The following is a 144,179-nucleotide window of genomic DNA, read 5'->3' on the forward strand; positions in this document are numbered from 1 at the left end:
CAAGGTGACTTCAAAATTTTTATGGCACAGGGAATTAAAAGGTAAATTTATTTCAGTGCAAAGTAATTTTAAAATCCTGCCTATGAGGAGTCATCAAAAAGTTCATTGCTGTGTGTACTATGAAAAGCTCTGTGTGAAGTGTGAAGGAATTGCTTACCAGGAATAAACTTCAGTTCTCAATGAACTTTTTAAGATAACCTGATTATTGGGTATAACTTTGAGATCTCCTTACTGTACTGATGAATATATATAAAGAATGCATGGATAAAAACCTGGCACAGATACACAATATTAACTGGCCATGAAAGAGGAAATCCTGTCACTTGTGAAACATGGGCAAACTGGGGAGAGGATACTGGTTGAAATAAGGCAGATACAGAAAAACCAACACCGTCTGCTTACATGTGGAATCTCAAGTTGATCTCACAAGTAGAGAGTAGAATCGGGACTAGTTATGAGGGCCAGGTGAATATGAAATGGCAGTCAGTGTGATAGGAATAAGGCTGAGAGCACTTGGGCACATGACTGAAGCTAACAATGCTCTATTGTATACTTAAGGAATGCTGGGAACTGAGTGTCAAAAATGAGGGCTGATAATTTGCATGCATGGTTAAATTCACAAAATGCAAACTTTAAAAACTTCACATTGTATACAGCAAATACATTTTTACCTGTCAATTAAGGAATGAAAAAATTTTTACGCCTTCTAAAAATTTTACTAAAGCATTTATTTTTTAAACAAAAATATACATTCAGATTTACAGAATATAGAAATAATTTATCCAAAGCAATTTTCATTTTAAAATTAATATTGCACCCAGCAGTATACGTGTTTGACACATTTGCATTGTCAGCCTATCCCACAATTTACACAACAGGAGAGAAATCTGAAACTGAGTTACACAAGCTAAGTTTTTTAAAGAAATGTACAATTCTATTTATTTACAACATAAAATTGTAAACTTTCAGAAATTTACTTACATAAAAAGCATACATTCTTTTATCATATATAGAAAGTGCATTATAAAATTTCAATTAAATTTCCCTGTCCTGTGGATATAGAAAATGAACTATGTACATGTTGTGATTTCCTGATAGGAGCTCAATGAGTGGTACTATGAACATTCACAGCCTGGTAGTAAAGGCAGAATTATTAAACACTGGAGTTCTCTTTTCCAGGGCTTTCCCCATATTCATCACCTGGGAGAATATTTTCCACATTTGCCTACACTGGTCCTCAGTCTTAGGAACGTGGCTCCCCACATCATCTCAAGACACAAATATCAGCCTCAGGGTTCTGTTCCCAACTCCTCGTTCGCCTGAATGCAGCACTCGGAGGCCCTGGGCTGTTCGCTGCTTTCTCAGGCACATAAGCATGGAGCTGGATTGTAAGTGCTGCAGGTGGCCACTTAACTAGCTATACCATAATGCTGGCCCCCAAGTGGTCTTTTCATGCTTTTATTTTCCCATGGACATTTTGTTGGACCCTCTTGTCCCTCTCACCTGTTGCAAGTGGCAACAAACTTTCACTTCACCCAGACCCCTTGTCCCCCAGCAGCTTTCTCCGCTCCCTAGAATCCTGGAGTCAGGATCTAAAATAGTGCCGTCTTCCTTAAGAGTTTGAATTATGTTAATTTTTTATCAAACAATTGTATATATTCATAGAGTACCATGTGATGAGTTAATGTATACATTGGATAATATTCAAACTCTAGGCAGAAATGCCTGTCTCTTCAAACATTGATCATTGCTTTGTGAGGGAAACATTTTAATATTATTAGTACAACATATTAACAATTCTTCTAATTGTAAATTAGTATTCATTGATTTATTTTAAAACGCTTTTTTAAAGCGTGGGAAAGGATACCTTTAAAAAATCATACTAAGGAATCAGAACACTTGGTACATAGGAAGGTGCTTAAAACAACTCACCACTGAATGATGTAATGTATATTTCACTGGTTGTAAACCAGGAACACAAGGGAACTTTACTCTTAGAAAGCTGGAGATTATAACACGATGCAACCACAGTGGCCATTACCGGTTTTGGAAAAGTCGCTGGAACACTCAGCTTGCACGTCACAGGCAGGATGCCCTGTGTCTTCTGTCCTTGGTTTTTATAAATAAGGTGGCTTACAGGCAGGGAAGGCAAAGCTCGTGGAGGACGTGTGCTAAAGATGACAGGCAGGAAAATCTAACTAATTTTACAATGCAGTTGTGACTGGATTAAAATGTTCCCTTTGAATCATAATGAACACAATGAGTTAAATAATTTAGGGCTTTCAAAAATGTAGTCTTGGCTTTGCTACTGATTAGTAACGGCCCAACCCAAACAGCTGGTGTCTTTTTTTGTTGTTTTAAAAGGTTGAGAGGTCCCAACTCCTGGGCTCACCCTCCAAAGACCCAGGGCGGGGCAGGAACTCCAAGTCTTCCACACAGGTGGCAGGGACCTTAGTTTGGGCTGCCACTGGCTCTCTGCAACCCAAGAACTCAAATAGTGCCAGGCATCTTCCCACCGTGGCTATCTGTGATACTCTTATAAAACATCCTGACAGTCTTTCATAAAAACTTTTTCCTGCGGTACCTCAACTCTCCACGGTGCGCCGGTACTCAGCAGTGCCGTCGGCGATGATGGCGTCCAGCGGCGCGCGCTTCTTGCGGATGCTGCGGCCGGAGGAGATGAGGTCGGCGTAGCCGCGCTGGTGCGAGAAGGCGTAGGCCGAGCGCCGGGATGACGCGCCCCTGCGGAACACATTTTGGCGCCGCTGCCACTGTTCCTCAGCTTTCAAGCGCTTGCGGTGCTTCTGGATCTGTAAGAACAGGGCAGAAGGATAGAAAGAAAGGTCCTGGCTAGGGGGACGCCTGAATGGGGCCCTGGCCCAGGCCACAGCACAGCTGGAGCTTACCCTCGTTAAAGCTACAGAGCCAGAAAAGGGCAAGCCGGCCTGGTGTCTCTTGCCTGGGACTTAGGGAAAACTCGCGCCTCTCTCCCTTGCTGGTCCTCTATTCGCTTGTCATTGCACAAGAAAGGCTGGGGATGCACAGCAGCTGCTGGCTGCACCTGTCTTAGGCAGATCAGTTTTACCCAAGTATGCCAGACACGAGGCAAGGCATGGGGCCCTTGTGTGAGGCCTTCACCAGTCAGACCTGTGTCAAAGATGTCACACCCACACATCTTGAAGCCTTGTCCAGCTTCCAGGTAAACTAGTAATGGCAAGAGCAGGACAATGAAAAAAAAAAAAAATGAAGCTCTCAGAAGCTTCATATATTTAATACCAAAATCACCCAGGTGGCATGGCAAAATTTTAACATTGTAATTGTTGCATTGAGAAGGAACCATACAGTGGGTAGGGTTTCACCCTAATTCCAAGGGGAATTTATTTGCAGGGTACAGCTAAAGAAAGAGAAGTAGACATAAGAATGTTTGTTAACCAAACTGGCCCTGTGCTTGCTTTTGCCAGGAGAGGTGCTGCTGGGAAATGCTGCTGCTTCCTATTGGGGTTACCGGGTGACTGCCTGGCCACCTACCTTGTCACTCTCTGAAGGCCAAATGGTCATTGACAAGAAACGTATGGCAACAACAGGCAGCAGGCACACGGCCACCGTCAGTATGATGGTCAGCCAGATGTATGGTTGTCTCAGAGCGTTGGAAGCAGTGCCTGGAAAGAGTGGGGCATGAATCCTGTTCTCCTGGAGGCACAGTTAATATTCCATAACCCACCCCAGGGTGAGCCATGGGGATCTACAGCCAGCCTGGCCTCCCCCACCTAGCCCATCGGTACTGCAGAAATGGACACTTCCAAGTCAGAATAAGCAAGGCACAGTTAGGAATGTCAGTTCTTTAAAACATGGCAAATATACATAACAGGTTTGTTGCTTAAAAATGTGAAGTTAGGTAAAACAAGGCTGTGGAGTGTGTTGGGGAGCTTGTAAGGAGGCCCGTTCTCGTGTGTACTTTTGATTTAAACTGCAAATATTGACGATATACGGGCATTGCCAAAAGTGCATAAACCTTGGGTATTCTTCCTTGTGCCACACTAAACAGTGGACAGCTGAGAAGTGTTCTCACGGTAACAGAGCTAAGATCCCCCTTGTCTGGCAGGTACCATGCTTTCTCTGCCGCAATTTGGCTTGTAGGTTTTATGTCACAGGAAGTAAGGATTCACTTATACAGTATAATCCTAGATATACACAAATGTACCAGTTTTAACAACTATAGCAAATCTATAGAGCCAGATTTATCACAGCATTTTCTTGTACTTATATTCCAAGTCTAACAAAGACCATTAGTTTTACATAGTTTGACACTGCTAAATGTGTACTGAATTTAAAAATACCCCCCATGGGAATATTTCTAAGTAACTGAGTCAGAATTTACAAAATGCAGAATCAAGAAAAAACCAGGCACACACAAAATAACTTAACCCCAAAACGAAAAGTGTGCCCATATCAACCATGTTTTACAGCCCAGCCACTAGTCATGAAAACAGGAAAACCAGGTTATAGGAATTTGCTTTTCATTGTGAATTCAAAGTTAGAACCTAACAAATTCTACATCATGCTATTCTGTATATCATAGAATTGTGAATTTTTGGATTTTTTCCAGTTCACATTCATTCTAGTATTTGTCAAATCTTTTACTAATTGTAATCATGGAGCCCATAACCCGTTGCACTCATACACACTTCCAGTAATGCAAACTACTTTTGAGTTCTAGAATTTCCTTCTCATGGCAAATTAGCTAGTTGAATCCTTTCAGGTCATTTAGTATTTCCCGTTTTCTTTTATGGCCTTACTATTTTCTTCAAATACCTGGCTAAGATTTAAGAAGTGTTAAAGACAACACGCATGGTCAGATAGTGTCTTCCAAAGAGTATTTCAGTGTTACCAGCACTGTGATGGCAACTTCCAGAAGTTCATGAAAAATGGAACTATAAGATGTTTCCTACGAACTTATACAGGTTCATGAAATCTTTCAGTAATCTACCAGTCAGCTTTTATGGGGGGTGAAGAGGGAGGGGAACACTCATTTAGCTTTTGAGAAGCATTAAGGTACCTAACTTTATAGCTGTACAATTGTCCTGATTATTTACTCCAGAGTTATATCAGACTGTAATCTAGAGGCAATTGTAGACTTACTTTTGGAGTTTAGAAAATACTAACCTGTAAATTGAAATGCAGATGGAAAGAGAACATGTATTCCCGCACTATGAAAGTCAAACATGATGCCAAAATAAAGAGCAATGCTTCCAAAAATGGAAAAGGCATTCACAAAGGTCCAGTAAGAGGTGTCCAAACCAATCTGTTGGAAAACCAGAGGAAAGCAGAGCACTCAGTTCGGAGCATTAGCAAGACCTAAAGGACCTAAGAATTGTGAAAACAGAACTCAACCACTTCAAAATGATTTGGTCTGAATTTGGAGCAACTGGAAACTATACCACTCTTGACTTAAGGTCACACATAGGAAAGTGTCAGAGGCTCAGCTGGAGGGGAGAGTGAGAGGACACACCGGCCTAGGTATAAAAAGGAAATATAGGGAAGGGATCAGCAGATACCCACTGTGGTGGAGGAGAGCTAGGCACCTGGAAATTGACTGTTATGATGAGCGCGGTGGCAACTGTGACAGCAAAAGACTGGTAGTCGGAGGGCGCCTCTCCATCCTGTCCCACAGTCTGCAGGTAGGCCCCCAGGGGGATGAAGAAGAGCACCAAGGATGTGAGGACCCCGTGCAGCAAGCTCACGAAGAACCGCTTATAGTTGAAGAGCAAGTCTCTCTGTCCCACGACGTACAGCCCAGGAAACCGGAGGCTCAGCTTGTCACTCACGTCCTGGTGGGGGACACGACAGTGATGGGCTATCCATCAGGAGGCCAAAGATGTCACAGACATGTTGCCACTTGTCAAGATTTTTTGGAAGGCAAACACTGGACAAAATGATAGATCCCACAATATTTTACAGGATACAAAGCTCCAGTTTGCTATTATTTGACATTTTATTTGAGGAGGAGCTAGGTAGCAGAACAATACTCTCCCCTTCCAAAAAAAGGTAAGAAAACTTTTGGGAAGATGCGTCTCAGTTGATGAATTAATTCTAAATTATTTCTTTTCATTAAGTACTTTGTCTAGTTGCTAAAATGTAGACTTGGTAGCACAAGTTTTGGACAGTGTTAAAATATAAGTCATTTCTACAGACATAATGTTAGATTCATGGGTGTCTTAAACATTAGCCTCCTTTTGGACAGTGAAGGCCAAACACTTGTCATTGAACTTGGCTTAGTTAGAGAAGTTTTCAAGGAACATGGCACTTACAGTTTTGTCAGGCAACAAGGTAATGTTTTATACTCAAAATGAAGTAAAAACCAGAACAAATGGAAATGGCTGCTTGGCACCTGCTCACAGATCACTGTTCTGTGCCCACACGTGGCTCCTACCTGGTCGAGCAGCCCCATGAGGAGCACGGGCAGGCTGGAGTAGAGCACGTTGTAGAGGGTGATGAACCAGTCCTCGTATGCGGTCTGCAAGATGACAGGGTTTGTGTCACAGATTGCCAGCCCAAGCCAGTGCACATTCACCTGCTTTCTCAGAGAAGACTGGGTTCCACAAAATGCGGATCTGTCCTTTTCTGTGAAATGGCCTGCCTCATGAACGAGCCCTCCACCCCAAGGGCATGGGAAGGATGCTCACTTCCTGTCTATTAACACATCCAATGCAGGAAGCCACACTAGCTCAGTAACACAGCTATGAGAATATTGTGGCTTAGTGCCACACCATGAAAATGTTTTATAAGAACAATTTGAATAGAAAAACACATTTCTGAAAGGGATAAGCACCATTACATACGCTATTCTTCAGGACAGAGGATCAGGGCTGGACAGGGAGCCAGTCATGCACAGCCCAGACCTGAGGAGGCGACCCTAACCCAGTGCAGTCTCTCCTGGCTTCAGAATCCAAGGTGGTTTGACAGCCACACGTGGTGATGATGCAGCTTCAGTTTTCTTTAAGGATGTGTTTCCGCTGCACCACCATCTGAATAGGTATGTTCCTCTACTCCCATTGCAATTAGAACTCCGCAACAAATGAAGGCCGGGTGTTAGAACCATGCCATTTTTAGTTTATATAATTCAGTTAGCCGTGATCATAATATACTTTTGTACTTTCAAGGAGTTTGCTGTGACTATTAACAGCATGGTGACATGGGAAAGTGAGAGCAAAATATAAGTAAAATGTCTTAAGGCAAAATGAGATATTTTTGAAGTGGCAGGAAGATTGAGAGCAGCCAAACACCAAAGTTGCAAAGCTAGAGAGAATTAAACTTGGTCTTTTAGAACTATTTTTAAAAAATGCTAAACTCTAAAACAAAAACAAAGGAAGTTAAATTACCTGTGCAGAGTAGCCATTGAAGAAGGAGTACCAGAAGTGAACCAAAGTAAAGGCAAAGTTTTTGTAAAAGAAGTATCGCAGGAACTTGCACATCCTGATGTAGGACCAGCGCCCATGGACCAGCAGCAGTCTCTGCAGATATCTGAACTGAGCAAAGGAATAGTCACTCGACATGACTGCTTGCATTCCTTCTTGTCCACTTATTCCGACACCAATGTGGGCAGCTAGGGGGGCAGAGGGAAAAGAGTGTGGATTGTAGGCTGGCTTTAAGGCAAAACCTGATCATGCATTCACAGCCAAACACAGACACTCATGGGGAACAATAAAGCTCTTGCTCCTTATCCTTCACCCCCCAGCTCAAGGTATCAAAAGAAGCAGGGCCTCCACAGAGAATGAGAAAAGGATCTCATGTGGATGGTGAATTCCATTAAGATTCTCAGTCCACGCCCCAGGGTGAGCCTTAGGCATCATGTGTACCCTATATGTCCATGCCTCCTTGGCCACAGCTGAGTCAGCCTCGCAAACGCGTACTCTGGGAGATGCTATGATTTGACTGTCTCAAACTTCATTCCATGCTTGGTCTACTTGGAGAGGTGGGAAAGCAAAGAAAGCTCCACACTTTCCAGATTCCTTTGCAGCCAGGACTCTGAATTGGGTTCCACTGTTCAGTCTCATTTGTGACTTAGAGGCAGTGATGACTTGGGGCCCCCGCCCGCCTGGCTTTGTGGCATTTCCTTCAGGATTTGATCCATCCTCCAACTGCCCAGATGTGGACAGGCAATTGCAAAGGCCTCTCGGCTAAGAAGTTTGGCAGCGGGACCTGCTTTAGTTTATCTAGTACTTTCAAAGTATCTTGGTTTCTTAACCAATTCCTGTATATATATATATATATGTATATATGTATATATATATATATATATATACACCCCACTGCTTCCTGTTGCAAGCTGTAATTGAGGAAAAATCTAAGCCAAAGTAATCTGCAGTTAAGATCTAGGTGTATTCATGTCTAGAATTTTAATTTTTAAAATCTGGAGGAGTAGAAAATAATTCCTTCAGGAACAGAGAAATAAAGGACAGAAAGCAAGGGCAGAGAGACACAAAGGTTCCCGATTTCATGCCAGGTCCTGGTTCCGGCACCTTCCCCAGACTTCTGGGACTGTATGAGACATCGTTGTGTCCTTTCCCTCTGAGTCTTTAACACAAATAGTATTTAAGTAATGTGCTGTTTCAGAATCCTGCATCTGCTAGACTATAGAGTGAAGCAAGAGATGTGCTAGCCAACAGCTTCTGATGCTGGAAATTCACCATCATACATTTCTTTATGTTCTGGAGGCTGTTAAGAGATAGCAGTTCTTACAAAGTACAAAAAGGACCTAACAATACTAGGAAAACTTCCAAGGAGATCTCAGCTTCCAGTTTCATCTGAATACAAAAGCACTCGGCATATAACAGCTCGTTTTTAACTTTAGAAAAATAAGCCTGTAACACAGGTGGGAAATGACTGATTCATGGGCCTGCATGAAATCATGGGGTTGGGGTTTGCCAGGGCAACCAGCTGCAGGTGGGATTCTAAATTCAAGAAATCTATAGCAGGCTCATTTTTAAGGTGACAATTCTATATGGTCTGCAAATGCTGTTATAAATGTCCAAATGGCCCTTGACATTAAAAAAGATTCCCCACCCCTGCTAAGGTTACTTAAGCTCACTCTCAGATGAATAAAAACTCTAAAGTCTAACAGCCATGATCAGACCATAAATCTAGTGGGAGATCATCCCTACTTTTCCCTCCCCCATTAGCTAGACACCTACATTATAACCGCTTTGACATGTTTGAGTTCTTTGTGTTTTTGGCACAGCCTGTTTATTGTCCTATCCACACGATGGGCAATAAGCTAGAGCTGGCTATAGTGAAACAGGCTTAATTCAGAGCAGGAAATGCCATTTTAAGGGCAGAATGGGAATGTGCAAAAACCAGTTGAGAGGAATTAAATAGGGAGCAGTGACATACACATTGATTAAAAAAAAGCAAGAAGACATACGTCACAGCTGACTCCTGCGGAGGAAGACAAAGTTGGAATATTTCTTAGCATATACCAAGGAGGAAGAGGAGGAGACTCTAAGAAAAGAAAGAGATGGACTCATGAGTCACAAAATAGGCTAAAATAAGTCGAGTTATTCAGACTGCATTGAAGCTAACCAGCAGAACAGGACATGCATATGACAGGTAATGTTTCTTCTTAACTGTGACTAATATGCTAGAGCTGGAGGTGACACTGCTTGACAATGATTTTGCTGTTAGGTGAACCGAGTAGTGCATCCCAGTCCAGGGTGACGTAGGATGAGTACAAGTATTTAGGCCTCAGTCGTTTGAGTGTTTTCATTGCATGATACGTAGTGGTGAAGACCCCAAATCAAAAATTGTCCAAAATCTAATGCTCAAAGGGTTAGATTTTGGAGTTTTTGATTTAGAATTTTCAGGTTAGGGGAGCTGCAACGATAAAGTCTACGCTGGCATTCCAGGATCTGAAAGAACTCCCAAACTGGAAACACTTGTGGTCCTATACATTTCGCATAAGGGATACTCAATCTGTATTTCCTCATAACCATGTTGGAAGGAGGACCAGGACTCCGATGCATAGGGGAGGCCCTCAGGTTGGGTTCTGCATGTTCTAACAGCCCAACTGTGCTTCTGGGGGATAGGAATTGGACTTTAACTGTAGGCACCTCAATCAGCAAAATGATCCTCAGTCTCCCAGGGAGGCCAGGACAATGAGGCCACCTTGACATTTTCCTACAATGCTAGACTCATACCAGGAGGCCCCATCAAACTGATCAAGGGTCTGAAGCAAGCTCCAGAAAGAGATGCTGACCTGGGGGAGAATGACATTCTTAAAGCCAGTATCAGAGAACATTTATGCCAATTTCAGCTGCATGCTGTGCAAAACTGTGGTTAAATGTCAGATAATTTAAGAGTTCCTGAAGAAATAAGTTAGGAGAATCAGGAGAAGGGGAAAACAGTGAACAGAGGTAAAAGAGACAAGATCCTCCCTTTGGGAAGGCATCTTCAATTTGGCATTCTGTGGGTACTACTGATGGGCCTGTTCTTGCCTACAGCGTAGACTGTTGACTTGCTGGGAGGGGGTGGGTCTTGGGCATGGTCATAGACAGCTCTTTATTAGAGGTTGGATTTAGAAAACCTAAGTAAGGAATGAGCCCCACATATCCCTGCCATTTGTCCTCTCCAACATGCTGGGTTGCATCGGACTTACTCTTAATCATGTTCACGTCGTTGGCTCCATCTCCAATGGCCAGCGTGATGGCCTTCTTGTACCTCTTCACCAAGTCCACTACCATGGCCTTCTGCTTGGGGGTGACGCGGCAGCAGATGACAGCGCTACACTCACAGGCCAGGTCCACAAAATTCTTCTGCCGCTGTTCTTTCTTCGCCTCGAGCCTTCTCTTACTCTGGGTCCGCATCCGTCTCTCTTCTTCTGTCTTTGGGAACTTGAGCTTCAGAATGTTAGTTTTCTTGGTCTTTTTTTCCAGGAGAATTTCATTCTGTGAAATTCAAAAGAATTTACTTTCTTTTGTATGCCAAGAGAAAAAATTGCATGAAGGAGAATTCTTGCGCTATATCAATTACAATGTTCCGATTATATATTTATAAAAAAAATTTAAAAATGCAAAACTCTACAGAGAAGAAAATGAAACCTGTCAATAAACTAGGGTAACCACTTTTCCAAATTTGGTACAATTCCTTTCAAATCTTATTCTATTAAATCACAAAATTGAAAAACAAAATCCAAAACTGACAAAGGAATTTCTTCATTTGCTCCTAAGGCTCAGATAAATGATACATACCAACCAAGAGCCAGTGATGATCAGGGCCCGGTTTCCACCAGGAGGGAAGAAAGGCTCCGGCTCAGGAGGGGCAAATTTTGCATAGACTCCACCCCTGTTCCTCTGGTTTTCCATCCTTGTGTGTAGGAGAGAGCTGGGGGGAAAGAAATTTGAGTATTTAAAATACAAGACCATGAATAGATCCCAGACTCAGAATTTTGACATATATGTTCTAAAAATTGTGCTTCAATGCACAGAACATAGAATACACTATCTTAATTATCTTACTGTTCTTGAGACAGATAGTTAGCTCTCATCCATTGGTTCACTTCCCATGTCTGCAATGGTGGGGGCCAGGGAGGTATTCAATCTAAATTTCCCTTGCAAATGACAGGATCCCAATGACTTGAACCACCACCCACGGCCTCCCAGGGTCCATATTAGCCAGAAACTGGAGTCAGGAGCTGGAAGCAGTTACTGAACTCAAGTCCTCCGATGAGTGACATGGACATCACAGTGTGTTAACAGTAGGCTAAATGTCTGCTCCATTAACCATCTTTAACTGAGCAGCCCAGTAATGTATGGATTCACACTGTATGCAACCAATCTCCAGAATTTCATCTCACAAAACAAATTCTGTACCCATTTCAACAGGAACGCTCCATTTTCAGCCTCTCCGTGTTACCAAGGAGGAAACTAAGCCCAGAGAAGGGGTGTGATTTGCCTGCAGTGAGCTGGTAGGGAAGTCGTGGATGAGGATCTCGCATTCTAGCAATGGGCTCTTTCATTCCACACACAATCTTACTCTTCAACCTTGACTCTACTGATGTCTTGGGACAGACATCTCTGCACTGTATGAGGCTGTCCATTGTCACATGTACAACACTGTCTATTGTGACATACACAGCACTGTAGGAGGCGTAACTGCCCATTGTCACATGTACCTGATTCCTTGGCTTCTAGGAACCAGCAGTACTTTCTCCCCTGACAACAAAAGCTGTTTCTAGAATCACCAAAAACACACTGAAAGGGAAGATGCCCCACCCACCCCTTGAGAAGCACTGCACTAATGAACTGGGCATGAAGTATTCCTTTCTATATTCATTCATGCTAAATTTCCCAGTGAAAACTGAGTCGAATGGTATCCCCCCCTACTGAAATAACTGGTTTTATCTGAGACAGGTTTACATCCCTAATCTAAAAATCCAAGTAAAAAATGAGGGATGAAGGAAACTCATTAAAAGGCTGCAAGAGGCAAAATATGAAGTTCCCTTCTCACATGGTTTCATAGAAATTGTCCTGTCAGGAACCATGCACAGTGATGGTCCATCTTGTGCACAGGTAACCTTGGCTAACACAGGATCGTATCTTCTTTAATGTGGGGTAGGGCCACATTTTAACACTTTCTTTTTTTTATTATTAATATGAAGAGACCAGATTTCATAGATTAAGATAACCATATTCTCTCCCTCCCTCAATCCTTCCTTTCTTTTCCTGTAACATTTCAATAACAATTTCAATTTGCTTAATAATCATAAGCTTAATGCGTCAATAATCATAATAGTTAAACAAGTAAAGAATAGAAACCCACTGATCCACAGAAATACAGACAGGGGCTATAAACAATAATTAAACCAAAAGATTCAGTTTCATTTTTTAAAAGATTTATTATTTATTTAATTTTTCCATATAGACTGTGATTCCAACCCCTCCCCCCAAGTTTCATTCTTTTATTTGGGGGTTTTGTATACTCTATCAATTACCACATATCTGAGAAAGCATATTTGTCTTTCTTTGGGATTGGCTTATTTCACTAAGCATAACAGTCTCTAGTTGCATGCATTTTGTTGCAAAAATAGGATCAAGATAAAGTATTGAGGCCTCTATCTATAAAATCTTAAACTATATAATAATTACCCAAACTACTGGAGCTCCCAAACAACTTACACATGTTTAGCATTTGTCTTTTAGTACTGTTTAAAACCAAAAGGCAGAATACGCCTGTTTTATGTGCCTCTATTGAAACAACTGATCTAGGCCAGTAAACCTAGGGTTTGCTTATGGGATATAGCAGAGTGCCAAATAGGCTTGGAGGATTCATGAAGGCTTCGCAATCACTGTAAGAAACAGAAGATCATCAAATGCCTTATCACCTTTAGGAGGCTTGACAAATGAGTTTATCAAAGATCTGGGGACGACCTGAAAGGGTTGAGGAATGAATAAACTGTCAAGCCATCTGCATGCCATCCCGGTTACTGCATGTAGCGGGCTCAGACCATCCTCGCTCATGGTACATTCAGGACTGAGACATGCTTCTAAGCCCAGGTGTCACTGCAAGAGGCCACCTGTGACCTATGGCGTGCACCCCACCCAGACAGCTCCTAACCAGCCATGCTGGCTGTTGCTTTTTTCCTTCTCCTATGTCTCTTTTGAACAGTGTAGCTTCCAGAAAAGGCAATAGTAATTAATAGTTAATCATGGTAATATCACAGGCTCACTTCCTTTTGAGAGAACTGAGGGCTTGAAAGGAATGGAGAAAAAAAAAATCAGCCTTGCAAGGCCCCACATTTCCCTAAAATGAAAATCTACTCAAAAGAGGCGACCACACCATACCACTCTGTGTTAACTTGGAACTGCCTGTTCTCATGCTCCACTGAAACAAGGCTACTGTCTGGAGTAATGCCTTTTAGGTCTTGTTCCTCTGTGCTGCTCCCCTGCCCATGCAGCTGCCATGTGGAAGGGAGTTGCTGCATGATCGCATTCTGCAGGCTCATACTTACTTGATGTCTTCCCCATAGCAGATGGTAGTCTCCTCAGTCAACAGCTCACAAGCAAATCCTATATTTTCAGCAGTTTCTACGACAGAATAAAATGGGGCACATGTCATTCCTACTACTAAATTCAGTAACTTGTTTATATTTAATACAGAATGAGCCTCCATAATCCAAAAACACAGAATTTGAAGCTCTGGGTGCTGACATGATGACACAAGCATACAGTTCCATTCCTGATGTTTGGGTTGTGGGCAAAATGCAGGTGCACTAAAAACAGTGTTTAAAATCGCCTTTGTACTTGTGTACAGGGTGTAAATGAAATGCACATCAACTTCACACTTAGATGTGGATGCCACCTGGATCCAGGATATCTTATTTTACATATGCAGATATTCTAATGCCTATCACTCTCCCATATCCAAAATTTGAGCCACTTTGGTCCCAACCATTTCAGGAAAGGGATATTCAAAATGTAATGATAATTTTTTTGTCAGCTTATGAGCATAACTAGACTCAACCAAATTTTGCTGTTTTTTCTGTACCAATGTAATCCCATAAAGAAAACAAATTCCCTTCTCCAGACTAAGGGAAAACCAAAGACTTATTTAAGATGTTTTTCCCAATCAAATGTGCTATATTGTGAAATACATTGACTATTTTAATAAATCCACACATTCAGTTCTTACGCATAATCATTAAGAGAAGTGGGAGGATCTGGCATGTTAGTGTAAAGGCTAAAGTTATCACCTTGCATGAGCCAGGATTCCTTATGGGCACCAGTTCAAGTCCTGGCTGCTCCACTTCCCCTCCAGCTCCCTGTCTGTGGCCTGGGAAAGCAGTCGAGGATGACCCAAAGCCTTGGGATCCTGCACCCGAGTGGGAGACCTGGACCAGGAGGCTCCTGGCTTTGGATAGGCTCAGTCCCAGCCATTGTGGCCATTTGGGGAGTAAACTAGCAGACAGAAGATCTTTCTCTCTGTCTCTCCTTTCTGTATATCTGACTTTCCAATAAAAATTAGTAGATCTTGAGGGAGAGGAGGAGAGGCAGGACAGCCACTCCCTTCAGCACTCACAAGGGTATTTTTCCCCCTTTTCCATTACCGCTCATTTGGTATTTATTAAAGGTCAGAACTGTGCTTCCTTTAACAGTGTGCAATCCCTGATGACAATATCAAGACAAGAGACATTATCTAATTTCCTTTGGGAGGCTTGTGCAATAGATTATGTGTTGAACTCCCAGCCTAAAAATTAAACTCTTCCCTTGGGGATAAAATTGTAATTACAATCTGTGAGCAATAAAATAGCAAGAAAACAAGAGTGGTCATTCTCAACTGTTTTTGCACTGTTCTACTCTAAGTCCAGCCAAGGGCAAAACTCTGGAAGGATGGAGGAACAGGGGGCGTGGTCTTTGCAGGCAGGAGCCAAGTTTGCCCATGCACAATCAGCAAGATTTGAGCCATTTTCCAAAGAATAAACTATGCTCCTGCAGGGACCATAGGTAAGGATGCGGTTGGAGTGAGCTCGAAACCAGAGGAGGGGTTTTGCAAAGAAAACATCTCCCTCCCAAAGAAATGAGTGGGGTTTTACAGGATAGAAATTTGGAGCTGTGTTATTTGTGAGTGAACAGATACACCTCTCAGGACAACGAATTACCCTTCTTGTCTCCAGTCAGCACCCAGATCTTAATGTCAGCTTTCGCCAGTTTTGAGATGGTCTCAGGGACTCCATCCTGCAGCTTATCTTCAATCGCTGTGGCTCCCAAAAGCTGCGATGCACATTTAAAGACATGGAGTTAGAAAATCAACCATACACTTATTTGAATTTAATTTTTCTATGAGCAGAAGGGTGAACTATTTGATTCATCAAGACAGGTGAAAATCAAGGGTGCTATTTGGTGTTTTTCACAGACACAAGCCAATCCTCTTGAGAAAATGGGGCAATATTTTGTTGTTGTGAAATGTGTCCCAATAGTCTAAACTCCATGGCAATAACTAGTACATTTTGAAAATTTTCATTTAGAAATTGTACATTTTTCTTAAGATTTCTTGGAGCAGGTATTATGGTACATTGAATTAAGCAACTGCCTGCCACGCTGGCATTCCACAGAAACACTATTCAAGTTCCAGTTGCTTCACTTCTGATCCAGCTCCCTTATAATGTACCTGGGAAAGCAACAGAAGATGGACCAAGTGCTTGGGCCCCTGCCACCCACATGCACATCCCCAAAGGAGCTCCTGACTGCAGGGTTTGGCCTGGCCCATCCCTGTGGTCAGGATGCTTGTGCCCATTTGGGAAACAAGGGGGTACAGATCTTCCTGTCTCTAATTCTTCCTTTCAAATAAATAAAATACATCTCAGAGATTTTTAAAATACAAATGCTTTAAGTAATTCCATAGTAACAGAAATCAACTCTGGTTTTGTACAAAAATCACAAAGAAATTTTGAAGTGTTGTAAAAATATTGGAATTAGGTGAATACTTTTGCAAATTTTTTTCTCATAACAGGTTTAATTTTCCTTGCTGAACAAAGGAAATTAAAATGATCTAGTCCCCTTGTACTAATTTCACACACAAAGAACAGAATTATCTTTTAAGCATAAAACAAATAACATATAAGACTTTTTCAATCTTCTGTTTAGATGATCAAGATTGAAACTCACAATTAAGTCCTTTTCAATCTCCTCGTAGACTTTATCCAGAGCTTCATCCCTGTTGGCTGAGGCCACACTGGCAGCCATAAACTTTTTATTCCATTCTGCAAATTCTTTTTCCTCAATTTCCTTGTAGCAAAGGCATAGTGTTCTAAGAGTTTCACTTGCAAAGATCTGTTTTATTCAAAAGGCAATATAAACCAAAAAATAGTGAATTTAATGTGGTACAAGATTGAGTTTGCAATCTTTAAAGTCACAGTAAAAGGAGATCATAAATGATTATAGACTAGGTAGAATTACATGCCACTGAGGGGGTTAAACTTCACTTTAGAATGTTCTCGGTTTTTCTAAGCATCCTCTGGATCTTGGTATTCTATTTCTGGTCCCCAAATTAAAGGAAAAGTCTACCCTTGTTAAATAATTTTGCTGAAGAATGCCTTTTGTTCTTAACGGTCAAGAAAACAATAGATGGAAGGAGCTTTCTTGTAAATGATGTCACACTGACATGCCCAAGTGTGCCCAAGTACTATCACCTGTGGACTTGCAGCCAAGCATTATTCTCCCAACCCAGTTCTGAAATACATGAGCCACTGCAGAAGCTGAACCTGAGAGCAAACACTCATGACAAATAGTATCTAGGCACTTTGATATGGTGTCTTAATCACCAGGTCAAATGCACAGCCCCCCTCCCTCTTTCATATGTACAGCTAATGATTCATATTCTTCATAAACCATTTTTCCCCACACTTCTCCTCCAGCTTCCTGCTAATGCACCTGAGACAGAAGCAGAAGATGGCCCAAACAGTTGAGCATCTGTTAACCACATCAGACACCAGGCTTGAGTCCCTGGCTCCTGACTTTGGCTATTCTCAGACCTGGTTGTTGTAGCCACTAGGAAAATCAACAGAGGATGGAAGCTATTTCTCCCTCTGTTGTCCAGAAACAAAATTTTCACAGAATCAGATATTTTGAAAAAGCAGAATAGGGACACCAGTTCTGACCAATCTCCTCTGCACCCCTCTACTGTTATCAGACAAGATCAAAACAGTATGAGGACTGGTAGGTCAACCCCAAAGTCAAGTTCCAAAAGTTTAGATTTTTAAGACAAGGATTTTGAAGTAATAAAAAATGAAGCTGTTTTTGTAGCAAGGACCCCATGATCCAACACAATGCTTGGGCATCCCCTGTCGTACAGGAATATTCACTTTCTTTGTTCTGCAGGTTGATGGAGTTCTTGGGAGCCACAAGGATATTAAGACCACGGCTTGGTGTAGGCCTGTACCTGACTCAAGGCACTTGGAGCCAGACAAGCTGTCTCCCAATATTAACCCCACAGATCCTAAACACCTGGTGCTGGAGAAAGGCACCGAGACCACCTGCCAGGATGACAAGGGCAGGGCTGCAGCCCCGTGGGCCCTATTTCGACTGAGTTGCTTTTCTCAACTACCCAAGAACAAGAGAAGGGCCAATGGGTAAAACATAGCTTTCACCTGAGATTGAGAGGGAAGCAGCAAGAGGAAAAAGTGAGGCTTACATCCAGGGAGTCCTGCGTCTCCTGCTTGGTGGGGTTCACACGGTGTAACCGTTCATAAATTACAGTGTCTGCTCCTTTGCAGTAAAGCCTGATGCTGCCTTCTGGGGTTCTTACTGGGAGCAAGGGAAAGAACACATACAAAGGTAAGTTTGCTTTCCTAATAGAAAACTACCTTCAGAAACTTAATTGAAAGTGTTAATTGTACTCACAATTTAGTGTTAGCTTAAAATCATCAGTGCAAGTACACAGAACTGAAAGCAAAACATTGCTCTCAAAGTTGGTAAACATTCATCTACAGTAAACATAATAAAGAATATGAATGGATTCTTCCTCAGTCAGCTCACTGTTCCATATCTTTTCAAATAGATGTTTACTGTCAACTATGAGCTACAGGCTGCACTAGCTAGTTCATTCCACAGCCATTTTTTTTTGTCCATGACAGTCATCAGGAATGTTTCTTATATAGGAACTCATAGCACTTGCTATCTTTAATACTCACACTATTCTCCTTGGGACCATTTGATTTTCTGAGCTGTGCGTTGCAATAATTTCGTCACAGTGTATGCCTCATTGGCTACTATATTTAAGTTGTCCTGGTTTTTGGTAAATACCAGTGAAATAATAAATCTACATCAGTGATAGGCACAAAGAGAAGGCTTGCAGACTCCTTAATGGAGTAACCAAAGTTGACATCACCACAGTGAGACAAGCCAGCATCCTGGGCCTTCTGACGTGGCAGCTGGAGAAGGGCACATCACTTAGATGCTCTTTTTCTGCCAGCAGTGTGTCATGAACCTGAATCCCAAGAGATCAGACAGACTCACGCTGAGGACTATTCTACAAGAGAAGTGGTCTCTGTTATTTAAAAATGTCAATTCATGAAAGATTTTTTTTTTTTAAATTCAAAGGGTGGGCCTTTGGCCTAGGGGTTAAGATGTCTAAATCCCCCATAAGAGTTCAACGTGCAGCTCCAGACTGCAGCTTCCTGTTAAAGAGAATTCTGAGAGGCAATACTGATGACCTAGTGTGTGAGTTCTTGCTACTCATGTGGGAGCCCTGGATTGAGTCCCACTTTCGCCTTCTGCCTTTGGTCTCAGTCCAGTGCCACATGTGAGAGCATCTGGTTGCATACACTGATGGAAGGGAATTTTTTCTCCCCCACCCCCATCTCTCTCTCCCTCTAATAGGTGTTTAGAAGACAGGTGAAGAACTCTTAATTGAGAGTAATGATCACCTAATGCAATACACAATCTTAAATTGAATCCTAGTATAGAAAAAAACATAAAGGGAAGAAATATCTAGGGCAAATTTGAAAAATTACAAAGAATAGGTAATATCTTAACTTTCCTGATGCAGATCATTATGTATTAAAAGTGTTCTTGTTCTTAGGAATACCTACTTAAGTAATGCGAGGGAAAAGCATTATTTCCGTATGTGATTTACTCTCAAGTGGTTCAGAAAATTGTGGTCTATGTAATATAGAAGGACTTCAAAAGGCTTATAGAAAACAGATTATGAAAAACCTGCATAGATTTCAAAAAGATAACAAAATAAATAGAAGAAAAATAATACTATCTGCTGTTTCACTCCCCTGATGCCTGCAACAACCTGGGCTGGGCAGGGTGGGCGTGGGGCTGGACTGGGCAGGGCTGGGCTGGGCTGAGCTGGGACAGGACTGGGCTGGGCTGAGCTGGGCTGAGCTGGGCTGAGCTGGGCTGAGCAGGGGCAGGGCGTGGGCTGGGACAGGGCTGGGCTGAGCAGCAGGGCCTGGGCCAGGCTGGGGCAGGGCTGGGCTGAGCTGGGGCTGAGTCCGGCCTGAAGCTGGAAGGTGAGCATGCCCTCCACATGGGTGGAAGGAACTCAGTTCCTTGGGCCATCACTGTTGCCTCCTAGGGTCCGTATGGACAGGAAGTGCAGTCAGCAGGCAGAGCTGGGAATCAAGTATAGGCCCTCTGATGTGGGAGGCAAGTGTTTTAAATACTAGTTTAAATAAACACTTCTTAAGCTTATCTTTTTAATTTTCCATTAACGTTTTCAAGTAACCTTGTATAATGAAATTGGCAAATCAAATGGGGCAAATGCTAATTATTGGAGCATGTAAAAAAATGCTTTCAAATTATGAGTTGAGACAAATTCAGCGTCAGGAAGTGGTCATGTTTCCATTAGGTGGTCATCTGTCTGGACTGCAGGTGTGATTTAGATTTCTAAGCACAACCTCACTGTTTTCAGAATTCAGAGGGACTTTGCAAGGCTGCACTCTTAGGCTGTCCTCAGAGGGCGCTGGTTCAGTTGCAGGTGCTCCTCCAAGCTCAGTGGCTGCTGGTCCCTAAGGTTAAAGTACCTCAGCACCACTGGCGCTTGGCTGCACTGCTGCTGGCCCTTTGAGCTGCGGGCAGGGTGAACAATCACATCAGAGGTCAGTGTTTCTGTGGAATCTTCCAGGGGACCAACTGATCCATTCGTTGCCTCCTTTAGCTTGGCATTGGTAAATAAAACAGGCCAAATGCCACATCAAGGTGAGTGGATTCCTAGGCAGACCCTGAGGGAGACCTACTAATTATAGACATCCGCTTCCGGTCACTGTTGAAGTCCAGAATGGCAAGGACATTGTAGGTCCTTTCGGTGCCCAGCTCGCTGATGGTGATCGTGTTCTGTGTCCTGGCGAGGAAGGTGAAGCCAAAGTTCCTGGCAGCGTTGACTAGAGCACCTTCATCAGGAGAGGCTGCCTGGTAGTTGAGCTGACCTAGCAAGGGAAGCAGAAGAGCTGTAAAACCAAACCCATTACTCCTCCCATGCTCTCCACTGAGGTCTCCAGGAGGGCGAAGCCAAAAGCATCCCTGGGGAGACAGGTCGCTGGCTCTTGAGGGGCATGTGACAGTGTACACACCTCAGGCTTTCAATTGCATGTCAAAGTACACACACTGACACAAACTAGGAACCAGCTGGCCAAGAACAACATTTTCCCATAGTCGCCATCCCGAGGAAAAACAGCAACATTGTCTGGTGTTTTATAAAATGCCTGGTTCTGGAGCAAGCATTGTGGCTCAACAGGTTAAGCCACTGCCTACAATGCATCCATATAGTTCAAACCAACATCCTGTTTGAGGCCCGCTGCTGCGCTTCTGCTCCAGCTCCCTGCTAATGCACCTGGGAATGCAGCGGAAGATGGCCTCAAGTGTTTTGGCTTCTACCAACTCTGTGAGAGACCTGAATGATCCAGGTTCCTGGGCATTATGGCCAATATGGGAGTGAACCAGTAGATGGAAGCTCTCTGTTTCAAACTTTCTCTCTGTAACTCTACCTTTGAAATAAAAGAAATATTTAAAATGCCCAATTCTGAAATTATATGTCAGGTTGAATATATATTTATATACTAATTATTGTAAAGAATTATTATTAGAGTGCAGACACAGAAATTGACAGAGAGCACTCCCATCCACTGGTTCACTCCCTAAATACTGACAATAATAGGGGAAAGGCCGAGCTCAAGCCAGGAGCTGGGGATTCAACCCAGATTTCCTGTGACAGTAATGGGGACACAGCTGTATGAGCCATCATGCATTGTCCCCCAAGGTTTGTATTAGCAAGAAGCTAGAACATGACTTTAATGAATGCAAAGGTACCACCGTTTTCTCATTATAGGCACTAGGTTTATTTCTGAAATGTCTGGCTCTCAACCTAACACTGTAGGGGCAGGCATCTGGTTCTGTAGCTAAGACACTGTGTGGGATGCCTGCATTGCATGTCAGAGTTCCTGGTTTGAGTCCTGGGTCTGCTTAAGACTCCACTTCCTGCTAGTGTGCACCCTGGGAAGAACAAGGATGATGTTCTAGCACTTAGATCTGTCACCCACGTGGAGTCCTGCAGTGAATTCTAGGTGCAGGCTTGCCTGGCTCAGCCCTGGTCTGTTATGGGCAGTTGGGAAGTGTACTGGGAAATGGGAACTTTCTTTCAGATAAAATGAAAATAAAATTTCAAAATAATATCAGTCATTTTCATATAGAAAATCTTTTCTGTTTCAAGTTTCTCCTTTTTAAAGAATTCCCTTTTTCAACATTGACTTATTTTTAAATTTATTTGAAAGGCAGAGTAACAGAGAATGAAAAAATCTTACATCTGTTGCTTCACTCTTCAAATGATTGCAATTGATTGAGCTGGGCCATGTTGAAACTAGGAGCTTCTTCTGAGTCTCCCACCTGGGTACCAGGGCCCAAGCACTTGAGCCATCTTCCATTACATTCCCAGGGACATTAGTAGGAAGCTGATTTGGAAGTGGAGCAGGAGCAGCCAGGACTCAAACCAGTGCCCATAGGAGATGCTGGCACCACTGGCAGCAGCTTTACCCCATATGCATAGCACTGGTCCTCTTCTGCCTCTGGTTTCTAGGGGCACTCAAAAGGTTATACTACGGGGGCTTCAAAAAAGTTCTTGGAAAATGCCTATTATGCAAAAAGCGACACATGGAATCCTAGCCTTCTTTGCATCAAGATGGACTTTTAATTCCATTTCCCTTGTACTTTTTGAGGTGCCCTTGTACTTAGTTCACCACAGTACATTCTTACCCTTAGCATGCAAGTGAAATTTGTTTGGCTACTCAGATTTTGACCCCTGCTTGGGTGCCTCAGGATTTGGTATTGCCCTTTCCTATCCTCCTCGTGGATGCTAACGACCCCTTCCCTGGATCTGCCCTAATCAGAACCCTGCAATCTGACTTTATTGCTATGAGATTTATCTTTCGACAGTAAGTTTCTTTGAAACTTGTTGATGCTATCATGGGCAGCCTTCTCCCTCTCTAGACATTTTATATTTGCTCCACGTGAAACATCAAGGGTGGAAGAAAAGAGGCCTTCTTTTTTATGCTGCTCTGAGATAAAAAGCAGAGAACTGCATGCAGTGAATGAAGTGAAAGCAGTTTGTGGTTCATTAAAGACACACCGGAAGAACTCCTTTTGTTCTTTCCGTAGGCTACTCTTTATATGAATTGTCATGTGCCCACATGTGATGTAAGGGCTAGCTTTCAGAGACACTAGACAAACATGCTGGAACAAATTCTGACAAAGGCACCTAAATGTCCACTTTGCTTGTGCCAATGCAAATGCATGGAACCACTGTTCATCCAATGACTAAGGCAATTGTTGGCTGGCGCTGTGTGAAAACCAACACACATGTCAATCAGGCAAATAAAAGCCCATGTCTGAACTTATTTTGTAGATAACCTTGATGTCCTCTTATCATGACACAGATAAGCTTTGAGTTTTCACTCTCAATATTAAAGTGATAGAAGGATGTTTGAATCTTTTGTCATAATTCAAGAGGCAGCCATTTTTTTTTTGAAGGTAGAATTTCACTTACAAAGGGATCACTGCATCTGGAGCTATCATTAAATGGAACACGAGCATTCAGAGTAAGGAGCTCGCATTCCACACTTTGCTCATCGGTCTGGTGGCAGGTACTGACCCACAGTCATGGCTGGAGTGAATGAGAGAAAGGCTTATCAAGTTCCTGACTGGACATGCACAGGAGTCACAGCCTGCATCATCTGAGTACCACGGGGACACTTACCATCGGTTCTCTCCACCATGACCGTGTGGCACACTGCAAGCAAGAAGAAGAACTGTCGCACTTCTGGCTCTTTGCCCGAGTGGATTTGCTCAATAAGATAATGGTCATAAAATACAAACTTGTCATCAGCATATGTATTCCAGCTAAAATCAACTTGCTGCAAGAAACAGGAAGGAATAGAAAACAAACAATTCCAGCATAGCGATGGATAACAATTTTCTTTGAAGCCAATTACAAACAGAATCTCTTTAAGACTTTAGTACATTCTTGTCTTACCAGAAGGGGTACCCCAAGGTGGGCTGAACCGTGTGTCTGCAGAAGATATGGTGAAGTTCTAACCTCTATTACCTATGAATAAGACCTGACTTGGAAACAGGATCCTGGGAGATAAAATCAGGGTAAACTGAGGACATCCTGGGCTAGCACTGATCATAATCCAGTGACAGGTGTCTTTATGAGGGCAGTGAAATGTGGACACAGGGACACACAGGGAGCACACCATGGGAGACAGACATAGATTGTGTCTGCCCGTCTACAAGTCACAGTGATCATTCTGCAACAGGAAAGCTCAGGAGGAACAGGTGCCTGCCAAGCCCTTGACATGCCTTGCAACCCCAAGGATTCCTTCACTCAAAGGACTTACCTCAATCTTGCTGTGACTGTGCTGAGAAGCATCTCGATGGTCTCCTGGGAAACAAACAGGGGAATGCAACTTGAGTTTGTGCTGGATCCGGAGGGTCCCCTCCTCTACCTGCTCTACTGTGACTGGCTCATGGCCTGTTTTTGGAAGTTCCATAGAGTTAAGAGCCATTTTGACATTTTTCAAGAGTTGTGAAAGAAAGCATGAATGTTTGACACAGACTGCATATCTCCTGTGCTACAAAGGCTAATAAAATACTGACTCTCTGGGTTTGTTGCAGAAAGCTCGCTGACCCCTGGGCTAGATGTTCAAACACTGGGGCCTGCCTTTTCTGGTGCGTGTCCTCTGGCAACTGGATCATACCCGGGGGCAAGGCTACCTTGAATGCCCTAAAATGGAAGGGACCGTCTGCACCAATGGGATCCATGTCCTTCTCGATCAGTGTCCTCATCAATGCACACACACACTCACAGCCTCCAATTTTCTATATGTGGCAACAACACCTGTGTGCCTACCTTTTATTTAAAAGTCGCACTGTCTTGATGTAAAAGTCAGAGCACACTGCTTTAACACAGTATTAGCTGTAATCATGTTTACAAATGCACAGTATCTTTTACAAAATTAAGATGGAATCAACTTTTCATTAAATATGATGAAACTCACATATAACTTAGCATCCCAAGAGTGGTATTTGGTGAGTACATTCACACTGTTGTGCCCCCTCACCACCATCTATCTGTGAAACTGTCTTTAAGATTGTATTACTAAGAATTTGTACCAAGTAGTAACTTACTCTTGCCTTAACCTCAGTCCTAGCTACCACTATTCTACTGTGCCTGAATGTGCTCCTCTCAGTACTTTATGTAAGTGGATATACACAATATTTGTTTTCATGACCGACTTACTACTCTATCCCAGTATCTTAAGGTTCACCTTATGTCAACTTGCTGCCTTTAAAGGCAGTGCATTCATGTTCCATGGCCCGTAGACTCACCCACGTCTATCCATTTATCCACTGAGGGACACTTGGGTTGTGGCACCTTTTTGGCTCTTGTGGATTAATGCTGGCATAAATAAACAGGGATGCACAAGTACCTGAGCCCCTGTTTGTAATTTTATTTTTTTTACATTTAAAAATATTTTGTTTTATGATGTAGTTCCACAGGATTTGGAATCACCTGTGCCCTTCCCCAAGGTCCCTACCCATCCTCACCCCCCAAGTTGATTTCCCCTGTAGTTTTACAACAGATGTGCTTTGTGAACAGTCACGAAGTGCTGTATATCTCTATGCATACAGACCAAAGATAGAATTCCAGTGAAAGAATTGAATCCATCCTAACAGTAAGATGATGGACTCTCTGACAATGTCCATGCCTACATTGTTGGGAAACACTTTAATAACAGCATGTAATTTTATTTTTACAGAAGCAGATTTACATCAGGCCGTAATTTGTTCTTTAAGTTTTTTGAGAGACGTGTGCCTTGTTCTGATGCTGCCCTCTCATGCATCTGTGCTCAAGGCTGTCCACATTGTTCCTTTGGTGTCCTTTGAGGCTGATATGCAGCAGGACACTGCCCATGATGTTGGCAGTGGACCAGAAGGTGGGCCATGCCCTAGGTCCCTCCAAGGCAGGAAGAGTGGCATCCACTCACCATAAATTTGCCCATTGATGCAGCACTTCTTAAAGGTCATGATGTTCTGCGTGAGCGTCCCTGTCTTGTCAGAGAAGATGTAGTGGATCTGCCCCAGCTGCTCATTGAGTGTGGTGGTTCTGGCCTTGGCAGGGGTGTCCTTCTCAGAGTAGTACATCTGCAAGTCCCAGTTGATGAAGTGACTCTGGCCAAGACGAATTATTTCCACACTAGGAGGACAAAGGGGGGTTACAGTCCACGCAGTGCTCAGGTGAGTGGCAGGGAAGGCATCTGATCCTTCCCCTGCCACGAGAACAAGCTGCTCTCCTCTGCCATGGTCGAAAGCCAATATGATTCCCAAATTCAAGCTGAAATGTAATTGCTCAGACATCATGATTGAGGTGGGGTCCCTTCAGAGGTGACTAGGTCCTGTAGGCAGAAGGTGAGTGGGATGTGTGCCTCCCCCTTTTTAAAAATAGATTTGTTCTGTTTTTAGTTGAAAGGCAGAGTTACAGAGAGAAGGAGAGATTCCCCAAATGGTTATAACAGCTAGAGCTGGTCTGATCCAATGCCAAGAGCAGGAACTTCCAGGTCTCCAAAGTGGGCACAGTGGCCCAAGGACTTGAACTATACTTTACTTTTCCAGGCCATAAGGAAGTGGAGTAGCCAGGTCATTAACAAGGCCCATCTAGGATACCAGCACTTAAAGTGGAGCCTTAACCTGCTACACCATGACACCTGCTGTGGAATGTGTGCCCTTTTAATAGAGGACCCCAAGAGCTCACCTGCCCCTGAGATTATGGGCAGATGCAGGGAGCCAGCTCTCACCAGGAGCCCACTTTGATCAAAACAACAGTATGTGCCACTTCTTAGTTTCTCTTCCACTCTCCATCATATTCAGACACCCCCCAGCCTGACCATGTCCGTTTCTTCCCCACAGCTGCAGAGGCAAGGGGATGAGGGTCCGTTTGGTAACAGATGCCCGTGAGCTATAAGACAGGGCAAAGGGGCTTTTGTTAAATAGATCCTACATTGTGGTCTCTCACATTGTGAGAAAGCACTTCTGCTGGTAAAGGTACAGACTGTTGAAAAGGAGCTGGACTAAAGGATCACCTCAGTTCTAAAAGGGATTTAACTACATCGCAGTCATCAGGAGGCTGTTTACACATCCAGCAGTTGTCAGATGGACCAGGAAATCTTTATGACAAGTTGATGGGACAATAACTCTCATCATCTCTATCTTCCAAAGAAGATTCCCCACATGCCTACGAAGCAGTGCACATCATTCCAGTGGCAGGACAGACGTCACTAAACCAGACAATCTCTGAACTTAAGGGTATTACCTGCTAAAATCCAATAAATATGTATCATATCAGACATAAAAATTCTTGCAGGAAGTCAGAGCAGGGTGAGTGGGGATGAGAGAAGAGAAGGGACAGTTCAGAGATACCAGGTAGAGCAGGTCAGTAGTGGCCAGAGGACTAGGTGACCTCTAAGCAAGGCCTGCAGGAAGTGAGAGAGCGGCAAACGGGTACTAGGCAAAGACCATGCCGGCAGTCACACGGCAGGTTTGAACGTCCTGTGGCAGGAGGCAGCTGGAGGGGAATGGGGTGACAGGAGACCAGGAAGGAGATGGACAGGTGGGAGGTATGCTCCAGGTGGAAAGCTGCACACTAGGGTCCTGGGCCATGTGGTCTGTGGGAGTTTGGATGAGACAGAAAGTGCACCGTAGGTTTAGAGACAAAGCATCTGGCCCAGGATTTAAAAGAATCCAAAGATCTAATGGGTGAGCCCTTGGCCCAGTGATTAAGTCACAGGTTGGTAGGCCCAGACATTCTATGTTGGAGTGCCTGGTTCTAGTCCTGGCCACTCCACATTCCGTTCAGCTCCCTGCTAATGCACACTTAAGGAGGCAGCAGGGGATGGCTCAAGTACAGAGGCCCCTGCCACTCACATGGGAGGCCTGGATGGAGCTCCTGGATCCTGGCTGCAGCCTGACCCAGCCCTGGCTGCTGGGGGCATTCAGGGAGTGAACCAGTAGACAGAAGATCTCTCTGTCTGCCTTTCTAATCAAATGAAAATGAATAATTAAAAAAAAATCTAGGAAGAAAAGTACGTCAATTTATAGTATTTTTAAAGACAATAGAAGGGTATTTCCAAGAGAAATAAGGAATTGCATTGGTCCTAGGTGTTTTAAAAACTCCAAACTTCATACACAGTTTGTTTTTGTAACACACATGGTTAGTTTTCAACCAAGTAAGCAGTGTAATAAATGACTCCTTTAACAAAGGTAATGCTTGTCTCAGCTTTGGAAGGGGAGCTGTGTGACAGATCCCCAGATCCCCAGGCTTTCCTTTCGGTCTAAACAACAGCAGTAACCACCCATAATAAAATTAAGACAAATGCACATATAATAAAATTACAATTAAATAAATGCTCCTAATTTAATTACAGGTATGTGTTTGTGTGTGCACGTGCTTGCGCGCCCACATCTCTGGCGTTCTCTTACAGGACTATGAACTGATCCTGGCTGCCAAGTGCAACCCAAGGCACTGGCCCTCCCTCCCCGGCCCAGGAGTATGCAGTACAACTGATCAGTGACAGCAAACGAGGATTCGGAAGAGACAAAATAAATAATGAAGAATTGTCACCAACCAAGGGGACATGACCCTTCCTTTCTTACTGCGATTGAGATCGAGATGAGAAACATGGCGTACTGAGAGGGGGAAGGCAGGCAGGGACTTCCCTTCAGGAAGCCCAAGAGGGATTTTACAAGCAAGGTTGGGTGTGACAGTGGGTAGCGAGGCAACTTCATATAAAAGGGAAGGCGGGCTCTGGAACAGGAAAATTCAGTTCTTCCTTGGCAGTCTACATCTTCAGCTCAGGAGTAGCCTTCGACCTCTGAGCTTCGGTAGCCTTATCAGTAAGCAGGTCAGGATGCATGGTGCCTGGCACAGGATACACAGTCAATGTCCACTTTCTTTCCTTCTATTACCCTCAATTCTAAAAGGGAAGTTAACTGTGCCTGGTAACCCTGGAAACATCACTGCTAGGAATGAAGGTGCTGGTAACAAGGACTGCATTCTGGAAGCAAAGGCCAGAAGGACAGGGCAGCCTTACCTGACATACAGGGAGATGGGTACCATGGTGTTCAGCACAATGATGTAGCCCCAGAAATTCAGGAAGCCGCGGTAGGAGGGGGTAGCGTTTTCGCCATCGTACAGGTACCAGGAATAATTGCCGATTTGCGCTTCCCAGTAAGCATGGCCAATAGCCAGACCAGCAGAAAGCAGGATAAGAACAACAAAGATCTAGAAGACATGAGACACTCATAGGTATTGCAGAGGCGGATATCTGACCCCATGCATTTCATAGATACTAATATCCTTAATATTTTATAACTTAGTAGTCTGAAAATGATAAAAAACAGCACCTTCCAAAATGCTTTTGAAAAGTCTATATGAGTGACTGATTAATCCTACATCACATACACAATGTGAAGATTAGCCTCAAAATTATCTTTTGAAAGAGAAGAATCTTAAGTAACAAATATCTTATAATCAAACTCTTAGGGGATAGGGTATTTTTCCCATCTAGTTTTACTCTGTATATTAACATGCTATTTGGGAAGATAGCCCATCCTCATATGAAACAACGTTTAAGGATGCTAAGTTGGGATGCTTACAAAAATGTAAGCAAGGAAATAACTTCAGAAAGAAGGAAGTTTCCCCTGCATTTGGGTGATTATTCATGAAGCTACAATGTCAACAAGCACTGCATGCCACTGTAAACAGGATGATTTAAGCAGCAGAATAAGTACTATGTCGTGAAAATTATGAGCAAATAAAGAAGGAATAAAAAGAAGTCAGCTCTCCTAGAGGTATTTGTTATTTGGAAATAAAATTCCAGGGACAAATTTAAATGTGTACACACAATTTAGGAATTATAAATATTAGAATTCCCTAAGGCTCTATGACTTCAAACTGAACTAAATATTTGACAAAACAGTTTTTGTTAGTGAGTGAGAAGACTGCTGAAAATTCGGGCTGCCTTGTGTGTGGGCGCAAACACAGGAGGCTGGCGCCCCTCTCCTTGTGGGACCTGTTTGCAGGGTCTGTCCTTGGCTAGTCTCTGGGAACTGACATTTCAGCAGAGATTCCTAGCTCCTTACTTCTTATTTTCGTTGTGCCTCACTTTGTGCAAAGAACACGTGGCTCATAGAGACCACCTACGTCCTCCTTGGGGTCTGCGATTTTGGCACTTGCCAGGCAGATGGTGCCTGTGTGATGAGCTCTCGGCGTAACCTCCCAGGAGTTGGGTCTCCAGTGAGCTTTCCCAGCAGACATGTCTGTATTTCACAGGCTGCCACAGAGGGTCACTGGGAAAACTGCTGCTTCTCGGTGCAACTCCCCTGGATGAGAACTGCAAGCTGGTCTGGTTTCCTCTTGCCTTTGCTCTGTGCGGCTTTGCCGATTCTGTTTTGTACCCTGTGGCTGGAATAACTTGTCACTGCGAGGATGATCACATGCTGAGCCTAATGGGCCTTTCTATTCAATCACTGAACCCCAGGGATGGTCTTGGGGACCCCCAGTATATTTTATATTTAGCCTTGCTGTATTTCAGATTTCTGTAGCACATGTTGGGGCAAAAAAAAAAATCACATAAGGGAATTATCCTTAGGGAAAACTAACAACAACGTAATCAGGAGTCCAGTTCCACTGCCCTGGTGGGGGCTCCCTGGTTTTCCAGCAGGTCCAGGGCCACCTGCAAATGCCGCTTCCCCTTTCAGGGTGATTCTCCTGTATGAATTTTCATTGCTGCAGAATATTTTTCTATTCCACGAAAGAGGAAGCTTTTTTTTTCACATTAAAAAGCATACATTAAAATTAGAACAACAGACAGCAGTCTAGCCTCTCCTCTTCCAAAAGGGAAAATAAAATAAATACCGTGTAAACCATGTAGTTCATCAGGTAATCAATTTTAGTTCTTTTAAATCTGGTTTTTCCACTATTCTTCATTATTTTGGTGTCAGCACCTAAAATTAGAAAAAATTTAGCGTGATAACAATTGAGATGACCAATTTGGCAGCAGGTCAATAAAAATCACTGCTTCTGTGGTTTCAGTGGCAAAAAAAAAAAAAAAAGGCATAAAAGCAGCCTGTTTCCTTAAGTCTTAAAGCTTGGGCACCTCAGCTTCCCCAGAGCTCTAAAAGTACCTGCAAAGATGACTAATCCGTGGCAGACATCCGTGTTCCTGATGACGCAGCCACGCAACAGGATTTTATCAGCATCCAAAGGAAAGCTGGAGTTCCTCCAGAAGAGCGTTCCCGTGAACTTATCCAATCGGTTATTGGGCTCTTCACATTCAATAAAACCTTGGAAAACAAGACGATGCCCTTAAGGAAGCCCCTGGGAGCCTTCTGGCTTTCATCAAATGGGGACCAGATCACCACTTCAACTGAAAACTAAGTTAGAGGTGTTTGGTACCAACCGTCAAACCTTGCCAGTGTATCTTCTCTTTGGAGATGCTGGTCTGTGATTTCGAGGGCCATTTTGAACTTTAAATTGGTTTCCCTAAAGAGACATGAAATAAAAGTTTAAAAGGACAAATTTTGGAGTTCAAGATGGCACGTAGAAGCAGGCATTGCAGCACCATGGGCTGTGCTGCCAATTGGGATACCCCATATTGGGTGCCTGGGACGGAATCCTGCCTTCTGGTCTGATCTGGCCTGGCCTGCTAACGTGCCTGGAAGGCAGCGGTGACGGCCCAAGTTCTTGGGTTCCTGCCTCCCACAGAGGAGACCTGAGTGGACTTTTAGGTTCTTGGCTTCAGCCCTGGCATCGAGGGCACAGAGAGAATGAACCAGCAGATGGAAGATCTCTATCTAACTGTCCAATCAATAAAATTCTTTTTAAAATGGAATATATAGACAATCACACAAAGTAACACTAGACATGTCTGAAAGTAAAATATAAATAATTTGTGTTTTCTATTTTCAGACTCTATTCACCTGGGAATTACAGGTTTAGGTGAGGTTATCCCCTGAACCGGAGAAGAATCCACTGTCATTAAGGCCAGGGGCCCCTGGGGTCTCCTCAGTCATCTGTGCTTTGCTCCCACTTGAGCTACCAAGCTGCTTACATGGAAACACACCTTCGACTATTTACTCACTCTTCGCTGATGCTCTAAGACATCCCTGTTACAGAAATTCTACCTTGCCTCTCATAAGCTTACCATTTTCCAGTGCAAGTGACTGGCTCACACATCGTGAAAGGCCATTTCATTTAGGAGGGAAGTGGCAGCCTCAGCCCTGAGGTTTGGCACAGCCCAGCCACTTGGGCTAAACATGCAGTGGACATACAGCGACACCTGATCCCAAGAAGGGTGGCCTTTGCCAGACTTCACAGCTACTCAAGTGGTTCCATCCACTGGGGAGTTACTGGTGGTCTTAACTTCACTCTTCTGTCCCAACAGGTATATTAGGATTTCCTGTCTCTACAAGGTGAGGCTGCCTGAATGATGTAAGGACAGCTATGTTATCGTGCAGATGAAGTTGTCAGCTGACTGCCCTGGAGACCAATGAAAGGCTCTGGTTTCACTCATGTGGTTTCAGCTGCCTGCCAAGCAGCGTGTGAGCAGCAAGCACAGGGAGCAAGGTCTTGATCACCTCGTACTGTGGGCCCTCGGGCAGCTGCATCTCTCTATGCCCAGCTTCCTGTAGGTAATGTCAAGGTGCAAACAACACTCACTCATTAGTAGTGTTAAGATGACCTAAGTTAACATGTAAAAGGATCTAGGGTAGCACAGTAACTAAAGCCAACAGAGAGACAGTTCAAAATTGCCCACTGGCAAAAACCTGAAAAATCTGTTCTTTTCCATGAAACAGACAGTGGTTTGGAGTGGGCTCCAGCATGCTCCAGCCTGCTCCTTCCTGTTTGATCTTTCACCTTCTCAGAGCACTGGAGAAAAGCAGGCTGGAAAGCTCCCCATGGCAGAAATGGGGAAAGAAGAGGTCAATGAAACCAGGGGTGCTGCCAGGCAGCCTCCATGTGGCAGAAGTAAGCCCAAACCTCCAAGTTTCTGGTCCAGAGTGAGCAGATTCTGTCATCAAGAATGTGCCTACAAAGACCATCTTGAACCAGGGCCAGCTGAGATGTACTCACCCATCCAGTACCGCCGTTTCCACGTAGCAGAGGCTATTGGGCTCAGAGCTGGACAGCAGCAGGACATCAGCCTATGTGACAAAGAACCAGAACACACCACTGATACGGATACCCTGGGCTGGTTGGGCACAGGGTGAGCTGGGCACAGGGCCAGCAGGGAGAACAGGCAGAGGCAGTGGCAGGAGGTAGGCAGTGCTGCTTCACTTACGGGAACAAAATCATTCTTTCTCAGACGGATGACGTCTCCAACTTGAATATCTTTCCACTTGGTAGCTTTGAACCTGCATATTAAGATTGTCATAATTGATTGGCTTCCCACAAGTCCCAGGGATTTGGTTTATTCTTCAACAAATGAAATTCTAGTTATTTTGCATTTCAGTATCTCTCAAATGGTAAATTAGGATTTTGTGTGTCTTACTTTACAAATGGACAAGTCAACACCTGCTTCTAGCTACTTGGGGTCCTGGGGACAATTCTGTTGGACTCTTCCATCTGTTCTCTGAAAAGGTTCTCTGGGCCCTGTCCCACTGATGGCCAACCTCTGAAAGGTCTGACCCACCATATGAGTCTGGGGCAACTGTCCTATGGGATATGGGCCCCAACTCCCAAATTCAAGCCCACTCAAATCACTCTTTCCCAGTGTAGTCAAACACCTGGGAGGCTAAACCAAACGGACTATGAGTTCCATCACCGTTCACAATATGCATTCTAAATGACATAAAGAGTAGCTTCTGGGACAGAAGTCATTCATTTTCAAGGGGGAAAAAAAGCCATGTAAATTGATATTTATAGCTTGGTGCCATCTACTTTTGAATTAGATGCAGTGGAAGTGGGACTGTAAATCAGGTTATTTTCCTCTGTGTTGACAGTGAAAAAGGATTTGAATTGAGTGTTAGTCATTTTTAGCACTTGGATATGCAGTCCTGCTTGAAGCTTTTGCTCACAGTTTAACACACATTTATGAAGCATTTCCTGCATGTAGAAAGCATGTGAAGAAGTTTATAGACCAGGGCAGAAGAAGAGACACACACACAAATAATTTTAACAAGTATGTATCATAATTAAAAAAAAGTTAACAAATTCTTCTCCAAAAAAAGTAGGGAATATGGTTCCAGTGGAAGTCGGGAGTGAAAACAGAACCAACCCAGCAATTACAACCACCAGCTGATTGGAGTGATAGACTGTGCCGGGCCCTGTACTTGCTAGCACATACAAGAATCTGGTTTGAGAACACCTCAAAGTTTCTTTGGAGATCTTCCTAATCTAAATGCTGGACTCAGAACCCTAACCAAGAAAAGAGAGAAGATAGAACAGGTCAACCAACCATCTCAGCTATGATGGACTATGTCAATCAGTGGATTGTTCAAAGACCTCATAGTGCTTGGAGTGGCAAGATTGGCAGTGATTCATAATTGTTGAAATATCAAAACCACATGAGCAAGATCCTCAGAGCATGCCCTACATCCGGGACCTGGGGAGGGTGGGAAATTGGGTGGCCCTTCTCCCTTAATACCCCCTTTAAGCATGAAGGAAACAATATGGAAAAAATACTAGTCTTATCCACTTTCCTGTAGCCCTTGAGCCTTTTTACCCTAATTACCTATGTAAAGATTGTCAAAATAATAAAAAAAGAAAAAGAAAAAGAAAAAAAAAAGTAGGGAATATGAAAGCCACTTTAGCAGGAACATTGGGGGAAGTGTTAAGACTTAGAGTAGTCCTCCCAAGACTCCCAGTGAGTATCTGGAAGCATGGATAGTACCAAGCCTTGTATTTACTGGATCTTTCCCATACATGTATACCTATGAAAAAGCCAAATTGGGCATAGCAGGAGACTATTAATAGCCAATAATAATAAAAGAACTGTTATAACAATACATTGTCAAAAAAGTTATAACATGATGTAGTTCTTGAAATACATTTTTGTCCTACCTTAGCTGTTGTGTTTATGGGAAATAATACTTAATGGAAGTCCTTTACAGCTTCTCTTTCTCATCTAGGAGTTGCCTGTTTCATTACCTGTGTGCATTGGGGCAACTCTTGAGTAAAACTGTGACTTGAGCATAAGAACTTTGATTCCAGGGCAGCTGATCTGATAACCCAGAAAGTAACTAAATGACTAATGGGTGGGTAGTGTCTAAATGTGGATAAAAAGGGGTGACTCATATGACTCATGAGGTGGGGACACACAGAGTGAAAGTTCATCTTGCCACTCAGAATGGCACCCAACTTAAAATGTGTGAACTAATTCTGGAAATTTTCATTTAATATTTTTGGGCCACAGTTGACCATAAGTCACTGAAACCTTGGAAAACTGCAGTTAAGGGGGACTTCAGACCAAAGCAAAGCTCTGCAGAGGGTATGTTTGAGAACAGTAGAATAGAAGCAACACATTAGTGGCTGATGGGGGTTGTATCAATGCCAGATGTGCTGATCACACAGAGTCCAAGCTGGCAACCACCTAGCATCCAATTGGGTTATAGCATCAAAAACATCAAGAGGCGGCATTGACTTTGGAAGAAGACCCTTTGTAATGAAAAGCTTATGTAATGGTAGACTTCTAACAGTTGTCTCACAATGTATTTTTTACCATTTCTACAATATGCCTGTCTCCTTGTCTCTCAGTTACAAATTAAAGAAGGCATCGTACCTGTTATCCTTAATGACTTCACATGTCCGATTGTTGATTTCCTTATCCATTTTGTGGCGAGCCTTTAGAAAGGAGAGGAGGAATGCTGTTTAATCATCTTGATGTGTAAATGTTGATGCCAAACTAAATCAAGCTCCAAGCCTGAGTTGGAAGTTGGCATAAGAAGTCCTTACCACATCATCTACCAGGTCTTTGATTGCAGTGATGCCCAGTACCAGAAGCAGAGGTACGAGTGTAGTGTACCATGCCAGAGTAGAGATTTGAGGAATTGCCTATGAGAGACAAAAATGCATCTGTTCATAACTGTTTACTTAAACACATCAATGCTAATGTGTCTAATCCACCAGCAAGTCTACAGCCCGAAGATGCTGAAGGAAAGGCCTGTAAGTACGCCAGGCAACCTCCTCTTACTGTCTTTCTAGTTTCTGGCCACCTGGCTGAGAGGCCAGCAGAGGAAAATGGCTCCCAAGACTGCCATATTACAACCTCCACACCTGGAGGGCTTTAGAACATGATAACCAAAGAGAAATTGCTAAGCTGTTTGTGAAAATCATAATTAGTTGGGGATGAGGGCAGTCCTTTCATTTCTCTGGAGTGCAACTACAGTGGCTGTACACTGTGGTTGCCCAGCCAGTGATTGTTGGGGATCCCTAGATGGAGGCAAACATAGCAGTTGGCCAAAGTGATTAGGTGGGGCACCAGAAGAAAGTGCTTGTTTCACAGGCATTGCTAATGGCACAGCCAAGAAAGGAGCATGAGGTTCCAGCTCTGTAAGTGAGCTTCCCAATTTGAATGGGAACTTGGAAAACAAGTTTCATAAACATCTCTTGTAATCATCCTTACTGGTGACCTGGCCATATAACATAGTGGTTACATGATGGGGTTTGGAGTCAAACTCCTGGAGGTAAGTCTTGCCCAGCTCTATCACCTATAGGTGTTATAAATTTACATAAGGTATGGCACACTGCTAGACGTAAGTTCTTCCCTGCAGAATCTAGGTTATGTACCCTTGTGAGGTACAAGAATTAAGTGAGATGAGAATTTGGTAAAGAGTTGCCTAAAGCTCTTACTGTATGTAACCCTAATTTGAATTGCTGACCTTATAAGAAGAAAATTTAAATGCAGTTGGAAGACAGATAGCTCATTTCCCACAATACTTATGGATATGTGGGAATAAAGGAAAAGGAGTCCACATACCACTTAATCTCTACCTGTCTAATGTCCCCCTAACACACCACTTTTTGATGGCAAGACCATCCTTTACTGTAAAGTCAACAGGGATTCTTTTTTTCTAAAAAATTTGAAAAGTATAAGAGAGGAGGGAGAGCAAGAAAGCCTCTGCATCTACTGGCTCACTTCCTTAATGCCCACAATGGTTGGTTGGAGTTGGGCTAGATATCCTACCTGGCTGGGAGGAATCCAACATGGGGACATTCCTGCTGTCTCCCAGAATCTACATTAGCAGGGAGCTGGAGTCAGGAGGCAGAGACCAGAATTGAACCCTGATGCTCTGATGTGGGGTACATACCTCAGAATTACTGGTCCTAATTTCTGCTGGGTTGCTAAGTGTTTACTCTCCAGTGTCTTCTCGATACAAACACCATCCTTCCCCGCCCAGACACACAGTATCATTTTCACAGACTTTAAGGAGTGAATCCCCAAAGGTGGGACTATCCTCCAAACTCTATGCTTGATGTAAAGAATCTGGCAGTGGGTTGGGTTTTCTTTTCTGAACTGCCTAATAGGTACAAAATATGGACCCTGAACGCTGATTGTGACCAACAGTTCCTACGCAGATAAAAGTCATGCTTTCCAAATAAGGAAAACATTTAGAAAAAAATAGGTCTTTTCTAAGGTCAAACCAGCTTCTCAGAACATTAACAAAAACCAACAATGTTCCTATAAAATTAGGCATCTAATTAGGCATCCAGTTAGGAATCAAAATTTGATTTAAAGTATGGTCCAAAGATTTTACAAAGTGAAGATTTCAATCACACTCAGTTTAGAAATACCAGTTTCAATGCTCCCACCAGTATAATTATGAAATGGGGTGAAAAACATAAAGATGTGGAATTTGTTTCCATTTTCTTCCTTTCTCTGTTCGTGTATCACCGATGGAGCTGCCCATGTGCATGTACAGGCCCCTGCTCTTTATGTATAAACACCTCCCAGGTTACTGTTATCACTTAGGTCCACAGCCTCAGTGTTGCAGAGCCATCATAACACACAACAGATTTAAGGTATCAAAGGGCATTACCTGTAAGATAAGAAGGATGAGGAAATAGAAATTGGCTGCTCTCTTAAACTGCTCAAACAAATTCATTGGTAGGAAGGTCAACACATTGTACTTATATGTTTTGATTGCATTATTCTGTTGGGAAGAAAACGACAAGAAAGTCATTCAGTAAGGTCAGTCACATCTGCCAACGGACACACATCTTCAAAAGTCACTTCCCCATGGCCTACACAGGGACCTTATCTGTTTAGTAGAAAGATGCTAAGCTTTCTTTTCAAACTTTTAATTCCAGCTGGACTTCAGAATAACTACTGGAGCATTTCATCTCTGATACAGTAACAGGTGGGACACTGGAACTATATGGCTGCTGCTGTCACATGACTCAATCCATTAGCACCTCTTATGAAATGGGGCAGAGTTAGCTGACATGGTGGGCAAAATAGGGAAAGAAACACTTTTACTTAATGAAGGATAAGAGTTTCTAAGCAAAGAACAATGAAAGACACTGTTGGGAGTCAAACTATGTCCTCCCAAAGATAGGTTCAACCCCTTACCTGTAAATGAGATCTTGTTGGGAAATAGTGCCTTTGGAGGTAGAATACAGTCATCCTGGATTACAGGGAACCCTAATCCAGTGGTCAGTGTCCTTGGGGAAGGGCAAGGTGGACACAGACACATGCAGGAGGGAGGTCATGTCAAGAGGCGGGCAGTAGGGGGAGTGACGTGTGTACAAGCCAAGGACCGCAGGCCATCAGGAGACGCTGGGGGAGAGGCATGGGACAGGCTTCCACAGAGCCCCCAAGAGGTGCCAGTCCTACTTGCTACAACCTTGGTTTCAGATTTCTGTCCCTCGGAACTGTGACAGAGTAAACTGCTGTTTTAAGTTATGTCTGGTTTGGCAGCTCAAGGGGACTAAACAGACACTTACAATACAGAAACCCATCCCTACTAGCAGTTCTTTATCATAATTCAAAGGTAAAAAGCCTTTTTCTTTGGTTGAAAATTTCTTAAAGAGTCCTAAATCCAGTCAAGGCAGGGCGGGGGTTTTAGGGCCATTGTCAGGATTGTTTTCACATTTATTACTTTCAAACCCAAAGCTGCTTAAGAAAAAACAGATCTGCATAACAGTTTTATTTTGAAAATTTAACATAAATGTCCTTATAGCATACATTTGAAAATTTAAGTGAAATTTATAAAATAAAGTTAATTGTCTAAACGGGAAATGAATAATCTCAATTTTTGAGTATCTGCTAATTTAATTCACAACAGAAAACTTTTTCAAAACTTCCTTGTTACAAGAAAAACAAGTTTTACTGTAAATTGTATTAAACACTCAAGGGAGCAACAACGCTCATGTATTAAAATTCCTTCATAGACTAGGAAGAGTGAGAAAAAACTACTCATTTTTTGAAAATAGCTAAATGTTTGTACCCAGGTTTGTTTGTACTTGTATTTAACCAGGACAATATGATAAATTTACAGGTAACTTTCTTGCAGTAGATTCCTCCGTCCTATTCCAAATCCAGCTCTATATCACTGGAAAGATACATTCTGAGCAAACGTGGCTTAAGTTTTGTAATTCACAACACTCATTCATACTGGTCCCTGGATATTTAATAGGAATTGTTGCTCAGATAAAAATGAATTGCTTTCTTGCCACATTCTCAGACTGTGCTGTGAGAAGGTTATTATTTTATTTGTAAAACTTGTCCTAACTTGTTGGTTCCTATATTAATGTGAATTGAGTCTCCTGAAGTATATATTACTATGATATAGTAATAGTAGCTTCATATCTTCTCTGCCATTTAAAAACTAATTTTTGTTTCTGTTTATATAGCTAAGAAGATATTTGTGCATCTGGCCATGGACTTCCTATTGTCAGTTGTATTTCAGTGGGATAAGGCTTCTGTGCCATGACTGTTCATTCTTCCATAACACATCTGTGAAGCTTTGCAAGCACACAGGGAAAATTCTAATGTACAAGAGGCTGCCTAAAGTCATCCCTACCCACTGTGAGGATAGTTAATCTTCAATAAAGAAACATCGCTCTATAGAACTAGCAGTGACCCCAAGAGCTCCTGGCTAGTGAACACCTGGAAAGGAGGCACAGCATGAAGCTGGCAAGCGACGTGGCAGCTGGGAAAGGCTCCTGTTTGAATAAAAATAATGTAAGTCAACTTACCGCATATTTGCTCTCCTTGATACAAAAGAACTTAGTGTTCATAAACTGAGGTTGTTCGTGGAACTGTCGATCGTTTGCTTTGACCTGCCATGTGCAATCTTTTAAAAAAGGAAGAAAAAAAAATGAAGCCCTCAAGTTGAAAATAAGCAAATTATTAGGAGATGAATTCTGTGCTTCCCAGACTGATCCTCTTACCCCAGAGTGTGCCCTTGTCTGGAAACACTGCAGATGACTAAAATTAAAGGGGCAGGTGTGTGTGTGTGGGGGGTCATCTCAGGGTTTCCTAGTCTATCATGACTGATGATCGATAGAAAGGGGAGGTTTGGACATATAGATAGAAGGATGGGAATGTAAAGGCATCGGGGGCAGGTGGCCATCTGCAAGCCAAGAAGAGCAGCTGGGAAAGCTCCCTTCCTCTCAGCCCTTAGGAGGTATCTCCCTACCCTGTGGACATTTGACCCCGGACTTGTACCAGCGTATTATTTTTGTTTCAGTGGTGCTAAAAACTAGTAACCACACTGAAACTTGACCAACTGTGTATACAACACCGGAATTCTAGTAGGGTATCCTCATCTAAACATGTCCTCCCTCCTCCAATCAAAATTCCAGACTTCCAGAAACTCATAGCTGAATTAAGCCAAATATCCTTTCAGTCTTACTGACATGGTTAGTAAAATTTGAATTGTATGAAACAGCCAGTGAATGAATAAATCAAAGTACAAGAATACCAGTGAACTGATTTGACACTTAGAGGCCCTGATGAATTATTTACAGGTTCTGCTTTACCCTGATGACCAAATTTCTCACTGTTTTAAATCCATTCCATGTACTTGGCCCCACATCCACACTCCTGGTGTGGACTCAGCCTGGTCAGCTACCAACAAGAGCTCCAGAGAACTTTGGAGAGTTACAGGGTTTCCACTGATGCGGAACCTTTTCCCACCCAGCAGGTGTCTCACAGATCACTCCTCCCCACTCCTCCTCAGCCACAACTCTTCTCATCAGATTTTTCTTGGGGTATGTTTCTCCAGTCATTAGAAGATGTCACCTCTTGGTTCAATAAAACAAGTTCTGGGTCTGGCATGGTGGCCTAGCAGCTAAAGTCCTTGCCTTGAATGCACCAGGATCCCATATGGGCAACGGTTCTAATCCCTGCGGCTCTGCTTCCCATCCAACTTCCTGCTTGTGGCCTGGGAGAGCAGTCAAGGACAGCCTAAAGCCTTGGGACCCTGCACCCATGTGGGAGACCCAGAAGAAGCTCCTGGCTCCTGACTTTGGATTGGTTCAGCTCCAGCCATTGCGGCCGCTTGGGGAGTGAATCATCGGATGGAAGATCTTCCTCTCTGTCTCTCCTCTTCTCTATATATCTGCCTTTTCAATAAAAATAAATAAATCTTAAAAAAAAAAAAACAATCCCAAACTCTGTAGTTGTCCCCTGCACACCTCTGCTTAATGACATCTCACCACAACCGACCACACTCCTGACCTTTGTGCTTCTCAGTCATGTCAAGTCCCTGGGTGCTGACTTGACATCATCTTCCTGCAGCCCAGTGCTGCACTCTCCCTATCTGTACAAAGACTAGAATGTCCACTGGAACCTCCCAGGCTGAGATAGCCCGGAATGAAGCCTTTTGAGATAAACACATTCACCCCATAGTAAAAGCCATCTTCCCGTGTGACTAGAGGGAGACGGAGCTATGGGCAGAAAATAAAGCGAATGGCAAGCTTCAAGCATAGCTGCTGTTTTTCATGGTCATGGATTTTTGCAAGCTTCAGGAGAGAGAACCTGGTTAGCTCTGAGGCTGCCGTAGACCTGTGACTGCTGTGCTGGTAGCCCAGGCATGCTCAGCATGCTCTTCACAGCTTGCAGCTAATCAGGAAAGCAGCTGATGACTGGTGGCCTCTCTCCTTCCGGACTCAGCTGTGAAAGGTGACTGCATCTGCTCTTGTGCAGGTCTGGATGGGGTTACAGACATTGGTGCCTATAGGGCTGTGGCTTGCTCTCCTTGGAAGTGGGCACCTAAGGCACCACAGACTGTGGTTGGAATATTGGCTTTAGTGTTCCCCAAGGTCTGTGATCAGAGGCTGAGTCTCCAATAGTGTCTCATTCATGGGAGATGGTGAAACTGTTAGGAGGTGTGTGGGGGTGCTTAAGTTATTGGAGGCATTGCCCTTGGGGAGCATTGTGGAATACCAACCTGGCACTCTAACTTCTATTTGATGATGTAACCTCTTCTAAATACTGTGTGCCACCATCTGCCATCTCACTGGAGGCCCAGTAACTCCTCTATCACCTTCCCCACTGGATCTTGGACTTGGAGCCTTTTCCTCTTTAAAGTGAGCTGCCTCTGTATTGCATCACGGTGACTGATACTGACAGGGCACTGCACTGAGCACCTACAGACACCCCTTCTGGAGGCAGCCCTGCCACTTGCTCTGCATCTAGGCCAGAGCCAGCAAGAGCGAGCAGCCACAGCTTTCATCTCCTTCCACAACAGTGGTCTTGGCCAAACCCCATCCAGGGAAGTGCTGATTCTCTATAGTCAATCGTGGTCTTTCACCCCATCACCCATCTTTGTTTTCTCTCACATAGCTATCCAACTCCATAGCCTCCCACCCCCTTGGATGATGATGACCATGGGCTCAAGTACACTTGTACTTGGAGGTTTATCTAAATGAATAGATCCTTCAAGGCAGGTGGAAATCAGCTGTCTATTGCCTGCCACCAACTTTGTGTCTCCACCATGTCAGTCAGTGCTATTCCTGTATGCAGTGGCCATGAATACCCAGATCCAGAACGGTTTCTGGAGAGGTAGGGGCAAGCAAGGGTTGTCCTTACCTCCCTTCCTAGTTCTGCCAGTTTTTTGCACACAGTGCCCCCTCCCAATGTCTTCGGTGTGAACAGGAAAAGTGAAACTCATGAACAGTGAGATGTGGTTTATTGCTGGGGCTATTTCTTCCCCCCTTAAAAGATGATGCATAGTTGGAAGCAAGTGTCTCCTGGAAATGCAGACCACTGAACTTTCCGACGCAGCAATAACTAAGCCAGCAGCATGCTGCAGTCACAGGGGAGGTGATGTGCCTACCCACTCCTGGCTTGTGCAGCTCTATACTTAATGTATGTGTGGCACTATTTCCAAGTGCCATGCCAACTAGTGAGGCTCCCTGTTGCACAGCCAAGGAAAGTACGGCATGAGGAAGATTAGCAACTTGACCAGTAATAGGAGAATCAGAACCAAGACTCTGACAAGCTGAGCTTCGAGCCCAGCAGCCTCTGCCCACTTCTTTGTTCAGATGAGGCTGTCTTGGGAGCTTGATGCTCTAAACCATTCTGAAAACGCCTCTGGTAGCAAAACTGACCCAGGAGCTGCTCTCGAGAATAGCATCCATTTTGCCACCTCTGGCTCAGCCCTGAGCTCTGCTGCTCAGTCTCCTAACAGGGAGGCATATGTGAGCACTCAGGAAAGGGTTGCTGTAAACTTGCAAGATAACTAAGGAAGCGTCTTTGGTTGGTTCTCAGCACACTGGTTGTTGGATGAACACCCCTTTATCCAGTGACACACAGGCTCTGCTGAATCCTTCCTCCCAAAGTGGAAAAGATGGGAAACAAACAGCACAAAGCCACCATGCTGGTTTTGTAACACATTGAAAACGCATTAAAAACATTTACAATTATGCAGCTGTAAAATGATCCATCCTGGATCATTATAAAGATTTCATACTGTTGGAAACATTCTGACTCATTTTCTAGACTTCTACTTCATAGGAAACATCACCAGCAGGGCAAGTGTAGACTACTGAAGGATACAAATGAAAAGCATGGTTACTCTTTAAAGTAATCATTCAAGTACTCATTCATTCAAAAGTAGAAAGACAGAGGATGAATGAATGAATATAAATGTCCCATACACTGATTCACTTCACAAATACAACAGCCTGGGCTGGGCCAGGCCAAAGTGAGGAACCAGAACTCAGACCAAGTGTCGCACCTGTGTGACAGGAGCTCATGTACTTAAGCCATCATCTGCTGCCTTCAGGGATGCCTTAGTAAGAAGCTGGAATTAGGAGTGTGCTGGGACTATAGTCAGGCATGCTGATATGGAATGCAGGTGTCCCATGTCACCTCTTGGCCACTGGACTGACTGCCCATCCCAAGATGCTTCCTTTTTAAGAACCGTAATAGCGTCACTGAACACTTTGTCTTGTGTCATTTGGCAGTTATTCATCAGGCAATCATAACTATTCAGTTATTCCAAGTGGAAATATTCCTAGCATCCTTCCAGCTCAAGCATCAATTTTATCTAAAGGAAGAATTAAAATAGATCCATAAACTCACTCATCAGCACTGTAATAATCACACAATCAGGGCATTCCTGCCCACTCAAAAAGAAAGCGGGTACAAATGACATGTTACAGGGTCATCTTCAATCCGTTCTATTTTATGGCCATTTGTGAATGCATGTGCATTTGTTGGTTTGCTGGAGCTTGCAGATGACTTGCAGCCTCCAGTGTCAGAACCCCAACCATGATGTTTCAAGCGAGGCTGATGCAAACACAGAGAAGGCTCTAGGAAGAGAAAAAGGCCAGTGCTCAGGGATAAAAATCCACCTGAGAGATACCCAGGAGGAAGGAACCCTGTTTGGAGTTGAGCACAGTGTATTTTTCCCACCTTTTTTGGATCCCTACCCTGTGGATTTTGAAATTTGCCTGTTTGTTCAGTCCCAGCCAGTGGTGGTCACACTATCTGATACTATACCATGCACCCACCACAAGCTTTTTCTTTTTAATTTGCTTATTTGAAAGAGTTACAGAGGCAGAAGGAGGAGTTTGTCCATCCACTTGTTCACTCCTCAGATAGCCACAATGGCCAGGGCTGGGCCAGGCTGAAGCCAGGAGCTTCATCCAGGTCTCCCACTTGGGTAGCAAGGGCCAGAGCACTTGAGCCATCTTCCGCTGCTTTTCACAATCCATTAACAGGGAAATGGTTTAGAAGTGGAGCAGCTGGGTCTCAAACTGGTGCCCACATAGGGTGCTGGTGTCACAGATTGTGGCTCTACCTGCTGTGCCACAATGCCAGTCCCTCCAACTCACACTGATCTGGATGTCTCAAGCAGCAGATGTGACCTCAGAGGGGATTCCCAGAAATGACCCCTGTCTCTTGATGTTACACCTTGGGATGATACCTTCAGGAGCCTGGAGAAATCAACCAGGTGTCCTCATCCGCAGCTTGCCCACGAGGGTGCTGTTACTTGACCACAAAAACCTGATTGCAACCAAGCAATACAAGACCCTCTAGCCTGCCTAGCCCCCACTGTGGTCTAATTCAGACAGACCAGTGCTGCCACAGGATGAGAGAGGCAGAAAAGAGTCCTCATGATTACTCTGAAACCTTTTATAATCAGATTCAGTTGTATGCGCCACCTCTTCAAAATATATCATTCCATTCCTTCCTTCTATCTGTTTACCCATAAAGGAAAATATGTAAGTTGCTTGCTTTTCTTATGGCCACTACACTTTTTATCTTTACTATATTTATATACTTAAAACATAAACAATTCTAAAGGCAGTGGGATGGTGGGAATAAATTACGAACAGCAATTACCAGAAAAGATGAGAATCTGTGTAGTCATGGACATGAACCATATCTACACTCAGTCATAAGAACTATGGTCTTAGAAACAAGGATAGAAGGAAAGATTCAAGAGTAGTAACAGGCTGGCTGGCTGGCTGGCTCGCTGGCTGGCTGGCTATGGGACAAGAAAGAAAAACCAATGAGAAACAAGCAACCCCAGGCATCTACCCTGGGTGACAGCTGGAGGATCACGGATGAATGAGAGAATGTGGGATAGGTGCAGGATCCTTCAGTTTGATGTGAAAGACTTGAGGGAGGACTGGCAAGTGTGAAGCAAAAACAGCTGTGACACATTGAGGATGCACTGAGGCCCCAAACAGCCACAGTTTTCACATCTGTTTTCTGATTGAACCCTCACAACTGCCCATGAAGTTGGTGTCAATGTTATGCCCATTTTGCTGAAGAGGATGCAGAGGCTTAGAGGGAGGAAGTCTCTTTCTCAAAGTCAGGCAGCTGAAAAATGATGAAGTGAGGACTCAAACCCCGAGAGTGAAAGCCCGAGATCCTTCCTTTTCATCATCATGCAAGTGCAGTCTGGACACAGGTGGAAGGAGTGGGGCTTATGTCACAGCGGTGTCTGCAGACAGAAATCAGAGCAGGAATGGTAATGGGATCATGCTGGGTGGGGGAGGAAAGAGAGCAGCCATGAAGGGGAGAGTGGCTGGGAGAGGGGCCAACAGGGTGGCTCAATGAGTTTTCTGAAGGAAGGTCTATTTAAAAGCTCAGGTACTCAGAGCAAACAAAGGAAGATGCTGTGTGATCAAAGGCTCCTTGGACTTGGCACTTGGGTTCTTTTGTTTTAAATTTATATTTATTGTTATGATTGGCAGTAGCTAGTTTATTCTTTTTTAAGATTTACAAAGAGGGAGAGACAGAGAAGAGAGTGACCTTTATCTGCTGGTTCACTCCCCAAATGGCCACAGAGACTAGTGGGACTTGGGCTAAAGCCAGGAGCTTCATCCAGGTCTCCCGTGTGGTGGCAGGGACCCAAGTATTTGGGCCATCATCCATTGCTTTCCCAGGTATGATTAGCAGGGGGCTAGATTGCAAATAGAGCAGCTGGGACTGGAGCTGGCATTCACATAGGATGGTGGCCATTTACAATACTGATAACACTAGAATTCTTGCTAACCTTTAAGAAAGCCTCATCTGCAGGACCAGGGGGCACCCAGTGGAGGGAGAGACTGTGATGGTCCAGAATGGGATTTCAGAAGCGTGGCTGTGACAGCAGACTAGGAGAGGTGGAACATGGCATAGCACAGGAAGCTGTGAGCGATGTGAGAGTCAGAGCTGGAGGATGGGAACACCTACAGAGAAGGAAGGAAGCTGGTCTCATTCTACCTTCAGACTTAGGAGCATGTGCCAATGCACACCAGTCCAGAAACACTCCCAAGATCCTGTCTGTCCTCCCTAGAACCTTCTCTCTCAGCTGGCCCTAACTGAACCAGAACTGCCCAAAGCGTTCAGCTGGGGACACCAGCAACATCACAGGCCTTTCAGAGGACTGAGATTCTGGCAGCCTCCAGCTGAACCAAGTACAACCACATCTTTACAGCACAAGCCCCCTTGGAAATTGACATGCTAAAGCATAAGTTTAAGCTCTGGAATGGGTAAGAGTGGGGCATAAAGATCCTGAAGCCTCTGGCCAGGCTCGTGTCTCCCAGCATGCACTCTTGGAAATAAATGCTGCTCTCATGAGTTCATCCGGAAGCTGGCGTGTTCACCCCTGGTGTCCATGGAGCTGTATTCAAGGTCAACAAAGGAGGAAAGGGACTCGAGCGAGAGCCGGGCGCTTATCTCAGCCTCCACGCTGCATGCTAACAGCGTGTTGGTACTTGTCCTTCCTCCTCACAGCCCACGACACAGGCCCTTCAGCTGAGAAGCACTTTCAATGGGTCTCAGCAAATACTTGTTCCACAAGAAAGCTCAGCTGGCCACGGCAGTTTCCTTTTCTTGTAAAAGGAAGGCAATGTTTTAACACTCTGCTGCTGGCTGCTCCTGCACGACCTGCAGTCTGCACACTCTTGGGAGTGGCTGCCGAGACAGTGCTGGCCCTGGCGTTGCCTGGCCTGATGGTACTTCCCTGGTGACTCCTGCTCCACTGTCTTCAACATCTGAATTCTTTGGGGGAAATTATCATGAAGCCCACTGTTAAGAAAGACAGATGATGGCATTAAATAAGAACAGTTAGGGTGACACTGACCTTCACTAGGAAAATTCCCAAGTTGGAATAGGAAAAGCAAATTAGATAAGATGAATGGAGAAGGGCCTGGTGCAGTAACTCAACCGCAAGCACTGGGCTCCCATATGAGCGCTTGTTCATGTCCTGGCTATTCCACTTCCTCTCCAGCTCCTTGTCTGTGGCTTGCAAAAGCAGTAGATGATGGCTTTGCAACCCTGCACCCATGTGGCAGACCTGAAAGAATCTCCTGGTTTTGGATGGGCACAGCTCCAGCTGTTGTGGCTACTAGGGGCATGAAGCACTGGTTGGAAGATCTTTGCTCTCTATGAATCTGCCATTAAATAAGTAAGTAAATCTTTACCAAAAAGGAGAGAGAGAGTGTGAGAGAGAGATGGAGAAGAGAAATGGAAGGAGGGAGGAGGGGAAGAAGAGAAGTGAATTTGTTATGGGGCACACAGAGAAGAAGTGAAATGGGAGGAGAGGTCCTGGGATTACTGTGTGTCCTCCTGTGCTGGGCATGCGCAGTGGGGCTAGAATAGCAACTTCCGTAGCAAGTCACAGACAAAGTTATTTGATATGAGTTTAAAGAAAGCAGAATCATCCAATTCCCCTAGGCATAGAAACTACCCTTGGCAATAAGACCGGAAAGAGCTAAGATCGAGATCACAGCTGAACTTCCTTGATGCACATAACAGGGTAGAAATGCACAAGCAAGGATTGCACATGGAAGGCCCAGGAAAAGGCTCTGCAGGCCAGCAGGTGCTAGCAGAGCTGGAAAAACACAGAGGTGAGAGGTAGAGGTGAGAGTTTCCGCCACTACGTGCTTGGCTGGCTTTTCTGAGGGCACCCTGCCCCAGGCCCTTCACAATGACCTGTGCTGCACCTGATCGCATGGCACCGAGCACCAACAGCAAAGTTTACCCTTCACCTCATGGAGCCAGTCTTCCTGCCAGCTCATTGAATATCTGCACACAGGAGAGATTCCAAGAGTGTGATAGGAGCCCAGCCATGCCACTGGGGAGGAATGAGGAAGAAATCCGCTGGGTTCACTTTCTGGGCAGTTGACTCCTACTCCTTCACCAACTTGTCGGGCGACTGCAGTTTCATTCCCCATCCAGCAAGGACCAGTCTGGACTTGTTATGACAGAGGCCACCATTCCATTCCAACTGGTGGTGTTTCCATTTTTTACATTATTTGAGAGCCAGAGAGAGAAGGGGGATGATTGTGCTTCTATCTGCTAGTTCACATCCCAAATGCACACAAGGACTGGGGCCACAGCTGGGACTCAAGAACATTTTCAGTCTCCCACGTAGGTAGCGGGAACCTCAAAGGTTGAGGTGCCACCACCACCTCCGAGGTTACACAGTGGCTGGAGTCGGGAGCCAGAGCCAGGGACTGAATGTGGGCACTCCAATGTAGGATGCAAGTGTCTCCACGATTTCTTTTAATTTTGCTCAGTGATTCTGATTTTAGTAACTTCTGCTTCAGGGCAGAAAAGTCTTCCTAGTTTACAATGGCATGTACGAACCCATTCTAAGGGTTCTAAGAATGGGGTCTAAGGCAGCTGTGCGTTGGCGGTGGGCAGCTGGAGAACACACGGAGTCCCTGCCTGCATTCTGCAGCCTGCAGGGGCCTAGGGGCCCACGGGCCCTGGTCTCTTACATCCACGGTCTCCCACATGGGAACTTCAGAATACTCACTTAAGACAGGGCTTTGTGGCTTCATGCCTCTTCTACAGGTGAAAAATAATAATAATAATAACCAATCAGCTCTACCAGGAGGCAGAACCCACAAGGAAAACCTAGAAGCAGGAAGGAGCCTGTGGGCTGGCAGGGGCTTCTAGAAAATCGGCAAGGACTGAACATTCCTGACAGATTTGGGGAAACCAGAAGGAACCTGGGGTTCTCCTGCTGGAGGGCTGAGCTGTCATAACAGAGCCCTCAGGCCCACAGCCCAGTGTGCTGGCTGCCTGTCCCGCAGAGGAAAGGTGTGCACACACCTGCTGCATGTGCTTCCCTCCAAAGTGCTGTAGGGCTGGGGGAGGGGAGGGGACAGGTGGCTGCAGAGCAGGTCTCTCTGTCGCCCCCCCTGGCAAGCAGATGCCATCAACTACTCGTGCTGGACAGCCAACACCAGACTGCACTCACTGGTGCAAATACATGGCAGCCTCAAGCCCCCTTCAAAGTATACCAAGTGCCAGAAGCTTATGTCCTAGTGGCCAAGAATGTAGTCCTGGCCAGGCCAGGTGTGTCTCTACTCATCAAAGGACCAGACCCCTGGCATAACAATGAGAAGCTGCTCAGTCTGAGCGTACCCATGCCCTGGCAGTGAATGGAAAAGAGCCAAATCTGGAAAAGTAGCAGCTCTGTGTTGACAAGGTCAAGTCCATTCCTCTGAGCCCAACATAGCAGTGATCCCAGGAAGTCACCATGAGCATGCCAGTGTGCACAGCTGCTACACACACAGGGATACTTTCTCAATGCATTAATGAGTTAATGCATCTATTTACTGGTCCTTGCTTTTACCACTTACAGCAACAGTTTAACAACACATGTAATTTATGTACAAAGATTGATATGCATGCATATTAAATTCTGGGTGGAGTAAATAGCAAATTCTTTCAGATACAACTCCATCTCAAAGCTATGCACACTAACCATGACCTTCCATTCTCTGCACAGAACTCGTCAGTCCTCCCTCTGTTCTCAGCCTCGGGCTAAGAAGGAAGGATGACACACTCCTAGACAGCACAAATGTCCCACCCTTAGCACCTGCCACCGCCACCCATTCAGGGACTGTCAAACACGCCCTGGGAATCAGGCCCCCAGCTCCATCACCTTTTTTGATCGTGTCCCGTGTTTCCTCAGCTTCTTTGTTGACTCGGTTCTGTTCTGGCTCAAGGGCAGGCCCCTGGTCTTCAAGTTCATCCTCTGTTTCATCGTCGCTGTAGGGAACCACTTCATCGTTGGGCTGTGAATCCTCCTCGAATGTTGTTTCCGAATCCCTTTCTGTACTCATTCTGCTGGCAAAACGGAAGCACCTGGTGGCAAAGGAAAGACCATCAGAGGGAATTATGGGTCTGGCTCTTGCTTCAGTCCTACTGCATCACAGCACCTTACTAACATACACACAGTTCTGCATAATGACCCTCAAGTTCAACTTAGCATGCGAACAAGAACAAGAGAGTTCCTGATTGATTGAATGCTTTGGTGAGGAAAAAAATATGCAGCTTCCAATCTTTGTGGGTATGCAAACTACTCTAATACTTCAAATCGTCAGTCTCCTTCCCAGGGAGATAAATTTAGAGGATCATAAGTAGCACCCATCCAAATAGGATGAAATGGGACTAAAAAGTTTCCAATTATGGCACACAAAGCAAGGCTAAGTCGTCTTTGATAAAACACACATGCATTTGCCTTTTACATTTAATAGAACTGACCTTCTTAGTACGGATTACTGAAGTTGGAAACACCCTTGTAAGAGATCTGATTTCTGGGACCAGTGTATGGCATAGTGAGTTAAGACGCCACTTGCAATATTGGCATTCCCATTTTGGAGCTCCGGTTCAAGTCCCAGATGTTTTACTTCTGATCTAGCGTCCCACTGTGTGGGAAGGCAGTGGAAGGTAGACCAAGAGCTTGGGCCCCTGTGATCCACGTGGGAGACCACACACAGTTCCTGGCTCCTGGCCCTTGTGCCCATTTGAGGGGGGAACCAGCAGCTGGAAAATGTCTCTTTCGCTATCATGGTTCCTTTTTAAACGAACAAAAAGCTGCGTATGCTCATGTAAATGTTTTGGACCTTTATTCTGTGACATCTTAAAATCTTCAATCTTATTAATGACTTCCTGGCAATTTCTCCTGGTTTCTCTGTCACCCTACCATGGCCAGCTGTCTTTCTCCAGGCTCCGTGTGTTTACTGCTGTACAAAGTGACTCCACACAAGGGACAAGAATGGCCTTTAGTTATATTTGTATCAGGAAAATATTTACCTAAATCCCTCAGCTTATGAGAGGAGAGACACGCAGGCTAGTGTTATTTACGCAAGCTTTAGACGGCTATGCACTTGGCACTGTCAATAACAGTTGTTCACATTAATTTTGTGTGAGCTGCACGCCAGGCCCCACTATATCCTTCATTGGCATCGGCTCCTCGATGACTCCCTCACCACTAGATCAAGGGTCATAAAGGACATTCAATAACCCGCACAGTAATAATTCAAATCGTTCAGCAAAAACAATTGTTTTCCAAGGAGAAATCTTCTATGTTCTACTTTGGTGTTATTTTTTCTGCACAGAAGTTTTCTTTGACTGGAACTAATTAGCGCTTGCATGTTCTGGATCAAATGTAGCAGCTCCTTGGACTTCTGCAGTTATCTTTATATCTGGAAGTGGACACTTGGGAAACTTTCAAAGAGTTATATGAGGATTTTAGTCCAGTTTTACTGAAAGCAGTAAGAGTCACACACACAGTTTCATCATACGTATTTCCCATGAACCTTTTGAAGACCCTCTGGATGCATGAATTTTAAAACCTTATGCAACAGAACAAATTGATCACTGACACCACTTTGGCCTTTGTTTGCTCTCCTACATTCCCTTTTAAAAAAGCTTCTAAATCCTTAAGGATTTACATCACTCTATTGTGATAAAATGCAGATGACATCCACTTTACCCTATAAATTATTGTTACCTGTTGAGGTCACTGGCATTAAGTGCGTTCTACAGAACCATGTCATCACTGCTTCCAAAATGCCAAGCACCTGGATGCTGGCTTCCCAGGCCAAGACCGCATCCAGCCTTTCACAATTGAGGGGAGAGGTAAACATACACAAGGGAACACAGCTGACAGCCTAAGGGATTGTGACCCAAAGTCAACAAGGCACTATGCACCCCCCACCAGCAGCCCTGCCATGCTGGCTCAGGGAACCAAGGTGAGAAGCCCCAAGTTGAGCAGGAAGGGAGTATCTTCAGATTTTTGGGAATGTGTGTGTGTGTATAATACAAACATACGCAGAAATAAATTCACTCTATCATTCTAGACTAGCAAAAGACAAAACAGGAAGCAATGACTTATTTGAAGTTCCAAGAAAAGGAACTTTCCAGGTATACACTGTGACCCCCAATGGCAGGCAGGTATGGCCGACACCTGGAAAAGTGTGCGCCCAGGCTTTGCAGACACATGTGCATCTACCCGGCACCCAGGAAGCACCTGTGTGGCACTAAGTCCTGCACTAGGCCCTGAGAGCAGAGCCACTTAGGGTCGGAGCTCCAGGTCACTGAGGGATGTAGATCAGCAAGCCTTCAAAGACTGGCTACAGGAGCAGGTGCTTCACCTGCTGCTGGCTAAGGCACTGATAGTCCACGTTGGAGTACCCGACTGCTGACCTCTGGATCCTGATCCTAAGTCCCTGCTGATCCATCCCTGGGACAGTGCAGTGAAGACTCAAGAAAATGGGCCCCTCTCATATGGGAGAGCTAGACTGAGTTCCTGACTTCCCACTGTGACCTGGACCCAGCCCTCTGGCTGCTCTGGGCCTTTGGGGGTGAGGGGAGAGAGGGGGGAGGGGAAGGAGGTAGAGAAGGAGGGAGATAAAGAAGGAAGGGAGGAGGGAGGGAGGGAAGGAAAAAGAGGGAGAGGGAGAGACAGGGAGGGAGAGAAGAAAGTTAGGGAGGGAGAGAGGGAGAAAAGAGAGAGGGAGGGGGAGGACAGTTTGGGGACACAACAAGGCCAGTCATATCTGCCCCCCAGCAAGCTTCCAAGCCTTTGCCAGCCAGTTCTCTCCCAGTGGGTTCACCCCACTGCTTCCTGCAAGAGGCCTGGACCTGGATTTCCTATCCTATCACACCCCTCCCTAGGACAACCAGGGTGCAGCTAGCATTCCCCCCACCCCCCCAGACTGCTGCACAGCTTCCCTGGCCCTGCTGTCAGTGTCTCAAGTGAAGGAAGCCTTCCTTGCCTCAGGGTCTTTGCACGTGTTCTCCTCCTGGTCCCTCACATGACTGCTGTTTTCATTCTCTGCATCTCAGCCTTACTGATACCTTCCCCTGACGCTGGAGCAGCATTTGATCCTCCTCTTTCTCCACCACTGGCCTGCCAATCTTTCATTTCTGCTTACTCCCTAGCACTTAGCATAACTTCTAAATACTCACTTACTTGATTCACTTTTCATCGGCCACTCTCACAAGATTCATAGGTCTGTGATTACTTCATGCCTACTGCATGGTCGACGCTTGAAGAGCTGGAGAACAAGCAAGCAGATGCTCCGCAGAGACTGGAGGGTTCGTGCGCTGCCTTATAGCAGAGTTCTATGTACCCTCTCCACACTCATGCTTGCCACACAGGAGCCGAATCAGAAAGCTACTGGAGAGAGGACGGAAGTGTCTGGGCCACAAGGAGGGAAAACGGGAACTGCTGAGTTCCTAAGTCATCCGAGGTGGAGCTTTAGCAGCCTGACTCCTTCAAGATCATCCAAATTCCATCACCTAAGGCTTCCCCTGTACGCAAACTCCCCCAGGCTCTGCAGCAGGTGCTAAAAGAGAGGACCTGCCTTTTCTATAACCGCAACAGCACTTATATCTGCCACAGTGGAGGCAATTTTGTCCTTGTCCTAGAAGGGCTGATTGTTTAGCAAATTATAAGCCATGACCCAAATTTGGCCCATGGCCTGTTTTGTTTTGTTTTGTTTTGTTTTTGGAAAACATTTTTAACCATTCCTTGATGTTTGGTCTCTGGTTGCTATTGAGTTACACTGTCAGAGCTGGACATATTAGTTGCTGTGGAAACCGAATGGCCTCAAAATGTAAGGTATTTACTGTTTGATCTTAGACAGAAAAAAGGAAACCTGGTGAACCCTGGACTACAGTGAAAGCTAGTAAGACACAGCAATGTAAAGTGGTCAATATAAAATGCCCACAGCCAGAATCAGAATGGACCTGGATAAGTCATGAATGGTCTGCGAATGGGAAATAAGCTCCCATGTGTAGTGGGGAAGTAGTCCTCAATAATTCACCCGTTATACTCATTTTGGAATGGTGTCCTTTCCTTTGTCCTCTAGCTACTTTATGAGGGAAGACACACAGCTCCAAATGCTATCACCTCCCCTTCAAACAAGGATGCTGTGGTCATGCTGCTTATAACATTAACACACCTGTGTCTGGTTCCATATAAATTCATATCCACAATCCACCTGCTTGTCTTCAAGGCACAGAAAATGAAAGTGAATCAACACTACAGCAACAGACAACAGATGTATCAATATGTTGTAAAAATATCACTTGTGTTTCAGCTTCGAAGGATTTTTCTGGTCACATAATCTTTACGAATTGTTCTTAATTAGCTTGGCTATCCAGAACAACTAAGTGGTGGCTTTGTTTTATTGTGTGTGTAGGATCCAAATTGTCTTGCAAACATGTCATTGCTTAACATTACACTGTGGTTTTTTGAAATGCAAATCCTTGTTTTCAGGGTTGTAATAAATAGTATTTTGAGTTTATGGAATAAATACATAGTTCTACATTAAAAGACGTAAATATTCTCCCCACCTAGTGATACAAACAGATGTGCTAAATTCCAATCAAATCCACTGCCACCATCATCTCATGTCGCCACAGCAGAAATGGCAAGAATTCCTTGTCACACAGGGCTGGAACTCAGAATAGCTCAGACACAAGCTCACCACCCAGCAGATGAAACCACAGTCGGGGCATGTAGCTCTTACACAATAAAAACAGGACAATGCAACAGAAAGCAAGGACAAGGGGCAGCTCAAGGTGACCTGACGCACAAAAGGCCTCTAGGAAATGGAGGGTAGCACGCTCCAGTGTTCAGCACGAAAGATGCCCCGTGCCAGTGGTACTGGTCCTGAAGCCAAGACCCTTGCCAGCCAGCACCCATGGAGGGCGGCCTCCTGCCCCAGCCAAGAGGCAGCACGACTTCCTCGAGAGGGCTTAGTCCAGATACATGCCCCACCCTGTTTGGAACCTGCCCAATATCCTTGAAAGTCAAATGTGACAAGCCTGATGACAGTTGTAATTAGATGGAGCATCTCACTAAGCAATGGTCATGCCGCGTATCTCAGATCTGGATGACTTGTAAACTTTACACCACTGTGGGAGCACAATTACACTCCCAACCACATTCATGATCACATTAAAAAAATTCCTTAGTCAAAGCCCCCAAAACCAAAGCCTGGAATGACCAACATAAAACAGAGGGCTTGCTGATGTCCCTGCTGCACGGACAATGCAGCCAGGACCTCCATGGGTGACATTGTCTCGGCTACTGTCATGTCACTCCCCTGAGGGTTGTCAGCCACCACCACTGCCACTTGGTTGATGGGAACATCTAGGAGGTTTGGAGCTCACCCCTTGCTGCACAGCCAAGAGGTGGGACCCCAGCATCTCCGTCTGGTTTCTGTTGTCAGAGCTGAACAGTACACACTGGGTCAGATATAAAAACAGGAATTGTATTCTATAAACATTTATTAATTTTATTTGAAAGGCAAAGTAACACAGTTAGGTGGGGTGGGGTGGGGCAGAGGGAAAAAGAGTGAGATCTTCCATTCACTGGTTCACTCCGCAAATGGCCAAAACACTCAAGATGGATCAGGCTTGAGCCAAAATCTAGATCTTCTTCTGGCTCCCATGGGGTTGCTTTACCAGGTTTATTAGCACGGAGCTGGATCAGAAGTGGAGCAACCAGGACAGGAACCAGTGCCCATGTCGGATGCTGGTGGCTTAACACACTTCATCACAGTCCCAACCCCAGGAAATGTATTTCTTACATTTTGGGAGGTTAGGAAGTCCCAGACTCAGTGGCTTCTTTTGGGTGGACTCTGCAGAGTCAAGTGGTATAAGGGGGCAGAACACGCTTGTTACTTGGGCCATTTTTTCCCCTTACAAACCAGTTAATGCGGGCCCGGCACTGTGGCCTAGTGGCTAAAGTCCTCGCCTTGAACGTGCCAGGATCCCATATGGGCGCCGGTTCTAATCCCGGCAGCTCCACTTCCCATCCAGCTCCCTGCTTGTGGCCCGGGAAAGCAGTTGAGGATGGCCCAAAGCTTTGGGACCCTGCACCCATGTGGGAGACCTGGAAGAAGTTCCTGGCTCCTGGCTTTGGATTGGCATAGCATCAGCCGTTGCGCTCACTTGGGGAGTGAATCATCGGATGGAAGATCTTCCTCTCTGTCTCTCCTCCTCTCTGTATATCTGACTTTCCAATATATAAATAAATCTTAAAAAAAAAAAACAGTTAATGCAATCACTGAGCACTACTCTCATAACCTCATCTAACCCAAAGCCCCTGCCTCAAAACACCATATGACTGTGGGATTTTTTTTTCAGTGGTGGGGCAAGGATTGGGACAGGTGGGGTGAGGCAGAGAGGAGAGGGACAAGTAGCTAGGCCAGGCCAATCAGATTAGACTTAGGCCTTCTGTGCACATGTGGGGTTCAGGGAACATTCCTGGAGTCAGACTAGAACCGAAGCGCTGGCCAGGAAGCACAGGAGCCAGATCTTGGCTCAGCCGGCACCTGCTTTCCATCTCACACATAGGCAGTCCCAAGAAGAACCTGTGTGAGGCAGTGCACTGACCAAAGCTTGGTGTCCACAGGCAGCCCCATCTAGCCTGCACCAATTAGCCACACAATGTAAAATGCTTTTTAATCCAGACTAACTCCACCCAAGCATTATCTCCAAGGTGATTTAGAGTTGGGCAGTGGGAGAGTCACAGGGATGAGAAAGACTTGGGATGAGCAGGGAGAATTTCAGGAATGAGCAGCAGCTGGAAGACCTGCTTGGAGGCAGGATGGTGCCATCCGAGGAGAGGTCAGGCACACACCCACACAAGATGCAAAGGTTGGTTAGAGTCACCCCTTCCCAAGCTCCAAGCTTCCTCTAAGCTTCATTCCATAAACCTATCTGCCAAGGAATGAAATGTCCTGGCAGGGGGGCTCCCACGGTGGCCCGGGATGCAGGCAGGCAGGAACAGGGGACACTCAGCATCTCCAGGTCATGGTTTTCCTCCTTAATATCAAGCGTTCAGTTCCCCAGTAAGAGCCTCTGCAGTCTCGCTTGGCAACAAGGCTGTGGGTGGGGGTGCCACTTGCGCAGGACAGAAAGCTGGCTGGAGAGGGGAGGGTGTGGGCTGCTTGGAAAAAATGTGTTTAAAATTAAGACAGGGTGGAACCACATTTCCTTTGTCTGGAAAACTACCAGAAAAAGGAAACTGGAACTCCTTCCTACGGGATGACAAGATGGGAGCTCCCCTCAGGTCTATGATAGAAGTTTAGCTTAGTCCATTAGGATTGCTGCTATAATTAGGTTTTACATGATATTATATTTTTAGTTGTGATGAAATCACTGGGGCTTTGAAATTGACAGTGACCTAGGAATAAAGCATCCAGGGTAGAGTAAGCTTGTGGAGTTGACTTCATTTTCCAGCGACAGGAGTTAGCAAGCACCAGAAATGAAGATTACACAAAGAGACCAAAACTAATGCTGCTTTCCACAATTTAACATAAACCTCAAATCTTGAAATGTACAGTTTGTTTATACTCCCCATTTGGACTCCACAGGAACAACTTCTAGGAACAAAACAGTAGAAAAAAAGGGCATACTTTTCTAAGTAAAAAAGAATGATAAACACAGAGAAAGCTTACTTTACTAATCAGAGAAGTACAAACTGATAAAAACAGGATACTGTTTTATGCCCAAAGTAACAATACTCAGTGAATGTATCTACCCTCTCCCCCTCCCTTCTTGTCCCATCTGTGCTGGCAGTGAAACCAGTTTTCTTTATGAAAAACAATATAGAAACATTGAATGTATCAAGAGCATGAAACATATTGATTGTATCTAAACCAATAATGCTGTTTATAGAGACTTTTCCAAAAGAAATAATTCAACAAAAGGAATGTTACACAATTGCTATTATTTACTGTTAGCATTAAAAAGCAGAAAGAGAACCCACCCAGAAATCAGCAGGATTGCATTGTATCACTTATGGTCTTTGATTTGCCATTATAAACGACAGCTGTGGGATTGTAGGAACTGCTGCCTCGTTTTGAGAGTGCGTGGGTGGAGGGAGGGCAGGGGGAGGCAGAAGCCAGAAGTTTGTCCCATCCCTGCAGCTCTGTAAATGACACAGCTCTGTGTAAATGACACAGATGTGTATTTTGGAAAAGAATGTGCACTGAGACTGTTTTTCTTTCCAAAATACTCAGCAACTGATAATCCCTACTTCTGTCTCCCAGCCAGACTGTGGAGCAGTCCCTTCTGGGCTGGACACAGCTCACAGCATCCTCAGAACACAGGGCAAAGGGAGGGGTTAGCCTCATCCCAGCCTCAGGATGGAGGGTCAGTTCCACTTAAGTCTGTACCCCCAGATCTCTTAGGATTTGTCACCCTACTATTGTGAGGGGGATACATTTGTAGTAGGGGACTTAAAAAACTTCATGGGTGGGTAGAGCAAGCTAAGCCGCCACCAGTGGCACCAGTATCCCAAAGAAGCATTAGTTCGCATCCCGGAGGCCACACTTCCGATCCAGCTCCCTGCTAATGGCCAGGGACAGGAGGCTCCCCTGCACCTACATGGGAGTCCCAGAAGAAGCTCCTGGCTCCAATGTGGCTTCAGACTGGCCTGGCCATTGTGGCCATTTAGGGGAATAAACCAGTGGATGGAAGACCTCTCTCTCTTTCTCTGTACCTCTGCCTTTCAAACAAAACAAAAAATTTCATAGAAACAGGATGTTGAAAGACACATGTATTTGACTAGACATTCAATTTTATTTATTTTTAAATATATATATGTGTGTGTATATATATATATATATTTTTTTTTTTTTTAAAGAAAGAGATTTATAGAGAGAAGGTGAGACCAAGAGAAAGATCTTCCATCTGCTGGTTCACTCACCAAATGGCCACAATGGTCGGAGCTGAGCTGATCTGAAGCCAGAAGCTTCTTCTTGTTCTCCCTCACAGGTGCAGGGTCCCAGGACTTTGGACTATCCTTCACTGCTTTCCCAGGCCACCAGCAGGGAGCTGGATGGGAAGTGGGACAGCTGGGACACAAGCCAGCACCTATATAGGATCCTAGCACTTGTAAGGAAGAGGATTAGCTAACCGAGCCATTGTGCCAGGCCCATTCAATTTTAATCAGAAGATTTCAAATCAATCATGCCAATTGAATTGACAAAAGATATTAAGATTCATGTATGGATTTTTCTTCACACACAATTTCCATGAAGAGACTCGTTTACTGAGATGAGAGGATCTCATCTACTGCATGGTCTTCAGTTTCATTCTTTCTGTAAATGACTACAAGAACAAAACGAACCAGCATGAAGAGGGTACGTCTCACCCAGAGGCAGTCTGGGAAAGCAGCCACGCCATGGCCTTTGCGTTGTGCCTTCCCAGGGCAGGAGGAGACTTGGACGCGCTCTCTCTGCAGAGATCCCAAACAGCACAGAATCCCGTGTGTGCATTCTCCTTCAAGAGCCCCCTCTGAAATTCACCATGCTCCAGTGAAAACCCCAAATCATAGTCCCACACTAAATCGCAGTGCTCAGTGCCTTAAGGATGGTGGATCCCAAGACAAGGAGCTTCAAGGACAGGAACTGCTGGGGTCCGTGTGATGGGTGTGGAAGACAGGAAGGTGTGAAGAGTATCATTCCATTGCAGGCAAGGTCACAAGGAACTTCCCGCTGTGTGGCAAGGCCCGGCGAATGTCTCTACAACACCTGAATGCAGCTCTGCCTCCCTTTGCATGGACACCGGACAACCCCACTGAGAATTCTGTAATCTATTTAGGCATTGCCTGCCTCTGCGGAGTTACTGTTAAATATCAATAGGAACTTAGAAGCTAATGTTGCTGGTGCCGATTTTAGCCAAAGAGCTATTATTGCTGTTAGGGCTGCATCCTGTGGCAATATGTTAATCAAGGGTGCTAACCCCCCTTTTTGATCCTATGCTAATCAAGGGTGTTCTGTCCTCAGGTATAGTGGAATCTATTCTTTCCCTCTTTCTTTGATCTTTTAGGTCCCTTCCTTCCTTGACTGTCTCAAGACCTAGCTGTAAAGTAATTGTGGTAGGAATGTGCTACTGACTGATATGCATCATCTATTGAAAACCTTTTCCTAGCCAGGCACCAGGTGGTTAGCAACCTAGCCTTAGGTGAAACAAATGGCAGAGTTATCTTTGGAAACACCCACTTGACCATGACGTAAAAAGTCTGAGCCAGAGTTTGACTGATTTTGTATAAATAAAGTGGACAGCTTTTGTGCGTGGTCCATTATGATGATGAAGAGTTACTAGTGGTCCGTCTCTTTCTTTCTCTCTCTTTCTTTGCGCCTCATCCACGCACCCTTCGCGAGTTCCAAACTCAGCTGGAGCTGGACTCCGGCAAGGAACTTTAAAAAGTTGGCAGTTTTCCTTAGTGATCCACATCCAAAGCTGTGGCTCCCATTGCAAATACAATCACTCTTGACATCTCCATGACTGCTTTTAACCTGCAAATATGCTCTCGTTATGCAAACAGGGGTATGTCAACACAAACTTTAAGCATATGCTAGGTCTGATTAGCACATCAGGTTGATTAAACGGCTCACTTGCCATCCTTTTTCCAACTGCCCTGGGCACTATCCGGGTGGCTGACAGTCTTCGTTTTCTCTCCACTGAAGAATTAACATCTGTCCAGATTCCACATCCCAGAAGTCTGCAGGACGAGGGCCCCATACAGATTTTTAATCCCTGTCCCTCTGCTCTGTTTAAAGTTGGCTTAGAGGACTCAGATCACAAACTCTTCCAAGGCCAAGCCAGTGCACTCCCTCAGTTTTGGACCCGGATGACACTGCAAACATTTGGCTAATATTTGATGTGTCTCCGGGAAATACAGTCAGCTTGAAAAGTCTACAGCTTTCCCATGGATGGTCAGCAGTCTTGCCAATGGCTTGTTTTTGAGCTTTCAACAACGAATGGGATGGTATCTGAGCTTTTCCAACACATTTGGAGGTATAAAGCCTGAGGGTAATGAGTGGAATCTTAAAAGTTTGTGGCAAAAAGAGCACATAGATGCTAAAAAAAATTGTGTTCAAATACACACCTTTCAATTTCATTTCTCAGGAGCTCTATGAAGTAAGGGCACACTTTGAAGAGGTGGCTCTGACTGCCTGTGTGACCCTGGCAGGTGGTGGTGGTGGGGAGCTCAATGAATATCCCACGTAACAGATTCTGCACTCAGCTCTGAAGCCACATTCCAGTTGTTCAGGGTCAAACAATTATCCCCACCTCACAGAGGTGAAGACTGACTTGAGGCCAAGGCCAAATTCTTTGCCCTGGGACACGTATGTAGATGGTGCCTGGAAGAAAATTCCCACTTGAAAGTTCATGCTCTTAATCACTCTACTCACTGCCTTAATTGTACCTAATTAACTGATGGCAGAGTAAGCTGGAGAAAATACATTTACCCAATGTGCAGCTGAGGACACACTATTCAGTTCTGCCTGGGGCCATAGCTGCACCCTCCACGCTGCCTTCCTCTGTCTCCTCGTAGCTTGACCTCCGTGGAGACTGGGGGATGGAGAGCAAGCAGTCAGAGATCACTGCCAGCATGCACGTTTCCCCGGTCGGGGAGGGGGCAGCCTTCTTCCACCTGACCATGGGATCCAGTCTGACCCCACGTGCAACACCTCCTGCCCTCTGCGTGCCTCAGGGGCGGCAGTCCTTGCAGTGGCCAGGCCTTCTACTCCCATTTCTGGTGGTCTAAACTCCTGCCATTGCCCCAGTGCTCCATACTGACTGTACAGTTTTCCACGGTGCCCCTCGGCATTGCCATCTCTCTAAAATCTGACAACAGGGACCCTACAACAACTCTTGTCCTGTGCAGATAGATGATATATGCTAACCACAGCTCGGTGCCCCCTTCCAGGGGACCAAGAATGACAGGTTGTGGGACACCTTCCAACTCCCACACCGGTTAGGAACCAGGCTGCCACTGGCAGAGATGGGGGCAGGTCCCACAAAGGGCAGGGGGTGGGGGTGGCCCAGCAGCTTGCAGGCGATCTCTGTCTGCGGAACAAGAAAGAACAATAACAAAGCCATAAAAGCCATCTGCTCTCCATTAGCCATCCTCACACGGCCAGATCATGATTAAATCGTCCTTTAAGATGTCTTTCAGCTGTAGTTGCTGTCCAGTCCTAGTAACTCATACTGCAACTTATGCCCTCTTAAAATTATTCATCTTTCACACACTGTGCAGTCTAGGAGGCTGAATCTGAGAGCTGGAATCATGCTTGGGTTTCTGTTGCCCTTTTTTTTTTTTTTTTTTTTTTTTTACAATTTATTTATTTTTATTGGAAAGTCAGATCTACACACGGGAGAGAGAGAATGGTCTTCCACCCACTGGTTCACTCTCCAAGTGCCCACAATGGCTAGAGCTGAGCTGGTTTGAAGCCAGGAGCCAGGAGTTTCTTGTTGGTCTCTCACACAGCTGCAGGTTTTGAAAGCTTTGGGCCATCCTCCACTGCTTTCTTAGGCCACCAGCAGGGGTTGGATGAGAAGCAGAGCAACCGGGACATGAACTGATGCCCATATGGGATCCTGGTGCATGCAAGGTGAGGAATTGAGCCACTAGGCTACTGTGCCAGGCCTCTGCTTGTGTTTCTTTTCTGGTCGTTATCATTTATCCCTCTTGTTACTGGTAACTGAAAATAATGGTCCTATAGAGGGAGGATATTCCCTCTCCTCTCCCTATCCCCAAAAGAGCCATTTACTGAATGCCAGAATGTCAGATACTCAGGATCTACCATATGGGCTGTCACCAATTCCCAGACTTCCACCCGGTCCCCCATGTCACAGGTGAGTTATGGCTTGATGTGTGTCCCTCCAATGGTGAAGTGCCAGGCCTCAGATCCTCAGTGTCACCTTATTTGGAAATAGGGTCGTGCAGACATAATTAGTTAAGATGAGATCATTGACATGGGGCCTAATCCAAAACAATTGATGACCTTATAAAGAATGGAAATTTGGTCACAGACACATAGGGAGGTGGTCATGTTCAGAGTGGAGGGAAACTGCACAGCCAAGGATCACCTGAAGCTAGGAGGCAGGCCTGAGGCTGAGCCTTTCCTGGCAACCTTCAGGAGGAGTCTGGCCCCGTCAACACCTTGGTCTTGAACTCCCAGCCTCCAAATCTCTGAGACAATATCTGTGTATTGCTTGAGACATTCTGCTTGTGATACTTGGCCATGACAGCCGTAATGAGCAAACATACTGTTTTTTTGCACATTTTGAATGTGGAGGGGGTCTTTTAAGCACTTGACTTCCTACAAACAGAGCATGCTCCACTCCAATCCTGCAAACTGGTTTCTCTGTCTTGAACCCCATCATCACTTTTGTGTATACAAAGGAGAAGCTGTGGCTGGTGTAACAAATCTGACCCAGCATGTTTTCCCTCTTTCAGTTGTTCCAAAATGAAACATGCTTCTATTTTGCAGCTTACACAGTTCTGAGTTATTTGTAGGGAATGGTCTAAAGAAACTATTTGGTATTTAATGCCAATAAGGGCAGACTGCTCAAATAGGGATGTGAGCAATGCAGGCCTTGTACAAATATTTTCTCTCATTTGTATTTTAAGAGAAAACATACACCCAAATAGGTATCCAGCATTTATTAAAAGATCTCCAAAGTGTTTTGAGCTTTTGAAGAAGTTCCAATTGAATAAACTTTCTAGTCCACCTTTTAAAAAACATAGCCCTAAGAAAAATGCCAGTTTATTCCATAACTTTCTGCTGTCAATCAATATTTGCTTCCCTTTAAAATCTCTGTACCTTTTTGGGAGAAGCAGCACATGGTGATGAGGGCTTGTGTTTGATTTAGCAATCCTTACCCCATCCCTACCTCACACCCAGCAAAGATACAGAGTATAAACAGAATAGATTTTTTAGAAACTCTAAAGTGAAATCAGACACAAAATAACTTTTTAAAAATAGTTGTGAAAACGTTTTCCTCCTCTATATTCCCAGACATTAGTCCACATTTACTGCACAAGGAAAACAGCTTTCTTAGAGGCAACTGGGCCCAAATACAAAGAAATGACACTTCTTTAACCCTTGTTTTTTATGATTTGCCATTTTATCTATTAGTAATAACATTGTAAACTCTTAGAATATTTAACATGTGACTAACAGAAGGCTTCCCCCAAATCAATGTTTTATGGGGTGAAGTCATGTCATAGAACTGAGGTGAGTAAGGAAGATAAGTCCATTGCTTAGAAAACAATGCTCACTGGCTTGTCCCCTACAGGTCAGAAGGAAGAAGCAGGCCTGGTGCTGGCCACTCCACCCTCACGATGTTGACTAAATCCTCAACTGTCCATCAACAAAATCAACAGCAGGAATACGTTCCCAACAAGGAACATATATGACTGACTTTGAACTTGATGATAATTCAACACCACCATCCTTCTGATTTCCTGGGGGATCTTCTTAAAAGTAAAGAAAACAGAATTGATTTAGGAATAAAGAAAGTGTTAAGAATCAATGAAATGTTCAAACAATTCACAAATCAACACAACCCAACTCAGGGATAAATGTAGAATGTCTGTATAGGGCTCAAGTAAAAAACAAAACATACCCAAACAAAAACCCAACTGAGGAGCCTTCTAAGGGTACATGGATTTGCACATTTCTTTACATGTTTGGAATCAATTAAAATCTCTTCAGGCACACTTTAGAAGCCTTCCAGAAAGACTCTGCTCTGGCTTTATACAGCACCAACTCTGCAAATGTTGCAGTCAGGACATCTGTGCTCACCTGGCCTCCCAGCATCCAATAGCTGAGCCACACTCAAGTCCCAAGTTGGTGTTTCAGCCACAGATAGGCCACCTCCAAGTACTCCCCAGTGCTGGCTGACATCCCAATTGCAGTGTCCAAATCAATTCTTTTCTTTATTTGAAAAGAAGAGAAACAGAAAGGGACTGATACAGACTTTCCATTCATGGGTTCACACTCCAAATGCCTGCCTCACTGTGTGGGCTGGGCTGGGAATTAAACCCAGCAAATTAATCAGGTTTCCTCTAGGTGAGTGGCAGAGACCCAATTACTTACACCCTCACTGCTGTCTCCAGGATCTACTTTGGCACGGACTGAGCTTTGGATGGGATCCAGGTATGGAATCCCAGAACTTTGTCTTAACTTCTAGGCTGAACACCTGCCCCAAGGAACTACTCTTTTCTTCCTCTGTCTCAGAGATCTGTCCGTGGTGAAGTTGTACCTTCATTTTCCAAGGTCTAACCTTGCTCACAAACCAGTGTGGGTCTCACATTGCATTGGCTTTGTGTCTATCATCAGGATGTCAATGTTGAGAATATCTACTACGTCATAGCATTAGTCACAGGTTAGCTGTAAGAATAACTTGAATCACATATAGAGTACAATGATACTCAATGTATTCTAAAGTCAGAGTCAGTGGCTCTGAAAACAAACGGCTGTCCTGGGCTGGTTGTGGCCCTGCTGTGTCTCAGGCTGGGGGAGGCATCTGGCCTAGCAGTGAAGACCCCAGGCCACACAAGCTTTACTAAAGAATTCCAAAGACTCAAACGCAGGATTCCACATGCTATCCATCTTCTCAGAGCTTCTAAGAAGTAAAGGAACCTAAGGCAGACCCTAACCTTTGAAACCATCTGCTGCATTCTCCTCCCTCAGTAACACTGTCCCCTGACTGCCTCCTGGGTATCCTTTCTGAGAACTCGGACAGTTTAAGGCACGTTGTATTTCCTGGATGAAAATAACCACAGTCACAAGAGAGTGGAGCCAAGGGAAGACCCCAACTATGAATCAGCAGACGGCACAGCAGTCAAGACCTTAGCAGGTGCCTGCATACCATACTGACACTGGAGTGCCTGGGTTTCAGTCCTGACTGCTTCCAGTTCCAACTTCCCGTTGATACACTCTGGAAGGCAGCAATGATGGCTTTCATGGCTGGGTCCCTGCCATCCGTGTAGGAGACCCAGATGGACTGCCGGTTCCTGAGTTGTGCAAGTATCTGGAGGCAGAGGCGGTAGTGGTGGTGGCAAACCAGTACACAAAACATCTCTCTCTACATATCCATCTCTCTGTTTCTGTGCCCAGGCCTTCCAAATGAATATTTAAAAATAAGTAACTAGTGGCTGGTGCAGTGATGTGGCAAGCTAATCCTCCACCTGTTAGCATCAGAATCCCATATGGTGCTGGTTTGTGTCCTGGCTGCTCCACTTCTGATCCAGCTCCCTGCTTACAGCCTGACAAAGCAGCAGGCTGTGTCAGGCCATTAGCCCAAGGGCTCACATCTTTGGGCTTCATCACCTATGTGGAGACTGAGAAGAAGCTTCAAGCTCCCAACTGTTGCAGCCATTTTGAAAGTGAATGAGCCAAATGAAGGATTTCTGTGTGTCTCTCTTTCTCTATCTACAAAATATTCCTTTCAAATAAAAATAAATCTTAAAAAAAACAAACAAGATGACCTCATTAAATCATACAATTAAATCACTGTGGTGTCATGAAGCGACTTTTGGGTTATAGCCAATAACCTATACACTTAAAGGCAAACTTTCGCTTCCTTGTTGTCTGTTTACCAAATAATGTTTGTGCCAACGTGAGTTTGTTCCGAAATAAAGGGGAGGGGTAAACAGAAAGCAGACAGATGGCAGTAATATTGGTTGTGGCCATTAACAAAGGGGATCATTATCTGCTGCTTCTATTTTTATATACATTTGTAATTTCCTTTCATTAAAACAATGCAGGGAGGCGGGCAGCACAATGGCTCAATTAGCTAATCTTCCTCCTTGCAAGTGCTGGGGTTCCCTGTGGGCTCTGGTTTGTGGCCCCAGCTACTCCTTTTCACTTCCATCTCCCTGCTGGTGGTCTGGGGAAACAGCAGAGGATGGCTCAGGTCCTTAGAACCCTGCACCCACATGGGAGACACGCAAGAAGCTTCTGGCTTTGGATTGGTACAGCTCTGGCCATTGCAGCCACCTGGGGAATGAACCAGTGAATGGAAGATCTTCCTCTCTCTCTCCTTCTCTCTGTAAATCTGCCTTCCCAATAAAAATAAACATATCTTAACAAAATAAAAACAATGGGGGCAGGCCTTGAGAAGAGGTAGGCTAAGTATCTGCTGGAGATGCTAGCTCTCCATGAGGGAGAGCTGGTTTGAGTCCCAGCTATGCTACTTCCAATTCAGCTTACCGTTAACAAGCCTGGGAGGCAGTAGAGAATGCCCCACACGCTTCGGTCTGTGCCACCCATGTGGGAGACTCAGATGGAATCCCAGGTTCCTAGCTTGACCCAGGCCTGTCTGGTGCAGGCATTAGGGGAGTGAACCATTGAACGGAAACATTCTTTCTCTCACTTTCATGACAAATCGATGAAAAATAAACATGCTTTATTAAAAATGAAAGAAACAAGAAAGTATCCTTGAAATAACCCAATGTGGTCACAGTGGGTCTCGAACCCACCCAGCGTGAAGCATAGCACAGGCTCTGAGCTCCAGGGGCCACGATGAAAACATGGATATTAACTAAGTCAGGTATCAGATAGATCTCATAAACAATCAAGAGGAGATTCTTTTAAAACATGAAATATGTCCAACTAGTTTACAACGTGACAATGGTACAGACAGTACTGTAAGTAAGGACAGATCTATCTGGATGGTATGGTAGGAGGCAAGTGGATCTAGACTTTGTTTTGCTTTTGTGTGTGTGTGTGTATGTGTATGCATTCAGTGTTTTTAAAAGTGTATTTATTTTTATTCATTTGAAAGAGAAACAGAAAGAGATCTTCCATACACTGGTTCATTCCCCAAATGCCTGCAGCAGTCAAACTTAGAACACTATCTGAGCCTCCCCTGGGGTGACAGGGACCCAAGGACTTCAGCCATCACCTACTGCGTCCCAGGGTGTGTGCTGGCAGGAACCTGGGTGGGAAGCAGAGGCAGGACTGGACCCCAATCTCCGACAGGGGTGTGGGCAGCCCAGGCAGCACTGCTAACCTCTCGCACCACAACGTCTGCCTGTACTTATGCTCTTTTAAGAAGTATTTGCAAGCCCTTGTCTGTATTCCCTTTGAGCTCAGGTTTTTTGCTTGTTGTATTCCTTATTTACTGGAACAGTAAGCTTTTAAAAATAATGTAAGTTTAAAACGTTATCTCAAAAAATGAATAAGGGAGGAAAGGAGAGAGGGAGGAGGGCGGAAGAAAGGAAAAGAGAGAAGCATTAGTTATTCTTAGAATTTTCCAGATGAACTACAAAAAAACTGTTGTTTGTACTAATATCACACTAACATGAGAATTCTGTTGCAATAACTATCATGTATTGGCTGATACCCTGAGAACCTAGTGCATTAATTCTTTAAAATATTTTTAAAAACAATCAGTTTCAGCATAGATAGCATTCTCGTTCTTTATGCCATTTAGTTCTCTTCCATAGGTGACACATGGCCATAACTCCCATTTCAGAGATAAGCAAACTGAGGCCTCTAAGGGTCCACGGATTGCTCTAGGCCACACTACTCTTTGTTGGAAGGCTGAAATGAGAACCAAGTCCAAATTCTCCAACTGCCAAGGTCATTTGACTGCCTGTGACACAGCATCCACTGCATGCATTCTAGGACCCTGGTGAGATGCGCAGGCTCCAGAAAGCGAGGTGACCTCAGAGGTTATTATTTAATGTCCCTAGTCCTCAGTTCACCATCTGTAAAATGGGTAAAATAGCAGTGTCTCTGCCTTTTACAGCAGGCAGGGACAATGAAGATACTTGATACACAGAAAGCTCCTGGACAGGACATGACCCCAGAGCAGGCACACTAAATATTAGCTGTTGATATTCTTACCTAAGAAGACTACAGACTAGAAGTGGCTCATCACCCAGTCGACACTTCAGGAACAGCTGAGAAGTTGCCTACGGGTCAAATTCACCTTCCTTTGTTGAATCATTGATAGCCAGGGGAATACCTTGCTAGGAACTACTGCATTAGGCTGCAGGAAAATGTCACCCTAGTAGTGAGAGGGACATTCAATATTTTACTCTTACAGGTGCTCACAACAAAGCAGCCTGGAGCCGTATCCGTTACCATCTTTTCCAGATCTGCAGAAACCTGCCCCCAGACCCTGGCCTGCAAGCTGTGGCATACACACAGCATCTCCGGGACAGTTGTCTTTGTAGAACAAGGAACGTGGGATTTTTTTCAGAAACACAAACTGTCTTTCCATCTGACACCTCTGCCACAATATACGACATCGATCTCACCTACGAGAGACACACTATCCCGCCTGGCCGGCCAAAAATAGTCCCCGGCTGTTTATCAACAATGTGTGATTGTGAGGTGGAGGTCCAGAGCGAGCATTTGTAAGTCCACATGCTACACTCCCACTGGAATTGTTTTAGGAAGCTGTGCTTAGGCCAGCCTACTACTTCAAGACTGAAATTCTCTCATCACACAACCCAGGTTGACATTTGTGGAGGAAAAAATATAGCAGAGACTGAATCTTTTAATTTTGTTCTTCACAAAATAAAAAATGTCCTTTGATAAAATGTTCTCTGGCTTTGACAAACTTCACCTCGACTGCTTAATCAAGCTACTTCTTGATTATCTTTGTGTTTAATGATTGATTTATGCATTATCTGTAGCTCTCAGGCCAGTCTCTCTCCATGGTCAGCTGTTCAGCTCACCGTTTACATAGGCCAGCTCCCAAAGGGAGGTTATAACTCTTGGTTGCTTAAGCAGTGGGTAGACACCTGTATGGGTGTCCAGGAGGGCGTTCCCAGCTCCTGGCCTCCGCCAGGCCCTGACCTGGCTGTTACTTCTGTGGAGCTAGCCAGCAATGGAAGATCCATTCTCATTCTCTCAATCTCTCTCTCCCTCCCTCTCAGCTTCCTCCCTTCTTCTCCTTGTCTTCCATATTCTCTCCATGACTTCATGTTCTTTCTGTTCTTCTTGTATGTGTTTCTCCCTGTCACTTTGCCTTCCAAATTAATTGTTTTTTCAAGGATTACAGATGATCAGAGGTGATCAATATTGAGGCATTTCCAGACCTTAAAGATGGACTCCTACGGTCTCTCATGTTTCTATGGAGTCATAGCCTTAATCCTCACACTTGACCCCATCTCCACCAGCCCAGACCTGCAGCTCTGTCCTCACCTGCAGTGTTGCATAAGGGTGATCTTCCCAACACCTGTGGGGTTGGAGCAGAAGTTGCCACCTGCAGCTGGTGCCACCTGCAGCTATGCATTCAACATGCAAATCATCAAGAAGTAACTTGATGAAGCAGTTGATGAAAACTGTCAGGAGCACTCTATTGAGGACTTTTTATCTTGATAACAAAGCTGATGAAGGAGTCTGTTGTCTTAGTTTGAATAGCTGCATTAAAAAAACCTGCACTGGGGACTGGCATTGTGGCATAGCTAGTTAAGTTGCTGCTTGAGATGCCAGCATCTCAGTGTGAGTCCTGGCCACGCCACTTCCAATCCAGCTCCGTTAATGCTCCGTGGAAGGAAGCAGAAGATGGTTCAAGAACCTGGGCCCCTAAAACCCAGATGGAATTCCAGGCCTCAGATTGTGGCCCGGCCCAACATTGGCCATTGAAAGTATTTTGGGGGAGTGAACCAGCAGATAGAAGATCTCCTTCATGCTCTGTCTCTCCCTCTCTGTCACTCTTTCAAATAAGTAAATCTTTTTAAAAATCCATTTGACAAGTTAAAAAGAACCAGATGGCCAAATTTTCTTCACTTGAGAGATCTGGCATCTATCAGGGGCACTGCATAGGGACCACCCCTGCTGAGTGGCCAAAATCTCCCCTCAGCCAGCTGGTGCTTGCAGGAGTCTGAATTTGAGACCTTTCATGCAAACACCATCACTGTTACCATTTTAGAAGTAAGGAAACAGAAGCCTAGAGTCACTTCAGCAGCTTTCTCTGTGTTACTGCTTATAAGCAGCAAGCTGGAACTGCAATCAAGCTCCAACACTGGTGGTTTTCACCATATCATGCTCACGCTCCCTCTGCCCCCTGGTAGCAATGGGACAAGGGCAGGGCGCTTCCAAAACCCTCTCCCTGAAAAAAAAAGCACTTTGTAAAGTTCATCACCATAGAATGCCTTGAATTATAAATAGTTATAACTATAATTTTGTTGTAACTCCTCAGAAAGATAAAAGGGAAAGAAATACTATCTGTGGGGACTATTTACCTAGATGCACCTGATGCTAATATTCTGCTTGAGCCTCAGCATATTTTTTTCATACATGGATAGGAGGGTCTCCAAACAGACCATGGAAAATGCCTACTGCAAAAACAAACAAACAAACAAACAAAAACTGTGCAGAGCTCTCAAAATTTTTACATCAAGATAAACTTCTCTTTTAATTGTCTCAGGGACTTCTGAAGTCCCTCATAACTGCACAAACGGGCCCCTGGGAGTACTGTGCACATGCACAACTTAGAAATGAACTCTGAGGAGACCAGCATTGGCAGATAAAGCAGCTGCTTACAATACCAGCATCCCATATGGACACCAGTTCAAGTCCTGGCTGCTCCTCTTCCAACTCAGCTCCCTGTCAATGACCTGGGCAGAGCAGTAGATGACCCAAGTGCTTGGCCTGGCCATGCATTCTGCATTTGGGAGACCCAGTTGCAGCTCTTGGCTCCTGGCTTCAGGCTAGCCCAGCCTTGGCCAATACAGCCATCTGGGCAATGAACCTGTAAATGGAAAACCTAACTCTCCCTCCCTTTCTCGAGTACCTCTGACTTTCAAATAAATAAATGTTAAAAGGCAAAAACAAGCTCAATCTCTACCCCCCATTCTGTTCGAATCCCATGAGTTTTGCTTCCGCTCTCCGATTTCATGTCTGTTCCTCCATGTCATTGAGAACCCTGGCTCCCCTAACAATCTCCATTTGCTCAATGCTAAAATACTTGTAAGTCTGTTGCAGAATCGTTTGCTAATGTCCCTGCGTAAAACACACTGAAGAGCTTAGAACTTCTCTTCACACTTCTCCACCATCCCCTGGCCTCACTGAAGACTGGGCAAACACAAACACCATGTCCATAGTTCCTGGAGCTCTCTCAGCTTCACTGTTTTCATTGTGGTTATGACATTCACTGTGGTTATGACGTTCATTTGAAACACAAAAGGTGCACTCATTCCACTTCCCATTTTGTGTTTTTCCACCCTTTCAGTTACCACTCCTTGCTCTTAAAGTTCCCTTTTAAGCATTCAACCAGGGTTACCGTTTTATGACCAGGAATTCCTTGACATTCAGGACTCATCAGGGGGCTTCCCTAGGGGACATTTCAGTCTCACCTGGTGGTCTCCATGGCAGCACAACAGGTAAATATTCATGCGCAGGAGATAAGACAGAAAGATCACTCTGTGAACTCTTGGTCCCCAACCCCAACAGGTGACTGGTAGCTCAGGTCACATGGTGAGAAAAAGGAATCAGGGAAAAAGAAGGTATATGGATGCCTCAGAACCACCTGTCAGCACTGACAGGATTTTTTAAGCTGTGAATATGCTTGTCTCCTAACCCTTCCCAGCACATGTGCGCATGGCTGGCTGGGAGGTCCTCTCACTTCATCATCAACAGCACCCAAGTTCAAAGGCAGCAGAGAGCGGCTACCTGCTAACACCAACAAGGAGGGGGTTGGTGTTATTCTGCCCAACTTACAAATTGACTAAAATGACTAACATGATCCACCTCAGTTGTGATTTTAATAAGCAACAGAAATAGGAATGGAATAAAGCCATGGATGAGTTCAGCATCGTAAAAGCATAATTAATAATGTCTTAGAAGACTAAAGTTTCCTAAACACAATCGCTCCGTGGATAATGCCTGGGGGATGACATCATCGTAGTTGTTCAGGACAGGTAGAGAGACAATCCTAGCCACAAGAGCCTGCCAGTCAGTCAGGTCAGCTCCAGAAGGGCCTGAAAACTCTTTCCCAGGGCTGGCCCACACTGCCTCCAACCACCACCTTCACCAGTTCTTGGCTGCGCTGCCTAAACACTACACTGCTTTTCCCCAGGGAGTGAGAAGCCTGTGGCTCCCACAGACCAAGAGTGAGGCCCAGCCCCAGTCTGAACTCCTGCAACATCTCCTGAACCTGAGGTTTATAAAGGAGATGCACCTGTCCTGTCTCCTCCTCTTTGCTCAGGGAGATGGTCCAAGCGCAAAACTCATCCTATGACCAGTAACAAACCCATCCACATATGCAGCACCTGAACCTATTGGACTCTGCTTTGCTCCAGACACAGCCCTGCAAGGGAGCGGTGTGTCTGCTTGGACATCACAAGAGGAAGCAGAGGATGAGTCTAGCCAAGGGGCAGGCTGAGGTGGCTGTGGAGCTGTGCCACCAGAGCCTTCAGGGATTTACAAGTTCAAGCGCAATGGCCACTCTGGAGAGGCAAGAGATTCCCTTCAACCTGATGTGGCCACCCAAGCTGTGTGGCCTCAGCTACGTCACATCCCCACCTGATTCAAGCTGTCATTGGTCAGTGATGGTTCATGACCAGATCAGTGGTGCTAAAGGGTGACCACATCAAAGGGTGGTATTTTTTTTTTTAACAAAAATTCACTTTATGTTTATTTGAAACACAGAATTACAGAGAAGAGACAGAATAATGTTCCATCTGCTGGTTCACTTCCCAAAGAGCTGCAGTGGCCAAAGCTCAGCTGATCCAAAATCAGGAGCCTTCTCCTGGTCTCCCAAATGGGTTCAGGAACCCAAGGCCTTGGGTCAGCCTTCAGTGCCTTTCCAGGCCAGAAGCAGGAAACTGGTAAAGCAGAGCAGCTAATTCACAAACCAGCTTCCATATGGGATACTGGTGCAGCAGATGAAGGCGTAGATTACTCTGCCACAGTGTCAGGCGCTGAGTTCTGTTTCTGCTTTTAACAGTGGATCATTAAACCCAGCCCCAGTCCCACTGATCCTACAAACTACTTCTCCAAGATGTCTGGGGACCCCTTTGGCACTGACTTTCTTAATTCTAGGAAACTTTTACTTGTTTTCACTTCCTGTTTTTCAAATCAAGATTATTTTTGAGTTGTTTTGATTGGCAAAAAATGTAGGGAAAGAATTCCTATCCACACCCTTACCTCTGCCCTTAGTATCTCCTGTTATCAACCTATTGCAGTAGGGTGGGGTATTGGTGACAGTGAATGACCCAAGATTAATTCATGTTGTGTAAAGCTGGTGGCTTACACTGGGCTCATGCATGGTGTGATACACTTTATGGTATCTCAGGAGTGGGATAGAGAGTAAGAGGGTACTTACATCCACCACCACCAAAGTCAGGATAGACCAAAGGCACAAACAGGACAATGGCACCGATGGGCAAATGTCTGAGACACATGCATCTGTCTTTGCTATTACCATTTTTGCTTGTTTAAGACTTGAGTGGTTTTTTTCCTACAGAGTATATCTCTTTTACTTAAAGCACAAGACTCAGACATATTCCCTGATAATGTAATGTGCTTTCCAAAAAGCGTAAGTCACAGGTTCTGTAAGTTTGGAGCCTTAAGCAGTTTTTTAAAAATCTAGAAGGCTGCAACTGGAAGTTCACAAGCACTTGAAGTCCCATGCAAATCAGGGATTTAAATATTTAGAAACTTAGGATAAACAAAATGCTTTGATCATTCATTCTCATAGTCTTCCTGTTGTTCCTCATGATAGATTCCATGAACTGAGTAGTTGTTTCTTCAAAATCCATTCTATTCTCTTTTTTAAAGGCAAAGTTTTTGAAGATATTTTTTATTGGAAAGTCAGATATATAGAGAGGAGGAAAGAGAGAGGAAGATCTTCAGTCAGCTGATTCACTCTCCAAGTGGCTGAAATGGCTGGAGCTGTGCCAATCTGGAGCCAGGAGCTTCCTCCTGGTCTCTCACATGGGTGCAGGGTCCCAAGGCTTTGGGCGTCATCCTCTGCTTTTCCCAGGCCACAAGCAGGGAGCTGGATAGGAAGCAGGGCTGCCAGGATATGAACTGGCACCCATATGGGATCCTATTGCATTCAAGATGAGGACTTTAGCCACTAGGCTACCATGCCAGGCTCAAGACTCTGTTTCCATTCTGTTAGAACAAACAGCAGCATCCGAACATGTCTGTTTTCATATATTTTGTTTCAAATTAAAGACCATATATATAAATTCTATTGTTTTGATACAAATTATCACACAATAAGTGGATCATGTTTAGGCTCTAAGAGACCCAAGAAATACATTGGAGAAAGTCTGAAGATTTTTCTCTAACATCATCCTTGAATCAACTTTTGCCTTTCAAGTAGTCAAAAGAGGAAAAAGATGTGGCTGGAGGTGAAAAACACGTAGAATGCTTGGGCATTGCTGCTAGGAAAATAAAATGGTATAGCACCCTGGAAAACATGGCAGTCCCTCCAAGCATGACTTATGTCCTGTGATCCAGCAATTCAACTTCTGTGCGCATGCCCCAGTGCACTGACAGCACAGGTGTGAGCGGATTCTGTGTACCTAGGGGCGTGGCATCACCACTCACAACAAAGTCAGAAATGGCCCCAGATGCTTATCTGATGTCCGGATGAGTAAAACGTAGTATACACATTTAATAGTATACTGCTTGGCATGAAGAAGATTCTGACAGATGCTACAACCTAGATGAATGTCGGGAATATTTGTGAAGTGAAATAGGCCAGGCATAAGCAGACAAATACGAAGGACCTAGAATAGGCAAACATACAAACAGAAATTAAAACGCTGGTTGCTAGGGGTTGTGGTGGGGAAGGGAACAGGGTGCTTACTGCCTAGTATCTCCAAACGTAAAAGAACAAAGCTGTTCAGAGACGAGCAGGAATGCTGGTTGTACCCCAAAGTGAATGAACTGAATGACACCCAACTGCATGCTTAACAGTTGTGTGGCAGATTTTATTTCATGTATCATTTACTACAGTAATGAAAGGGCTACTTGGTTGTTTATTTCATCCAGAAGAAGTGCAAGAGATTTAAATTGATTTCAGCTAAAAAATGTTCTGGCTGGATAGGTTGCCCAATGATTGGATTTCCTCCCCTGGGTCAGGTGATATGCTCAGAGCTAGGGATACTTTGGCAAACAGGAAGTCACAGTCCTAGCCTTATGAGGCTCAGGGTAACAGCCCAGTGGTTCTACCCTCCTGAGGGTGCAGGTGTTTGCTGCAACTGTTGAAGTCGGTGCTTGGGATGCCCACATCCTATAGCACCACGCCCAGCTTCAGCCCTGGCTGCTCCACTTCCAATCCAATGTCCTGACACTGCTCCTGGGAGACACCACACGATGGCTCAAGTGTTGATGTCCTTGCCATGCACATGGGAGACCAAGACTGAATTCTATTTCCTGGCTTCATCCTGGCCTGCCCCACTGCTACAGACATCTAAGGATTAAACTGAGTTTCTGGAAGATCTCTATATCTCTGTCTCATTGCCTTTTTAATAAAGAGGGAATTAAATAACCAACTTTAAAAAATTCCCTGGAGTTCTTTTTAAACACAAATTACTTGAACCCATCTTTGGGATTTCTGGTTCCAGAAGTCTGGGCTGGGGTTGAGAAGCTGCCTTTCTGGCAATCTCTTGGGTGATACTGATTTTGCTGTTCTAGGACCAGCCTTACAGAAACTTGAGTGCAGGGAAGGGACATGTGAGAAAATGAGTGAGTTCAACCAAGTACGGCAGGTGCTATGATGAGCATCCACCAGGACACACACCCTTAATGGCTTTCATCTGGCCTAGGAGAGGTGAACCAAGCCTTTACCAGCAGGTACTGAAATCTAAACAGACCCGCAGAACACATGGGCACGAGCCATGTAAAGATCATGCCAGGTAGACTGTGCAAGTGTTGCAGAAGTCCCAAAGTCACCATGCACGTAGCCTGTTCTTCCCCTGCGTTTGGAATTATAAGTCTTCCTGCATCGTTGGAGGTCAAAGGGTGATGGGGAGAATGATGAGGGCTCAAGGGAGAGGTGCAGTGTGTCATGAAGAGCACGAAGAAGTCTTGAGCTTTTCCTCGTGCAACAGGGAGCCAATTTCAGCCATGTTCTCAGTGTTGAGGAATTGAAGCCCTAAGAACTGAAGTTAGCCCACCACCTTCTGTCACCGCAGCCTAAGAGGCTGGGAAAAGTGGTACTGGCTGAGGTTCCTCTGATACCAGATTCATCCCATCAGGTCCAAGCTCAAGTTGCTTGGAAAGCTTCCCACTATCCAAGGTGTCAGTTGTTTTAGGGAAGGGTAGCCCAGGTCCACGTGCTGTTGACATCTATGAGATTAATTAAAAGTACTGGTTGGAAATGTGGCGAACATGTGCCTGTGATGCCAGCACCCTGTATGAGTCCCAGCTGCTTCGTTTCAGATTCATCTCCCTGCTAATGCACCTGGAATGCAGTGGAAGAGAGCCCGAGTGCTTGGGCCCCTGCATCCACATGGGTGAATGCTCTCATTATCACATCAAGTTCTACTGGACAGTGCTGGGTCAGAAGAGAGTGGATACAGGCAGGCGGGATCTAAGACTCGTTGGGTATCTGGGCTTTTACTGTCAAGTCAGCAAGCAGGAGTGGGTGTGGCAGTGCAGCAGTTATGGAGGTGTTTAAGATCAAGTGTCACCTCCACTTCCGATCCAGCTTCGTGCCAATATGCACGCTGGAACACAGCAGGTGAAGGCTCAGTTATCTGTGGGCCTGCCACTCACTTGGGAGACCTGGATGGAGTCCCTGGCTCCACAGGGCCTAGTCCTGGCTATCACAGGCCTTTGGGGAGTGACTGCTACTGGGAGATGTCTCTATCACAAACCAGCAACTGGCATAAGGCCTTCATTTGTGAAGACACTTACATGTACACATCCACACACTTCTAAACTGATTTTTGTAATAATTTTTGTAAAGTCAAAAATTTTTAAAGGCAGATATACAGAGAGGAGGAGAGACAGAGAAAGATCCTCTATCCAGTGGTTCACTCCCCAACTGGCCACAACAGCCGGAGCTGAGCCAAGCTGAAGCCAGGAGCCAGGAGCTCCTACAGCATCTCCCACATGGGTGCAGGGTCCCAAGGCTCTGGGTCATTTCCCATTGCTTTCCCTGGGAACAAGCAGGGAGTTATAAGGGAAGTGGGGCCGCCAGGACATAAAACGGTGCCCATATGGGATCCTGGTACATGCAAGGCAAGGAATTCATACACTAGGCTACTGTGCCAGGCCCCTCAGGCATAAATTCTCAACAGCATATATTTGAGCTATACTTGTCCTAGATAATATTTTCATAAGGTAGATATAAGGAATATTTTTTTCAAGCCACTTGGAAGAATCCGAGAATTACATTTATTCCTCCAAAGTCATCCCCAATCCTCAAAATCCCTGGCCAAGGAATTAAAGTAGGAAAACATACACCCCCAGAATAAAATGCCACAAGGCCATTTTTACTGCTTATGTGCCAACAAAGTCAAGCTGTTAAAGCTTTCTCTATTGTGTATTTCACCTCTAAGTCTGCAGGATTCAAAATATTATATTGCTAATCCTTACTCTGAGTTCTAAGCACAAAAAGGCAGGAGGCAGTGGCTTGCCAAACCTCATGCCAAGGATAGGAATGGAAATGGATGCGAGCAGGGAATGAACTATGCTGTAAACTGATACACACCCAGGGGAAAGGTTTAACCCTCCACTGCCTCCACTCCTTGCTGCTCCTCCCAGCTCTTCCTGGGAGATAGAAATCCAGTTGGCTCTGGCCTGGCATGATGGCTCAACTAGCTAATCCTCAGCCTGTAGGTGTCAGTATCCCATATGGGTGCCAGTTCATGTCCCGGCTGCTCCACTTCCCATCCAACTCCCTGCTTGTAACCTGGGAAAGCAGTAGAGGATGGCTCAATCCCTTAGAAACCTGTGTGAAAGATCTGGAAGAAGCTCCTGGTTCCTGGCTTCAGTTTGGCTCAGCGCTAACTATTGGAGTCATTTGGGGAGTGAATGAGCAAATGGAAGATCTTTTTGTCTCTGAGTCCATCTTTCCAATAAAAACAAACAAACAAACAAGCAAGAAGAGAAATACAGTTGGCTCTGAGATTTCTTTTGCAGACTATAACAAATTCCATGAAAGCCTTTCCAGGGCCACCAGGTGCCACCACGAGCCATCAAGGAATGGAAAACCAGGTATTCACCAGTTCCTGGTTTAATTCACATCAGGACCAACTTGGCAAGAGTCACAGTGGAAGGCTCCTTGGATGTACCTTCACTTGGGTAAAGCAGGGAACAGCCAGTGTTGCATCAGCCCAGGAAGCAATTGGCTTGGGACTTCACTGCCCAACACACACGCATCTCTCTAAACTGATTTTTAAAATCCTCTCAAATGCCATTGAGGTGTATCTCAAAACACAGGGGATAGCAGACAACCCTGGGGTAGACATGGGAGAAGAAAACCTCAGCGGGAACACAGCAAGCTGCATCTGTGTACCCAGAATTTATTTGTAATTCTGATCTAATAGTGAATGAATGATAGTACCAGCCGGGCTTTACTGAGCATGTACTACTTGCCAAGGACTATTCCAAACACTTGACAAATGCAAACATTTTTAAAATGCACAAGGTACAGGGGTGTGCTCGGCCAACAGTTCACATACCGGTCCCATGTCAGGGTCTGGGTTTGATGCCCAGCTCTGGCTCCTGCCTCTAGCTTCCTGCTACTGCGCACCCAGGCAAATTGAAGTAGCTGCTTGGGATGCCCGTATCCCACAGCACAGTGTGTGGTTGGAGCCTTTGCTGCCAGGAGGCAGCAGTGATGGCTCAGGTCATTGGGTTCCCGCCATCCTTATGGAACTTCTGACTCCCAGCTTCGGCCCAACCCAGCGCTGGCTGTTGCAGGCATTTGGGGAGTGTATGGGTGATCTCCGTTTCCTTGTCTTATCTCTCTACCCAGACCCCTGTCCCCTTTTTTATGGTACCAGAAATGTAGTCATTATGTGTGACTCTGCTTCATCTTACTTGGAATAACAGAAACCTCCAGCTTTGTCACTCCATGAGACACTGGTTTCCTTCAACCCCCTCCAGCCAGGCCACTGAGAGAAGAGGGGGTTCCCATTTCTCTAGCTGAAAATGCCACACATGCTTCCAGGTTTAGGAGGCCAACAGGCGAGGACAGTCAGGGGCAGTCAGGCCCCGGTTCCTAAAGTGTTGTTCCTCCTAGGCTGATGGCCTTAGACGCCTACAAAGAGGATGCCTGGATTACACGCGGGTTCCTTGGCTGGGAGGGCTGAGATGGAAATTCTTTTCACAATTTCTTCAGAAAATCAAAACAGCACTACTTCCTGTGACAAGCTCCCTGCCCCACCAGATGTATGAGGCTCCCACGTCTGGTTGGTTTCGTAAAGCATGACGCAGTTTCCTTTCAATGCACTGGCCTGTGACACATTCCTTATTAGGAGACAATTGCTTTTCTCCTTAGTCCCACAATTCGCTCTCTTGATCATTCCCATGTGACCTGCCTTTGCCAACTTTCCCTCACTCAAGCTTTCAAAAAAAAAATAAATAAATCAGGCTGAGGAGTTATTTTTAGGCATCTCCACTTCCAAAGCGCAGTTTCCTTCTGATAAGCCTTATGTGGGCAATGCCTGTTGACTCACTCTGGCCACACGAGGTGGCAGGGGCTCCGTGGCTACATCTGACACTCAAGTTCCCCAGGCTCCCTGACCTTGGAAACCAGTGAGCTGATCGGAAAACAGTCAATCTCTGAAGATATGAATCGTATCAAACCGGATAAATTAGTTTTCCAGTAACATCAGGGGGCATGCTTAGCTGTGCGGTTGGCAAAACCAGAAAAGCCACATTCAGAAGGCAGTGTAGCCCAAGGCAGGCACCTTACGACAAACACCTGGGAGCGAGTTAGCAGGCTCTGCCTTTAGCTTTGTGACAAGCCAGAGCTCAGCACTCCAGTTTCCGTCATAGCTGCCCTGCAAGAAAACAAGAGCCAACGTGTGGCTCATTCTGCAAGTGGGTCAATATCATCCAGACAGCTTGAGCATCCTTTTAAAAGGATGCTTGTTTGAAAGGCAGAGTTTGAGAGAGAGAGAGAGAGAAATGTTTTCCATCTGCTGGTTCACTCCCCAGAGTGCCACAATGGCCAAGGCTGAACAAGTCAGGTCTCCCATGCGGGTGGAAGGTGTCCAAGCACTTAGGCCATTTGCTGCTGTTTTCCCACGTGCCTTAACAAGAAGCTGGATCGAAAATGGAGGTACAAGCACTCGAACCAATGCTCACCCAGGATGCCGGTATCAAAGGCAGCAACTCAACTGCTGTGCCACACTTGTCCTCATCCAAAGCTTTAACTGGTAAGAACTTGACAGCTATTCTAAAACACAAAACAATCCCAAATCTGAAGCTTTTCTGATCTCAAGCATTTCACATATGGGATAGTCAACCTGTATTTTAAAAATATGGTTATACTGGTTTTTTATAACCTGCACAATGCTTTAAAACTTCCCTATTTAAGACAGAACAGCTAAAAATATAAACCATCTCAAGTTTCTGAGGTCATATCTAATTTTATGACATTTATCAAAGAGCTAAGATTGATCATAAGAAACAAGCCTCCTAAAATATGAAATTCCACTGTTCCTTCTCTGCTAGGGTCCATGCAGTAGGTGTGGATGGCACGAAGGTGTGAAGAGAACAACAGCTCCCTGCTTGGCAAAGTCCGGGGAGCTTCCAGCTGTTTGGCAGGGCCTGGCGGATTTCTCTCTGACCATCTTGACGCAGTCTCACCCCCTTTTTGCATGGACACTCAAGCACCCACTAAGAATACTGTAATCTATTGAGGCATTGTTTGCCCCTGTGAGATGGCTTTTGCAACCAACGTGAGCTTGGGAATTAATGTTATTGATAATGTCTTGGTGTGTGGGCCTTTAACTGCACATAGGAGTACAATTAAACCCATGCCGTTTCTGGACACCTTATTGTGTTCCTACCCATTGCCATGAAATCTGGCCCAGACATATAGCTTGCCTTCTGGGAAATGGCTTGATAAGAATTTTACAAACTAATAGAAGTGATGGGAAGATGGGGTCAAACTGCTATGACAAAAAATATAGCTACTGGGACCCTAAAGGCCATCCTGTCACTATGACCCTAAAGGCTGAGCTTGTAGGCCTAATGGCCAACTAATGACAGTGACCCCAATCCCCATAAACTAAGGCCTCAGACTTTTTAACCCATACCTAATTCAAGATAGGGGCCTGGTTGTCACAGGTGGCACCAAGGTTAGAGCCCAGACTTGAGGAGAATAGGTGGGGACTGGCAAGCCAAAATAAGCAAGGAATGTGGAATCCTTCCTCATTCATCTCTCAAGCTGTTGTAAATTGTGCCCCCCTTCAGCTATGTCAAACTGTCCCTAAAGAAACTTTGTAATTGTACTGCTTGGGGCCGCACTCTGCGGTCCAGTGGATGCAACACCATGACGTAAAAGGTCTGTGCCAGAGCCTGTGACTGCTTCTGTATAAATAAAGTGGACAGCTTTCTTGCATGGTCCATGATGATCCTGAAATTGTAGTGGTCCGTTTCTTCTCTCTATGCCTGTTTCACGCACCCTTCTCGAGCTCTGAGCTCAGCTGGAGCTGGACTCCGGCACTTCTCCTACCCCCCAAAAATGGACACAAGAAACAAATGATGAGGTATACAAAGTACATAGTATATAAGGCATTTACAGTATGACTAGAAAAAGATAAAGGACGTATACATTTGCAGTCTGGGTAGAGCTGCGACACAGACATGTCCAAATACACCTACTGTTAGCAGGAGACCCCAACCGACTGAAGTCACCTGTATCTGATGGCCAGGGAAGCACAGAGAGGGGTGGCAGGGTGTAAACTGGGCCTTGTCAGTCTAGTGGAGCTACTATCAGGCTGGGAGATGGGAAGCGAGAGAAGAAAGGCATTTCAGGAGAGGCAGCACCACAGGTAAAATTTCTATAACTCTAAAGTCCATAGTACTCGTTCCGAGTTCCCCAAGTATGGCAGATGAGGGATGGGGAAGACGATGGTGGAAGAACAAGCTGCAAAGCAGACTTGGGCAAGACTGGGAAGGCTGCGTGTGCATGTTAGGGGCACGTGGAATGTGTGCTTGGAGCAGCTTACGTTTGGGGAGAGGCAGACAGGAGTATTCATACTGAAATGCAGAAGTAAGAGACAGAACCTGGTGCATGGAAGATAGACTGCAAAATGCCGCAGAACAAATGAGCCTTGCACTCAGTTTGGGAGCATCTGCAGAGGCGACAGCCATGGGGAGCCACAGTCTAGAGACTGTCCAAACCCAGAGCCTCTTAGGCAGGAACTGTCCTGATCACATTTGCACTCCACAAATGACAACCCTGGCCAGAGACTCCAAGAAGAGGGTGTGGGTCCACAGCCAGGATGAGATCAGAGTAGGTCCCTCCTGTCCTCCGGCCAAGAGGAATCAGGGCAAAGCCTGTGGGCAGGAAGCCATGGGCAATGGCAGATATCATGGGGTTAAAAGGCAAGGACCCTGGCAAAGATGGACAAGACACCTGGTGTCCAGCTTGAGTGACTGCTGTTCTTGCCCGAGGCAGTGTAAGTGGCTGAATACAATGTCTCCAGCTTTGCTGGCTCACTAAGACAAGTTCCGGCACCAGCATTCTTTGTGCTTAGCATTTTCTCAAAGAAGAGGGTGGCTCCCCCGAAGGGTAAATTCAAAACTGAAAGCATTACTCCAATTCAAGCCAAATGGAACGCCTACCTTGCCCCTGGACTTCCTCACCTGGTGTCCCTCCACTGCCCTCATTCCTCCAATCCCATACCCCAGCCATCTGTGGACCCTGCTGGCTAAGCCTTCCCTCATCTCCAGCCTCCGCTAGCCTCCCATCAGTTGGCACCTGCATTAGAGATGGCTCCAGACTGCTCTTACCAGTCTGCCCTCAGCCCAGATGGGAGGCAGCTGGCTCTTCTAAGCAGTGGATGCAGCTCACAGGACTCTTCAGCTGCATGATTCACAAGGCGTTCTCTCTGCTCCCTGTGTGAGTGCCAGCCTGCCTTTCTTTCCCTTGCTGTTCTACCATCACCACCTCAGCCCCTCTCTTGGGCCCACACAGCATCTGGGCCCGGGACACTCTTCCAGGAGCCATGGCTTCAGCCCTTGCCTTCTTCACTTGGACCCAGTGACACTAGCACCTTGCCACGCAGCATTCCCAGCCTCTCTGACCCTCTACCCCCACGCCACCCATGGATTCCTGAGTGTCCCCTGAGATGTGCTTTCTTCTTCAAAGGAAAGGAGCAGGGCTTCTACAGCAGTTGGAATGGCACCAAAGGTCCAGTGTCCTACAGGTGTCTGCTGACTGAATGGTCACCTTATTCAGGCGGTTTTCTTTGTGCCCCATGCAAAGAGTGATACATGACAAGCTGAGGGTGTTTATTCTGCCAACATGCAAGTTCAGAACATCTAGGATGGTGGCTGGTACCCAGTTAGTGTTTAAGTATGGTCGGGGGGAGGGGGAAATAGATGGGGAGGAGAAACGGAGGGAGGTGAATGTGAGAGTGAGGTAGGGAAAGTGGAGGGGAAGAACAGATCAAAAGAGGGCCAGAAGGATGGATGGCAAGAGAGACTTTTCACTCCCTGCTTCAGGGTCACAGGTGAGCGGCCTAAAATCAGGAGGCCTTAATGGGTTTCCTACCTAGAACAAGAGATCCTGCCAGGGGAACAGTAACATGACAGAGCACTCACTCGAGATCTGCCTTTTTGCAGTCCAAAGGGAAAGATGTACCTCAGAGTGGACAGTGTGCCCTGGCCGCCAACCAAGGGAAGCATGCAACGTAACTGAGCAATCACCAGCATGAACAATCGATAAGAGGGATTGGCCAAGCTGGTTACCAGGGATGACAAGCCAGTGAGCCAACTTCAGATGATTCAGTTCCATTCACAGCCCACACAGCACGCTAAGGAAACAAAACCACCGTCTGTGCTCACCGGAGTTCCAGCTACTCTTTCACCTCCACTGTGACTTGCTTGGCGCACTGCCTGCAATTTTAGAGGTAATGATTGTAATAACACCACCTCAAATTCCGAACTCTCTGGCCCAGCACAACAGCTCAGTTGGCTAATTCTCCCCCTGAAAAGCACCATGATTTGGGGTGCTGGTTCATCTCCTGGCTGCTCCCCTTCCCATTCAACTTTCTCTTTGTGGGCTGGAAAAGCAGTGGAGTATGGGCCAAAGCTTTGGACCATGCATTCATGTGGGAGACCAAGAAGAAGCTCCTCGCTGCTGATCGGCTCAGCTCCAGCCATTATGCCCATTTGGGAAGTAAACCAGTGGATGCAAGATCTCTCTGTTTTTCTTTCTCTCTGTAGATCTGCCTTTCCAATGAAAATAAATAAATAAATCTAAAAAGAACTCTGAAGTCCCTTTTCTTCTAGGCATTTATTCCTTCTAATGTTTCCTATGTATTAAATGCACCAGTTATGAAAGTGATTTTAGTTACTGGATATAATCACGTTCAACCTGCAGAGAGAAAACTGAGAAAAGTTTAAGATGTGTGGCACAAACTTCAGGGCCTGCCACCAAGGAGACTGGCTCTTGTTACAGCAGCTGTCGTGCCACCCATTTGCTAAGCAAATTGTTTTGGTCTGCCCCACTGGGGTAAGTAGGAGAGAGGAAAAAAGCAAGTCCTTCGCTTCCCTCTATACTGCTCTGAAAGGAGTGTTCTGCTGAGCCCAGAGCACCGTGGGTTTGCAATGGGGACCCAAAGAAGCTAGTCCCAAAAAACAACACAATTCTTTGGGCTCAAGGAGAGACTGGCTGGAAATGAATGGAAGAAAGGGCTACCACAGCCACCCGGGGTCTCATAGGGCGGTTCCTTCACCTTCCTGTCTCCAAAGATTGAGAGCATCATCACGGGAGGTTGCCAAGTGCCATTGAGGAGGATGCTCTCAATACTGTCACTACAAGACAGGGCATGACCCACAGCTCACTGAGCCCCATGCCAGTCCTCTCACCAGGCCAGGTCTCTTGCCTCTCAAGGACTTTTAAAAAGTGTTTTCTCCAGTTCATTAATTTTTAAGATGTTAATTTTATTGAATTGCCATAATGGTTGTGCATATTACTGGGGTACAAGGTGGTTATTCAATACAATGATCAAATTGGAGCCATAAGCATTTCTTTGTCTTGGGAACCTTCCACCTCCTTGTGGTTATTTTGAGGTGAATACTAAATTGCTGTGTGCATTAGCCACTCTCCTGAGCTATGGAAAGGTGAAACTTACTCCTCCTAAGTGTGGTTGTAGGTTTATTTCTTAGCTATTACATTGGGAGCAGAATCCAAAGGAAAAAAAACCTTGTAAGAGTCCAGCCTGTTGTGTGTCCACCACACTGCTGACACTGTTCAAAGCCAAATCCCACCGTCTCAGTGTCTGGGAGCGGGGTGGGTGGGGGGCAGAATATATACGTCAACGCTTGCAAAGACTTTCTCTAGAAGGCTAACCCAAGAACAAACAGTGGCTGGTGCCGCTGGAGAGGGGATCAAGGGTAAAACAAAATGGCAATTGTTGTCATATGTTTTAGTCTCTCTGGTGCCTTTTGAAGACTGCACTGTCTGCATGGGCTATTACTCAAAACTTACATTCAAAAGCAGAATAATACAAGGGAGCAAAGACTCAAACTTGGAAAGAAATTTGGTTGGGGCATTTCCTTAGGAAACGTTGATGCTGAGGTTCTCCGCCTGCCTGCCAGCAATGCCGGCCACTTGCATGCTCACTCAGTACAGGAGCCCCTTGAAGGCAGGGGACACTTCACTGTCCCTTAAGTCTTTGTTCTCATATCAGTAATCTATTTGTGCCTGACCAAACACTGCAAACTACCACTGTTCACAAGTGTAAGCATTTATTACCTTGGTTTAGGCAGCCCAGGAAGATAGACAAGGCTCAGGAACACTCCTCACAAGGTGATGAAGGTACCAGCCAGGCTGCAACCATCTGAAAGTTGGTCTGGGGAGGACCTGCTGCCGAGCCCACACAATGGAGCTGTCAGCAGGACCTGGGGCTTCACGGGCTCCCTTCTCTGCCCTCTGTGCCTTCCCGCTGGATGACAGCTCAAAGCCTCACAGCTGGCTTGTCTCTGAGTACAAGAGCTAAGCAAATGCCAAGCAAAATAGGGGCAGGGTCCTTCTTCCATCCAGGACATCTGGAAGAGACCGCCTGTCACTGTGGCCACAGGCTGGTCATGATGGGGACCTCTGCACTCTCACTCAAGGGGAGAATGTCACCTCAAGATACAAACAGCCACCTAGTGTACTGAAAATCCTGAGACATTTGATCCGAAGTAGTTTGAGCAAGCTTCGAAGGAACAAACGTAGAAGTGCAGTGGGGCACTGGAGTAGCCAGGAATCCTGAGCGTACCCGGATAGCTCAAAGAGGCTGCTGGGAGAGGCACACATCCAAAGCAAAGTTCATGTTTACAATACCAAGTTAGCACCTGCTGTGTGGTCTGATGTTCACTCTTTTGGATTAGAAACACTCATATGGTCTTATCTTATTCTTTGTGTGATTAATTTGTCTAATGAAAAAACAATGTTACAATTGTTTGTGAGGTATTGGTGAAAAGAGAAATCTTTAAAATCTGAAGTTGGAAAAGGGAATGTAATGTCATTCTCCAGAGCAAAGCCTCCAACCATGGCTTTAAAAATGAAAAAATTGAACTCTCATTCCTTCAGGACTCAGGAGAGGAGGCTTGTCTGGTCCTTACTTAGTTCCAACTTTAGCTCCCCATCTTCTCTTCCACTGATGATCAGGGTTGCTGAGGGGCCCCCAAATTAGCTCAGATAGAGAGGCTAATATAGAAAGTTTTGAACAGACAGGAAAAAGTCAGCTGGCCTGTAATTGCTCAACCTGTACCCTGCTGGTCAGGCTCCCGACTTGGCTTTTCCCAGACCTCACCAGGCAGGATGCAGAGTTCAGTGATTCCTCACTTGCTGAGTTATTAGGGATTTCTTTGCTCACCTGCCTAAGACTGTTCTACTCTTCAATTGTTAATATGATTGCCCTGGAATGCACAAAAGTTCTGTAAAATCTTGCTTGAATACTATAAACTGCTAAGTTTAAATTAAGAAAAAGAAAATTGAAAAAAAGAAAAGAAAAGCTAGACATTCTCAGTTATTCTATACATAGCTGAAAGCCTCATAGTATTTGTTCATTTCCAAAAAAGAGACCTCAGGCTTGGCTCCCATGTCCCTTGCCACAGCTGTGAGTCACATCCTGCTGTGTGTTCCACACATGAACAGCCTCGAAAATTTCACAATAGAAACTACAGGGCTGGCTTCCAACTCCATCAGCACAGGCCACGCAGGCCCTGGGAGGAGAGGGAAGCTGGGGGGAGATGGGAGGGAAGGAGAGTCGCAACTCTTTGGCCATAAAAATTTAAGAGTCTGCCGGTTTTACTGCAGGCACAGAGGTTTCCTGTAAACTCCAACAAAAACGCTCCTCACTTACTTGGCTTGAGTCAAAGAGGTCGCCCAACGGAAATAATGTTGTATGTGTGATGGGAAGAACTTGGCTTTCTCCTGCCAGCTGTTTCACCCGAATAGAAGGAAGATAAGGTTTCGTGCCTTGTTTTTCTCCTTGGTTTTCTGGCATGCCCAGCCCTCCTCCTCACCTACACTGATCAGGTAAGAGCTTGTGAGCAGTCGGGAGTCTTGTTGCCACAGCCCCATGTCCATCACGACACCTTCAGAAGACACGGTTCTTGTCTCAGCCATGAGTGCCTGGCTGCACAGGCAGGCCTGTCAGCTATTTACAGCTCATCCAGACACGAGATCCATCCCCTGCACGTGTTCGCACGCACACACCCACACACCCACACACACCCACACACACACAGCCACTGCCAGTCAGAGAGGCAGAATCTCCAAGAATACCAGCTGGTAGGTGTGGCCTGCTGACAGGTCTACTTCAAATTAACTCAGAACTTTGAATAGCAAAGGTTAGTCCATGTAGAGTTTCAACTTTGCACAGATTCTCATGATTCTCACTGGTAACAGTGGTTCTGGGTTCCTAGTCTAGGCTGGTGCACCATGGGAATTCTCACTCTGGCCAACGGGTGGTTGCTCTGGTCCTATCTTTATTCTTGAAACTGCTTCACTCCTTATTGTGGAGCCAGGCTGAGTTTTGGCAACATTACAAAGTGGTTACAAACACAAAACAGATCCACCTATTGTAGAGCTCTCAAAATTCCTAGAGAAAAATCCCTAAATCTTTCTTACAAGAGGGATCCAGAGCTCAAATGTTTAGAACAGGCTGCTGCTGCTATACTTCCACATCGTTGGGAGGTAGAAATGAATGAGTGAGTGAATTCTTCAGTTACTGAAAGCCTACTAGATTATGGCCCCTAAGGATAGAGCAGAAACAGTAGCCCTCCTGCTAGCTTTTAAGTGGAGAGAAACCTTAACAGGTGGGTAAAGTCAGCGTGATGGAGCAGGCACCTGACACAGCAGTGAAGCTATCACCTGGGATGCCCACATCTGTATTAAGTGTTCAATTTCCAGCTCCTTCACTTCCTGCAAATGTGAGCCCTTCAAATCAGGAGTGTCCCTGTCATTCTCGTGGGAGACCAGGATGGAGCTCCTGGCTCCTGGCTCTGGCTTTATCCTATGCCAGTCCTGTGACAGGCATCTAGGGAATGAACCTGCAGATAGTAATTCACACTGTGTGGCCAGAGGATGCTGCTGCAGAATCTTAACGAAAAACAGAACAAAAGGGTAGAAGGGGCAAACCTACGTGTAGCTCTTTAGCATTCTTGGGAAAATAAGGTAGTGCTTTGCCACCAGCCGCCACTGCACAGATAAGAATTATCAAATGACTTCACCTGGATCACCACAGCTCATTTATTATAGAATCCCACTCAATATCTTTAAGTTGCATCACTCCTTCATTTTTCCCATAGACTGATTTATAGATATTTGCATAGACTTAAGACATGCTTGATAAGCTGAAAGAGATTCTACACCACCTGCCTTCCAAGGACTTCCCTGCCTTCTCTATGCCCCAGCATCACCCCAGGAGCACCCAGGCTACTCAGTAAGGATAAGGGAATACTCAGGCATCAGTGTTTAATGTTCATCTTGTAAGTCTAATGAACCTCATTTTTGAAAGGCCAAGAACAAATGGCCCACTCCCCTGAAATCCCTCAGTCATCTCCAAGTTTATGTATTTAAAGGAAGGCTCCAGAAAATATGAAACCCATTTATTTGTGGTTCTCTTAGGAAACTGGCTTCCTGTTTTTCTCTAAAAATTCAGTGGCTGCTGGAATGGAGAGAGATTCTTGCAACTATGACAGAGTGAGAACATCATCCAGGCTATTAACTCTACAAAACAGCAGGTGTCATGATGCGGTGGTTAAAATGCTGCTTGGAATGTCCACAGGCCATAGCAGAGTGCCTGCTTGAGTCCTGTTTCTCTACTTCTGATCCAGCTTCCTGTTCAGGTGCACCTTGCTGGGAGTAGCCGCGTAAGGACTTGGCTCCCTGCCTCCCACATGGCAGACTGGGCGAGTTCCAGGCCTCTAACTTCAGCCTGGTCCAGCCCTGGCTGCGCAGACATTTGGGGTATGAACCAGCAATGGAAATACTCTCTGCCTTTGAAACAAATGAAAATAAGTATATACAATCAGAAATGCTTTGCTGGAAACGATAGCCTACGTGGTGTGCAGAGCTGAGTGAACAGCAATTCTGGGCAAGACACTCTCTGTGGCGTTGATGACCAACAGAAGCACGCATGCATTCACAGGGGTCCTTCAAAAGTGACAGCAGGCACACATAGGGCTGACACCAATGGCAAAGCAAATGAGTTCTTTCATAATTTATTCAACAGTTCAAGGCCAATGGAAAATGACAACTTCAAAGGTATCAAAAAGGCAGGGTACCTTAGTCTAAAGGAAGAATGAGGATGATGGAAACAGCAAGGCTGGCTCCTCCTCTGACAATGGCGTTTGCCTTCTCTTGATCTCCACCTCTTTTTTACCACTCTAGAAATCCCTGGGGTCTGTGTGTTAGAAGTGAAGAATTTCATCTCCAGCCAACTTCAGCATCCACATCTTAGCAAGATCCCCATGAGATTTCCAGGCCTGCTGTTGTTTAATAACTGCTGGTCTACACTGTGGAAGCCAATGCTTTCTGGGGAGTCTCCTCCCAGGCCTATACAGGTGGGCCTGGCCGGAGAATAGATTTGTGTGTGTGTGTGTATGTGTGTGTGGATGTGGATTTATTTCATTTAGGTTCTTACTACACCCATCCCAATTGAAACTTTTTATTTTATTACAAGCCTGGGGAAGCTCAAATCATTCTGCAACATGGCCCTCTACTGCAAGACCTTCTTGGGACTTCTGGAAATACACTAACCTGAATGAATGGCTTACTTCTCCATGCCCTCCAGCCTGGCATGGTACACTGCCCTCCCTCTCCAGGCCAGGTCAGCTCAGATCCAAACACTCACCCAGCCTCTAAGCCAGCAACTCCTCCTGGTAAATTGCACTGTCTTTAATCCAACAGCCAGCTTAGTCAGGCTCAGCCAAGAGGCTATAGTGGGCAGGACAGACCTGGTCTGAACTGCTGGGAGGAGCTGAGTGATTGATTTGTTAAGGTGCTTGGAGATCCTCTACATGGAATGAGAATGATTCCAAGATGGAGTCCTACAGAATCCCAGATTCTATTATTGTGGAAGGCAGAATTTGTTCAATGGTATTGATGTTTTGTGTTGGGGACTTCTTTGTGTTGGGGACTTCTTTGCGGTGGGGACTGTGCAGGATGTTAGTAGCACCATTGCCCCCTGCCACTGGTGACACACCTTGAATTGTGATAACTCAAAATCTTCCCTGAATGCCAAGTCACCTTTGAATGATCAGTCATTATCGAAGCCTGGGGAGACCAGGGTCAAAGTTCTACAAATCCTTTCAACTTTCTCAGGCTCTGGTAATACTGGTAAGAACTGAAAATTGATGGAATAAAACCTGATCTAGCAGTAAGCTTCACTTGGCTCCATCTGGTAGGATTCAACCGGTGTTACACAACTCCTAAACATTCTTAAGATCTCGAAAACTTTGTGTCCTTTGCCTTGGGAAAATAGAATAAACCCCAACTAGAATAGTGAGAACATATGGTGGTTAGTTGTTTTTAAATTTCATACAAGCATTTCACAGCTCAGAGTTCTAGAAGGGTCTAAGAGTTTCCAAGTACCATTTCTTAGAAGATCTCTAACCCAGACCAAGATGTTACAAGGTTCCTTTTTTTTGCCTCCAGCATAGATACTAATGTAAAAACAAAAACAAATCCTTGGTGTTTTGTGGCAACGGGTACCGAAAATTGGTGCATGGTCTTTTTGTTTACAGCTATCTTAGCAAGTCTAAGAAATCGGTTTCTCTCCTCTGACAGCTGACTGAAGAAAGAAAAACATAAAATTCACTTAATTAGATCACCATGAATTTGGCTACTGCAGGGTCACTACAAAAGCAGGCAATAACCATCCAATGGCTCCGTGCCTTCTGTCTCAGACAGCACGCTTTTAAGTGGCGTCCAGTGCCTGGGATGGCCAGTGTGAAGAAGATGTGTTTCTGACTTCACTTCTTTGTATGCAAATGTATTGCAGCCACTACAGGTGAGCATTGTGCCAGGATCTGGGCTGTGACACAAGAGTCCCTTGCTGGGGTACTTCTGCCATAGTGGGGGCAGTCCAGAGCAAACAGAAGCCAGCAGGTCTACAATAACTGTATAGCTTAGGGTGCCCACATCTGCCCTGCTTTTCACCTGTGCTAGGTAACAGCACTGAAGAATTCTAACTTGTCCTTTCCTGCCATGGCTAGATATGATCTCAGAGTCCTACTCATCAAACAGCTCTAACAAGCAGGCATTTGACTGTAGTGGTTAAGCCACCACGTGGATGGCCACATCCTAGAGCAGAGCCTGGCTCTGCCACTGCCTCTAGCTCACTATTCATGCAGACCATGGAAAGGAGGAGGTGATGGTTCGATGGTGCTTGGGTACTTCCTAGCCACGTGGGAGGCCGAGATGGAATCCCAGGCACCTGGATTCAGCCTGGCCCAGCCTCCACTGGCTCAGGTATTTGGGGAGTAAATCAATGGGTGGAAGATCTTTTTTCTGTTTTCTCTTTGCCTTTCAAATAAATTTTTAAAAATTTAAATAAACTTTTTTTTTTAAGCTGTAAGAATGCAGTTTGAGTCAGAATGAAGAAAGAAAAACAATGCTATAGGCCAAGTAGTTTGCAGCCTCAGGCAGGCCTCAGAAGCAGCTGCAGTTTTATTAAAGGCAGCCTGCCGGCTCCTAGCTATGAGCTATGAAGTTGGTAATTCTGGGGTGGGCCTCAACTATACTTATGCAGCCAGTCCAGACAATTATCAGCTCCTAACTGGTCACTTCCCTGCTCCTGGTCTCAGCCCTAACCCAACCTGTAGCTTGTAGTCTACATTAGCAGCCAGGACAGAAATCCAAGCATGTTGCCCCACCACTGACAAATATGCTCCTGGTTTCCATCATGTTCTTGACAGCTGGGCCCGACTGCTCAGCCCATGCTGTCCCTCTCCCCCCAGCTTTCCAGTCTTCCACTAGTGCTGGGAACAGTCCTAAGCCCTCCTCCCCCTCCGAGTCTTCACTCGCTACTCTCCTGGAATGGATCTCTCTTCTGACACATTCCATACCTAAGGGCTCAGCTGAAGTGCAACTTCCTCCTACAGACCCCATTGACCATTCTGCTTGTAAGTGCAAAGTTAGATGACAGTACGTCCATTTGCATTGTTGCATCACCAACACCACCACCACTCATCTCCCAGCCTGGAGCTGTGTATCCATTAACAGCACCTTCCAGGCCTCCTGGTCAACCTTTCCTTTTCTGTGAATTAAACTGTTCTGAGAACCTCCTATAAATGAAATCAGAGTTTTGTACCTGGTATGTTTTAATTAGCTTAAAGTCTTCATCTATATGGTGAATATTAATATTTCATTTTCCCTTTTCAGGACTGAGTAATATTCTACTGAAAGGCTATACATATTTTGTTTATCCATTCATCTGTCAATGTACATTTGAGTTTATCTCAAACTGTCTTACAGTAAGCTTTTGTTATCTTCGTAGTAATATCTTTTTTTCCCTTTAAGGTATATATTATAGGTTGTGATTCTAACATCAATTTGATTCATATCCATCTTTTTCCACATTTTGTTTAATAGCTGCTCCTCTTACTCCACACCAACAACCCCACACACTCCATGGTGTGACAAGGCCCATCTGTGTTGCTTTGCACTCAGTTCACCACCAACATCTGGCACACTGCCTGTAAGCAGCACGGAAGTAATTGTAGCACCATCAAATGAAAAAAGAACCCTCAGGCCACCAGAAAGTCACCAGTCTTTAGACCAACTCACAAACTTTGTGGACTTTGTATTCAAGTGTGAAGGCAACAGATTAATGCTCACACATATATGCACATTTTGGCTCCCTGGAAAACAGCAACAATGCCCTTTGTAACAGGTAGGTCTATCAGCTTGTGACAAGAACACATTTCCATAGCCTGTGTGCTTTCAAGAATGTATCATGGTGCAAAAGCAACAAGTGTATTCCTCAACATCAAAACATTAGCCACCAGGGAATGTGAGGGCATGGGAGAATCTTGGAAACATTGTGGTCAAAGGCAGAAAGTCAGTCCCAAGAGACCAGCCAGTGTGTGAGTCCATGGACATGGAATATCCAGAAGAGATGAACACACCAGGATAGAAAGTAGGGCAAGGGCTGCCTGGGCTGTGGGGAGTGGCAAATAGACGAGGGCCCATGAGAGGGTGCAGGGTATCTTACTGGTATAACAGAAAGGATCTAAGATAGATTATAGTAATGACTGCACAACTCTGTAAAAATACTGAAACCCATTAGACTTACCCTTTACAAATTATATGGTGCATGAATTATATCTTGATGAAGTTGTTTTGGATAAAAATAAGTAGGAGGCAGGGGCAGGAGCCACAGGGGCTGCCTGTGTCTGGGGGTTGGGAGGAGCTCACCCTCCCAGTAAAGTACAGCAAGGGGTTGGGGAGTGGGATGGAGGAGGGGCCTGTGGGCAGCCCCGTGTCGGGGTACCCTCCCTACCTGGGAAACCTATGGGTCACAGACCACCTTCATGTGCTTGGTACGGACCATCTCCTTCCTCTAACGGTTGCCTCCTTCCACCCCCAGAGCAGGAAGGCACACGGAGGACACACATGCAGTTCTTTGAGCCAAGGCTTGTGCATGCTGTCCAAAAGTATCTCTTCCCTCTCTCTTACAAGGGATTGCAACACAGCTTATTTAATTCACAGCACTCACAACCTCCAATCTCCCTCTGCATCCCAGGCTATGCTAAGACAGTCATCCTTGGCTTCTCTTTTGTTCTTCCCCTCTTGCTCTCTCACATCCCACAACTAACTGTGGAAATGCTGTGGCCTTCAAAATCAGTCAAAAGAAAAGTTACATCTGTGTCTTCTCTACCAAATTCTATCTTCTCTCTGAAGAACCCAACATCTCACCCCACACAGCTTCCACTCTAGAGAAAGCTGTCCCCTACCCCGAACCTGGCTCAACCCTAAACCTGGCCTCCCCATGAAGAAGCCTTCCTCAGGCCCACCCCTCACACAGCATCCACCAGTGACACAAGTCAAAGCACATCACTGTTCTTCAGAACAGCACCCTGCACTGACCTCACCTTGCACAAAGTCAGAGCCAGGGGCCTGCATACATTGGCATCCTATATGTGCGCCAATTCATGTTTCACCTGTTCCACTTCCCATCCAGCTCCCTGCCTGTGGCCTGGGAAAGCAGAGGAGGATGGCCCAAAGCCCGGGATTTTGCACTCACATAGGAAACCTAAAAGAAGCTCCTGATTTTGGATTAGTTCAGCTCCAGCTATTGTGGCATTTGGGGAAAGAACCAGCAGATGAAAGATGTTTCTTTGTCTCTCCTCTCTGTAAATCTGCCTTTCCAAAATAAATAAACCAACCTAAAAAAAAAAAAAAAAAAGAGTCCAAATCCCCGCGGAGCCCACTGTCTGCTCTCACCTCCTTCCTCCTTGTCTGTGGCCCACCCGCTCACTGGGAAACAGCTCATCTAACCAACCACACTCCCACCTTGCAACCTTACCCTGGTTCACCTGTCCCTGCACCTGGACGCTCTTTTCCCACAACTCCCCTGTGTCTTCACTCCCATGTCGCCTAATCCAAAATGCTATGACTCTTTATGACTGCCATGTATTCCTTCTCTTTGCCCTGCAGGGGTTTCTGCTGTGGAGCACACTGCACAGTGACTGTTACGTCCTGTCTGTATTCTCTTGAAAATGCCAGGTGCCTAAGGACAAGCTCTGATCCCTGGCATATGCCATGTGTCTGGCATACAGGCAGTGTTCCCTGAAGAGAGCTGCCGGTTGTCTGGTAGCCTGGCTACATCAACAGACCTCAATTAGATTTCGGGTGAGTCCTGAAGTGGGTCTACCACTGTGAGATGAAATAGATGCCACTGGCCATTCCATCCAGAACTCCAGAGATGAAGCTAGTACCTACTCAGCACTTTGTCCGAGGGATCCCAAAGATCTAGCACACGTTAGATGCTGCTGCTGCTGCTGTCAGCCCTCACGCAACCCAGGGCTCAGGGATTCACGTGTTACGTGCTGTAGACATTACCACTTAGCCAGAATATTCACTTGGAAGCAAATGATTGATGAAACAAATGCTAAACAATTATGTTGAGCTAAATACAGACACTAATCTCCTGGAGAAGAGCCCCACTGGCCCCCAAGTCCTCTCTGTGGTTATCACTGACATGGGATAGAGAAACGAGCAACACCAGGGATGGGGGCATTCGGGAACGAAGCATGTTTACATTGTTCTTGCTGTTTGGTTTTCATTTCTACTTTAAAAGGAAATCCTGCTTTTTCTGTGTGCTAGTCCATATTTGGCTTACTTTCAGGGCGCTGTGTGAGTAAACACACGAGAATCTATTGTTTCCCAGAAAATACAGGTGAAGATGTTTTTAAACCAACTGCTGTTGGATGGTTACATAAAGGCGCCTGCCTTTCACACTGCTGCAGGCACGAGCACATTTTTACAGCAATGCCCAAGTGGTAACTGCACTATAACGCAGACTGCAGTGCAAACTTTTGCCTTGGCTTAATCTTAAAAGATTTGCTGATTTTATTTGAAAGTTGCGGGGCAGGGGTGGGAGAGGGAGAGAGAAGGAGAAAAAGGGTAGGAGGGAGGGGGAGAGGCAGAGAGGGAGAGAGGGGAAGAGAGAGAGTGAGAATCGAGAGAGATCGAGATCTGCTAGTTTACTCTCCAGATGGCTTCAAAAGTCAGGGCTGTAGCAAGCCAAAGTCAGAAACAAGAAGCTTCATCAGGGTCTCCCATGTGAGTGACAGGATACTCGGGCCATCGAAAGCTGCCTTCCCAGGCCACGAGCATGGAGCTGGATGGGAAGTGGAGCAACTGGGACTTATACTAAGCCCATGTGGCATGTCAGACATCAGGCAGCAGCTTTACCTGCCAATGCCAGCTCCGCCTTAGCTTATTTTAAGAGGGCCCGGCACCATGGCCTAGTGGCTAAAGTCCTCGCCTTGAACACGCCGGGATCCCATATGGGCACCAGTTCTAATCCCGGCAGCTCCACTTCCCATCCAGCTCTCTGCTTGTGGCCTGGGAAAGCAGTTGAGGACGGCCCAAAACTTTGGGACCCTGCACCCGTGTGGGAGACCTGGAAGAAGTTCCTGAATCCTGGCTTCGAATCGGCATAGCATCAGCCGTTGCACTCACTTGGGGAGTAACTCATCGGACAGAAGATCTGTCTCTCCTCCTCTCTGTATATCTGACTTTCCAATAAATAAATAAATCTTTTTTTTAAAAAAAAGAGCTATGAGTTTTATGCTAAATTAGAAAATAATCCGACATTTAAGTTTTCAATCTAAAGAACTTTTGGGGAACATGTTTGGAGCAGTAATTAAGATGCCTCTTGGGAAGCCTGCATCCCTTATGGCATGCCTGAGTTTGAGCTCCAATGCCTGTTAATATGTACCACAGGAGGCAGTAAAAGATGGCTTAAGCAGTCAGGTCCCCGACACCTATGTGGAAAATCCAGGCTGAGTTCTTAGCTGTTGGCTTTGGCATGGCCCAGTCTCACCTACTGCACAAATGTGTGGGTATGAACCAGTGAAAGAAAGCTATCTTTTTGCCTTTCAAATAATAATAAAATTTAACTGAAGTCAGTGCTAGGGGGAAGGGCAGGATCATTTCTCCACTATGTCTCCTCTGGCAAGTGCTTGTGATCGACTGATTGCCAGATCGCGTGGCCAGGGCTGCTAACTAGCGTGTCAGCTACACCTCAGGCCAGCTGGGTGATGAAGCAACAAATGGCCGCCAGCTTCCCTAATGCACGTGTTGCTGTATCTGTGCCCACAACCTGAGTGTCCTCCAGGCCAAGTTCTGCACGCTGATCCTGGGATCCTGCGGGAAAGTCTGGGATCCAACCCTCCTCCCTGCTCAGCTTCTATATGGAAGGGACATTTTGCCCAACCTAGAGCTCAGAAACATAATGCCTGCAACCCAGGCCTGAGGCAATATTAGTGTCCGCAGCCAAAAATGCACACAACTTTAGGGCAGGTGAGTGGGTAAACAAAATGCAAGGTGCATGGAGTATTATTCAGCCTTCAGAGAACTTCTGATGTACGTTACAGCATGGATGATGTTGCGACACCTGCTGACCTTGTGAGCATCAGTCTTAGTCACAAGAGGGAAAACACTGATTCCACCTCACAGCAGTGACCCTACAGTGGTCAAATATATAGACCTTGAAGGCAGAACTAAGGCCATCAGGAGCTGGAAAAGGGGAGAAGTGTTGTTTAATGGTACAGATCAACTTGAGAATGGACTGGCAGGTGCATATTTGCACATGTAGAGGTGTTGAATGCAAACCAACCCAACACCCGAAAACGGTTACAATGGTAGCATTCATGTGATGTAAACATTCTACTACAGTTCCAAGAACAAGCTCTCAGGAAATGAGCCTCTGTATTAACATGATGGCTGGTATTGTGGCACAGTGGATTAAGTTGCCCACCTGCAAAGCTGGAATCATTTATGGGTGACCATTAGCATTCTGGCTCTTCCACTTCTAATTCAGCTCCTTCTAGCATGTCAGGTAAAGCAACAGTTAAGGGCCCAAGAACTTGGGGCCCTACACCCATGTGGAAGACCCGATGGAGTTCTAGCCTCCCAGCTACTGTCTCCATTTGAGGAGCAAACTAGCTCCTAGATGGAAGATGTCTATCTCTCCCTCTGCAACTCTTTCTTTCAAATAAATAAATATTAAATCTATTTTTTTAAAAGAAAAATAAGATAATGAGGAATCTCTCCACCTCCTGAAGTTCTTCTGGCACCAGACATTCGCTTAATTCTCAGTCTGATTGGACTCACACACTTGGTTTGCTGGTGGTATCTGAAAGCTCTGGAGGTTGACACAGAAACTGTTAGTGCCTTACTTAAAGGACACACATTTTCCTATAGAAATAGGGCTGACATTTGCTGGCATAAACATCTAAAACCTGCTCCATGCCAGATGTGTGGCACAGCAACTTAAGCTGCTGCGTGGGACACCCACATTCCGTATCAGATTCCCTGGCTCAAGTCTTGGTACCTCGGCTTCCAGTTCTTACCAACGTGCCTGGGAGGCAGTGAATGATGATCCAAATAGCTGGGCTCCTGCCACCAATGTGAGAGGCCTGGATGGAGTCCTTGGGTCCTGGCTTTGGCCTGATCAATGCCTGGCTGCTGTGGCCGCATGGCAGGTGAATGAATGAATGAAGGAAGGATCTCTCTCTTTCTCTCTTTCAAATAAATAAAACTTTTAAAAAGAAGGAAAGAAACCTGACCAGTCTCCTTGTGTAAGTCAATATCTAAGCCACTCACATGAAATAGTTTTCAATTTTTCCTGCAGACGGTTATATTTTCTCTGTAACTACACATGATATACAAAGCCCGGAAAAGCATCTGAGGAGGCCAGTGAGCCCGAAACTGAAACTGTCCCAGTTATATCACATATTAAATACACTTAGTGCTTCCCCGACCCACAAGGGTCTCCCTCAACAGCAAGACTGGCCCCCATGTGAGCCCGATGCTTGGAGCCTGAGAGTCAGCCGGGACTTCCTAGTTCTGCTCCGTTTGGGTAAAGGTTAGAAAACCAATTTCAAACACGACCCATCTTAAATCAATAAACCTCCACTCTGGTGGAGCAAAAGCCACTTGGCAAAGAAACAAAGCCATAAAAGAGAGCCTGGTAAATAAGGGGCTGAGCCACCAGGCAAAGGTCAGATCCCCACAATATGCAGAAGGCCCCACTCCCCATGCCTGCTGGGGGCTGCCAGTGGCCACCAAAAGGTGACCCTACAACAAGACAGACCTACCCCTGAAGCCAGGTACTTTCCCCATCCTGAGGGAGGACCCGCCACTGTGCCACAGACCTGCCACAGCTTCCAGGCCCATCTTACACCTGTTGGACAAGGTCACAGGTGATGGAGGATGAACACCAGCCTTCAGAGATACAAGTGGTCCAGGCTGCCCTCCCCACAGAGGAAAAACATCCTCGGAAGGAGAGAGACAGCACGTATTCTATATTCTCCCCAATCAAGAAAAATGTCCCTACGCAGGCCCTCGGTGACCCCACAGAGCTGAGAGGGGTAGGAGCCAAGTTCTCTCTCCTTGGTAATAACAGACCAGGCACTATGCCCTGAAAACCACACAAGAAGGCCTGATCCTTACAAGAAGCCCCAGGGTTTGGAAAAGACCGGGCACTAGATAAGGAAGAGGACAGAGGCCAGCCAAGGCCCTCGGGCTGTGACTGTGCCAGGCTGCTAAATCAGAGGCCACGAGCATCCCAAGGTGCCCCACTGTGGCCTGGAGTTCTATAACCTCATCCACCCCTGGAGAATTTTTTCTTGCAAACAAAGACATTTGCTAAATGAATATGAACATGTGAAGCTATTCCTTCTTAACACACAGCCTAGGAGAAAGGCTTAGTGGTAAATATTGGTGAGTGCTAACGGCAAGAAAATAACAACAGTCCTTTGATGAAGCCCTGTGCTAAAACTTTGACTCAGTTATGTCTTCCCAAGCCATCACACAGCCTTGGGAGGTAGGTCCAGCTTCATCCCCTTTGCAGGTGGGGAAGCTGAAGATGAGGTGTCTACAGCTGAAGTGACTTGCCCTAGGTTACACGGCTGGGAAGCTGTCCCAAGCGCATCAGGCTCTTTTTCCTGCTCTAGGCCTCAGCACCAGCTACCAAACCTAGTTTCCACCACGCGTGACTTTGAAGTCAGAACACGTAAAAGTACAATCAAGGTTAATAGCATTAGGGAAAGCATTTATCTGTAAATGATCAGATGATTTAAGACTCTTGTTTCCAAAGAATTAAAATAAGAAGCAGACTGATACAGGAACAAGCAAATATCTGCATGGGGTGCTTCAAAAGTTCATGGAAAGTGCATATAATAATAATAAAAAAAAAAAAATCACCTAGGCCTGAGTTCAAAATACTTCATACTAAGATAAAGTCATCGCTGAAGGGCCCCGATTTGTACACACACATATGCTTTCTAGAGTCTTTCTCCAGCATACCAGCTTTGAGTCTCACAAGCTTTCAAAACGTCTTAGAGTAGGCATTACTTCGAGCTTGGCACAAGGATTCAGGAGGCACTTGCTTAACAGAAAGGAGAAGAAAAGCTATCTTCTTTTTGTGTTATTAAAGTTCTTCTGGCAGCAAATGAATTTCTATTTAATAAGAGATACAAGTCCACAGAGATAACCACAAGCAATGCAACTGAGTGGTACCCACAAACAGATCTGAGAACATCACAAGTCACCTCAAAGCGCCACAAAAGAAAACTCTGCTGGAGCCCAATCTGGAAACAAATTCCAAAACAAAGTATTAAATCAACTACAAAGCTTCCTTCATTCAGAGATAAAGTGGACCCCAAAAAACTTGTTTTGTAGTTCCTCCAAGCTTACAAGTGTGCAAGCCTTCATGCGCAACGACGGCAACACAACCTTTCTGGAGCAGCTGATGAAAATCCAAAGCAGAATTTAAGCCAGCAAGGAATCATACTATTAAAAAAATAATAATAGTCCATTAAAGGAACATATGAAAACGAGCTCCAGATACCTGCTATTGGTAAGACATTCACCCAGTCGTGTACTTAATTCTTTAGCATCCAAGGAGGGGGATGATACCTTTTAATCGCCCAGCAAGTGAGCAAATCGTGGCTCTGAAGTTTTAATAATTCATTTAGGGTAATACAGTTAGAAAAAAAAACTCTCCAAACTGGGCAATTGCATTCACGTGTTTCCTACCATCCCACTCCATAGTCCTCTGCCCCAGAAGTCATGACAACGGCGCAGAAATGTGGCTTTGCCTGTATATGAAGCTCAGGTGGAAAACTGAAAAGCAGCCGCACACGGACTCACACAGGTGCCATCTGTGAACCAGCCGGGTAGGAAGCCACCTGTGGCTGGACTGCGCCTAACAGCGTCCACCAAGAATCCCTTACAATTCCTACAGCGTGGCCCAATGCTCTGGGGGAAATGACAAATGAACACGGCTGCCAAACGTTCCCCTCTTCAAAATTAGAACTAAGGAAGCTCCACGCCAGCAGAAAGCCATCGGAGACTTTAGAGGAGTAATTGCAGGCCCGCGTGACTTCTCTCCGGGGAAAGCAATCAACCACTAACCATTCATCACCTGGCGCACTGTCCGGGCCTTTATAAAGGAGCTTAATAAGGCTGCCAACAATAGGCTCGGAATTAACGAGTGGCATTTTAGGCCTCACACAAAACTACTCCTGAGAGGAGGAAAAATTAGAACTCTGATATCACATTTGGCACCGTTTCCTCTTTTCTTCCGGCTTGCCGTTCACTCTCCCAGAGACGCATCATGCTAGCTTTTTGTTCCCCCAAACGGGCATCCTAGGTCAGTGCCCCACAACGCGCCAGTGGTCTCCAAGCATCTTACCAGCATGGCCTGAAGTCCTTCTCAGGGAGTGGGGAAAGCAACCAGGAAGATGTGCACCAAACCTTTCTTTACGCCAACAGCCAGGGCCATTTCCGGGAGGGGACCTCGCCAGCGACCTAACAAGGGCTTGGATCTTGCCCAGGGCGGCACCCACAGGCCCAGAGGGTCGGATAGAGTTCAGGGGCGATTCCCTGGGCAAGAACGTGGCCCAGGTCCCCTGTCATTTCATGAGCCATCCCCACTCTCATTTGCATCCTCTCCCCACGACCCTCTGGTCCCCGCGGCAGGGAGAAGCTGGGCGGGCGCTCCGGCTTTCCTTTCACTTTGGGGAGGAGACGGCGTGGGGGAGCTGGGGGGTTAAAATCCTCGTCCTCCCAGAGACTATCTTATCCCTCAGGCTCAGGGCGAGGTGACCGCGCCAGACATCCACCAGGCAGAGAGGGAGACAAATGGCCTGCAGCAGTGCGGTGGGAGCTCTGGCCGCGGCTTGCAGTCCTCCAGGAAAAGGTTCCTCCCCTTCACAGCCCGCATCTCGTTTTAAAGCGCAAAGCAGCTGGGAGCGCTCGGCTTCAGCACGCTCCAGAGGGGCAGCGGACCTCACGCCCAACCCGACTCGCAGGTGCGGCTAGGGCCAGGTGCATTTGGCCCAAAGGTCCTTTACCGACACCTCTGACACCGGCTGCCAAAGGGGGCCCTAGCACAACCCAGCCACGGCAGATTCCCGGAGAGGCGGTGGTCACTGTCAGGACGCCAGCTGTACGACCTCCCGGGGGGGGGACAGCGAGCTCTACTTGGACCCTCGGGGCTTAACCACTGTCAGGTGTGTGGCAAACCAAACACGCAAATACCTTCCGTGAGCTCCCGCCTTCTGGCAGGTCAACCCCTGCCACGGCAATCTCCGCAGCGCTGCCCCGGGCTAGCCGCACCTTCCCGGCTCCGAAGCCACGGAGCTTGCAGGCACCGCCACTCTAATCCCACGGGTAGAGGGCTCCGCAGCCCAAGAGTGCGGACAGCTGCTGCCACCGTATCCCGGATCCCCAGAGCTGCCTGGCCCGGGAGTCACAAGGAACCCCGGGTTGGGGGATTACTGGGGCTGTGGCGCCGTGCCCCTTCTTACCTGGTGCTCGCTGGGCCCCGGCTGGGGCATCCGCCGGGTGCGCCCCTCTCCGAGCGCTCGCGGTGCACCTGGCCGTCTCAGCTGCCTCCCGTCCGCCGGGCCCCAGCGCTGGCCGCGGCGCTAGCGCCTCATGGCGCACCGGGGCTGGCTGGGAGCCTCGGGCAGCGTGTCCAGTTGGCGGCTGCTCCTCCGGCTCCGGTGTTGCGCCAATGGCTCCCCGCCTTCCCCGCCCCGCGTCCGAGCTCCCTTCCACTAGGGCCGCCCTTTTCCCTCCGCTCCGTGGGACCGGCCAAACTGGTTTCTCCGCTCCAGGGAGGTGCCTCTCGTCTCCCTCTGGCAGCCGCGGCCGCCAAGCACGGCTGGGGCTGAGGATGGGGCAAGGGGTTGGGGCTGGGGGTGGGCCCTACCCGTCTGCCCTCCCCTCAGTCCCTCCCCGAGGCGGAGAGGGGGCTGGACGGCAAGCACCAGGGCGGAGCAGCCAAAGCGGCCGAAGCGGTCCAGGTCCAGCGTCTTGTGCGTCCCGGCAGCAGGTGGGCACCCCCAGGGCTGTGCCCCCAGCCAGCGCCCTGGCCAACTTCAGCGGCTCTGTGCTCCTAAGGCACTGCTCCACCACTTCGACCCCTCCAGTCCCGCGCCACCTTCTCCACTCCCTCGGCCGAACTGGCTACCACACCAGGTCGATGACCGAGCCAGCCCGGAAAGCTGGCGGGGTTGCTGCGTGCTCGGGACCTGAGCTCCCTTGGTAAGGAGAGCTGTGCGCTCTGGATGCCAAGTCACGTTTTGAGAGCAGTCACCGAAAGCACGCCGCCGCGGTTCGCCGCGCGGGAGTAGGGGGAAGAGACTGGGTGTAAACACTTCGAGAACTTAATTCTCTGCTGAGAGCAACCGCCAGTGTGCTTAACAACTTTGGGCTGCAAAGGAGTTCCAGGCCCTCGTGGAAACTGTCCGCGGATGCTCTCTGTTTTCTGCTCGCTAGCTGTAGACAGGTCCCAGAGATCAGCAGGGCAAAGTCAAACACTGCAATAGGACACATAGAACTTCTTGATAAGTGCCCAGCCACCTGCTAATCAGAGAAGCTCTGGCCAATGCCCGGAGTTCAGGCTCCCTCGTGAGGGAAATTGGGCGAAGTCATCACAGGGGAGACCGTGTGAGAGCTGGGACTGGAACTTGCACTATCAAAGTTGTGCGCAGGGGATTTACGAAGAGGGGACTGGCCATTGGATTTTCAAGGACATCAAACCCCACGAATAGTATCAAACCCAAGGTTACCCAAGATTTCTGTTTTTTTTAGGCACTTTTGGGTGCACACCAGGCATTTCATCACTCTTGACCTCAGTTTCCACATCTGTGAGATGATAGTGGACTAGATGATACCTAATGGTTCCTTCTAGCCCTTATCTTCTGACCCTAGAAACAGAGCAAAGGTTCAGAGACAGGGGAATCTAGGCCCTGCTCAGTGATAACAGAGCAGGTAGGCCAGTCTCCAGGAGAGCCTTGATGGAATCCTTGAATGCAAGGCTTGGGAGTTTGGACTTTTCTTGGAAATATCTTCAAGCCAGTGAAAGCTTCCAATCATAGCAGCGACATGATCAAGGATGTGTTTGGGGGGAAGAGAAGGGAGATGGTTTAAAAAAAGATAGAAGATGGAGGTATGACTTGGGAGCCAAATACAACGACAGAAGGGGCCCCAAAGAGGTTACCAGAAAAGACCAAGGTTCAAAGGACAACCCGGAGGGCTGTGAAGGGCAGATGGCCAGGGTACAGAGGGATCAGAACCCGCAGCTCGCTGATGAAGGGAAGCGTGCAGGCAAGCGGGTGATGGCCTTGGGACAGCAGAACCAACAAGAGGAAAGTCACTTAGGGTTCTGCTTGTATCAGGAGAAATGCCAGCAAACCCACAATCAAGAGACAGCTCCACGGTACAAGGCAGTATCGCTTATATATCCGCTAGAAATCACTCCATCTGCACAAGAAAATGTTGCGTAGAAAAGACATCACCAGGACACAACCAGTCCATACCTGGAACCTGATGACTTCTGCTCTGAAAGCCACACTGAGCAGCCCTGGGCCAAATCCATAGATGTCCAGCCAAGTTTCTTCTTTCCTTTTCCAGGCCACACTGAAGGGGAAGAGTAGATGCTACATACAATGACTATTGCTTCCAAGATGGCCTCATCCAATAAACATTCATGGAGTGCTCAGTGTGTCCCAGGCACTGTTCCAGTTGGTTGGGTGCATGAGTGAACACATCCAGCAAATCGTGTCTTACAGGGTGACCAATGTTTTCAGAAAGCAGAAAAGCTCCCCCAGTGAGGGCAGGGAGAAGACTGGGAACGTTTTTGTGTTGAGTTTTTTGTTTTTGTGTTGAGTTTGTGTGATCATTCTAGGAGTGCGTTTTATGCATAGGTAAGGTTTCACTAGCCAGGAGACTTATCGTGTACATTACAAAAAAATTAAAGCCATCCTGAAATATAAGTTTAAAAAAGTGAAAATTGAGCAGAGCTAAGAGTTTAGGAATGGGAGGTTATATCGCAATTTTAAATAGTATGGTTAGGGAAGATTCCTTGAAGTACATTTGGACAAGACTTGCAGGAAGATGATGTTCCATCCTGACACATCGTTTAAAAAACTCTTGCCTTGAACTCCCCCCTCAATGTGTTCAAACTTTATCCTAGTGGGTTTCTTCTCGTGTAAGCCTTCTCTGGAAGGGAACATGCGCAGTGTCACACATGTGGCTGATGAAGTCCTGACTCTTCTCTTGAAAGAACTGTGCCACGTTTCAGGGTGACTAGTCAGCCAGTCACTCAAAGTGAGTCGGCTTTGTAGCAAGGATTGATGCTAAAGTGCACTTACACGTCAGTTAAGAGATGGCATCTTTGCCCTGATCCCACCAGCCTGGCCATTCTTTCTCAGCCTTCCCAGATGGCAGTGAACAAGCAGGCCAGTGTTATTTAGAAGCCACTCCCATCCAGTATCGGACACCTTGCAAGCTGTTGGGGGCGGGGAGAGGATGCTATCACACAGAAGTTCATCCTTCACTACAACTCTGTCTTTGCCTTTTCCTGGCAACATTTTGCTGCACATTTCCATACCGTGGGTAGAAAGCCTGGGAAGACTGCCAAGAGAATGAGCTCAATTTTACTGAAAATTCATTTCCTAGAGCCTTTATTTCCTCCTTATGAGTTAAAGGCTAAGGGATAAAAGATGCTTCAAGGGGGGTGAGGCCAGGAGTCATTTAAACTACAGCATTTAAACTACAGCATTTAATGTCAGTGAAAAGTTTTTTTGTGTGTCTCTCTAGGTGCTACTGCAACCCTAAATTGATGGGTAAGACAAATTCAGTTAAAAGCAACTTCTTCACTGCCATTGTCTACACTGGCTCCAGAATTTTAAATGTGATAGTAAGATACTTGCTATGTGAATCTGTGTCTTTAGTAACTAACTTTAAAATCTTCAAGTATCTACTTACTCATTCACTTTCTTTTAATTGATATTTAAAACAACAAATACGGACAATATAGTTTTTTGAATTCTCCCCCCCCCTTTTTTTTTTTTTTTTTGCTTTCTGAAATGAATCATTTTAAGTTTTATTTGAAGGACAGAGAGAGAGAGAGCAAGCAAGAGAGCTTTTGTTTGGTTGTTTCACTCCTCAAGAACACAACAGCTGTGCTGGGCCAGGTTGAAACCAGGAGTCCAGGACTCCATCTAGTTGGATCTCCTTGCTGTTGACAGGGACCCAAATGCTTGCATCGTCCCCACTGCCTCCCAGGGTAGGAACGAGCAGGAAGCTGCCCCAGAAGCAGAGGAGCTGAGACTCAAACCTAGGCCTTCCAACACAGGCCAAGGGCATCTAAACATTCCAAGCAGCACCTTTGCCAAGACTCCCACCCCAAAATTCCATCCGAATTACTAGGCTTTCTAATTCCTTTACTAGTAAGTGACATTTTTTTTCTCTTTTACCATTTTAATAATGAATAATCCAATAAAAAATTGGATTACAAAAGAAACTTAATTTTTAATACACCCATTACCCATATGTGTCTTGGCTATTTTGGCAGTGTGCCATTACAATTCATTTCCATTCTTCCAAATTCATAAGAATATAAATGTGTGGGTTATGTCTTCAGTGCTACTTTCCTACAAGTAGGAGATTATAATAACTACTTACTGTATACACGGAATTGCAGTGACCAACACCTTGGCCTGCTTGATGGTTTAATACCAGTTAGTTTAATTAGTAAAATTAATTTAAACATGTAATACAGAATTTTCCAAACTTGTAGTGACTGGTTATATGTATTGCTATGTCTCCGTGTTGTTGTAAGTTTACATTGTGCTCTGATTTTTAAAAAATGTTTATAACAATGCATTATGTATGTATTTGAAATGCAGAACATCAGAGAGCAGGAGAGAGAAATCTCCCATCTGCTGGTTCACTCCCCAAATGCCTGTGACCAACAGCTCTGGGACAGGCTGAAGCTAGGAATTCAGAACTCTATTCCAGCCTCTCTCAAGGATGGCAGGGACCCAAATACTGGAGCTGTCATCTGATGCTTTCACAGGCGCATTTGCAGGGCTCTGGTTTGGAAGTTATAGCTGGGACTCTGAAGGGCAGTATAATGTGAGATGCTGGTTTCTTGGGTAGCAGCTTAAGCTACTCACCACAACATCCATCCCCTTTGAAAAATAGTTATTATTTGATTGAGAGGGAGAGAAACAGACAGAGAGGGCTCCCACCTGCTAGTTCATTTCTGAAATGCCCTGAATAGCCAGCACTGGGCAGGGGTGAAGGCAAGGTCTGGGAAAGCAATCCTAGTCTCACAGTAAGTGGCAAGAACCTGCCTGCCAGAGCCATCACTGCTACCTTGTAGGGTGTGAATTGGGAGATTCTGAGCTCTGGTGCCAGAGCCGGGATTCAAATCCAGACACTCTGACATGATGGGTAGGTGGGTGCTCCAGGGTGCTTACATTTCCAGTGCATCCTGAAAACAGGCCTGCTTTCCAACCTCATTCCTCATGCTTCCTGAGCAGCACCCTAAGCTCCATCCACAGATTCTGAGAGCATTGTGTCACTGCCAGGGCCCTGAACTCCTCTACCCCTCAGCTCCTTGGTGGCTTCCTTGGGAAAGCTTTGTTCTGCTCTACCCTGAACCCCAGTTTCCACAGTATTTTGCACCTAACTTCTAGGGTGGCGTCTACTGTCTTGTTGATTCTGTGTTTCATTGCCCTCCATCCTGTGAGCCATTTGAGACCCAGGGTTGGCTCTTCCTCTTCTCCGTCTGTCTTGGTCCACAGTGTTGCCCTGCACCCAGAGTGCTCACTAATTCTTGAAGAATGCATGAGTGATCTGCATAGTCATAATTCTTCATAATTGAGTTTTCTCTTGCCAGTGTTTTCTATAGTCACCTGCTATTATTGGTTATTTATGCATTGAAAGATTGCTTCCAGAAATATCTCGTTAAACACATTACTCTTTTAAGGGCTTCTAAAAGTCATATTTCTCTGTGCTTCCTATTATTCTGCACATTGTGGTTTCCTGTGCTTTACTATGCCTCCACCATACAAAAATGTTTGGGAAGGAGGTGGTGAGTGAGTGGTACAGCAGCTAAGATGCTACTTGGCACACCTGTATCCCATATTAGCAGGCCTGCTTGAGTCCTGGCTTCCTGTCCAATCTCCTGCTAATGTGCACACCAGCAGGCAGAAGATGACAGTTCAAATACTTCAGTCCCTCCCCCTCAGGCCCAGACTAAGTTCCAAACTCTGGGTTTCAGCCTGGCCCAGCCCTGGCCATGCCAGATATTTGGGAAATAAATTAGCACAGGGAAGATTTCTCCACAATCGTTCCACTGCCTTTCAAACAAAATTGAAAAATAAAAAGTTAAAAAAAAAAAAGTTTTAGCTTTATTAGTTCTAGGACAGGAGCAGATTAATTACTTTTATCTGAGCAATAAGAAGAATGATATTCAGATTCTTCATAAGGGAGCCCAGGCAGGACATGAATGTTGTCCTTGTTATCCAAATCTTGCAGCCAGTGTGAATGGTTCCTTCTCTCAACTAAACAAAAGCAAGTTAAACGCAATGATAGTATGCATAAATAAATACATATGCACTTACCACATTGGCAGAGATCTATTTTTGTTTTTAATTTGGTGTCACACATTTTAAAGATACACAAGGAAAACCTTCTCAAACTCAGATTCAGTTTCTTCTACTGTAAACTCACAACACAAACCACTTCTGACACAAGCCATCAGTTCTGCAGGTGGTACAAACTGGATGTCCTCTAATTCAGTTCTGATATCATCTGCCTGGGGACAGTGTTAGATCCCACGCCTAAGGGCTTAGTCCCCATAGACACCCCTATCCTCCACTTCAGAGGGACCCTGTACCCACATGGGAGACCCCGTGCCCGCATGGGAGACCCAAAAAAAGCTCCTGGCTCCTGGTTTTGGATCAGCCTAGCTCCGGCCATTGTGGCCTCTTGGGGAGTAAAACAGCAGATAAAAGATCTTCCTCTCTCTCCTCTCAGTATATCTGCCTTTCCAATAAAAATAAATAAATCTTTTAAAAATTGGGATTCCTGCAGTTCTCAAATTCAGTGGCCCACAGATCTCAGGACATCTCTTAGGTTTACTGCTTTGTTAGAAAGAATGGGACACATGTGGAAGATTTGGAGGAGGCCCCTGGCTCCTGGTTTCAGATTGACCCAGCTCTGGCTGTTGAGGCTACTTGGGGAGTGAATCAGGAGACAGAGGATCTTTTTGTGTCTCCTTCTCTCTGTAAATCTGCCTTTCTAACAAAAATAAATATTAATGAGAAACAAAACAAAACAAAATGTGGGACCAAAGATGCTGATGAAGGGAGGCAGAGCATGTGGAGGAGGGGTGCCAAGCTTCGATTGCCTCTCCTCCCCTTGTCATGTTTCAGGGACAGCCGCATGTTCAACCATCAGATGCTCCCTGAGCCCTGTCCTTTTTGGGTTCCTAAGGAGATTTCATTGCATAGGCATGATGAAAGCATGAACAACCATGCAGAAAGGTGACTGGTTAAAAAGAGTGTGATTTTATGCTACTAAAAACCCAGCAAGGCCTGTCTGGTCAGATTTTTCTTGGCTTCTGTGTGCAGCATTCCTTCCCCCTGACTATGGGGCAGGCCCCCTCTTCCCCTGATAAGTTAGAGTTAGGTATCAGGAAAGGATTGAAGAGCAAGCATCTGCCCCACAGTTGAGACTCCACTATGCATGCCAACATTTGTGTCAGAATACCTGGGTTCCAGTCCTGGTTTCTTTGCTTCTAACCCAGCTTCCTACTTGTGCATGCCCTGGGAGCCAGCGCTGATGGCTCGCAGGTCTCTGCCCTTTTTGAGGGGCGGGGAAAAGACCTGGACTGAGAACTAGGGTCCTAGATTTGTCCCGAGGCCTAGAACCTGCTGGAAGTTCCCAGACCAGGACATTGTAGGCATTTGAGGAGTAAACCAAATGATGGAGAATATCTTTCTGCTTCTCTCTCTCTCTTTGTTTTTATAACAAACTATTTTTTAATAGGAAAGAATTGAAACATTTTGTTCACTTTAAAAAATTTACTTAGTTACTTCTTTATTCAGAAGCAGAGAAATTACCAATTCATGAGGAAAGAGGCCTAATGACCTAATACTTTCTAAACATCCAACCACCTCTCAATACCACTAAGTCAATGATTAAATGCATTTTCTTTAAGAAAAATTGTTCATTTGAGAGACAGAGGTGGGTAGATGGGTTGAGAGCTCCCATCTATCGGTTCATGCCCCAAATGCCTGTAATGGCCAGGAATGGGCTGGGCCAAAACCCCAAACCTACAACCCAATCCAGGTGTCCTTCTGGGGTGGAAAGAGCCCAGCTCTGGAGCTGAGACTGAACCAGATATGGAGACCAGATATTGTGATCCTTGAGTACTTGTCTTAACTACCAGGCTCAGTGATGGCACCAGCAATTAAGCTGCAACAAGAGTCCATGAGAGTTTCGATGGGAACAAACAAATCCCAATCAGAGCATAGCAGTCTCCGAACACGCTGATGGGAGCTCTAATGAAAGCTGATCTGTACTCAGGACACCTTCATCCTGGGAAATTTTAGGGTTTTGTTCATGCACAAAGCTTGTTGTTCTGACCTCCTTCTCCTGGGTTGAAGACATTCCCAGAGTGTTCCTCATACCCCCTTCTATTGGGCATTCTCTATGTGTCTTCTGTTTGCTGATGGAAGTCAGCTCCAGGATTCTCTCTCTCTCTCTCTCTCTCTCTCTCTCTCTCACACACACACACACACACACACACACACACAGCTTTTTAAGGTATGCTTCACTAAAAGCAATTTCAAGATCCGCTTGTCTTCGGAGGTCAACAATCTACACCATCTGACTGTGGGGCACCTGATCAGGAATCACTCCAACTCCACCTTGTGAGTCAAAGGTTGCCGTGCCACCCTGGGTACCGGCACTTAAGCATTACACAAGCGTATTTCCTATGACTCATTAAAAATCATTTAATTCCTCATAAATGCAGACAATTCATTGTTGGCAGGCAGTTTGCCTGCCACCCTTTCTTGTCCTAGGCAGAGTGGAGTGATAGTCACATGAAAATGGTGGTTCTTAAGCTTTCTTTTCTTCATCTTCTTTGAGATTTTTTTAAAGCCACATCACCTTGAAGCTGGACAGTCGTGTGCAGGACAGATTGGAAGGGCTATGGCAAGCACCGTGGTTAGTTCTCTGTGACCTTGAACAGACATAAGCTTCAGGCGCCCTCTGATGCCTTGTGCCTAATTTGGTATTCTTCATTTTGTAATTTTTTTCTCCTGAAAGTATACTTCCCCCTCCTTGTATCATCTCCAGACCCCACAAAAACCTGGGTTCGCTCCTGGTATGACCCACACATTCACCCCCTGACACCTTTCCTCTTTTACCTAGTGCTGTGTGGAGTGAACATGAAAGCTAGCTTGTAAGGTAACAGAATCCCTGAGGCCTGCACCTGTTGCCAGCTCCCACAGTCACGTTGCTTGGCCTTTCTCAGTCATCATCTGCAACCTGGGTGTGTGTCACTAAATGACCTTTGACATTATGACCCCTGGGGCCATATCCTACATTCTCTCACAACAACTTCTTTTCCAAGACTTGTCCCTCCTCACCCTGTGACATCCTGGGCTGTGCTCACACTCTGCACATTCCACCCACCCATGAGGACAAGGACTTAGAGACACTTGTGGGATCCTCGTGGAACTTCTCCCTCCCCCTGCCATGACCAAGATACCCTCTTCTCCATCAGCTGATGTCAAGCAGAAGGACGACAGGGGCTGGTGTCGTATAAGGGTTAAGTCACCAAGTGTGAGGCCTGCATCCTGTAACACAGGGCTATTCCACTTCTGACCCAACTCCCTGCTGATGTGCCTGGAGGCCATTGAAGATACCTCGGCCCATGCCACCCATGTGGGTGACTGGGATGGATCCTTTCTGGCCCAGCCCCTCCTATTGTAACCATTTGGGGAGTGAATCAGTGGATGGAAGATGCCTTTCCTTCTTCCTCTCCCTTTCTCTCCACCTATTTTATGTGAGAGGGCACTGAGGCCCAGAGGGGAAGAAATGGCAGAATGAAGAAAAATGGATAGTTTCAATGACCCTGACACCGCCATTTCACCCTTTTAAAGCAGACTTATCCAGGCGACAGGATTTTGTATGCTTCAGAGTAAGTAAATGTATCCATGTAACAAAACATCATACAGCATCAGATATAGATAGATAGATCCAGCTTATTCTATACCTGCTAACAATACTTCTTAAAATTTAAAAAATGGGGGAAAAGTAGAGGCAGGCACAACTTGTTCTAAGGAAATATAAATGCTCTTTAGCTATTCATCATGCAAAATGACTTTTGGGAATGATCAGTAGGTGTTTGGGTTGTTTGGAACTTGGGAAGTGGGATAGTAAGTATACATTCTTCTAGATAGCATTATGTACACAGATTTGTGTGTGTGTGTGTGTGTGTGTGTGTGTGTGTGTGTGTGTGTGTGTGTGTGGTGAATTGTGGGCATTGACTCAAGGATCCCTTTGTATAAATCCTGATTCCCAGGCCTTCAGCAACATGCAGTGGTTTCCTGTTGGCCAGAGTTCTGGTCTCTGCAGTCCCATCAACCACAGTCAGCTGCTGCCTGGAGATATTCCTTGAGTGCAATGAGGAATTAAAACCTCAAGAGGGACCACATCCACGTAACACTTATCGTAGTGTGATATTGTCATGGTTCCGTGTCACTAATAGTCATTGCTGTTTAATTGCTGTGCCTGGTTTGTAAGTGAAACTGGATCCTGGGCACATATACCTGAGTACAAACATGGGACAGACTGCCCTGGGCATTTTAGACATCCCCTGGGGGTCCTGGAATGTAGGCAGAAAATAAAGGAAAAAAAAAAGAGAGAGAGAGAGAGAGAGACTTTCACACCAGTGTGGGTGGGTCCCTGCTCCTCCCTTGCAGGGTGGAAGATGGGAGGTTGCACAAGTACCCTCCGCATGAAGCCTGGAGCTGTTTCGAACAAGGAGATGCCTAAAGCTTGAGCAACACGAGAAGGAGCTGCACAGAGTCACCTGCCCTTGCTCCTGCAGGAACTGACTCGGCAACACCTCCCACCCACACACCTCTGTTTTCTCTGTTGGGGTGGTTGAGGATACACCTGCGGAAGCTACTGTGGGCAGGCCCTAGAGGGCTGATGGCTCCGTGGGAACCTAGTAAGGAAACAGTCTGGGTATGTAAGGTGAGATGTCCAAGCAGGGGCCCTGACACATCCCTGGAAATCCCAGAGACTGCTTGGAGAAGATGACGTCCAACTGGAGAGCCAGAGGCTGTGCAGGAGTTTCTGTCCTCACCCTTGGTTACCTGCTCCTCTGCCAACCCTGGTGTGAAGGAGCCAGCAGTGAGGTGGAGGGAGAGCCCAATGCCCTCTCCTTTGCATTCCTGGGAGTCCTGGAAGCTGGTACAGAAACATCTACTGCGGATGAGGCAGAGGTCAGGGTGAGGGCGTGGGAGTGAGGAGCAGGATGCTTTCCTCCCCTTGGAAACCTGGGTCAGGAATCACCCACATGGGTACCTGGTGTTGAGCTACCTGTTGGATGATGCTGGCAGTAGGCAGAGGTGTCATTGAGCGTGGCTGCCTTCTCACATCCTCTTTCATCTTTAAGCAAGCTTCAAAAAAGTTCATGGGAAATGTAGCAAGATTTCCCATCCATTGGTTCACTTCCCAAAAGGCCACAACAGGAGAGGCTGGAGCAGGTTGAAACCAGAAGACCCCCATGTGGGCAGCAGGAGCCCAAGCACTTGGGCCATTATTCCCTCCCTTCCAAAGTACACTCACATGGAGCAAAACTGGAAGCAGAGTGGGAGAGACTCAAGCCAGTGCTCCAGTATAGGCCGTCAATGTGGCAAGCAGCAGTACCTGCTGCACCACAACAGTGGCACCCTCAGCCAAGTTTCATACAAGCCACTACTCACTGAATGCTCCCCATGTAAACAGGTGATAAAGGTCTAAGCTGATAGATATGCCAATTGCCCTGCTATCACCTCTATACACTACATACATCTATTGAAATGTCAAACACTGTGTCACATAAACATGCTAAATTGCATGTCAAATGAAATGCATGTTAAAAATTGATTTTTAAAAAACCCACTGATTCACTGTTTTGATTTACAAATACATGTATGATAAATATCATGTGACATATAAGGTATTATGGCCCCAAACTTTCAATCCATCTTCTTGTCTCCTCCTCTATTGCCACCCCCCAAGGGTGCCATCTCCAGTCTTTTCAAACCAAGTGTTTCAAGTAACTTCCATGGCCTCAGATCAAAGACAAAACTCCTCATGTAGCTAACAGCAGCCTGCCTGGTCTGGCCCCATCATGGCCGTGTGTCTGTCCCAGTTTAGCTCTTGGGAATCCAGGTATTCTCACCCTCTTCAAGACACCTCCACTGGAATCTATTGTTAGCTTATTTACCAATGAGATGCTTGAAATAGTGTAAGTCCATAATCTGCTGTTAAGTGGTACGCAAAACCTTCTCTCAAAGACTGTTACATTCTAGTGCTTAAAAACAAAAAAAAATGTATTGTATTTACTTGAAAGGTGGAGTTACAAAGAGAGAGGAGAGACAACAAGTAACATCTTCCATCTTCTGGTTCACTCCCACATGATTGCAGCAGTCAAGGCTTGGCCAAGCCAAAGCTTGCAGCCTGGAATTCCATCCAGGTCTTCTGCAAGAGTGGTGGGAGCCTAAGAATTCGGGCATTAGCAGGAAGATGGAAGCACAGCGGCCAGGACTTGAACTTGCATCTTAGGCAGTGGCTAACCTGATGCCATCCAGCACAGTTCACCGGGCTGTCTCTGAAATGCAAAGTATAAATCCCTTCCCTTCATGTGTTGCTTGATAAACTCTGGTTCACAAAGGCCAAGTAAGCACAGAAGGAGAGCAAGGGGGCAGGAGTTTATGATCCTAGGAAAGCAGAAACACAGGCTTCAGTGATCCAAGTGAGATCCTATCAAGGCTGGGCTTTTGGGTAAAACTTCCTGATTCCTGAAACTCAGAAAAGAACCTCCAGGCTGCTGGTCTTTGGGAAGGGAGCATCTTGGCTCACTTAAACCACATTCTCACATTTCCAAGCGGAAACAGCTTATTTCCTCTGGAATTTTCTTATATTGTTTTATTATTGGGTGTCAACCTTTTATTTTAGTCCAGCAAAGAACTCATCACTCATTTCCTTTGTGGGATTTTTTTTTCTTTCTCCTTTTTATTTTTGAAAGCAGCAGTACCTCTACCAAGAAAAACTGGTTACCAGAGCTGCCGCATGGTTGGATCACTGAGGCAGCTCCACCCAAAGTTTTCTGTCACTTTGAGGTCACCTGAGAGCATTCAAGCCAGTCTCATTGGTGACCTCATCCGTCTGGACCCGGTCCAGACCCTTGGAACTTTCATCACGACAATGCAGTGGCTGACTGCTTGAAAACATAGTTATGCCATTAATAATTCTCTTTCAAGCCAGAAATTTCGCAACTGATGTCCAGTGGGAACAGGACAGGTAGCCGGGCCCCTCCATCTTCATATTACACAGTACAGCCTTTTCCAGGACTGATCTTTATCCAACTCAACAGTTTTGTTTTCCCTGAAGCACTGTGGGTATGTTTATCTGCCATCAAAACAGTTGATCCCTGTTTTCTTACAGAGATAACTTTGCTATAAAGCAACATGTGCAGGCACACAATGAAACAATTGGGAAATTCTGGGATGGATGTCTGAAGCCATGGTTAAAACTCCACTTGGGACACCTGCATCCCCCAGAGGCGTGCCTGGTTGGAGTAGTTGCCTGACTTCTGGTTCTAACTTCCTGCTGATGTGTGCCTGCAGATGATTGCTCAAAGAGGTGGGTCCCTACTACCATTCACCTGGGAGATCTGGATTGAATACCAGGCTCCTGCTTTTGGCTTGGATCAGCTCCAGTTCTTGTGGGCATTTGGGGAGTGAACTAGCAGGTGGAAGATGTCTCTTTTGCTCTGTCTACTTCAACTAAAATACAACTAAGCAATTTTTAAAAAGTGAGAAATTATGACATATGAGTGAACCTTGAGGACCTTGTGCTAAATTAACCAAGGCAGTCACAAAAAAAGACAAATACTGTGTGACAGTAACTTTCCACCTTTATGCAAAAGGAAACTAGTGATATAACGTTTTCAAAATGTATCCTTCATAATTTCGTCAGGAGGCACTTCTAGCATCTTCTGTAAAAATGTTAGGTTGATGTAAATGTTTTCTTTCTTTTTTTATGAAGGAAAGGAATCTAGATCTAAGGAGTTCTTATTTCTGTTCCCTTTGGTTACAAGTAAAACTCAAACACTGTCATAATGAGATTGGTTCTGACAGATGCCATATCAAGGTGATGACCTATTTGATCAATACTCGTGCTCATGGATCTTGCATGATCCCAACATCTGCAGGATCAGTGCTAGCAAGCACCCAAATTCCACTATGTCCTTCACTCTTCTGATAAATATGCTGAGCTCCATTCTTTTAGGGAAGTATTGAAATTCTTCTTAAAATACTGAAGGTAGAGGCTGGTGCCAATATATAATAGTTTAGGTCTCTACCTGTGCCACAGGACCTCCATCTGGCTCTCCCTAAGAGTGACACGGATCCAGCTACTCACACCATCATTTGCTGCTCCTCAGGGCGTGCATCAGCAGGAAGCTGGATCAGAAGCAGAGAAGCTGGAGTTGAACCAGACACTTCAATATTGGATGTGGATGTTCCATGAGGCATCAGCTTCACTGCTGTATCAAACACCTGGGCCAAATTCACATTAAAAAAAAAAAGGTGGGGTGACCTTGGTTTTTAACTTTCATTTGCACAGGGCTTGTTTCATAGTTCCAGCAAGGTCTGTGTGTTCAGCTTTCATATTGTTAGATTAAGACAGTAATCTCAATTTTCACACATCACCATTCACTCATTTTTTTTTAAACTATGACACCAGCACACACTTTTGTTCAGCTGGATATTTTTTCATAATAAGATTTATTAATAAAGGAAGTAAGGTTTATTGGTAAAAGAAGTAGTCTCTGGATTGCCATACAATTGTAAAATCCTTCCACTGTTTACCTACTCAAGAAAGCTTTTCTGTCATTGCAACTACACTATTAGTTCTCACTCCCACAGGAAGCCAAATCTCCAAGTTACACTTAATTGGCAGTGTAGCTCTTCAGAGCTTCACAGTTTAGAGTTAGTTATATCTATGTAAATGATGAGGCTGAACAACTTAATTCTTCCCTTGAAAGACTCACCTTCCCAGAGAAGGTCTCCCCAAGAAGCTGCTGAATTTATCTGGACAATAAGATGTTGGACTCTATGCTAGGTATATGCTTGCAATGAAGGAATCTCAACTGAACTTGAACTGTGGTTATGCAGCAAGGTGGAGGAATCCACCATGGGGGGAGGGTTGGGGGAGGGGTGGGGGGAATCCCAGTGCCTATAAAATTGTATCACATAATACAATGTTATTAACAATAAAAAAAAGAATCACCTTCAAGTGACAAGCCTACACTGCAAAGAGTTCCATTGTTAATATCTGTATGTGGGTCTAGTGGCAATGAAAACCGCGGTTTTGTCCAATTGTTTGATTTCTGTATCATTAATTATTGAACACACAAATATGACGTCACAGAAAAACAGAGCCCGAGTTACTTTCCTAGCTTAAGATCCACTTTATTTCCATTTTCCAAAGCAAATTGTTTTTATGTAAAAAGGTCTTTTTAAAGGGCTTCTGGGCAGAGAGACAGAGAGAGAGATCTTCTGTTAGTGTATTACCCCACACACCCCCATACCTCCCAGGAATCTGAAAATCAGCCCAAGCACTGAACCACTTCCTGTTGCCCTCCAGGGTATGCATGAGCAGGAATGCTGGAGTCAAGAAGGGAGCCAGAAATCCAATCCAGGCAGCCCTAACACCGTACGCAGGCACCCCAAGTAACAGCTGAAGCACCACCATGCCAAACATCACCCCCAAAAGTCTCTGATTGACTCTTTGACAAATGTCTCCACAATTCTCTCTCTTAATTTTAGCAACCAAGAGTACTGCTTCATCAGACAATAGAAAAGCACCAAGGGTTATCAATTAAAAACTTAACTTGGGCCCCTGAACTCACAGGGGAGACCTGGAGGATGCTCCTGGCTTTGGGCTTTGGGCTGGCCCAGTGAATGGAAAATCTCTCTCTCTGTTGCAAGGGTCACACTGAGTCTGTATCCTTGGTGCACGCAGGCCTTCAGGCTCTTCTCCATGACCTAGCCTTGAGTTAATCACCAAGTTAGCACACAGCCAACAGGTGTGACTCTCTACATTTAATCAAGCTCTTCATTTAAAGCTCAAACCATAGTTCTATGCTTTAAATCAACCTCCTTTCAGTTTGATGAAGTCATGTGACCAAATTCTAGCCAATGGGATTTGAACAGAAAAAAATGGGTGTACATTTTAGGCCACGCTCTTTGTTCGTTTCATTCATTGCAGGATAGAATGCACATGAATTGGTGGAAACAGGAGCAACCATATTGGAACAAGAGATGATGGAAATTCACATATCAAAGATAGCAGAGTAACTTGACAAGAGCCTGGGACCCTAGAACAGATGAGCCTGGTGTTGAAAGCAGCCCTTCCACTTGGGCTGCTTCCTCGTCTGCCATCCGGGTGGCAGGTGAATAATCTACCCAGGGCTTTCACAAATTGCAATGTGTGTTCCATGAGGCTGTCAAGAGTTGAAGGCAGGAATCTGATGCTGTGTTTTTTGACAATGTGGCTTAAGAACCTGCCCCAGCCTTCTTCCACCTTGAAGGACAGGCTAGCCTTCCTCCTCCCTGCTCAGGGGATGGGGGATGAAGAAAATGACTCCACCCCAACACCCAAAGGTCAAGAATTCCTGAAATCACAGCACTTACCTTTAAAAATACGGTTAGATGAAAGGCTATTTTTAAAAGATTTATTTAGTTTTAATAGAAAGATTTACAAAGAGAAAGGGTGACAGAGAGAAGGATCTTCCACCCATTGGTTCACTCCCCCAGTGCCGCAATGGCCACTTGAGCTGAGTTAAGCTGATCCGAATCCAGGAGGCATGAGCTTCTTCTGGGTCTCCCATGTAGGTGCAGGGTCCCAAGGCTTTAGACCGTCATCGACTGTGTTCCCAGGCCACAAGCAGGGAACTGGAAGGGAAGTGGAGCAGCCAGGACATGAACCGGCACCCACATGGGATCTCAGCACGTGCAAGGTGAAGATTTCGTCGTTAGGCCATTGTGCCTGGCCTTATCATAGCACTGTCTTAGCTGGTGGGTTAATATACGTACACGGTCCAGCCTAGCAACTGGGCACTTTGGGGACCAATAGTATCAACTCTTCTTGTGGACTTCAGCCTTTTTCTCCCCTTATTTATCTCTTGAAGTTTGCCTTCTAGAGTAGAGTCCTTAGATGAATCAGCTTTGTAAGCAGTTACCAAAATGATAACAATAATACCAAATAAAGGTAACATGGTGCTGGGTTTTTATGCTTTTAGAAATCTTTGTCATGGAATATTTGAGACATCTATATTATGAAAGTCATCCATGCCCTTGCCACTTGATGATGCAAGAATACAGAGTGGGAGTCCCCTGTGAATGTCTAATTTTTTCTGCATGAATTTGACTTATCCTTAGTTTGTTCAGTCCTGTGATTTACTTTGTATCTTTAATGCATATGCACCTTGCTCTGGTTTGAATATTTTGCATTCCTCCAAAATTTAGATTGAAACTGAATCCCCAAAACAACAAGATTAAGAGGTGAGACCTATAGGAGGTAAATGGGGTCAGTGCCCTTGAAAAGGGCTGGAGGGACCTGGTCCCTTTATGCCTGCTCCATCTAAGCAGGGCATGTATTTGTCTATTCTGTGAGGGGCTGCAACTAGGTGCCATCTATTTTGATTGTTTATTCATTTTCATCCATTCTAAAGGTAGAGTGGGGGAGGGGTTTAGGGCATGAGAGTGAGGAAGAGATATTCCATCTGTTGGATGACCACAATAGCCAGGGGATGTGCCAGGCCAAAGCAAGTATCCCAGAACTTCATCTGAGTCTTTCACATGGGTGACAGGGACCCAAGCATATGAGCCATTACCTGCCACTTCCCAGGAAGCTGGACTGGAATCTGTCCATCAGGGTCCCAAATTAGTACTTGGGAGATGCAGTCATTCCAAGTAAGGATTTAACTGGCTGCGGCAGTGCCAACCTCAGTGACAGCTTTTTTCTATTCAACATCTGGGAGGGCCATGTGGGTTGCTGTTTGTAGTTCCAGCACATCATGTATACATGAGTATACTATAATATAGTTATTATCTTAATGTGAATATACATATCAAACATGTCTTTAAAAATAAAGTATCACGAGTCAATGTATCCAGTGTAAGCTGTGACACCCAGAACTGTTTGTTCTAGAACATGGCTGTCTCAGATGGTAGCCACAAGTTGACTGTGTTACAGAGCACCCAAACTTTCTGGGACACACTGTGATGTGTTGATATGAAACACAAGTTGATATTGAAGATTTAATACAAGGGGAAGGAAGCAAAATGTCCCATCAATATTTAATAATCCCTTGGATAGACCAGGTTAAATATGTAACTATCCTACTGCGTCTGTGGGGGCCACCCTATGGATCTAACCAATTCAGCATCGAAATCGCTCAGAAAAAAGCCAGCATTTGTATTAAACATGTCCAGATGTGTCTTTGTGGGTTATTTCCTAAACAAGACAGAGTATAAGTATTCACAAACTGTAGAGGGCATGATAAGGCAATTACAGATGACTTGGTAAAATAAGGGAGGATGTGGTTAGGATGTATGTGACACTAAGCCATTAGATACGAGGTACTTGAGTTGTTGCATAGTGTGCTGTCTGTAAGGAATCCTAGAATTGGTGTTTATAAACATGAAGAGGTAACTGTATGTTTTACTTTACTCAATATATCTCAAAGATTATGGCAGAAAAATTTCTCCAATTTTTTTGAACTGTGGATCACAGAAAATAGCAAAACCCCTATGTGTCTCACCCTGTGGTTCATGCCATACTTCTGTGCTGAGCACTGTTTGTGGTCTAGGCTCCGATGTTAACTTGGCACTGTGAACCTGCAAATGTGGCATCGACACTTCTGTTCTCAAGAATGTTTTAGTGAAAACTAATAAACTTATTTCCACCAATTCTCAAGTCCTCCTATTTGGTTGATGTGAATATAGGCAGGAAGGTGAGTTTTTTCTGCTGCCCTCTCTTGTATGTTAAAACTAGATGGGGCTACCTGGCCCTGGGTGGCCTACAGGGAGGTGTGAGCACTTGGAAACAGAGGAAGTGATAGAAAGTTGCTTCTGACTAGATGCAGCTGTATTTTTCTGCAGAGAAACATGGTACACAAAACATAGATACTTCTACACAAATCAAAGCACTTTGTTTTATAAAATGACCCAATTCACGCATTTGTGGAAGAGCGTATGTTCCTTGGGCATTTAAAACATAGCTGTGGGTAGGGGTTTGGCCTAGAAATTGACATTGCTTAGGATGCCTGCATACTATTATTGAAATGCCTGGCTCAACTTCTGGCTCCACTTCCAGACCAGTTTCCTGCTAATATGCACCCTGGGAGGCAGCAGGGGAGGGCTCAGTACTTGAGTTCTGGCCAGCCAAGTGCAAGACCTGGATTGATTTCTTGACTTCCGCATTCAGTCCCATCCAGCCTGAGCTGTTGTGCTCATTGGGAAAATGAGCCAGCAGGTGGGCAACGGCTTTCTGCTCTTTTCAAATGAGCACAAATAGCTTTTCAAAAGAACTAAACTAGGACTGCACTGTTGAACTTGCCCGGGTTGCTCTGCTCAGGAAAGAAGACCCAGGTGCGTGGGTGAGGTGGTTCTGGTTCTTCCACATGTGGCCATTAGGGGCTTGGGCAGGTATCTCCTTTCACAAGTTGAGGGATAAGAATGCTAACTTGGACTCTGATTCTCAGCCAGGGAGCATCCTGTGATGTGGGGTGGTTGAGGAAGCAGCTGGGTCTCTCTTCTCCAGGGGCCGACTCCGCAGGAAGAGGAAACACACTTCTGGTGGCTTGGCCGACTGAGCCCAGGAGACAACAGCTCTCCAGGGAGTACCCAAGTTTCAGAGGTGGGGCCGCTTCCCATTGTGTCCCCAAGTCGTCTCTTCATGTTCTTCCACCTGTCCACCTGTACATCTGCTGCATCAGGAAAGAGGGAAGGTGAAGCAGTTCTCCTGCTAATGTCCAGTAGAGTTAATGCAGAAACGCAGAGTTGCACTCCAGCAGCCCCCATTCCTCTGGCGGTGCTGTTGGAGGGTTACGCTAGATGGAGGCGGGTGGGGGATAATCTAATGTCCTCATTCCTGGTGGGATTAGACTCTGTTTGGAGCCCAGACACCTCTGAGTCCTGTCCAGCACCATGCTCTAGGAAGCCACCCTGGGGTGCCATGAATGTTCAATTTTCTATGTTGCGTACTTCAGATTGTCTTTGTCACAGACATGAAGGGAAACGTACGGTCATCTCCAGTGGTCATCTATGTCTCTGACATGTCATGATTCTCAGAAAATAATACAGCCAGCTGCCATCGGGGGTTAGAAGTTAGTGGGTGATGGTGTGGCTTGTGACTAGGTTGTCTCCCCTCTCTCAAGCTCCCTCCTCTTGCTGCAGGTTGGGGCACTGCCATCTCAATATAGGTCCCCTACAGTGGTTGCCTCCCGCCTTCTGGTATGCTCTACTCCATTCCCTGTTTTAGTCTTAACCGTTACCACTCATGATGGTTCATTTTAAGTGTCCACTCAGAGTCCCAGGGTTCCCAGCTATGAGGCTGAGTGTTATTTCTGGGAATGTCTGTGAGGGCTTCTGGGTGAGCCTGGCCTCTGAATCAATGCATGGTGGAAAGCAGGTGGCTCTCCCAGGTTGGGACAGGGGAGGTTTGTCAAAGAATCTGCAGAAGGCTTGAGTAGGACAGAAAGGGCTAGACAAGAAGAAGTTGGCCTGTTCCCTTCTTCAGCCAGGCCATTAGACTGGGAGTTCTCCTAGGTCTACATCTTGCATTTTGCACACTGTGGGTCTTCCTGGCCTCTATGATTACATGAGCCAACTCATATAATTCTCTCTCACACACACATGCACACACACGTGCAACATAAATAAATAACTAATATCACTGTTATTGCCATCTTTCATTTTTTAAAAAATTTACCTGTCTACAGTCAATACCTCTAACTTACATGTCAACTTTATCTTTTATATTCTAAAAAGTTCCATAATGTTTGCCTGTTTGTTCTAGAACAACACCTAGCATGGAGTAAAAGTGTATGTTGACGTAATCTCTGAAACGTGAATGGTAACAGTAAATTCCCACTTCATAAAAGTAAAGCAACAATTCTAAAGGAATGAAAGTTTGCAGCAAATGGAATGAAGAGGCAAGATTATTTTGGTGTGAAACATTTAGACATCCATGAAGAGCTTTTTTGTGATATACATTTTTCTGTAAGCCTTTTGAAGAGCCCTGTGTAAGGTCATTGTTGAGGAGCACAGGAGATGTCTCTGTAATGTTAGCATTTCATGTCTGTGATGGATAGATGCACATGAGGAGAAAGTGCCAGAAAGCACTGTGATAGTCAACACTGTGCACTTTGGATCAAAGAAAACTGGATTTGTATATCCATATAGTTGAAAATTATTCAGACTTTAAAATGAAGGAAATTCTACCACATGCTAGGACATGGCTGGACACTGGGAATATGACAGTTAAGTGAAATAAGCCAGTCAAGAAAGGGCAAATACCGTGTGATTCCATTCATAAGGAGACCTAGCTAGCCGGCTTTAGAAACAGAAAATTGACTGGTGGTTACTGAGGAGTCAGGGGAAGTGGGAGAGGGGAAGTTGGCTGTCTAGTGAGAATAGAGTTTCAGATTCACAAAATGAAAAAGGTTTGGAAATCTGTTCCCCACCCATGAGAACACACTTAACACCACTGAATCATACACTGGAAATGATTAGGGTGGTTAATCTACAATAATGCTAATTTCATAGACACTTCGAATGATGACTTTTTTTGACTTATGGGTGAAATGACACAGCTTCCCACATCTTGGTTTCATCATCTGGAGGGTAGGATGTGGTCAGTAGTCACAGCTGTGTTTCCTGATTGCGCTAGTGGCAACATGAAGCTGCACATGTGGCAAGACAGCATAGAACTGCACCCATGTGCACGAACAGGGCTGTGCGCTTAAAGAGTGATGCAGGTGGACTCGGCTGCTGTCAGGGTCAGTTTCCTGGATTTGGCACTGCATCACAGTTATTCAAGGATGCTGTCTCTGGATAAAAAGGAACGCTCCCTCCATCCCCCAGTGTCTTGCAGATTTTCCTTTATCTGTTTATTTATTTGAAAGTAGCAAACAGGGAGAAAGACAGAAAGAGAGAGAGATTGATTCCATCTGCTGGTTTACCCCCCACGTGACCACAGTCACTTCTGGGCCAGGTTGAAATCAGGGGCTGGGAATATCCTGCTCCTGTGTGGGTGGCAAGGGACCAAGCACTCAAGACATCTTTTTCCAGGTTCATTAGCAGGGAGCTGGTTAGGAAATGGAGCAGCTATGACTTGAGTTGGCACTCTGCTATGGTAGACTGGCATGATAAGCAGCAGCTTCGATGCTGTGCCACAGTACCAGCCCTCGGTCAATTGTTATGTTTCTGTTATTCTGCTTCTCTGTTCCCGATTTACAATGAGAGTGAATTGGAATGACTAATTGGCACTTTGTTCTTGAGTTTTGCTCTCTTCAGACCTTCCTTGTAAAACCAGTCTCTTCTGCTCTGTGCATTGGAACATTTTTTCTGCTTTATGGAGGGAGATATTGCTGGTTTCTAGCCTGAGATCATGAAATTAAATTTGCTGTAATTTTGTTTTTCAACAGCATTCAGTTTTTAAAGTCAAACTATTTAAGGATAGACAAATGCTTGCAGTAATATTTTGCCCATAACCCTCATTTATTTTGGTGCATATCTACTTGGAAATCTGTCCTGTGACTCATTTCCTGTGTTCTCTTGATATTTTGGTTTTATAGTTAGAGACTTTTCTATGATTTTCTGGATTTCCACTGGTGGTATCTAAGAATGACATGCAAGCAGTAACTGGCTTGATTGGTCTGCTGATTGTGACAAGTTTTAATAAATGTCTCAAGGTGAGCCTTGTTGAGCAGACAGGGGCATTACTTCTGCGACCCCATGTGATCAGAGTAAGCTTGCCATGGGGAGCTGCAGGGCTTTGAGTATTGTTTTTGTTTTGGGTTTTTTTTTTTAAGATTTATTTATTTTCATTGGAAAGTCAGATCTACAGAGAGAAGGACATACAGGGAGAAAGATCTTTCATCTGCTGGTTCACTCCGCAAGTGCCACAGCAGCCAGAGCTGAGATGATCTGAAGTCGAGGAGACAGGAACCTCCTCAGGTCTTCCACATTGAGTCGCTTCCACATTGTGGCCTGCTTTTCCAGGCCACAAGCACAGAGCTGGAGAGAAGTGGAGCAGCTGGGATTAGAACCTGTGCCCATATAGGATTCCAGCGCATGCCAGGCAAGGACTTTAGCCAGTAGGCTACTGCACCAGGCCCCATATGTGCTATGAAGGTACCAAAAAAAGTACTATTTGTTATGTATATACTTGCTATATGCTATGGAAGGGACCCAAATAAGTAAGACAAGCGTTATACCCCCAAAAGGGGTATAATCTGTGGAAAATGGAGATTCCTTTTCTTTTTGAGAGAAAGTTGCTTGCAGTAGATGTTGCTTTAGACACTTTTCATAAAAATATAGAATTTGTGCCAGAAGTGGATTAAGCTATCAAAGTGTGTGCACGTTTTCAGGAGCTTTGGACATACTGGGTGTGCTGTCAAATCACTTTCCAAGCCTGTCCCCAGCAGTACGGCATTCCTGCTGCTCTCACTCCTGGTTGGCACTGCAGGTTAATCTCTCTAAAGCTCTCAATGAGAAGTACTACTTGTGCTAAGTCACTTATGATGATAGACACACCAGAGTAGACAGGTAGGGAATGTCCTGGTGAGCCTTTCATTACCTGAACTGAAATACATGAGGCTTTACCATTCAGGAGATTCACAGCTCAAGATGCAGTGTTCCCATTTGCTGGCATCTGATGAGAAAGGGCCCCAGGCAGAGGGAGGGGGACAGGACATGGCAAGCCAAGATGCAGGCAGCACACTCTAAACATCCAGAGAGACTCCCTCAGAGTTGCTGTACCCACACAGCTTACTCCAAGCCTCTCACAATATAATGTATATCATGAACTTATTTCAGGATCTCAAGATAACCCAAAGAAGCAGGTTTTTATTCCCCTTTTATATATTTTATTATTGTGGAAATTTGAAGCAATGAGGGTCAGTAATTTGTCCAAGGTCACACAGCTAGTAAGAAGTGAACTAAGGTAAGAAGTGAGACAACCCCACTTCCAGTTCTAGCATCTTTTTTGAAAGTATTATTATATGAAAAGCAGAGTTATAGAGACAGGGGAGAGTCAAAAAGAGAATCTTCCATCTGCTGGTCTACTCACCAAGTGGCTGTCATGGCCTAGGCTAAGATGAAACCAGAAACTAGGAGTGCCATTTCATTCAGATCCCCCACATAGATATGAGGGTTCCAAGATCTTAGGCCATCTTCCACTGCTTTCCCAAGCAATTAGCAGGGAGCTGATAGGCGGAGGAACTGGGACTTGAATTGGAACCCATATGGGATGTCAGTATTACAGGCATGGCTTAACCCACTACACCACAAAGCTGGCCTCTGAATCCAGGCTCTTAACTGCCACTCCACTGCTACAATTTGCACATGGTTTGAGCGTCTCCCAAGGGTTCAAGTGTTGGAAACTTGTTCCCTGGGACTGGCGTTATGGCACAGTGGCTAAGCCATTGCATGCAAAGCTGATGTCCCATATGGGCACCAATTCAAGTCCTGGCTGATCTAATTCCAACCCAGTTCCCTGCTAGGAACCTGGGAAAGCAGAGGAAGCTGGCCCAAGTCCTTGAGTCTCTGTACTGTGTGGGAGACTCTGGTGGAGTCCCCTCCTCCTGGCTTCGGCCTGGCCCAGCTGAAGTCATGTGCCCTACTGGGGAGTAAGCCAGCAGAAGGAAGACAATGTAGGCATGGACATAATCGGAGAGCTGATCCGTAAACTGACATATGTATGTGGTCATGTATGCTTACATTTGAAAGCATGTTCATACAGGACTAAGTAAATCTACCTAAAGAAATTCTGGGAAGATACACCTGAAATGAACAAAAGTAATTAATTCCATGTAATTCCCTGCAAGGGATAAGAGGAAGTGAAAGCAGAGCAGATAAACAACCCAGAAGTGCTTTCACCACAAAGTGTTTTCTAGTTTTAAATTGGAAACTCTGCAGATATACCAAGCAGAAAAGGCAGGGTCTTCCAGAGTCCACGTTGATTTTGGAACCGTGTAACTGTCACTTTCTCTCCCTGACTGCCTCCTTTGTGAGCCCCAGTCTGTCCTGCAGGTGTGGCTGATAACAGATGGCAGAGACTACGTTTATGAAGGTGAAGTGCAAACAGCCCACACCTGCCCCACTGCTGTTTCTCAATCTTCTGTCCTAAGACAAGTTCCGTATGCTGAAAATATAGCTCAAGGCATTGCTCAAGAAAAGCAGGATTCAAAAAGTCTGCTGTGAGAAGTGGTCGTTTTTTTTTTCTTCTAATTACAAGGATGCAAATTCCAGGGTCTCTCTTATTTTAAAAAGGCATTCGTTTTGTTGTTGTTGGATTGCCAGAAATCCTCATATTTTCCAAATTAGTACCCATTTGTGTAAAACAATGCTGCAAAAGTCTACTCAGTTGTCAATCAACCTGTCCTAAGGGAACTTGCAAGTGAGAAAACACACTTGCCAAGTAGCCATTCACATCTTCAACCAGTACTCCAGGCAGGGAGTGAGTTACAATTGTGTTGTAATACAAATGATTATTTTCCTTCATATGAACCGCGTTCTGTGTGAACCTCTTTCTCTCTCTTTGTACAGGATGAGTTATATCAAGCAGAGGATTGGCAAGAGCCATAGCTTCCCTTCTGAAACTGGAAATCAGCCAGCCTACTTCATAAACATGTAGCCAGTCAAAGATTCATTTGGAATGTAAAGCATGATTTTCCCATAGCAACAACATGAAAATAATTGCTAAGTTCTGAAGCAGCATAATGTAATATAACATAATGTGATAATCCCCATAGTGACTGAAGTTACCAGCAGGGCCTCATCACACTGAACAACCGTGGGCTAGACCATGTGCTTGCCTCGAAAGTACTATGCAGAAAATATCAGGTTACATTGATGGCATTTACTTAGTGTGGACTTTGCCACAGTGATTTTGGTCTACAGGTGTGGCTCACACCTGTACCCACAATTTCCATCTTGCCATCACTGGGTTTTAATGCTTCCTGTGCTATCCATCTCCATGATTAACTTTGATTCTTGACCCCCAACTGATCTTTGATTTCACCTGTGGAATTTTACATTAAGAAAAATCTTGTGTGTGGTGAGCACGCTCACTTTGTTCCAATGGTCTCTGGACCTCAGACTGTAAGAAAGTCCAGGTTCTCATCCTGAAAAATAAGAAGTTAGCAGGGGGAATCACAATCCCGGACCTCTGGACATACTATAGAGCAGTGGTTATCAAAACAGCCTGGTACTGGCACAAAGACAGAAAGGAAGATCAATGGAATAGAATAGAAGCTCCAAAAGGGAACCCACACAAATACAACCAATTAATCTTTGACAAAAAGACCAATGACAACTCAAGCAAGTGGGAAGGCCTCTTTAGTAAATGTTGTTGGGACAACTGGCTGATAGCCTGTAGAAACAAAAAGATAGACCCACATCTATCACCATACACCAAGATCCAATCTACATGGATAAAAGACCTAAACCTACATCCAGAAACCTTCAAACTCTTGCAAGAAAATGTAGGAAATACCCTGCAAGACCTAGGAGTAGGTCCCAACTTTCTAAGAAGGACACCAAAAGCAATAGCAGTTGAGAACAGAATAAACAAATGGGACCTCATCAAACTAAGAAGCTTCTGTACAGCAAGGGAAACAATCAACAAAGTAAAAAAGCAACCCACAGAGTGGGAGAAGATCTTTGCACACGATATAGGCGATAGGGGGCTAATTTCCAGGATATACAAAGAACTTCAAAACAACCAAAAAACCAAAACGAACAAGCCACTCAAGAAATGGGCACGGGAAATGGGCAAACATTTCACAAAGGAACAAATCCAAATGGCAAACAAACATATGAAAAAATGTTCCAGCTCCCTAGCAATAAGGGAAATCCAAATTAAAACATCGATGAGGTACCACCTAACACCAGCAAGATTGGCCCACATAAACAAGAACACCAACGACGCCTGCTGGCGAGGATGCGGGGAAAAGGGAACCCTACTCCACTGCTGGTGGAGCTGCAAATTGGTACAGCCTCTATGGAAATCAGTCTGGAGAACACTCAAACAACTCAAAATCTGCATACCATATGACCCAGCAATAGCACTCCTAGGAATATATCCAAAACACCTGTTTTACGACAAACCAACATGCATCCCTATGTTCATTGCAGCACAATCAGTAATTGCAAAAACATGGAAGCAACCAAAATGCCCATCAGCAGAAGATTGGATAAGAAAGCTTTGGTTCATCTACTCCATGGAATACTACTCAGCTATTAAAAAAAACAAAATGCAGTTCTTTGTGGCTAAATGGGCACAACTGGAAACTATAATGCTAAGGGAAATGAGTGAATCCCAAAAGATTAGATACCACATGTTTGCCTTGATTTAACGTGTAATTTTTGTTTGGTTGTTTGTTATTTTTTGAACCTGTCATTGATACTGTCTCAACCCAGATGTCTCGAAGAATGGAACTTGCATTATTTTTAACATATTGTTTACCCAATACTATGTCAATTAATTCCATAATGTTGTATATTGATACTGAGGCCTTGTTGGGGCTTTTAACTGACCGGATCTTTACTCTGTTAGACCTATCTTCAGACCATAGAAGGTCTCCCCAAGAGGCCACTGAACTTATCTGGACAATAGGACACGGAACTTTATGCTAGGCATGTGTTTGCAAGCAATGAATCTCAACTGAACTTGATCTATGGTTATGCAACAAGGTGGAGGAATCCACCATGGGGGGAGGGGTGTGGGAGGGGTGGGGGGAATCCCCAGCGCCTATGGAGCTGTACTACATAATACAATGTAAGCAACAATAATAATAATAAAAAAAAAAAAAAAGAAAGTCCAGGTTCTCTTCTCCATGCTGCGACAGCCACACTACTGCAGCAGCACAGAGTAACAGCAACAATGTTATAACACAGCTTAGATCTCCCAAGGCTGGCGTAGGCCGGGCAGTGAAGACAGCCACGTCACACCAAGTACCTGGTTTGAGGCCCTGCTCCAACTCCTGACTCCAGCTTCCTTGCTAATGCAGACCCTGGGAGGCAACAGTGATGACTCAAGTACCTGGGTTCCTGCCACACATGTGGGAGATCTGCACTGCAGTTCTGGCTCCCAGCCACAGCCTTAGCCCAGCCTACCCAGCATGGGCATTTGAGGAGCAAACCATTGGATGAAGATCTATTTCCCCTCTATCTCAAATGAAAAATAAAACAGATCTCCCATGAATAACTAAAAGAGGTGAGTTAAGGGCCAACAAGCATCTTCAGATAATGTATTGGTCTGCTAGAGATGCTGTAATGAAGCACCACAGTCTGGGACTTAAGCAGCAGATGCTGAATGCTGCATAGCTTTGGCGGCAGCAGGTGCAGCCTCTCCGTCGGCCTCTCCCCATGACTCACAGCTGGCCACCTCTCCATTGTGTCCTCCCTTGGTCTGTTCTCTCTGCACACCTGTGGCTTTGGTTTGGCCATCTGTATCCAAACTCCCTCCTACTCATGAAAACAAAGCCAGATTGGATCGGTTGCACCCTAACAGTGACTTCCATGGTGGGGTGTAGAATGTCACCTTTTTACTTGTTTGCTTGATTTTCATACATGTAGCTAGGACTTTGTAAGCCCAAGGGCTGTGACAAAGCCAAGTGTACAATAACGAGAGAAAAGAGGGAAGCCTTGTCACCAGGGGCCCTCAGTGTAGTGTGGGGGTAGGCAGACATTCAACAGAGGCTTCAGGCAGACAACAGGAGCAGATTGTCCCAGTGGGCAGGACTGGCAGGGTCAGAGGTCTGGGGTGAGAGGGTTGCTAGAAGCTTCTGCAGATGCGCAGTTGAGTGATACGGCTGCAGATGTGGGCAAAGTACAGATCACGACCAGCTTTGGATGTCATGAGAGGTGAGTTTGGCAGTCATCCTGTGTTCTAGAAAGTTCAGTGGGGTTGCTGTAAGGGCACTAGATTGGGAGAGAGGAGTGCCATTGGGAGACTTGCTGCAGCAGGCCAGGTAAGAGCACTTGGGGGGCAGTGGCCTGGCTGTGGAGAAGTGGGTGGATGGGAGACTTCATGAACTGGGGCAGAGTTCTTTCCCTCGACCCCACTCTAATGTAAGCAGGGGCTCTTCCCTCTTGCCTTCCTCCCCTTCTTCCTCTCCTTTTCTCACAGCATTCAAGTGAAGAGGGACCTCCATTTGGTCCCAGTACTGGGCAGCAGAGGGCTTTGTCCCTTCCTCTGGACCCAAGGACAAGGAGAATCCAGTCTCTCCTTTTTATTTTTGCCTATGACAGCATCTAGCTGTGGATGCGGGTGGCAGAGGTATCTTGTGGGTTCAAGTTCAAGTTCCTGTAGTCCTCAGACCCCAAGGTGGGTGGGAAAGGTGAAAGAAGACGGATAGAGGCGTTCTGGCCTGGCAAGTGGAAGCCTGGGTATTATGTCCATTATTATCTCCAGGCATTGTTGAACAAGGTAAAACTTCCTTACTTCTCAATTTCCTCCGGGCAAAGCCAGAGGGCAAGTTCAAATCCCATAGTCTGGAGGCAGTGAAGACTTCAGTTAGGATCTGCACATCTCATCTCAGTGTGGTGAAGTAGGCAGCTAGTTCAGGGTCATGAGCTTGGAAGTCACTCCCCCAACCACCTAGGTGTTCCCTCCTACCCACCTGTGACTCTCACCTATCACCTGAGAGGGGGTGGTGTTGCATTGTTGTATAACCACTCCCCTCATGAGGCTCTCTAAAGCCTCTTGATAAGGAGAGGCTCACTCTCTTGTCCTGTGCTTCTGTCTAGCACTCCGACTCTTGGTCTCCCCAGTACCTGCTTGCTCTCTGGCTTCCCATGGATAGACTTATGTATTCCCTGAGCATGACCCCTATGTGTCTGTATTCCTCACCCTCTGTTCACTGCTTGGGTGGGACATTGAAGATGGCAATGCTAAGATGCTTTGTATTTTTAGTTTGTATACTATTGAAGAGGTGCAGGAGAGGTGAGGCCTACAGGGAGTGTAATGTGGGCAGAGAAGCCAGGGAAAGGTGAATGTCTGCAGCTTTGTAAGTATGGCTAGGTTATTTGTTGCATGTCTCTCAGGATAACTTACATTGTTGGGGAAGCTGGGACATAGGTCTTCAGCTTAACGGACAGACTTCAGGGTAATGACCATTTGTTCCCCCTCGGGGTTTCAATTGCTTAGATTGCCATATGGATTTGTGATTTGCTATTTCTAGTGGGCCCTGTTATCACCAACTTGGTTAATAAAAACTCCTTAATAAACATTAGACATGTCTGGCATGATCTCGCTCACACTGCATTACTCAGAATGCTTGGGTTCAAGTTCTAAGTGTCTGCTCCACTTCTGTTTCCAGCTTCCTGCTGATCATACACCCCGAGAGGCAGCAAGTGGCTCAAGTTTTAGGTTCCTGCCACCCATACGAGAAACCTGAATTGAGTTTCTGGTTCCTAACGTCGGCCTCACCCGGCCCCACTTGTGGGTATTTTGAGAGCAAATCAACAGATGAGACAGTTCTGATTCACTGTCTCCTATAAAACATGATGTGCATGCTTCTCAAAATAATTTTAAAAAATAACATATTGTGACCTATACAATAGATTCAGAGTAGTATTCACAGAAAGGTCCTTTCAGAAACTGTTTACTTTGGGGTTTGATAAAAAGAACATAAAAGGTTCTGATTGGCACCATTTAAATATTTGTTCCAAGACTGATATTTGCATTTAGAGTGACGTGAGTGATGCATGTTATTTCTGATTAACTCTTAAGTGTAGAGGAAGAAGACTAAAGCACCGAGTTAGAAGGCAGATGTTTCTGACTGACCTTGAGGAAAATCAAATCAGTCCCTTATTCAATCTTCATCTTGCTTGTCCATTTTCAAGTGGATTAAAAAATAAACTATTCTCCATGCTTTTAACAGTTTTATAACCTCAGGGGGAAGATGCATGCAAGTGAACTGTACAATAAATAGTAAACACCAATTGCCCCCCAATGAAAAGCTAATGGCCTTTGAGAAGATTCTACAATAGGCTCCACTTAGCAACTAATGTTCTCCTGCTAATGGCCGATTCAGTCTCACAAGAAAGGACCAAGGCACATGACCTCATCATTTTTAAAGAACAAAGGGTACGATAATGGACTTCAAAATCACCCATTCTCTGTAAGCAACATACTCTTGGGGGTGAAATTTCAAATTGCTAATGGCCAGAACATTGGACAAGTAGAGATTTTCCTAGCAATGGAACAGAGAAGGTGACAAAAGATAATGGCATTCACAAAGTGGACTGGAAGCTGAGAAAATTAAGTCACTGAGGCTGTGGTGCAATTGGAGCTGTGAAAGCCGTTAGGATCAGCAAATGGCCTTCTCTGTGGCAGGCTGGGAGGTAGCTCTCTGATGCATTGCTGTTTCGTTTAATGGTATACCAAGGCCAGAATTGTGCACAGCACTGCAACCAGAAATCCTGCATGAATTTAACCAAATCCAGCAAGCTTCAGGAAGAAGACATAGAATCGATCTTGCTTGTACTTTGATCTCATGAACACTCTTCAAATGCCACCTGACACACAGCTAGCATCCCCAAATAACTTAAGGGTGTGTGGATTGATTAAATTCTGCATCAAAATGTATCTTGAAAAGAAGTCTAACTAGGATAGGGGTATCAAACTAGCATGCAAAAATGATTGCAACGGACTGAATATGTGTGTTCTTACAAATTTCATATTCTGAAATTCTTATTCTGTGTGAGAATCCTAGGAGATGGGGTGATTAAGTTAGAACAGAGCCCTCCTGGGGGGCATTAGTGCCCTTATAAAATGGACTGGATGCTGGAGAACTCTCTGCCAGAAGACACAGTGAGAAGTCTCCCAACCGCAAACCAGAGGAGAGCCTTCACCAGAACTCGCCCATGCCAAACCCTCAACCTTGCACATCCAGGATCCAAAAGTACAAGGAATACCTCTCTGTTGTTTGTAAGTCTTTCAGTCCATGGTACCTCGTCATAAGCAGCCTGAACTGCCTGTGGGCAAAGGAGCTGAAACTCAGAGTATGTCCGGGAAGTCTCCTGTCTCTTTCTGGGTGCAGGTTCTCTAGGTATTTTCCTGGCAGTCTCTCTCCGTAGGCATAGGGCAGTGGCTGGGCTCTGAGCCAAGGTGGACAGTAAACACCTTCTTCACCAGGCACTTTCCCATTCTGCTGCAGGTGCAGGCCTAGAGTGGCATTGGGAGCAGATGAAGAAGGCTCTGTCTCTTTGGGTCCCTGAATTACTTGTGTGCATCAGAGCCCCTTTGTCGTATCAGATGAACTTCAAGCCTGGAGGACAGTAAAGGGCTCTGAAGACCATGGCCTCTGCCCACACGGACAAGGCCTCAAGGGAGGCGGTGGGTACTACTCACTCTGTGTCTCTCCTTCTGCTCTTCTATGATCTTCTGCTTCACTCATTCATGGACACCAAGTTGCCTTGCTTCACCATCCACTAGGAAGGTAGTCTACCTTATGGCTTACTATCAGTCATCTGCTATGAAGACACTTAACAACTGACTGAATGACCAGTGCTCAGCAAAGAGTCTCCCTGTCCACCTCAGGTTAGATGTCCACTTCTTTTTCTTATAAAGATTTATTTTTTATTGGAAAGGCAGATTTATAGAAAGAAGGAGAGACAGAGAGAAAGATCTTCCATCTGCTGATTCACTCTCCAAGTGGTTGCAAATGCCAGAGCTGAACCAATCAAAAGCCATGAGCCAGGAACTTCATCCAGGTCTCCCACATGGGTACAGGGTCCCAAGGCTTTGGGCCATCATCTACTGCATTTGCAGGCTGAAAGCAGGGAGCTGGACGGGAAATCAGGCTTTTGGGACACGAACCGGCACCCATGTGGGATCCTGGCACCTACAAGGTAAAGACTTTAGCTGCTAGGCTACCATGCCAGGCCTTAGATGTCCACTTCTGCTCCAATTAGCTCTGACCAGGAAGAAAAAGATGCTTGAAACATCTTGATAGTTGGAGTCCTGTAATTTCCTATGTTACAGCAGAGGAAGAGGTTTCAGGATGGTTCCAATGGGACTGCCTACTCTATATCATCATTCATGTGTGCTTTGGTCTTCTACTCTCCACCTTCCAAGTCCTCTTTCATGTGGTGGAAATCTTCTCCCGCATCCTTCTGTGTAAAGTTAACATAGTCTGCCCAGCACCCCAAAGTCACATCTTGAAATATTCTCTTTTCTAGAACATTCCTCCTCTGTCCTGTGTAAAGACATCTGCCCCTTTGACATCTGCTTTGTCTGGACACACCTCCCTGTGCCTCCTGTTGTTTGGGGTGAGCGTCTCAGGTGCTGCCTTTCATTCTGCAGGTATTTTGACACCTGTCTCCTGTACTTATTCGTCACCAACTTCCATATGGCCAAATACACTCCACACTATGAGTTCTCCATACATTAAATGCCTCACTTAGAAAATACACATATGCATATTTAATTGTTTGAAAGGAAGGATGACAGAGGGAGGGAAAAAGAGACAGGGGTATAGAGAGCTCCTATCCATTGGTTTACTCCCTAGATGGCCAGAGGTGATCCCTACTGAAGCCAAAAGCCTACAACTTCATCTGGATATTTCATGCAGTATGACAGGAGCCTAAGTACTTTGGACAACTTCTGCTGATGCCCCAGACATTAGCAGTGAACTGAATCAGAAGTGGGGAAGCTGGCATTTGAATGGGTGCCACATTGGAGGCAAGGGTTTAGGCAACTGTACCACGACTGTTTACTGAACCCTGTTCTCATCCGAAATTGTTCGTGGAAATCCTAAACATCCTAGTCTCTAATTACCAATGTGCGACTTTCAAACTCTGATCTTTGGTTCCCCTTGACACCATTATCATTGCATTTGCTTTACTCCACTCTTCGTTTCCTTCTTTGCCCAGTTTAGGGCCCATTATTTCAGAACTTTCAACTCTCTCAACTCCCTGTTTCTCTGTTCTACCCATTTTAGCAGCTTTTTAAATCCCCCAAATCTGAAAGATGCAGTTGCCCGTGCCATTTCCTAGTCTCAGCCCCACTTCTGACTCCAAATTACAGTTCTTAGATAATGTTTCTCAGCCTTACACTGTTCAGAGGCTCTTGCTGCTTCACAGTAATGCTCGAATTCAATATGACTCCTTGAGGCCTCTGTTGATTACTCCAATAACCTGGTCCCTCCTTCTCTTCCTCCACTTCAGCTCTCCCGAGCTCTGTCCTCCACCTTCCACACCCATGGCACCTGCTTTTATGACTGCCTGGAAATCTTTCTTCCGGCTAATGCCTAGTCTTCCTTTAGTTGTTACTGTAAATGGCATTTCTGAAAAATGTTTATGTTGGGCAATGAAAGTATAAGTGAAAAAAATTTAATGACCTAGCATTATGCTAAAATGTGTTCGGTAACAAATATTTAAGCAAATTAGAATGGTGAAAATTTGAAAAACAATGTTAAGCCAGGAGTTTTTTCCAAGCATACAATGTATGCAGGTTAAGATGAGGTAGTGTACATTTCTGTTACTCATTAACTATGATTATAGCCCAACCTTATCGATGCTGCTGGAGAAGTTTCCTGACATATGGAAGTTTTGTACTATTGGCTCTTGTTTTTCTAAAATAGAACTTCAGTTATTCTAGGACCCCTTTTCCATGATTTCTTAAGATTAATATTTCTATTAATGTCCTTTCAAAATGATCAAGAAAAAATTACTGATTATGGAATGGAAACAGATTTCAGTTCTGCAAAAGCAAAGCTAATATTCTACTAAGATTTCTACCCATCAACTGGAAACTCAAGGATGGTTCCAGTTGTGAAGGGTTTGGATTCCTTTCATTCTCAGAGCTTCCACATTTGGAAAAGATGGAGATATTTGTAATGGGTTAAACTAGAAAAATAACGAGGAAGACAAATTGTTCAAGATACTTCTTGGTACATTCTCATGATCTGAGTCTTAAGAAGAGCCAATGATTTGCTAAGTTGTTTCAATGCATAAATAAGTACAGGAATGGATAAGTGTGAAGCTTCCATGGAAATGCATCTATCTGGAGTCCGTAGAACTTGATGAGCTTCCTGATTTTTTTCCTGATTTCACTTTGCACCTGTAAAATGAGAATGATGGGATATAATGCGAAGTTGTGTGCCCTCCGCATCAGAGAATACAGACCATGACTTGGTGTCTGAGTATGCACTTTGACTATTAAAAAGAACAAAAGAAAGAATGCTAGGCACAGGTGCTTGTCACACGCTTGGGATACCCTGCTTCCTATGCTGCAGTGTCTAGATTTGAGTTCCACTTCTGTTTTCAAATCCAATGTCCTGCTGATGTATAACGTGAAAGCAACAGGTGATGCCTGAACCGCATGGAAGTCAGGAGTCCGGAACTTGCTCCAAGCCTCCTTGGGTGGCAGGAGCCTGCGTGCTTGCTGCCTCCTAGGACACACATCATGAGGAAGCTGGTCCGGAACCCCAGACCAGCCAGGACCCAAACAAGGCACAATCTTGAGAACAAGATGAAGATGGCCACAGTCACTGCTATGATTTAACATAGTATTGAGTGTTCTGAGCAATCCTATAAATTAAGAACATTAGGTCAGTGAAGTATTAGGAAGAGTAGATAGAACTGCCACTGTATGCACGTGATGTGATTACCCATGGAGAAAAGCAAACAGCATGAAAGGTGTTAGAAATACTAAGAGTTAGGCATGGCTGTCCAACACCAGATTTACCCCTCAAAATCATTAGGATTTTTTATACTTGGAAATGACCAATTCAACAACATAATTTTGAAAGGATACCATTTACAACAGCAACTAAACAAGAAAAAAAAATAAGAGCCCTATAAATCGGCAAGGAGTTAACCAAATTAATCTAGCTAATTTAATTAAGGAATGAGACTATAGTCTCTAAGGATAAAAACCTAAAGCCCTGATAGATGACAAATGATGCTCTAAATAAACGTTGAGACATTATGTACATTGTACGTGATAAGCTAGTGGTATAAAGATGCTTTCCCTGTCACAAATAAGCTTGTCACTGTTACAAATAAATGCATAAATGGCAGTGGTAATCGCTGCTGGTGGGACTGTAGTTCTGAGCTGCAAAGCAGGTCCCCCTACTGTCTACAAGAAGCACAGCATCCAGTCGGCCATTCCAGAAAGACTTGCTGCTTCCCAGGAGCCATAAAGGGTTTTACTCATGAGTAGAACAGAGTGCAGTGGGTCAACGAACAGTTCTACTCCACAAACACACGGGGTGCAGGGCTTGTCCACAGTGCGCTAAGTGTGTACTTTGGTACATTGCAGAATCATTGCCAGATGTTGTTCCGAACGCTCACACACGTGCCTACCGTGGTTTGAGGCCTTTTAGTTCCTTCGCCTATGACTCGCAAGTTTGAGAAGTTGGCTAGCTATCCCAGTGGAGATCAGAGTGATCCTAGTGCTTGCCAGAGAAGGAACTGGAGGCCGGCTGGAAGGTGGGCAGAGCTCCCTGGGACTGGAGAAGATCATGGCCGGGAGGAACACAGGTCTAAGGAAGGAAAGGAATAACGCCCGAACACCCTGCCAGACTGTCGGTATTTCAGGGTTGGCAGCCGAGGCAGGATCAGTGCAGGCAGAGGAGCCGGTGTCATGAGAGGAGACACACAGGGCCTGAAGTGTTCCAAGAACAAAGGGGCATTCAGCTGGAAGATGGGGGAGGGGCGTGAAGCTGGAGAAATGACTTTGATGTGAGTCACCCTAGGACACAAGGGATGGCCTTGAGAAGAGCCAGTTCAATAGAATGGTGGACATTGGAGTTGGCTCAAGAACTAAGAGGAAGGTAGAAGAGAAACAGGTACAAGATAAAACATGGAATAGCTGGAGTATCAAAAGACTATTTTAGAAATATTGAATGAGCCTCTTCTTTTGAGGAGATAGACACTCAAATGCACACTACAGAGCAAGGATCTGGGTGGGAATCTTTGCCCTTAAAACCTACCCGGGGGCCAGGGTGGTAGCAGAGTAGGCAAAGCTGCCACCTGCACTATCAGCATCCCATGTGGGCATCAGTTCGAATCTCAGTTGTTCTACTTTTAATCCAGCTCCCTACTGATGACGTGGGAAAATAGCATAGGATGGCCCAGGAACTTGGGCCCCTTCACAAATGTAGGAGACCCAGCTGAAGCTCCTGCCTCCTGGCTTCCTGTCTCAGCTGTAGCTGTTGTGGCCCTTTGGGAAGAGAGCCAGCGGAGTGAAGCAACAGATCAAAGACCAGTCTGTCACTGTCTCTTTTCTTTCTGGAACTCTGACATTCAAATAAATAGTTTTTAAAATTGCAGTTCTCCACTTGAGATGAGAGGTAAAACGCCTTTACGGTGAGGTGGTAAATACCATGGGACTCTTGGATGCAGCGGCAGAGACTGGATGAAAAGAAAGTTTGTTCCTTAGTAAGTTCCTTAAGTAAGAGGATGTTTGCCTCCAGAGAACACTGTCTTGGAAGACTGAGAAATAAATCCAAAGCAAAATATTCTTTTATTTTCTCTCCCCTCCTTCCTTTTTAATTGGTTGATCTTTGTCCTTGATGTTTTAAGGTTAAGGAAAATAGAATTTTTTCTTGACTGAAATTGCATATAGAACATGACACAATCGTGAGTATATTAAGCTGTTTGTCTGACCTTTTCTCACATTGAACACAAGAGGGCACAGCACACCACAGAGCTGGCTCCATTCACCACCTGGATCAGCCCTTGGGATGGTCATCTGTGTTGGGGGCATTTTGCATTAGAGGCTCAGAAAGTAGCAACAACCTGGGGGAAAAGGGCCTTGCTCACTTGTACACGTGTCATAGAAGCCCCAGGAGACTTTTCCAGGGATCTGTTTGGGTCAGGAGGCTCTAACTGCTGCAGTTAGAACATGTTGACCATGCCCAGTGAGTGGCCAGGACATCCTGCCTGCTGCTCCTGCGGCCTTTACTAAGGGGTCTCTGCTCAGTGTCTCCCTTGGCAGGTGACTGTGGAGGCAGAGCAATCGTTGTGCTAAAGGCTGAGTGGACACTGGTGAGATCTTCTCTGATCTCTTGGGAATGAGAAGAAAATGATATATGAGAAACTGCCATCAGACTATTATTTGCAGGCACAACTTTCCCTCACGAGCTCCAGGCTTTCTGCTTTGAAGCGGGTCTGCCCTGGCCCTGATGCGACCTGGAGGTAGGTCCTCAGAGGGGCTCCTTTCTGTTGTCTTTAACTGCAGCCAAATATGCATAACATAAAATTGATGAATTTTTTTTAAAACAAAGATGCATTTATTTGAAAGTCAGAGTCACACAGAGAGAGAGAAAGAGAGGGAGAGAAAGATCTTCTATCTGTTGGTCCATCCCCCTAACATGGCTGCAATGACTGGGTCAGGTTGAAGTCAGGAACCAGGAGCTTCTTCCAGATCTCCCCATATGGGTACAGGGGCCCAAGCACTTAGTCCGCCCTCCACCGCTTCCCTAGGTGCCTTAGCAGGGAATTGGAACAGAATGGATGCAGCCCAGACTCAAACCAGCATCCATGTGGGATATTCACTCTAGGACAGAGGCTTTACTCACTATATACAATGCTAGTCCCTATTTCAACCATTATTTCTTTTCTTTCCTCAAAGATGTATTTATTTCTATTGAAAAGTCAGATTTACAAAGAGGAGGAGGAGAGAGGAGAAGATATTCCACCCACTAATTCACTCCCCAAGTGGCCACAATGGCCAGAGCTGAGCTGATGTGAAACCAGGAGCTAGGATCTTCTTCCAGGTCTTACATGCAGGTTGCAGAGTCCCAAGGCTTTGGGCCGTCCTCCACTGCTTTCCCAGGTCACAAGCAGGGAGCTGGATGGGAAGTGGGGCCGCCGGGACATGAACTGGCACCCGCATGGGATCCTGGCAC

General features: G+C 45.4%; 1 protein-coding gene across 1 annotated transcript; it reads right to left on the reverse strand.

Annotated features, from left to right (window-relative positions):
* Positions 1–1,827: 1,827 nt before the first annotated feature.
* ATP8B1 (ATPase phospholipid transporting 8B1) lies at positions 1,828–105,503 on the reverse strand. The gene is made up of 28 exons (XM_040985046.1): positions 105,229–105,503; positions 50,895–51,097; positions 40,243–40,340; positions 38,082–38,195; positions 35,998–36,096; positions 35,825–35,886; positions 33,386–33,458; positions 33,178–33,248; positions 31,505–31,587; positions 31,230–31,388; positions 30,961–31,049; positions 29,135–29,325; positions 26,036–26,244; positions 24,386–24,429; positions 23,743–23,899; positions 20,735–20,923; positions 18,181–18,293; positions 16,656–16,820; positions 15,650–15,761; positions 14,003–14,078; positions 11,244–11,376; positions 10,652–10,940; positions 7,380–7,603; positions 6,431–6,514; positions 5,583–5,828; positions 5,164–5,302; positions 3,529–3,659; positions 1,828–2,810 (listed from the first exon to the last, which is right to left on the reverse strand). Exons 2-28 carry the CDS (start codon positions 51,073–51,075, stop codon positions 2,586–2,588), a joined length of 3,756 nt encoding a protein of 1,251 aa, XP_040840980.1. The 5' UTR covers positions 51,076–51,097; positions 105,229–105,503; the 3' UTR covers positions 1,828–2,585.
* Positions 105,504–144,179: the final 38,676 nt, after the last annotated feature.

The sequence above is a fragment of the Ochotona curzoniae genome, unplaced genomic scaffold (genome assembly GCF_017591425.1).
Source record: "Ochotona curzoniae isolate NIBS_2020 unplaced genomic scaffold, NIBS_Ocur_1.0 contig_43, whole genome shotgun sequence".
In the NCBI taxonomy this organism is placed as follows: Eukaryota; Metazoa; Chordata; class Mammalia; order Lagomorpha; family Ochotonidae; genus Ochotona; species Ochotona curzoniae.

Bases quoted from the DNA above. Each gene is read 5' to 3' on its own strand.
- ATP8B1 (XM_040985046.1), bottom strand. From the start codon at position 51,075: ATGAGTACAGAAAGGGATTCGGAAACAACATTCGAGGAGGATTCACAG. The intron at 26,245-29,134 runs GTAAGGCTGCCC...TTGTCCTCCTAG, and splicing joins CCCATCTCCCTGTATGTCAG to TGTGGAAATAATTCGTCTTG. The intron at 5,829-6,430 runs GTAGGAGCCACG...GTCCCCCACCAG, and splicing joins TCATGGGGCTGCTCGACCAG to GACGTGAGTGACAAGCTGAG.